Here is a 120894-nt window from a genome sequence, read left to right on the forward strand (position 1 = left end):
CTCCACAAACTTTCCCCCAGCTGGGAGGGGCCCTTCAAGGTTACAGAGGTATGCCGGCCCGGATGCGTTCGCCTCGCCACAGAAGATGGAGTGCCGCTGCCCAACCCATGGAACATAGAGTATCTGCGTAAGTTCTACACCTAGGCAGAGCCGGAAAATAATCCTTTCCTTTGTAATAAGATAGAGTTACCGTGCGGCCCAGAGCGGTTGGGGTCACCCTCGTAAACTCGACCTCTGGCATCCATCGCACCGTCGGCTAACGCGCGGCCCAGAACGGTAGAGGTCCGACCTCGTAAACCCGGTCTCTGGCATCCATCGCGCAAGCCATGTACAACAAGATTGCAAAGGAAATAATTTCTCCCAGTTCTGTCTTTGTGTCAAAATTTAAATTCGCATGCCGATTCTCAAGTTTTTTACCTCTCTAACCCCCGCGGGGACCTCTGCCCTTGTTGCTACAACTAAAATCTGAGCTGAGTTGCTGGACTGCCGTACAGATCCGGACCCTCTTGCTGCTAGAGAAGAGTCTAGACCCTTAGGGACCTACTCTGGAGAGCGGGTGCTTGTTTCCTGGGGTGGTCCGGAGTCCTGTGTAGCCGCTTAGCTGGTTTCGTACCCAAAAGCCTACACACTCCACCACCCTGTAACAAGTACTCTAGTACCTGGAGTCGGGTAATTAAGGGCCCGGACCCCGTTCCAGCTCAAGAGTTGGTTTCCTAAGTCCAACATGGCATGTCCAGACCTATATCTCAAAAGATCGAGTACAACAAAGTGACCTTGCCACTGCTGCGAGAGGCCTGGGATGATGAAGCCAGGTCCGGGAAGATCGTGCTGTTTCCTGGAATGGTCCGGAGCCTTGTGTAGCGCCTTAGCCTGGTCCCGTACCCTAAGCCTACACACTCCACCACTCTGTAGCAAGCGCTGAGCAACCTGGACCTGCGCATCTAGAGCCCCGGACCTTGTACCAGCCTGGCACTGGTCACGGATGAGTCCCGCGGGACTGTTACTAAGCTGTAAATTTGAAGTGGTACACAGATTAAGCCCTGACTGGTGGTAGCCAGCCTCAAACCATTGAGCCTACCTACCAGGGGGTCCTAGCATCTGCTTCAAAGCCTTCATGCAGATCAAGGTCCAGTCTCAATGGTAGACAGACTCAAAAAAACTGAGTCTATCTCCCAGGGGGCCCGGAGCATCCGCTTTGTTCCACACATCACGAACGGATTCTGCATGCGTCAAGCAGCTAAGTTGCAGTATCATTGCTACTGTATAAGTGAGCTTGATTCTTTTCTCTGTAGTTCTGTATGCTACACAGGGAACAAGGCGCTTGCTCGTCTTACAAACTATGCAGCCCCATGCCCAACGAGGTCCGGAGTATCTTCTACGCCTCAAGTGGCAGACAGGTCCAAGCAACTGCACCTATCCGCCAGGGGGCCAGGGCGCCGGGGTGCTGCATACCGCAAATCAACAACTGACAAACAGCTAAGTTGAAGTTTCCTCTATTTCAAAAATTTCAGCTAAATACAATATTTGTTACATAGTGCAAAAAGGAAAAAGATACAATCCCCAGCCTAAGGGTCCGCAGGCTCTCGCTTGAAGTAGGCGGCGACGAAGTCAACGACCTCCCGCACGCTGTCCCTAGCGGCGGCCTCCGTCTCCGCTGCAGGGCCATCGACCACGGGCGCCAACGAGATGGTCGGGTCGTGGCTCCGGAGGCAGGTCAGGATGTGCTCCGCCACCATCCAGATCAGCTCGCGGCCCTCGGTTTCGAGCTGTCCAACAAGGACCGGCCCCAAGCGCTGGAGCCTATCCGAAGCAGAGCTCAGCACTGGGAGGGCGTCAGCTATCGAAGCTGGCGGCTCCGCCACCTGGATTGGGCTCATTCCAAATGGCACCAGTGCGAGGCTCGCTTCGGCCGCCCAGTCAGCAATCCGCTGGGCTCCCGCGCGCTGGTCCTCCTGGTGCTTCCGGACCGCCTCCTGGACCGCATCTCGCACCCGGGTGTCCAGAGCCGCTTTGGCCACCTCCACCTCGCGGGACCTTTCCTCGAGCCCGCGGGACCTCTCCTCGAGCTCGGCCTCCCTCTCCTCCGCCCGGTCCTTCAACTTCTTGAGCGACTCACGCTGGCGCCCGAGTTCCTTTTCTATGCCGGTGGCGTGGGCCTCCCGCTTGGCGAGGGATTTCCGGCCCTCCTCCAAAACCGCCTCGTCGGCAGTCAGCTGGCGGGCTCTCTCCTGTAGTTGTTCACGCCATCCCTGCAGAGTCGCAGAGAAGACGTCGAGCTCCTGCCTCCGGACCTCGAGGTCCTCGCTGCGAGTCTCCAGCTCGGACTGTCGAGCCGCAAGGTGGGCTTCGAGGTCGGACCGCTGAGCCGCGAAGCCAACAACCTCCAGAGTGAAATCCTGCTCCCGCTGCGCCAGGGATTTCTCTCGGTTCGACACTGCGAACTCCCGGTCAAACACCTTCCTAAGGTTGGCTCGGCAGGCCTCTTGGTCCGCCTTGAGCTTTAACCGAGTTTCTGCAGCGCGGGAGGCTTCAGCCTTCGTATGCGCTTCCAGGCGGGTGTGCCAGTCGGAGAGGCGCTGGCGCTCGTTCTCCAGAGCAGACCACTCCCGCCGGAAGGCCGTCTCGGCGGAGGAGGTAGCCTCTTCGATCGACCGCCGGACCTGAAACATCACCTGGGGGAGGGGAGTCACATCCTCCTCCGGGAGTTGGAGCTGCAGGAGCCGCCTGCCAAAGACCACCTCCAACTCCTCCTCTGCAACAGGATCGGAGCTGGAGGTGGGGGCTTCTGCTGCAGCACTTGTCTCCGCCTCCGCCGCCGCCGCGCCGGGTGCGGCTGCGCCCAGCGCCGGCGCCACCGTCGCCGCCGTGTCGGATGAGGCTGCGCCCAGCACCGGCGCCGCCTCCGCCACCGCCGCGTCGGGTGCGGCTGCACCCAACGCCGGCGCCTCCGCCGCCGCCGCGTTGGATGCGGCTGCACCCAGCACCGGCGCCACCTCCGCCGCCGTCGCGTCCGGTGCGGCTGCGCCCAGAGCCGGCATCTCAGCCGCCGCGGCGTCGGGTGCGGATGCTCCCAGCGCCTGCGCCCCAGCCATCGCAGCGTCGGGTACGGCAGCACCCAGCACCGGCATTTCCACCGCCGCTGTGTCTGCTGTTTCTGCCGCAGGTGCCTCCACCGCCGCGGCATTGTGCGCTGCTGAGCCTGGAAAAGACACGCCTGTCAGCTCCACGTCACACACCACTGGGCTGGCATAGGTCGCTGTACCTGAGGGTCCCGCACCCACTGTCGCCGTTGCTGCCAACACCGAGGCCGCGGCCGCCTGGGCACCAGCCGACGAGCCGGTGATGGTAGAGGAACCGCTGGGGCGAGGAGCCCTGGTAACAAAGCGGAGAAGCCTTCAGGAAAAAAGCAGAGCACCGGCGTAAAGGAAGAAAGCAGGATAACACTAACCCAGAAGTACCGGGCACCCAGCGTCCTCGGAGCCCGGGCCTCTTCTCCTGCGGCTGCTGCTGCTGTTGCTGCTGCTGCCCCTGCAGCTGCGATGCAGGCGCAACTCGGGCCTGTTCCTGCTGCTGCTGTTCCCGTGGCAGCAGCACGGGCGCGACCCGGGGTTGCACCTGTTGCTGCTGTTGCCGCCCTCGTACCTGTTGCCGCTGCTCTTGCGGCTGCTGCTGCTGCTGCTGTTGCTGCCGGCGGGAGGAATTCCTCGGCGGCGATGGTGGTGGTGCGGCTGCCCCAGAGGATGCGTGGGGGCCGGCGGCCCGGGAGCTACCATGGCCCGCGCCCTCAGAAGACCTCTGGCGCTTCGCGGCGGGCTCTGAGACCAGGGTCCCGTCGCCCCTGAGTAGCCTGCGCCGGCCTGCGTCTCCCGACGATGCACCGGAGTTGCTCTGTGCCTGGCTGGAACCGGCTGTGGCAGCGATGCTAGCCGCGGCCTGCTTCCCCTTCGTGGAGGCGCCGGACCCCGCAGCGCTCAGCGTAGCCTGATCCCCGGATGCACCAGGGATCCGGAGCCCGCGGTTCGCGTCGCCTCCGGTCTGGCGTGGGGCCAGTCCCCCGTCGTCCAGAGTCGGCAGGGTTGCCAGCACCGCCACCCTCGCGGAGTCCTCGCAGAGAGGGACTATGCTCTGCGGGAGGATCAGGTTCTCCGAGATGAAGGCGTCCCCCGTCACGTTCCGCACCAGAACCTCCAAGGCCTCCTGGGTCAGGTCGCTCCCCTCTCCGCGCTGGGTCCTGCTGCAGTCATTGAGGCCGGTGAAGCTCCATGCAGCACGCGGCCGCTGCTTCAGGGGAGCGATCCGGCGCTTCACAAAGTCCCCGAGCACGTGCCACGAGGTGAGGCCGCTCTCCGCCAGTGACCTAATCTTGTCCAGCATGGAGTCGAACTCCGGCTGCAGCGACGGCTTGGCCCTCCAGGATGCCTTGTCGGAGGCGGGCCCCTCGGTCGGCAGGGTGAGGCGCTCGTTGGCTTCGGTGGTGGCGATCACCCAATCCCTGCGCCACTCCTCCCACTTCCCGCCAGCAAGGCCGGGAATGTAAGGAGTCGCCAGGTCACTCCTCACCTGGAAGTAGTACCCCCCCACCTCGTCCTTGCTCCTTCCGGACCTCACCAGAATGAAGAAGTAGCGGAAGAGGATGACGCAGGGCCGAACTCCCACGAACATCTCGCATAAGTGCATGAAGATGGACGTCAGGAGGAGGGAGTGCGGCGTCAGATGCTGAAGTTGGAGGCCGAAGTCTTCCAGCAGCAGCAGCAGGAACGAAGAAATCGGCAGTCCCACGCCGGTGGAGATGTGCGAGATAAATAGCACAAACTCCCCGGCGCGGAGGTTGCCAAGGGGAACCGAGCCTGCTCGCACCCCCCAGCCGGTCTCCTGAGCACTCCATCCCAGCAGATGGCGCACTGTGTTCAACTCTCCCTCGGTCTGGTAGCGGCGGGGATGAACAAGGGACGCCATCTCTCGGTGGAGTGAGAAGCAGCCTGTGCGAGGGAGAAAGGGGCGAGGAAAGCTCGAAGGCAAAGGGGCGCAAAGGTTGGAAGGAAGAAGGCGAATGCGGGAAAGTAACCGCGGAATGCGGTTCATCCCATTATAAAGCCCGACTCAACCGGCGCACCCCGGAACCGTCGCCGGAACCCAAGCGACGCCCGCGCTTGGTGTTAACCGCCCAGTCCATGACATGGGGGCCCAGGACCACCTGTCGGGGTGAGCGGGTAACCAACAAGGGTGCGAAAAGACGGGATCTGAACCAACGCCCACGCGCGCGGAGCGAGGCGGAAGCCGAGCTGACGTGCGCGTATTAAGCGCTGGCGTGGCCGAGCTTTTCGGGAACTGCGCCGGTAGTAAATGATCCGTTTACTCCGGCCGCAAGAATGCCGAGCGTCGCGCGCGTGACTAGGTGTGCCACTGTGCGTGGGGGCCACGAGTCAATAAGCCGTTGCGATGTGATGAGGCAGCGGACAATCCGATGGATGGTCAAAGCCGATCAAGACCTCTGCAGCAAGAAGCTTTGAGCTATGCAGAACCAAATCCCAGTAGTGGCCCCACCTGCGGGTTCGTACCTCCCCCAAGGTGGGCCCGGGGGCCACTGTCGGTACCCTGTAGCAGGGATACCCACTCTTACCGCAGCAAGGCAGGACCCGCGTAGTTATCCGTAACTACGCGTAAGGACGGAGTAGCCAGGCCCCACCGGTCAGGCTCTTTCCTCACCAGGCCAACGGCCCCGGACCCGCTCCCCGCCTGGGGTTGGGTCCGGAGACGCCACGTGTCTCTAAGGAAGGGAAGCTCCGAGCTGGCAGCCGAGGTCGCGGACCCCCTCATAGGGGTCCGGGACCTCCTGCGCCATCCGGACCCCCCTTTTTCCGTGTGGGGGTCCAGAGCCGCCACGTGCCCCGGTGGTACGGGCGCGGGCTTGTGCGCGAGTCCTCCGCAAGGAGACTCGCCCACCCACCGCATTTAATGCGTATGGTTGAGGCGTGCTCTGTCGCCTCGGCACGCGGGACAGCCTTTGTCAGGCCTCACTGTGCACCGCGTATTACCAAGGTGCACAGTGCGGCGGCCTGTGCCGCGCCCGCGCAGAGCCCGTCTGCGGCATTAAATGGATACGACGGCACGGCACTTTTCCATCATGCCGCCTACGCCGCTCCCTACACAGCCGTTCAGCTACGTGGCAGGTGATGCCACTAGCTACGTCTGGCATTGTCCCGACAAGACGGCGCCTGGACATGATGAACAAGGGACACCAGGAGCAGGCAAGGGACTACAAAAGAGAGATCCCCGCTGCCTGCGACGCCATGATGTATGAACAGAACGTTAGTTTATACTACACCGTTGGGCCCACTTGTCGGGGACCCAACAGCCATGTAAGCGCCTCCCTTGAGATATAAAAGGGAGGCACTCGCCGCGCACGACAGACTTCAAGCTCTCCATACACACACACCAGCCCTGGTGAGCTCGCTCGCTCTCGTGGAAAGGCAATACAACACACAATGGACGTAGGGTATTACGCTCCGGCGGCCCGAACCACTCTAAATCTTGCTGTGTTCATCATGTTCTTGAGTGAAATCTAACTGGGACTAGCTAACCCCCGAGTACACACCCTCTGGGCTAGGGCGGGTGCCTTCCACCACCCGGCCGTGGTTGCAGCACCACGACAGACACACTTGTATATAATCTATGCAGTCGGCCTCATCAGCAAGTTCCACTGGTGATAGTGAACCTGGTACACAGGGCAACAATGCACCTGAGTCAAATGATGCAAATTTCAATAGTGCGGTTGCTTCACAGGCTCACTCCTCACAAACTGCTAGGAGTAGCACTCGAGCACGCAAGTCACGGACACAAACCAAATGGCCAGAGGACAAAGTGACTGCAACTGGACTTGATGATGATGGTTCGCCTACCCCAGATGCTGCGAGGAAAAGATTCATTACGGTCTGTGGCCTCATTGCCCGGGAGAGGATGTCAATTAACACAAATGCTGAGGATCTCACACCAGAACAGAGGAGAGATATGTTCACTGTTTTGGAGGAAAAGCTAGAGTACCCAGCTGATCTGTCCACAACTGCTCGCGATATAGCATTTAAGGCAGCTATGAAAGAGATTGCGAGTTTGCAGCGGCGATTCAAGTCGCATTTAAGAGCAGATTTTGTTCGGCAAGATGAGCTTCCCTATGAGAAGCACCCCTTTTTTAAGCAGGAAGACTGGGAGGAGTTTGTGGAGACAACCAATTCTCCATTGTTTGACCATGTGAGCCAGGAGATGAAAGAGAAGAGAGCCAAGCACAATAAGCCACACAAGATGGGCAGAAAATGTTATCATGGTAAAAGGAAAGAGTGGGAGGAGGAGGATACAAAGTTAGCTGTAGAAGGAAAGGAAAACCCTTGGGAGCAATTTCCTGGACGTTCGAGGTCATATCTGTGGGCAAGGTCAGGGAAGGTCACTAGTGAAAGCGGTAACATAACATTCAGTTCCCCTCTGGTGGCGAAGTAGCAGATAAGGTAAAAAGAATTGCAGCTCAAGCTAGCGATGGTTCTTTCACCGGGGTTAGGGAGAATGATGTTCTTACTGAGGCACTTGAGAATCCAGAGCATAGAGGTCAGGTGCGAGGCGTGTCAAGTTCACTTGGCTAGGGTAAAGGGTTTGGCGAAGAGTGTGCTGGAATGTACAGGAAGAAAAAGAGGAGGAGGTCTGATGTGGACAAGGAAGAGATCATTGGTGAAGCAATCACCAGAGTTATGGAGTTGCTGAGAGTTGCAGGCGTGCACATACCGGATGGTCTGTGCCTCACCCAAATTGGAAACAACAGTAGGTGTAAGGAGGATTTGCACATTGACGAGGACTAAAATGATGGTCCACCACCTGATGAGCCGGACACAATAGAGCAGCTGACAGAGCCAACTAAGTGCAGTCTTGTGGATTGCAGCGGATGTGACATGGAGCTCTCATTAGCCACTGTCTATCCAAATCAAAAGACTTGTCATACAGTACCGGTGTAGAGTGGGTATGCAGTGGTGCAACCTACTTACGTGTGGCCCAATGCAAGGCACATCAAACTTCCTATCCCAGTAGGGGATGAAATCATAACCATAGGTGATTCTCTCTTGCAACGCATACAGTGGCCAAGACAGAGAATTCTTGTACCACCCGGGTCTAGAGATCCAAACTCTGCAGCAACATCAGCTTGTACAGGTTTAGATGGAGCTACTTTAGCTCCGCGTCAGCAAAAGGAGGCTCAGCAGAAGCCGTACCTCAGCCAGCAGCCTGAAAATAAAATGGGGCCACATCAGCTTGAAAATCAGTCGGAGCAGCTAATAGAAAGCCAAACTCCAACCAATCACCAGCAGCTCAGCCAAACTCCAACCCAACAGCTCAACCAAACAACGCAGCTGCACAAGCCACAACAACAGCAGCAGATGGACCAACATCAGACTAGAAAAATGGACATTGGCGCTGCTTGGACTATGGCTAATCCAAAATACAAGTCTGGTGAGCCTATGTTGTCAGAAAAGGCTTTAAAGATTGCTGGGGAAAGTTGTGAAGGCTTGCATGCTTTTGTCATGCAAAAAGTCTGCACGGTACTACTGAAATTTCTGCAAAGGTGCCTGCATCCTGCTTTGATACTAACGGTGAATTGCAATTGACAGTAGGATTCAATGACTTGTATGACCTTTTCAACTTGGACAGTCTGGATGTTGGCTTGTTGAGGTGCTGGACGTTGTAAGTCCCTTCAATCTAAAAAAATTCTTTAATTCTTTACAAACAAGCTCATGCTAAGAAATTATTTATTTGTAGGAAAATGATGAAACTGGCTGAGGAGATGAAATGCAATGTTGGCTTTTTGGACCCACAAATTTTCTCGACTACAGTGGTTCAATTCAAGAGCAATGATGTGATTCAAGCAATTAAAAAAGGTTATGAATCACGACTATGTGGTCGGTGCCTTCAACACCGGTAGCCACTAGGTACTGGTCATCATTGCGATGAAGTGGAATGTGGTTTGGTATTTGGATTCTTCTAAAGGTTTTCCATTGCGAAAGTTCAAGAATGTAGAAACTGTTGTCAACTGGTAAGAATATTGTAGGTTTTGTTCACAAAAATTCCATCTCTTAATGTTTCTAATCAATATCGCTGATCGTGCAGGGCCTATTCTGAGTACATTGATCCTAAGATGAAAAAAAAAAATCAAAAAACAAACCTAAACTCACACACAAGACAGATATCCTGGTAACAGCCCGGTTTTTCTTGAAAAGGGCCTTCATATGTGTTTTGTACCGCCTTAACTTTGTCATTTTTGTACCTTCTTCATGCAGTGCGCTCAGCAGCCGTCGGGGAGCACGGTGTGTGGATTCTATGTTGCATTTAACATGTACGAGCTACTATGTGACATGTGCAATGTGAAAAAGGCTTCTGTAAGTATATATACTGATCAGCCTTGTCTCTGCTCACATTCCACATTTCAATTTAGAAACATATATTTAATTGTATTCTCAATAATTGTATTATGTAGGATTACAAACCAAGCAAACAGGCAGATCATGCACTAAGGATGGTCCAGGGGATGTTGGCCGAATTCATTCCTAAGGAGATCATCGACCCAAAGGGCTGCTTCTATGATCTTACAGCAGATGCCACCGCGTGAGTTCATTCTAGATGCTCAGAATCTGTGTCCTTTAAACTTGATACTTGTAACTTTGTTACTAGCAGTGTACATGTGTACATGTGTAACTTGATGATGTGTACATGTGTATATATATATGTGCTTGATGTGTATATATATGTGTGTGATTGATGTGTATGTGCTTGTTGTGTGATCTCTGATGTCTGCTGGTGGCTGCCAAATCCTGACTGGTTTCAGGATGCAGCCAGGAAAGCGGCAAATGCTAGGGTGGCAGATATATGTGTAACGGGCATTAACTAAAGCGAGTTACAAACACCAGCGAGCTTGAAACGAGCATCAAATAAAACCCGTTACCTAAAACATAATAGGTAATGGGCACCAAAACGACGCGTTACCTATATAATATTATGGTAACGGGTGTTAAACATAAACCGTTACGGAAACTGACAAGTGGGACCAGATAGAGACACATGGTCAATGGTAACATCTATTTGTAACGGGTATTACAAAACAATGGTTATCTATATTCTATTTCAGTAACGAGCCTATGTTGACAACCGTTACCATATCTGACCAGTGGGACTAGAAAAAGACGCTTTGGTTATGGGTAACACCTGTTTGTAACGGGCTTTCCTAAATGCGCGTTACCTATATAAATATATGGTTACGGGTTTCACAAGTTGACCGTTATCAAATATGACAAGTGGGACCATGTATAAGACACGCTTTGGTCATGGGTAACCACATATTGTAACGGGCTCCGTACAACTACCGTTACCTATATTATAAAAGGTAACGGTCTTTGTTAGCATGTCGTTACAAAATATAAGTACTTGTAACGGTGTTTGACAGACACCCGTTACAATTTTGCTCTGTGGGCCCACAGAAAACTCAAGTTTGTGTTACGGGTCACAGCTTTTTGTAACGGGCCAGGTTTACAGCACGTTACGATTATGTGCTCTGTGTAACGGGCATGCGCCCGTTACCTTTATACTGTCATTTGTAACCCGATAACAGTAACGGTTGCTAGACCCGTTATGGAAGGGTCATCCGTGCCCGTTAAAAATCTGTGTTTGTCACGTAGTGTCCGGTCGTTGATCAATCCTCGTTGCCGGCTATTGAAAACAAGCCCCGGGTCTCGTCACCGGCGCACAAAGATTTTCCCTCCTCGCAAATGGGCTCTGCCTTTTTCTGCCATCCTGCTCCATTCAGAAAAAAGTATGATACCTGATGCAATTTGATATTCTGATTCTGTGGTTCATGACCTATGTTTCCTTTTTCAAAAAAAAAAACAATAGCGAGGCAATAATCAGCTGTTGGGCCTCCAAATCTCGCTTCATTTTCTGCAGCGTCTCTTTCGTGCGAAGAAGCCAAGAAAACAAAGCGATGTGGCTGCTCTTGCTGGCCATGTCTGCATTCTCTGAATGGAGGAAGGAATGAAGGATGCTGCCTAAAGTCAGGCGCGCCATTAACTAAGGACTTGGCGGCAAAGCAACCTCCCGGGGACGACGTCTAGTACGTGATTATTTCGCGTCTGCGTCATGAGATGACAATGCTTATCCTCCTTGCAGTAATCACTACAGGTAAGGAAACATTTTTCAGCGGTCACGATGTGTTTGCAATTGCAACGCTCCATTCATTTTTGTAGGGGTTCGACGACGGATTACCTGAATTTTGTATTAGTTCTTGACCCATTTTGGCACAAATATTCAAAACATAAAGATATATTTTTAGCATGGAAGCCCTGGAAAGTGTTGATGCCCCTTCACCCAGAACTGCTGCTCTACCATTACACTTTATTAACAAGCATCTCCAAAACTGATGAGACCGTTTTAAGAAAAAGATTAGCTCTTTTGCAGCCACTAGCTCGAGATTATCCAAAACGAAGATGCCATCATGCCCCAGGTGACCCCAATCTGCCTGTCGAGCTACACGTATAGACCATGTTTGGTTACTTGTCACATCACAATTTCACAAAAAGACGAATGTCCGCATGAAGTACTAAATGAAGTTTATTTGCAAAACCTTTTCAGGGATGAGTATAACTTTTCGAGACGAATCTAATGACTCAAGTTCCGTCTTGATTAGCTACAGTGTTGCTACAGTGACCATCCTCAATTATTCGCTAATCATACGGTCAAAGGCCTCATTAGTTAGAGTAACTACTACAGTACCATAGTTGTGAAAGTAATTTTATAATTAGACTTTATTTAATACACTTAATTGATGGTCAAAGTACCAAAAAATTTTCATCAAAACTTTTTCACACCTCAACCAAACACAGCCATACCTCCACTGTCATCTCTGACAGAGAGGTGAGAAAACCACAACTGAGTGACAGTTAACAGATCCTCTGAGGGAGCGGGAATCTCGAGGCTCCATCCTAGCGAGTTAATCAAAATGCAAAATACAAATTTTTTGTAAATCACTTGTATGGTGTACTAAATGTAGTCAAAAAATAAATCGTATTACACAAATGGACTGTAAATCATAAATCGCATTACACAAATGGACTGTAAATCACGAGACGAATCTAATAAGCCTAATTATGACGTGATTAGACACTAAATTGATACAATAATGCTACAATAAATATGCTCTAATGATGAATTAATTAGGCTCATTAGATTCATCTCGTAGTTTACAGACGAGATCTGTAATTAGTTTTGTGATTAGTCTACATTTAATACTTCAAATATTGAAGATTTTCTTCCAAAAATATAAAAATGCAAAGTGATCTAAATACACCCTCAATTCTTCAACTTTAAAGAAAAAAACTATATTACTCAGTCGATCAATCAAATCTCAGGAGGGAAAAGGCAGGGAGACCAGACAAATGAGGGAATGATTTGTCCACTCCAATACATACTTTTGCATTGCAAGGAGTACAAAGCAAGACACTTGTTGATACTGGGTGTGTTTAGATCCCACAAAATTTCCAAACTTTCCAAATTTTACATCACATCCCCTATCACATCGAAATATTAAATATAGCAAATGACTCATGCATGGAGTACTAAATGTAGTTAAATAAAAAAACTAATTGCATAGTTTTGATGTACGTTGCGAGACGAATCTTTTGAGCCTATTTAGGTCATGGTAGGACAATATTTACCACAAACAAACGAAAAGTGCTACATTGTGCTATAGTGACCGATGTGGCTTTTTCTCCCACCTTTTCCCCCATCTAAACACAGCCACTGACCACCAGCAACTTCCCAACTAAAAATTGTTTAAAACGAGCACTTTGGTCACCCTCCATCTTGTCCAACTGTCGGCTAGTTAAACTTTCAAGTTAGGCCCTGTTTAGTTCCCATCCCATAAACTCTGTAAACACAAAAAAAAGTCACATCAAATATTTCGACACATGCATGGAGTACTAAATGAAGTCTATTTATAAATTTTTTTGTATAGATGGGCTATAAATCGCGAGACGAATCTAATGAGCCTACTTAATCCATGATTTGCAACAGTGATGCTACAGTACCATCCGCTAATTATTAATTAATCATGGATTAATTAGCATCATTAGATTCGTCTCGCGATTTACAACCCATCTGTGCAAAAAGTTTTGTAAATAGACTTCATTTAGTACTTCAAATTAGCAAGATTCCATCGTAATTTTTTTTTGCAAAACATCCAAACACAGCCTTATTGGAAGGAATCACAATTGCAATTTTGCAAAAGACAGCGGCAAGTAAAAAAGTCAAACGTATGCAAATATACCAGATTTGAGGTACCTAGTTGTAAATATGCATGTATTTTTTTAGTGTACAAAAGTCAAATACCAGAGCTGTACAGTGACAGCAGTATGAGTATGCAACAGGGTTACGAGGCAGGAGTGGTGATTAAACTAGCTGAGAAGGTGCCAATCAGAAGGCCAGACCTGACTTGGCAGGGGGATGAATGGATGCAACAGGCCAACAGCTGTACTAAAGAATGTCTTAGCCCTTAATATTGTATCATTAGCAGTGATGCATGTTCAAAGTAGTAGGAGTACATCTGTAGCTTCTCCGGTTGACCTTTTTACTGTGGGCTGTGCGGTTCTCACCTCCAACAAGTGGCGTTGTTTATTCGTTTGTTGCTTTAGTTACTTGGTTGCTTGGAATAGTCTGCCAAAAATGTTATGTGGAGAGATGTGCCACTTCATTTCGGGTTTTGGTCTGTGTGCAGGAGAACACGTGTTCGGTCCCTGGTAGTTTGAAGAATTTTATTTTTTTTAATAAAGATGGATTTTAGGCATCAAATAATGTATTTTAAATGTGAAATCTAATACTTGCAATAATCAAACTTGTATATTATTTAGATGTACAGAAAATACAGTGTGCAGTTGCATTGTAAATAATTGGCATGATGAATTAGGCAATATTGGTTGGCTACCAAAATATGGGCATGCCAAAACGTGGGAACCAATCTTTTTTTACCAGAATGTTGGCAATTTTAGAATGTGAGCTACTCCCTCCGTTCCAAATTATAAGTCATTCCAAGAATCTTGGAAGATCAAATCATCTCAAAGTTTGACCAAAATTATAGAGAGAAACACAAAGATTTATGACACTAAATAGGTACACTATGAAAATATAGCTAATAAAAAATCTAATGATATTTAATTACTATCATAAATGTTATTATCTTGTTATATAAATTTGGCCAAACTTGAAAAACTTTGACTCTCCAAGATTCTTGGAATGACTTATAATTTGGAACGGAGGAGTACGTTTTGGAGTCCAACCAAACAAGTGTCAATTTTTTAGCATGCCCACGTTTTGCCAACCAATCAAACCCATTATATCGATCAATCCACTATGTTTTTGTTTCAGTTTGGTTTTGCTAACATTATGTTGTATGCTACAACGGTCCAGCAGCTCCGGCTATTCCTGTTGACCACCTAGAGCGCTTTCAATAAGCGCATTGTTTGTTTAGTTATTTTCTTCTACCTTAATTACAAAAATGCATAAATCTTTTGCGTATTCAATAAAAAAAATTGGTTTTGCTAATTTGCACCGCGAACCCATGATGAGTTCATAATTGCGATTTTTTTTTCAGCTCGGTCTTGTTCATACTTGCAATGAGTCCATGATTGCACTCCAACAATGCTACCAAGTATCAACAAACACCAAGTGTACTCAGCTGTGGAGAAAAAAAAAGGCTACTCAGCATCAGCAATGCTATTACACGGCAGGTGATCAACCCAAATCCTAGAGTTCACCTACTTCGCGCAAAAAGCTATAAGGGTGGTGAAACATTGCAATCCCATGAGCACAATTAGCACCTAAATCAAGCATGTGTTATCACTGTTTATGGAATTCTGGTGCAGTACAGGAGCTTTTATGTATCACACATCAGTACAAATCATTGTACTATAACACTGTAGAAATTTCAATTTCCAGAACATGTCTATTCATCACATCTCTTGTCTAGCGCTTCTATCTTAAAATTTCATGAATCAAAGTTACATGATCTGTAAGTTCACCTCAAACAAAGAAGTTACATGATCTGTAGGCGAAAAAAAATCAACAGAAATCAAAGTTTTCTCTGTAGGGATTCAAGGGACTGAAAAAAAGTGATAATTACATCAGAGAAACCATTAAACAAAGCTAAAGTAATGGATAAATCAAAGTTTGTTAGAAATCTTGAGTCAGAATCTAGTGAGCTCAGGCGAAAGGGACTGCATCGGGTGATACGTGAGCTTAATGTGCCAACTACCCCGTCTTCTTCATCTAGCTATTACCCTGTCTCACCTTTTACCATTTTCGATCCTGTTCATATGATTTCGTACTGTACAAGAGTAATTTTTTTTGGCGTTTTAGATATTTTCCCGGATGAAGAACTGTTACTGAGCACACATGCTAATGGAGAGAGAGGTATATATTAAGTGGATTTGTGCTATTTTTCTATCTAGGTGTGACATGAACACGACAGACAACACTGCTTGGATTTCACAATTGTTTAAGTTGTTTTCACCGACAAGAGAGATGAGATCATGATTTGATATTCACTGGTTTCCTCATACTGTTTTTTAAAAAGTCCCCGTACAACTTGTACATGCAATTCTATGCCCCCGCTACCTTGGTCCACTCGTTTTCTGTACAACAGTCGGTCAACAGCAAGATCTAGATTTTTGGGAATTTGTTTGCAGCAAATAAAACAAAAGGATTTTGGAAGAAAAATTGTTCTTCAGCTATTAATACTATCAGTAAAGCATAATTAGGCTGTCTAAACTATATTTGGACGGGGAAGGGTGCAAGCAAATAATATAAGGTCAGTCTCAGTGGGAGTTTTATGGGCACAGTTACCTAGACTGGGAATTAGATAACTGTGCCAGATGGGTTTCATGGTGATGAAACTCCCCTCACATTTCATGAAACTCTATCATTCTCTCTCCTTACCATGTCAGCAAAATTGATAATATTCAATGTCATAAAACTCTCCATGAAACCCCATTGAGATTTGCCTAATAGCTGTTCCATGCATGCAAATAAGGTGTGCCACTATTGAACCTTTGGGGCCCCAGTCTGTTCTAGAACAATCACTGCAGGAACAGGATGCTCACTTTTATGTTAGATTACCAGTTGTTTACGTGCAATTCAAAGAAAAGGGAATTACATAAAAAAGAGAAGAAAAGTAGGTTATTTAATTCTTTTTTTGCACCACTGTTCACTGTACTTTTGGAATAGTATACTTTTTGGAATGCAGTGAATTGCATTCAAAACAAGCACCTGCAGAAAGGGTGAACGGCCGTTTGCGAGGCTGGTGTTTTCCGTAGGCTTAAGAAAAAGCTACCGAGGGCATCAAATCAACGCAACAAGCCGTGCTATTTAATAGAACTGTAATGTAATTACCTAGGAGTACTGCTAAAGCTCACTATTGTCAAAGCATAATTAATGTAACACAAACAACCTTGGTTTCGGTTCACTCGCTGCACGGCACACTTCATTATGGATGCATCATGTTTGATAGACTTTTAAAAAATTAATTCGCCACTCAAAAGTTTATATTACCTAACGGTCCTCATCAAACAGAAATCCCTCCTCTAAATTTCAAAAGCCAAAGCCTACATCTTCTCCCGGAGGGGCAAAATGGTAAGTCTCAGCACCTCAGTCTTCTCCAAGCCGTTGCTGTTATCCTCAAAAGTTAGGGGCACCAAAGCCAAATTGAGAAGAAAACTCAAAGATAACCACAAGTAGCTGCCCTTCAGCTACCATTCTTTTGTCAATGATTCCAACAATCTCGAAAGAGAACTGGCTAATCACACAGCTAGCTTAACCAAAGGCTCCAAAAATCAGCCACTAATCTCTCCCAAATACCACCCCAAAATTCTCGATTTAGCTTCATCATCCTTCAGCAGCAGGCGGCCACCAGTGAAGGGAGAAGTCAGTCCACCACCAGACACGCAGCGCTCTCTCGTCCTCCCTTCTTCCACTCCGCTCTCCCCCGTCGCACGCGCGCTCGTCGGATTCGGCCGGGCGCCGGCGAGATCCGGGCCGCTGCAGCACGGTCCGGTGGACGCTGCCGCCGCCAGCCGCGATCTTGTCGCCGCGGGAGCTGCATTGGCGCTCCACGCAGCCGTTCTAGCGTTTCTTAGGAGGCTGCGGTGGGGGGAGGAGCTCCTGTCCGGGATCCGCCAGATCCGAGCTCGCCGCCGGCGGCGGCAGTGGCGGAGGACTCCATGGAGGCCGACGCGCCGCTCGACTTCGCGCTCTTCCAGCTCTCCCCTCGGCGTCAGCGGTGAGGAAGCGCGGGGCTAGGAAGGAAAATTCCACCCTTTCGATGCGTTCGTGCGGTTCTTGTGCGCTAAATGCGGCGTCTTTGGGTCCCTGCGCAGGTGCCAGCTGGTTGTGTCCGGCAATGGGCGGACAGAGAAGATCGCGTCCGGGTCGGTGAAGCCCTTCGTGGCGCACCTGCGGGCTGCGGAGGAGCAGGCGTCGGCGCAGCCACCACCTCCGGCCATCCGCCTGCAGCTGGAGCGCCGCGCCCCGTGGTTCAGCAAGGGAACCCTCGAGAGGTCTGCTGATTGTGGTTTATCCGGCGGTTATTGGGTTGGCGGTGCCGAAAAGATTGGGTTTTGATGGATGTTTGGCTGGCCTCTGCCTGCAGGTTCGTGCGCTTCGTGAGCACGCCAGAGGTGCTGGAGTTGGCGAATACCTATGATTTGGAGATGTCGCAGTTAGAAGGGGCCAGGAAGATCTATGCGCAGGGAGTAAGTGCCAAGCATTTTTTTCAGTTCTTGGAGTGTGCAACTGTTTCTTTCTTTTTTTATTTTTTGAGAGGAAGCTGTTTCTTTCTAGATTTTGCTCTTATCTAAAAATTGTGTACCTTGTTCAGGGTACTGGTGATGCTACCTCGGGTGCACCTGGTATGTCGTATGATTATGTTTAGTGTTTGGATTGCCCTTCCGATATCCATTGGGGCCTGTATCTTGTTAGATTAGTCCATCTATGTTCATACCTGTTAATGTTTAACTGCGTTTCTTTATTGTGGGAAATTCAGTCCATATTAACTTGGGTGACATAAAAATTTCTAATTGATGGTAAAATCAGAAGCAAAAAAGGAAGATAGTTGATTATATTCAGATGGAGACACAACTGGGTTAATTGATCGCCTGAAATTTAAGGAGCTAATGAATGAATGCATTGGATAGCATGAACTTCACATAAGAGGCAATACATTTCTACTTGAGGAAAGGCATAAATGCTGTAATTAATCGCTGCAAGTGTTTGTGGGGTTAATGGATATTCATAAAATGTTGCAGTATTAGTATGATCTTGTATAGGTGCTGCTTTTGGATCTAATTTATGGTCTGAATATGCTTATTGGCAGCTGAAAATGTTACAGCCTCAGCAGCAGCAGTAGCAGATGTTACAAAGTAAGTTCCTTTGTCATGTCTGTTTTATTCTTTTCCAGATGAACCTGATTTACCTTAGTTGGGCATGACTTATCCAATTAGTTTATTTTAAAATCCATGAGACACCTCACGTGCAGTTCTTGTTAGGTCTGCTACCAATTTGTGGTTGTTACACTATATTTTTGTAATTTACTACTAATTACTGATTTATGAGTTCAATTCTTTGTGTAGGAAAGAACTACTTAGAGCGATTGATGTGCGTCTAAGTGCCCTTAAACAAGATTTAGCCGCAGCTTGTTCCCGAGCATCTTCTGCTGGGTTCAATCCTAACAGTGTATCCGAGCTTCTTCTTTTTGCAAACCATTTTGGTGCCAACCGACTGAGGTAATGCTTAAAACCTGCCAGTCTCGTAATTCTGATATGTATTATAGCTACTGTTTAAGATTGTTGCTCATAAGTATTTCTGTACTCGAATTTGATTAATAATCACATAAAAAACTGTAATGCAATCATCAGTAGATTGATCACCACACTAGATTCTTTTGGTTTCGCTAGGAATTGATCGAATGTTACAGCAGCTGCAGATTTTTGCATATTTGAGCAGTAGTATTGTGTATAAGTTGCACATTTTCTAGGTGATGTGAAACAGGGAAGTCTCATATAGTCATATGAATAACCGCTAGTTGCACAGTAATGATTCTTTGTATTTATGAAATTTGAAATGCCATTACATTGCATGGCAAATTATTCATGATTTATGATTGGTTAATAAACTTTATGATAATTAAGAGAGTAACAGATTTGTAAATATGTAAGGTGTAAACTTAGAAACTTTATAATTGAATTTTTGGGTAGTGGGGAAGTTTGCATGGGGAGGAGGTTCTTTTAGTTTGGACTTTGGGGGTATCAAGCTGTAGTGAAATCTGTTCAATCTCTATGGGCCCTCAAGTCATTGTTACCTTATACTGGTTGCAATGGCAGCACTGAGGTTATTCTTCCTTCACACTCTTTGCTTTATTTTTCCCTTTATTTCCTTTCCTTTTGAGTGATGTCTGGACATGTATGACAACTTATACTTGTTTTGTTCAGTGATGCATGCACCAAATTTATGTCACTTTGCCAGCGGCATCCCGACATCATTCCTCAAAATGCATCACCACCAGTTTCATCACACTGGAAGGGCTTTGATGATGGGAATGTCCGTGATTCTTCCAGTTCAGACATGTCTATAGATGATCCGCAAGTTGATCTTGGCGAATCCAACAACAAATCTACAGTTGGCAAAAGTGACTTTCAGATCCACAGACTAGGCAACAGCGAAGGTTCAGCACAAGTTGCTTCCGAACCCGCTGCAGAACAGCAAGCCAAGCCAACCATCCAACAGGCAGCAGATAAACAAGAAACAGATGTGTCTACTGCACCTTCTGTAGGTGTTTCGAGGCGGCTGAGTGTGAAGGACAGGATAAGCATGTTTGAGAGCCAGAAAAAGGAGCAGACTCCAAGTTCTGGTAACAGCACCTCAGCAGGTACTGATAAGGTGGTTCCAGGGAAAGGTGAGCACCGCAGGGTTCCTTCTGGTGCCTCCATGGAGAAGTTGGTTAGAAGGTGGAGCAATGTTAGTGATATGAGTATTGATCTAAGCAACAATGACAGTGGCAACTTAAATGACAAAAAGGAGAATGGAACTCCTGTTGCGACTCCAACATCTAGAGATTTGGAGGCCAACTCAAAACCAAGAGCAGATGAGGATTCTAATGGGCTGAAGGTTTCGGTCACATCACAGTCTTGGCCATGTCAAAAGGATAACATATCAATGGATTCGACCACCAAAAATTCGTGCCCAGCTCCAAATTTAAGCAATATGCCTGCTAGTCATGATGAGAGCATATATCATGCAGAAGATGACATGGTTATAAACTCTAGCACTGAGAGTGAGTCATTCTTTGGGAAAGAATCGGGAGTTATTCAAGGACACACGAGGATGTCCAACAATGCTGCTTCAAATGTTTCCACTAGTAACCGTTTAAAAACTTCTGCAAAGCCAGTTGAGGAAACCTTGCTGAAAGATAAGGATATTTTAACTAGCCCATTGTCAGAGGAAATAGAAGGTGCTGCTCATGAAGTACCAATTGCAAGTGAACAGATTCCACAAAATGATAATAGAGGTCCTCGCCTCCATACAAAAGATATTCACACTGAAGCAGAAGTGATCAGAAGGAAAGATCGGCCATCCCGAACATTTGAAAAGGTATCTGTTGGTGTTAAATCAAAAACATCATCTAATTCCCGAGCTAATGTTAGAGGCTCATCTGGTAGGGATGAGGTAGCCTCTACAGAAACTGAGTTCCATGATGTCAGTTTGCAGCGAAACCAGCGAAACCGTCTAGCACGGAAGGCAGAGGATGTAGGGAGAAAGGTTACTGCTGGTTCTGATTCAGATTGTTCTGGTCGCCAGGGAACAAATTTGAGCAGGCAATCATCCATTACCGAGCAAGAGCTAAATTTGCAGGCTAGGGTAAGACCAGGAAAAGGGAACCAAGATCGACATGGTGAACTACAAATGAAGGCCAATGAATTAGAGAAGCTATATGCTGCACATAAGCTAACATCCTCTCGAAGAGTCAAGCCTACAGATGTGCAGGTTGATAGCACACCTATGGTGAGTGAGGTGAAGCCTATAGCAGTTCTTCCAGAGACAATTCATACGAAACAAGTTGTGGAGGAGAGTATAACAACAAATGAGTTTGATGCCAATGAGCTTCTGAAGATGGTGAACAATCAAGGGTATAACATTAGCACACCACAAAAACTTGGCATTCTCAGTTTAGAAGAATCGAGAGGGAAGTTCTATGAACAGTATATGCAAAAGAGGGATGCAAAACTGAAGGAAGACTGGAAACTGCAGAGAGAGGAGAAGGAAGCAATGTTAAAGGCAATGCATGAGAGCCTAGAACGGAGCAAGGCTGAGATGCTAGCTAAATTTTCGCGGTCTGCAGACATCCCTGACTTGACTTATGTTTCTCATTCTCAGAAGATTCCTCCTTTGCAGTCAACTAGAAAAAATAGGGATCAGGTATATATTTGTATTTGATATAACTGTTTGACGACAGAAAAGTAGTTCTCTTTGTTATAGCTAAAAAGTGACTTCAGAATTTTGGGTAGGATGCTTAATGAACACCCTGAGCACATAACTTTAGGATTTCCACTTTACATGAAATATTGTTTCGATTTTCGAAGTTTCTTTGGTACAGAAAATTAATGCTTTACAAAGTATTTGTGTAAACCATTCACCATTTTGTGTCATATGCATATCTTGGAATCCTGTAGTTGCATGCAGTGTTGTGGGATCCTGGAATAATAAACAATATGGACTTTACTTTCTTGCAATAATTTTATTTGCCATTTCCAGGGGGTAGACTCATTCTTGGTTGAAGAGGAACTGAATAGTGACTACCTATCCGGTGATGGTTCTTCGAGGAGTGCTGATTCCAGGAAGCATTTTTCAAATAAAGTTGCTTCCAGCCAAAAGACATCTGTTGCTCCTATCCATAAGCGTTCATCGAGGACTGTAAGCTCTGGTTATGCAAACCGCAGGAATCCACCAGAAAATCCTCTTGCGCAGTCTGTCCCCAATTTCTCTGACTTAAGAAAAGAAAATACAAGGCCTTCACCTGGACTCAGCAGAGCAACCGCCAGGGTTCAGCAAAAATCATTTGCCCGTAGCAAGAGCATTATTGAAGAGTCAAACAGTATCTTGAAAGAAGATCAATCAAGGAGGTCACAATCTATGAGGAAGAGCCAAATTCCTGATGAACTAAAGGACATTCCATCAGAGAATGAGGATGTTTACAATTGGGCTCCCTCAAGAATTTCCAATAATCACTCAGAGGGGGCTTTTGCTTACAATACCCGTAAAACCGTTCCACCAAAGGCTTTTCTTAGGAAAGGCAATGGGACTCACTCAGTTGTTGGTATAGCTGGATTTCAGGCTGCGGCAGCCATGATGGCAAATGCCCTTCACCAGCACAATGAGAGCAGTGGTGACTTTGAAGATCAGCAAGAGGATTCCCCTGATGATGCCAAAGAAGAGGAAGAATATGAAAGCATTGAAGAGAATCTTAGGGAAAGTGACTTTCCTGCTGATTCTGACAGTGAGAACCCAAGAGCGAGTCATGAATTTGGAAATTCGGACGACCCAGGATCAGAAAATGGCGATGTTAACTTTCCAAGTGAGGCATCTGGCCTTGGTGGTACCAAGTTCACTGCTTTTACAGGAAATGTGCACAACCCGACTGGTGATCTTCCAGCACCCTGGAGCTCTCGCCTTCCACAGCTATTCCCTTATGCAAATGATAATTCAGATGGTGATGCTTTTGCTGATTCACCGTCTGGAAGTCCATCACCATGGAATTCTCATTCACTTGATGAAATAACTGATGCTGATGTTTCACGGATGCGGAAAAAGTGGGGCAGCGCACAGATGCCTTTTGCTGGCGTCAATGCATCTCAACAGCCACGGAAAGATGTTTCCAAAGGATTGAAGAAACTCTGGAAATTTGGAAGGAAGAATAGAGGTGGCGATGGCTTAGTAAATGATTGGGTATCTGCTTCCACTGCCTCAGAATGTGATGATGACATGGAAGATGGACGGGATCTAGTAGTAGGATCTTCTGATGATTTCAGAAAGTCTCGAATGGGTTATCTTGCTTCATATGATGGTTTTGTTGAGAATGAGGTTTATGCTGAACAAGGTATTTTGCTTTCTACTTTTCTACAAAAGCTCCAGTCATTGTCATTAAATTAGTTTGTATGCCTCTAAAAATCCTACTCCCAGACTGTATGGGCACTAGAAAAAGTTAAAGGGGACTTTCTAGTGTGATAAGCATAGCCCTAAAAACTCCAAAGAAAAAAGTTGCGGTAGGTTCCAACAATTTACCCACAAGTTGGCAACCAATTTATTGTATGTTTGTCTGAGAATATTAGATTTCTGAGTGGTACTCATACTCTTGCTAAGATACACCATGAACAACCAATTATTCTTGGCTCATGTTATATACATTAACCAGGGTGCTTCAGTCCTGCATTACGACTTGAATACGATGTTTATCTGCAATTTGTTGATAACGACATTTGGATGTTCCTCTGTTCATTCTCTTGATTGCATTCATAATTCACATGCTCATCTAGCTCCCTAGTACATGTTTGTGGATGCATTTCAAATGCGTGATTTTGCCCAGGGGAAAAAAGATGCTAGAGTTGCAATATTCATTATGGAATTCCTGTGCATTGCCATCAGAAAAAAAAACTGATAACGTATTTTTGTGAGCCATGGCTCAAGGACCACCCGGCAATTAGGAAAGGTTTGCTGGGTATGGGAATGATGCACTCACATAGCTCAAGGACTTTGAATATTAAGATATTAGATATGTGTATATCCTTTGGCCACTGTAATTTAGCTCTGGCCACACATTTTCTTTACTCTAGCATGTAAGCTTGATTAAGACTTCTTAATTTGCAGAACAATCACTACGCAGCTCCATTCCAACCCCCCCTGCAAATTTCCGATTGAGGGAGGATCAACTCACTGGGAGTTCTCTCAAAGGTATAGAAATTTGAAACATGTGTATGCTTATGTTAAGTTGCTCATTCACAGCGTATGATGTGAAGATTTTGGTTTGAAGTGAAGGGTGTGAAGACTGGTTCTTCGTACTAATTCTCACCATATTTGCCATAAATACTTATTTTGGGAATCACAATCTTCTCTAAAATATCTTATCCCTGAAATGCAGCGCCACGTTCTTTCTTCTCCCTCCCAACGTTCCGAAACAAGGGAGGTGATGCCAGGCTCAGGTGATCCTGAAATGAGGCCAGGGTTCGAGTGTATAAAATATCTTCTGGAATTAGGTACAAGTATCAAATTTTCATGGATGGTATGCAACACTGCTAGCTTGTGGTTTTATAAATATATATTGTGTATCTATGGCAATTCATATAAGCTGCCAGTTGAGCTTTCCATTTTTCCCGTTTGATTATTCTTTTTCTTAATATTCTTTTTCTTAATATTCTTTTACCCCCTGTGTAGAATTGGACTTCAAGATCTTTTGCAATATTTTCTTTCAACTGGCCCAGAACTACTGTATTTTTTCATTGTTTTTTGTGATATATCTGTATCTCCCTCTCAACTGTTTCTTCATCGACATATATCACAAATTCACGATATATGGTAATTTTGCCATTTAGAGAATGGAAACTAGACTTCTACATGGCACATGCAAGTCACTTATCAAGTGTGACTTTTAAATGTTTCTGTTCGTATATATATTGTTAGCAAACTTCATCGAGTTTGTTCTCAAACTTCGCCTTATTTAGCGGGTGACTAGTGACCAGACCTCATAACATCTTTGATGTACATATGTTTCTAACAATTTGTGGAGTATCTCATGCGACTTCAGGCCAACCTCATGTACTTGATTTTACTGATGATCTTAGTAAACAAATCTTGTACTTGTTCTATTTACCTTCATTTAAAATGGTTGTGCTTGTGCATGGGTAGCTCTTGGATCTGAAAAGTGAAAACACAGGATCGAATCCCATCTGACGTGCAATGGATGTCCAAATTGCTGAACTTGTAGATGAGCAGAATGCCTTCAGAGTTGTGGGGGGGAAAAAATGCTCGCCAAATTGCTTCTGGTTGATTGTTCTGCATTTCCTTTTTTTTTTGAAAAGATGTTCTGTACTTCCATTGAGTCGTATTCCATCAAAATCTTCATCTTAAATCAATGGAGAAACATGTGCATTGAACCGGGTAGTTAACAATTGCGGCTACTGTGAACAATAGCCTGTGCCTGGCTGCCATCCTCTCTGATCCATAGAGGGCCTAGGGTGAGCCCGAATATTTTTTTTTCTTTTTAACCTATTTTTAGATTTTATTTTAAAAATAACTCACCGGACAAATATTTGCATATCTAGCCCATTTGGTCGCGCCGAGAAGTGTGGCGTGGCGTGACAAAAACACTCTGTCGCGCCATATGCATTGGCGTGACAAGGTGTGCTACATTGGCACGCTTTGGAGCGCTCGAAAAGGGTCTGCCAGCGCATATTCCATGTGTCAAATTTGTCACGCCACTCCCACCGGCGTGACAGTACAGCTTTGTCACGCCACCCCCGCCGGCGTGACAAGGTCTGATCTTCGAAAAATCATAACTTTTTCATACTAACTCGGATGGAGATAATTTTTATATGAAAATTATAGCTCTCAACGAGATCTACAACTTTGTAGTTTTGAGTTTTTTTTTCATTTGAAGACACTAAGATGGTTAAATTATTGATTTAAACTTTTAACAGCATATTAAGCACTTGTATTGTCAGAGTCTATTTGATAACTTTCATTTATCGACTCACGTTCTGATATATGAAATAATGTGAACTAAATAATAATAGTTTGATAAGAAATACAATGACAAAATCAAAATATATCATAGTTGAGTATGAAGTATAATGTAACACCTTAGATATTAATTATAGTTATAACCTAGATCAAGTAACTTTTTGAAAGATTAAGACCTTAAAATATGATAATAGCTTGAAAAGAATACAAATGTGTAGGTTTTATACTACTAATTCAGTAGTTTAGACTAGATCCGTAACTCGTCCGTGGGTTGAAAAAATTTGAAGCATCAATTTCACAATGAAGTGTTAAAGAAAGCATAAAGAATAGCTATCCAAACAAAGAATATGCATGCAAATCATAACTCCCATGATCATGTGGGCAAGAAGCATATGCATTTTTAGTATTATTTACTCCAGACAATCTAAATCTTGAGTTGTTGCTAGAGGGTGACAACCACCAGCTATAATACTTTTGCGAGATAATATGAGACGCTATAATTTTTTGATATCCCAAGTAAAATAGGTTGAAAAATATTTTCAAGAATTTTGCATCAATAATACATCGCAAATAAGTGATTAGTGCATCTATATATGAATGGGGATCGCCGCTATAAGGGATTAGTGGGGAGAAAATTGGGTTAAAAATAACACATATTTATTCCTTGTTGCCCATTTAAGACACTCCGATCAGGAAGTATTGTTTTATCCTTAGGCTGTTGACGGCCATTGAGAGCCGCTTGAGCGAATGGGAAGTCCAGTGCGACGACAACGAGCATGAGGACCGCCGCCGCCGCTCTCGCATCCGCCATGCTCTTCTCACTTGGCCTGCGCGAGCCCGGAGGTTGGTGGAGGTGGTGGAGTGAGAAACCGTCGGGAGACGCGTGAGTGGAAAGCATAGGGCGGATGAGGCAGGTCTGGGTAGATAGCCGCGAGTGGCTCTACTGGAGAAACCACAGGAGGTAACATGGATGTTACAAGTTTAATAGTATAGAGATAAAATGAGTACTTTTAGTTGTTCTTCATCTTATATGTCCTTTTCGACCATACTATCTCCATCCTCTGGTCAGCGGAATGCTCATCGATTGCACCACATGCTTGGGCTAGCTAAGACCATCTCTCGAGGTGCCTCCCATAGATCCCACCACTCTAGATATTAAAGCTATCATTAATAATATCTAGAGTGTTACGTTATATTCCATACTAAACAATTATAGTTTGATTTCCCATTATATTTCTTATCAAATTATATTTGTTAGTCCATGCTATTTCATATATTGAATATTATATAAAACATAATTGGTGGAATCATGATAAACATGTTAAGTTGGAGACGATCCAATTGAGGTACAAGTGCTTAATATGCTGTCGAAAGCTTAAATCAACAATTTGACCATCTTAGTGACTTCAAATGAAAAAAAGTTAAAACTACAAAATTGTAGATCTCGTTGAGATCTACAATTTTCATATAAAAATTATCTTCATCCGAGTTCGTATGAAAAAGTTATAATTTTTCTAAGATCAGACCTTGTCACGCCGGCGGGGGTGGCGTGACAAGGCTGTACTGTCACGCCGGTGGGAGTGGCGTGACAAGCTTGACACGTGAAATATGTGCTGGCAGACCCTTTCCGAGCGTTTCGAAGCATACCAACGTGGCACATATTGTCACGCCAATGCATGTGGCGTGACAGAGTGTTTTTGTCATGCCATGCTGCTCGGCGCGACCAAACGGGCTAGATCTGCAAATATTTGTCAGGGTGAGTTATTTTTAAAATAAAATTGAAAAATAGGTTAAAAATAAAAAAAAATCGGTGAGCCCCAACCCAGTGAGTGCAGGGGCAGGTCTAGGGTTTATCGTAGGCTCTGTCTGTAGATGGATCATGTGCCGCACCTTGCAGAGGCGTCCCGACCAAAATGGGGGCCCAGTGCGAAATGCTAAGATAAGGCTCTAATGGTCTAGTAAAATCAAACAACAGTAATAAGTAACATATAAATAGGATATTTCAAAAATTATCGTAGCTATTTTTCACTTGAAGAACTTTATTTTTCGGTAACTCTTTGAAATAAAATCTTCAATGATGCGCACAAGAATCATATTTGTTTCTTTCTACGCTTTTGATAGAATCATATTTCCTATGCTGTTTTGCTGACGACATGACTTGCATTTGCAATGGAAAGAACAAAATTAATAGATGTATTTTAATCATCAAGACATCAACATAATTAAACGAGGAATGAAGAAAATAACACTGAATTAAATCTTACTCTTGGGCTGGCCTTCCGCCTTGGCGAGTGCCTCTGCAGGTGCAGCCAATTGCAAATGCAAGCAACGATCAGGATGGAACACACCTGCGATGGAATTGGATTTGAATGTAGATGGGCGTTGGGCGGTTTGGGCTCTGGACGAGACACGAGTCCTACTCAGTACTCACTTGTCACCGACGCCGCCGGCCGCCATGTTGCTTGTCAGGGGTGATGCCTTCCGCGATGGCGATGCCGATGGGCGAGGAAGCCGAAGCTTTAGGGTTTCGCGTCGTGTGTGTCGAGAGAATTGGAGTGCTACCGATCGGTTCAACTTCTATCAATTTGGGTCTTGTTTCCTATAAAATGGACTGCAAACTCATAGAATTGAAGCCTCCTATACTACTATATACTAAGATGTACTTCATATTTTGGGGCCCTTCAAATTTAGGGGCCCTGTGCGGTCGCACAGCCCGCACGGGCCCAAGGACGCCCCTGCACCTTGCCACCGTCCATGGGAACCAATCATCTCTCTCTCCATTTGGCCTTTGCATTGAAGCCAAGGGTCAAGAGAAGAGAGGAGCTCAAATGATTTTGTGGCCGCTGGCCGGTAGAGGGTGTTGCCATTTGCTCTCGCCCTTGTCTCTTGTCACTGGATTGGGAAACTTGAACCTGTAAATAAATAGATTGTTTGCCTTTCGTCTTCAGCAGCTTAAACTTCAAACTTGTTGGGTGCAAGAAACTCAAGGTTCCGTGACCTTTGTTTTCACCGTGTGTCATCTATGGATGCTTGTGGCTCTGAGCATGAAACTTGCAACGCCAAATTGCTCTAGGTTACTCTGCGTCTGTGCCATAATAACCAGGGATGGCAGAGACTGCCGCACCGGCGGCATGGCATTTGGGCTTCGTCATCTGTTGTGCAGTCAGCCATTCAGCTAGTGGCCATTACAATGTCTAAGCAAGGACCTAGCTACTAGCCACTACATGCCATATCTTCTCAACAAACCACACACTTCCTAGGACCGTCCCTATTTCATGTCCCACTTGCTTCACACTCTCACCTACACTTCCTTGCCTAGAAGTTATACACCCGTATAGGCTATACTCTCTCCAGATTTGGTAGTGGAAGTCGTTTCGAATATCGATACGATCTTCAAAAATAACTTTGATCACTATTTTTTTACTATAAAAAATTATGAAATACATCATTTTCATATATTCCACTCAACCAAAAAGGATTTATTTATAGTCACATTTTATTTTATTTTTTTGAGTGCACAAAGTTTAAAATATTAACTTAAAGACAGACTCAAAACTACTTTCTTTACCAACACGGAGGGAGTAGCTGAGAAGAAGAGCCTCACACACAGCTTGCTTGACCGTCCAAGATGGCAACATGTTCACATCCTTTTTCTTCCACTTTTAGGAACAGCAGCACGGACCAGACCAAGAACAACTCTCAGGGGCTTATTACATCAGGAGCCTTGTGAAGAAGCATCTGATCTGAGCTCCTCGTCGTCATCTCCCCAGCAAGATATACCACGAGGACCATCACCTCAACACCATGACCAACAACACCATGCCACACCATCACCAGCTGCAGCTGCAGCAGGAGCAACACGAGCAAGCACCAGTTGCAAGGCCACAGATGAAGAAGCAGGCGAGGAGGAGGAGGCACGCGAGCAGGCCGTACCAGGAGAGGCTGCTCAACATGGCGGAGGCCCGGCGGGAGATCGTCACCGCCCTCAAGATCCACCGGGCCAGCATGAAGCAGCAACCCTTCACGTATCAGCGTCAGGAGCCGCTGCTTCTTCGTCAGCCGCCACCGCTCGAGCTGCGACAGCAAGAGCATCAGCAGCAGCAGCAAGGGCAACTGGCGTTTCAGGATCGAAGCCGAGCGGTTGAAGAAGCACCTCTTCTGGCGCCGACGAGCCACGCCGCCTCCCTCGCCGCCCATCAGCTGCGCAGCCCGCTTGGGCAGTGGGTTGCCGCCGCCACCGCTCCTTCTGGTAGCTACTACTACCCATCACCCGTTCGTTGTCGTCCTTATGATCTCACACCACCTGAGGCGCCCACCGCCATGGGTGGCTTGGATCAGTGGGCTCGCAGCCTCCCTGCGCAGCCACTAGGGCTCAACCTTAGCTTCCAAGGTTTTGGTGGCTCCGTGGATAGTGCCAAGGACTGTGAAGATCTCTTTGGCGTTCCGTCGATCCGATCCTCATCGCCGGCCGCTTCGTCGTACTCGCCGCCGGCAACGGAGATGGCGAGCGGCACGCACGGGCACGGGTCACCGGCGCTCAGCGCCGCGGAGAAGTACGACCCACCGTCGGTCGACGCACCGGCTGCGTTCATCGCCCTGGTGCTGGACGACATGGAGACGCAGTCGACCGGCGAGTTGCAGCAGAAGGGCGTGGAGTGGTGGGGCGAGGCGACGGCCGCGGACGTGGGCGCCGCGTCCGCGTGGTGGAGCAAGATCCTCCTCGAGAGCATGGAGGGCGGCGGCGGCGAGGTCGCGGAGGGCGGCGCGGCTGGCAGCGCGGCGGACGTCGTGGCAACGGCGGCGGACGCGGAGGCGGCCGGTTTGCCGGCGGAGTGGCGGTGGCTGTGCGAGCCCGGCGTCGGCGCGGTCACGGGGGGCGATGATAAACCGCCGGACGTCCTGGAGACGATGCACGCGGACGACGGCGACTACAGCACCTGCTGCTACGAAGGGGTTCGTCGCAGCGACGACGGCGACGGTGGCATCGCCTTGCCCTGGTAAGATCCTGCCGATGGTCGATCGGAGCTCAACTAGTTTTAGTTTTTAATCGTACGACAAGAATCTTGGACTTCTGGTTATTGTTTACACAATTAAAATGTTTACATATACAATTACATTGATGATGAGGATGAGGATGAGATTGATTGGTTTGTTTCTTTCAGCCTGGACGACATTGAAGGGTGGGACGGGGAGTGGTTCTCATGCTCATCGTGATCACAACACCACCACTCGAAGACTCGGCTCCTCTATCGATGCCGTTTACGTTGTCCGCCGCCCATTTCTGCACACAAATCATGCAGTATGTGATTCGATTCGACAAGCAACGTGATACCAATCCAGAGCACCTGTCTATCAGACCAGTTCTCACGATTCTTCAGTATATACGTTATCTGTGCGAAGCAGGGCTGCCAACATGTTCAGACAGTTGAATGACACATCCCCTCTGTATTGTTCTATGAGTCTAGTCAAGCTGCAACGGCAGTTGTTAGCTCCTGAACCCCGGCAACAAGAGCAGATGGCATCCAGTTAACCTGCCTGTGCGTGAAGAAAAGGAACAGCTAGAGATTGCCTCCACTCTGTAAGCTGCTGTAATGCTTGCTGGACCCACTCCGTAACTTTTTAGGGCGTTGGCTGGCACGTCGGATTGATTGCTACTTGTTTCTTTTCTTTTTTTTGGAATGATGATTGCAAGTTTCTGCATTGCACTTGCAAGCGCCGACATGTTCAGGCAGCTAGCATCCAGTTATCTGCTGTTGAAATGTTCAGAAGCTGTTCTTTGCGAGAGGAAGGTACCCACCGAACGATCACTGACAGGTATAGATGAAATGAAAATCGATCTGATCTGCCCTGCTGAACCCACGAGTGGCATGCTGGCGTAGTCCATTCCAATAACAAGTGGATTATGGCAAATCCAAGCTCCTCTCGGCGACGATCCCGCACACATACTAGTATACTACATGTGTCTGAGCTTTGAAGCAACGACATGCCCAGCGTAGGTAGAAAGGGGAGACGAGATCATACTGGCATGAACTTTCAGATGTAAAACTCATGCTTGCAAGCCTTCGACAGCAGATTCACTGAACTAAGGAGCAGCACAGAGAAAATCAACAGCCTCTGTTCAGTTTGGGCACCTACTGCTTGGACACGGCGAGTCACACATGGGGAGTGAGCAGCAAGGGGACGCTACCCTTTTATGGCAAGGTTGAGTATGTGCCCGAGCTCAATCTCTGGTTTGGCCTCTCTCCGCCGAAACCCTTTAGCACTTGGCTGCAGCTTGACCTCTCCACTATGGACTCCGAGCCCCAGCTAGGGGGCGCTTGGAAGGAGCTTTGCCTAGCTGCCAGAGCAATGGAAGGATAGCAAGGATCCTCAATTTGTCATCCTGGGCTCAGGCAGGTTCTGCATCGCAAGGTTCTTCCCAACTACGAACCCGGACGACCTTAGCCATTGACCTCAGGTTCTGAATCGTCTGGTAAGAATTTTGCTGTCTTTTGACTGGTGTGGTGTGGAGGTGGTGCCGCGTTGACCCTGATGTCAATGGCAGTGGCGGCCATGTGAAAGCGAAACTCCGAATGATCCCTCACATATTAAGACGTATCAACAATACAAGCATAGAGGTATTGTTCTGGGGAAAAAAAAGACTTGGCTTTCAGGTCTCCTTGTTCAGTCCGTCATGCTGACTCTGAAGGATTTTGGGACTTCGCTGTAGGAGACAACTCGGCATCTTGTTCTAGTTTAGGACTTGCACATGAAAGGATTTACGTATTGATTGTTGCATCGTCTCGTGTGATAGTAGGTTCTGAATTAATTAATTTAATCCTGCATTTATTTGGAAATCTTTATCATAAGGTGTCTTCTGCAGTGGTAAATTGCATTGTCTTCAGCCTGCCTAGCCTCCCAGGCAGCAACTCTGTGCATGCTGCCAGGCTAGCTGACTATACTTGCAGCTCCTGGGGGCAAAGGTAAGTTCATAGAGTCATAGTACAGAGAAAGCCGAACAGCGCCACCAATCACATATCTTTTAAGTTTTAACTCAGGAAAAGCAGAAAAACGACCAAAGTGAAAATGCCAAGCAATTCTTACAGGGAAACCAGCAATTCATGGCTAATAACCGACATTGTTCACAACATCAATACAACATAAAATCCCATCACCTCCGCAGGGAAAAGGATCATCTACTGACTAGGCAGACACGGTGAAGGTGAAAACACCGGCCAGATACAGCAAGTCGTTTGATAGATACCATATATTTGCAATTTTGTGATATAGTTGAACCTTGCATGGGCCTGATGTTTTCAAATAGTTATAGCGTCCTCCCCTCAGCTTGGACCTCCATGTAGTATGTGTAGTGTATAGGAAGCCACAGAGTCCACTAGTCTTCTATATGCAGGTCTAGATGTATGAAGCCGTTGGACGAAGATGGTAGTTTGTCGGCCATGTTCACTTGAAGGGTGCAAAGAGAATTGATGAGTTGTGCCCACCAAATCCGAATGAGTTGGATAGTGCCACATTCACTTCACATCTCTCCTTCTGTGGTCCTACCAAGACGCCCACATCCTGTATCAAGATCAACATTGATACATTTATATTAGATACATATTGAGTTGATGTTTGAAAATGCAAGCCATTCAACTTATAGATTCCTGTAGATTTTGCTCTTCCATATCTAGCTCCTTTAGTAGTAGAGTAGAAAAGATGACATTGAAATCTTGCATCACTAAAGGAGCTTACCACAATATTCTCTGGATTTTCTAAATTCAGATTTGGATGGACCCAACCAGTTCTTATAGCCTGCAATGAACAACAGAGATGAGAGGCCCACCATGCTTGCATTGAAACGCATAACAAAGCACATGCATTGGCATATTTATGCGGATTGTAGCCAAAAACACCCAAACAGCAGGAGTTGTGGTAAATGGTAACAAAGAATGAGATATAGTTCATGGCTATATGTGACTAAACCCGAACGTCTCATGTTTATTGCAAAAGCACCATCATATCATATTTAATATCCTTGGTTTAGGATAATTGGAGTGATATCCAAATGACCAATGCTTATGAATCTTCTAAAAAAGTATGAGGAAACTGGGTCAAGCAAAGATAAATAAATAGGAGCAAGACAAATATATATTTGTCTGTAAATAATTTCATCAGCCACAAAGCAATATACAAACAAGGCACATGTAGTCGAAGATAATTTTAGAATAACTTAGCTTCAGTGCCACTGCATCAAACAAATATTTCAATTGAAGGGTAATATTAAGTGATGTGCTTGTTTTCCAGGGAAACAAATTGTAGCGGGTGATGTGTCAATTTTTCTTCACTTATAGAGTTTTCATCTTCCAACAAATTACCAATCGCACTGGAAATCACTACACTGGATAAACCGAAAAATACAATGGACATGTAGAACTCAACACCATAAATGCCTAACTCAATGGAGTAAAATTTTGCATTAGTGATACAATAGTACCGAGTAAACATGGCCCCTGTAAGAGTAAAAACAATTCCTTACTTGTATAGAAGCAACTGCTTCAATTCCACCAGCTGCTCCTATAAGATGGCCAGTCATTGATTTTGTTGAGTTCACCCTTAGCTGCATACCAGAAAAAAGAGATTTAGATGGATTACTTTATAAAATTACTGTAAAATCGCTGGCACCAGGTGGCATACTTGAGGATTCTGGCCGAAACAACGCACAATAGCTTCGTACTCCTTCAAGTCACCCGATTGTGTAGACGTTGCGTGTGCATTCACATAGTTGATTTCCTCCCTTGCTACCCCTGCATCAGCTAGTGCATTTTCGATGCAGAGAGTAATCCCTCTTCCTGATATTGAATTAATGAAAATGCTAGCATCAGAGTCCCATTAGATTTTTAGGTAGGAAAAGAACAGGAAGAGCATGGCAGAGCCAAGATATACACTTCACCTTCAGGATGTGGCTCAGTCATATGGTAAGCATCACATGTAAAGCTTCCACCAAGAAATTCAGCATATATTTTTGCACCTCTTTCCTGAAAGAATATGCAAAGATCTCAGGAGGAAGAATATACACTTCACCTTCAGGATGTGGCTCTGTCTTTGAGCTGGAAAAAAAACAGCAGAAGGATATATAAAGAGAGACAACAGAAATTGTATGTTTAAAACCTTAGCATGCTCAAGTTCCTCCAATACGAGGACACCAGCCCCTTCCCCCATAACAAAACCATCACGGTCCTGCAACATGAAAGATAAATTATCTCACACTAGCACAATAAATGGACCAAGCCAGCAAATTATTTAAAGCAACACGGTGCTGATGTGCGTGTAATAAATTATGGTAACAATTATCAGCCAGCAAAATTTTGTCAAGAAACTGACCGTTTGAATCAAATCTGTAGGGAGAATGCACATGAAGTAAATCATTCAACTACTTTGATCATAAGAGTTGCACAGCAAATATACTAACCATGTCCCAAGGCCGGGAAGCTTTTGTTGGATCACTGTTTCTCTGTGAAAGAGCCCTGCAGGCCACAAAACCTCCCAATCCTGCATTACATATGGTTAAAACACTTGAAAGTACAAAGATCAAGATATTGCAGAAACTGGAGTCAGAGGAATGATGAACTGAGGCCACGAACCAATTGGGATAAGAGGTGCATCAGATCCACCACAGAGCATAACATCCTAAAAATCATAAATAAGGTCACAAACAGAAGTTAAGTCAAAGAGAACATGGAAGGTTTAAGTTACTTACAACTTCCCCTCTTCTGATGTGGTTTGCTGCATTGAGGATACAGAAGTTACTGGTAGCACAAGCAGTGGAAATAGAATAGTTTGGTCCCATCCATCCCTATAAATCACAGAAAGTATGAGCTGTGGTAATCGCTGTTATCCACAAATAGATTATACAAAAGGATGAAAGGAGAGATCATGTCGCACCAGATCCATTGCAAGGATTGCAGAGCCCATGTTTGTAGTAGCAAAGGGAACACAAAATGGGTTCATTTTCTTGTAAGAAACCCTCAGTGCTTCAATCGCATCATTGAAAACCTGCATGAGAGTCCAGCATAACTTGTATGAGATTATGGGAAACAGGTATCTGTATGAGATTATGGGAAACAGGTATCCATGGATGGTCATAATCATTGGGATATAGCTGATACTAGTATAATACAAACCTTCATGCCGCCCATCGCAGAACCAATGAGAACACCACATCTGGTTTTGTCCAACTCATTCCCGAGTTCTTCAGTGAGTCCACCATTTTCTAATGCCTTCTTTCCAGCAGTTATCAAATATAGCATAAACTTGTCCATCCGCTTAGCAAGCTTAGGTGCTACCCAACCATCAGTAGAAAAGGATTTTATTTCTCCTGCAATTCTCTGTATTATAGTCAAAATATCAACCATTGTGTGATAATATTTGACCAAATTGCCAAACCAGCCCAAACACCACTCCCCAAAATTGAAGGAAATCAAGTGCTCTGTATTACCGTGGGGAAGTTGGAGCAGTCAAACCTCTCTATCTCGCTGATTCCACTAACTCCATCAAGAAGGTTGTTGTAAAACACATCGGGATCATGGCCCAATGGTGTCACTACACCCATGCCAGTGACAACCACCCTCCTTTGTTTGATATCAGGTTTCTTCTTTTCGATAACACTTCTTTCAGCTTGTAGGGCAACAGCCATGGCCATTCCTGCAAACCATAACCAATTTTGTTGAGACCCTTGTCTGCTTGGGTGAAAAACAAACGGCAGCCTTAAGAGGTGTGAACAAACATGCAAACAGTATAAAACTAAAGAATCAAACGGATGGAGTATGTTTGGTTGATAGAAGATGGGGCGTAACAAATGTGACTCTCATAATCTCATTGCTATTTTAAAAAAAAAGCATTTTGGAGTCTTCCACGCCCACCCTTTCTGTTTTATATAGCAATGAGCAACACCCATTCTATCTCAATTTTCAAGTCAAACTCTGTGCTAATAACAAATGAAATGAGAACAAGCAGAGCCAGACAAGCTGAAAGAAAATTATGTTGACGTCACCAGTTCAGCAGCAGCCACAAGCGAATGCATCCCAAGCAGAAGCAGGGGAACCAGACAGCAAGGTCAAAACCACAAGCGGGCTATGCTACTACTCACGACACCAAGAATCCAAATATCCTCAGCACAATCCAAGGAATAATCCTACTCCTCCAAACGCATTACGCATCGAAAACGCATAATGACAGCCCGGAACGGGATAAAAATGGTCCATTTAGCCCGGGCGATACTACCGATGCTCTGAGATTACACTAGGATTCGAACGTACGGTCATGCAAGGATCCAGCAAAGCGAACAAAGGACATACGGCAACCAATTGCTGAGTGTGTCTCATCTCACCAGAGCGCGCCGCGCCGCGCCGCCGCGCACCGAGGCGGCGGCGCTCACGGCCCTGGGCGAACATGGCGCCGCCCCCCGCGCCGCTTCCGCCAGGAAAGCAATGCTTCTGCTTATGCTCGTCGGCGTCGCATGCCGCGGACAAGCATGCGGCTACGAGCCACGTGCAGATAGGAGTCACCACGGCCGCCATTGCGCGTCCCCCGGTGTGTGGCGCCGCTCCCGCTCCCGCTAACCGCCTGCTGGATCCCGCCCACAAGAAGGGTCCGCACGGGTCAGTCGGATTCAGCGGCACGGGCACCGGGGGGCGCGCCAGGCCAAGAACGGCTGAGGCCAAGAACCCGGAGCACGACGAGATGCGGGGGCGAACGGGCGATGGCTCGGGGCCGAAGAAACGAACGAGGAGGGAGAATGGAGCACGCGGAGGAGGCGCGTCGATCTCACGAGGAGAGGAGGAGGCTGGCGCGCATCGGAAGGGCGTGGGCGGGAGCCGCCATTGGCAGTGCCAAGTGCTCGACGGGAGGAGTGGAGGGACAGGGACGACTGGAGGAGGAGGGGGGTTGGGGGAGTTTAATATAGGAGGAGGAGAAAAATGGGAGATTTTTCGGTGAATTTTTTAAATCTTCTTTCTATTTCTTTTCCAGTATTTCTCTCAGCACTTTTGTCCTTTTATCAGCCCCTTGTGATTTTATTATTTGTTGTTCCTTAGGTGGGGTCCATTTGATTTGATTCTGAGATGTTTAGGCTTGGACACGCCAGTTAAGTCCAGTGTGGGATGGGATCATGAAATAGAAAAATGGGTTTTAAGGGGGGAAGGAGCTTGGGGATTTGTTTTCTCCTGAGCGATTTCTTTTATTTTTATTTTTTGGTTTGGGTTTGGTTGGTGAGACTAGAGAGAGACTGTGGGTGTGCATGTGTAAGAGAGAGAGGGGGAGAAGTTTTGTTTTCTTTGGCTATAGTAGTTATATTGGATGGAGGATGAGGACAGTTACTTTGGAATTTGATGCCAAGCGTTTTTGGCACAGCTCTAGCGTCACACAAGAGAGAGGAGATTTGAGGTAACAATGGATTTCATGCCTTCATGGGTAAGTAAGAGTAGAGTGATAGTTTGCTGGATCCATCAGGGCGGACAGGCTAAAATAAATAGATAATGCTGTTTTCCGTATGGATCATATGTAGAGGTAAGGATGCAACTAATAGTATTTTTTTGAATCAGATAATTAATTATGATGGAAATGTCACTCTAGTTCATTTCTTCTCTCAAGTTATTTACGCAGAATGTTATTCTATTTTATTTTATTAATTTTTTGGGTTGATCCAATGACCCAAAATATATCAAACTTGCACCCCCAAACATATTGGGTGCACAAAATCCATTCGATACATGTACGCATGAATTATAGTTTGAGATAACTTTGTATGAAAATTTTGGGAAATTTTCTTCTAATATAAAGTTCGTATGGCCCCATATAAAAACTTGAAGTTCATATTCAGCACTACGGAGTAGTATTTGGGAGTAAAAGATGAGTAGCTTTTGAAAAGTAATAAATTGGAGACGAGACGATGTTGCTATCAAATAAAGTTATAATAATAAGTAGTAGCATGGTTACATGGCCGTCTTCTTGGAAAATTTTTACGTAGTTTTTTTCTGTGGGTAGTGCGTATGGGCGCCAGATGAAGCGTCCGCCCTTTTGCCTAGTCGATCTGAATCACCCACTCAATGCAAATCACTCTTGCTAACCTGCTGACCCCAAACAAGTTACGACTGGTGTAGTGGGGAATGTGCACACATGCTCGCAGAATGGGCTTCGGCCTGCTCGCGTTCTGGTGGGCTGGGCTGATGGCCTGTTCGAAGTCGTCTTGTCTGCTGTCTGTCTTGGCTCGAACGACGACGCGATTGTCAAATGTCAATCAATCTGCTGTCTCTCGATTAGCCAAACTCTTGCACGACGAACCAAATTGTTGACGGGGAAACTTCGAAAACGCACCGTCACGTTGAGCACGTCACGTGTAAGGCTCCTCCTCGTAACACTCGACTGAACCGGGGTACACGTCCATCGGCGCGGCGCCACCTGCGACCGAAACGGCTCAGACGTGGCAGTTGTCCTCGGTCTCCAGCTCAACACGTGGCGCCGCCGCGGCGGCCTCCGATCCTCTCCCTCTCTCAAGAGTCTCCGGCGGCCGGCGCCGCGTTCCCGGCTGGCACGAGCGGCGCTCGCCGCCGGCGGTCAGGGCGTCGTCGACTCGTCGCCCCCCGCGCGCGCGTTCCTCCGGTGAGCGGTGAGCTGGGCGGCCAGTCGATGCAAGTCGCGGGCATCAATGCGTCGCGGCAGATATATCACATCACTACATCAGGGTGGGACGCTCCTGGGACCTTCATTTGCGATGGGTCAAGGACAAGATTAAAATATGCTTATAAAGATTTCCCAATCATTATGGGTCTTACAAAATACTACGGAGTAAAATGGAGGGGGTGATGTTTGCAGTGTCATTAATCTACAAGGCGAAGGGCTTTCCAACATCTATAAGGTTTTCAAATATTAAATGTTGTCGATTGCAATCTAATCTTTGATTAAGCTTGGTGCGCCGCAGAAAAAGCCAACCAAAAGGACAAGAAGCTACTATACCCAAAAGCCTTACAACTGGTGCACGTCAACTAACATTCCTACGGCAAAATTACTGTTACAGCACTGTTGGTACCACAACCACATCGGCAGGACGGCAAAATGAAATCATCCAAGGTAAGTAAATCCCATGAAAAGTAAAAGCACGGGTACCAAATTTAGTATGTAAATAATAACTTGTTATTGGCCTATTGCTAGTGCCACAGTAATAGTCATCGCAAGTCACATGGGGGGTGGGGTCAACTAGCAAGACCAGTTTTTTTTTTATGAACAACTAGCAAGACCAGTGAGCAACAGTACTACTTTTTTCGCCAAAAAAAAAGGAAAAAGAAAACCAAAATGCGCAGCGCTACTGTTGCAACTGCATTGATCATGTGAACCTAACGAAGCATGTTTTCATGCAGCAATGAGTGTGTGCATCCACTCCACTCATGGGCCAGTCACTCTAGGCCAGTCTCAATGCTTGAGTCATGAGAATATTATAGATATTAGAAAAAAGTCTACTTTTGACCCCTCAACTATTGTGCTTGTTCAACTTTAACCTCTAACTATAAAACCAGACACAATGCACACCCAAACTTTCAAAACCAGATCAATTTATACCCTGGGACTGATTTGGGTGGTATTGAGCTGACGTGGACAAAATTGGTCACGTGGACGCGCTACTTCCTCGGTGGTTTTGACTGTGTTGACCATGACGTGGACAAAATTGGTCACGTGGACGCGCTACTTCCTTCTTCCCGACGCCAGCGACGACCACGACGAGGGCGCGGTGTCGCAACTTCCTCCGCCGGCCCCGACCGGAGCTCTCCTCGGCCTCGGCAGCGGCGGCGGTCGCGGCGCGCGCGAGCTCGGCACATCTCGGGCGGCGGCGAGCGGGGGGCTCGACCGCGCAAGGAGAGCCGCGGCCCGCGCGGGTATATCTACCACCGCACACGCGTCCCTCGGCTCGGCGCCCCTCCGCCTTTCCCCTCTCCCCCGCTGCATTTCGGCCTCGGTGGCCACGGCCATGGCCTCTTCGGTGGCCGCTATGCCCCACGAGCCCGCGCAGTGGAGGGACCCCTCCCGCCCCACCCTGTCCAGGGGATTCTTCAACTCCTCATCCCGCCGCCGCAGCCCGCGTCCTCCTCCTTCTCCTCCTCCTCCTCCCCGGACGCCGGTGCCGGTGCTTCCTCCTCCGCGAGCGAGCCCACGCCCAGGCGCCGCCGCCAAATCCTCGAGCGCCCGCCCCCGCCGAGCAGCGCCAGGGAGGCCGAGCTCTCCGAGCTGGCGTCCGCCACGCACCCCGTCGCCGCGCGCGCGGCCGTGTTCCACGAGCCGTCCCCAGCGCCCTCCGACACCTCCTCGTCCTCCGCCAGTGCGCCCATCGAGCTCCCGCCGTTGGGGCCCCATCATCGCTTGACAAGCCCGATCCGCTCCTGCAGGGCACCAGCGGGGCAGCCATCTCCGTCCGGGGCGGCCTCGCCCCATCACCGCTTGACGTCCCGGTCTTCGCCTTTCTCGCCACGCCGCACCGTGCGTGCCCCACCTGTGTCGTGCATGCATTCGCGTGCGTCACGCCCGCGGCAGAGCGTGCCGCCGTCCGCCGATCCCAAAACAGGGGAGCTCTGGTGCCGACCAAATTCGCGAGGCACAGCCCATCGCCGTCTGATTCCTCAGGCGGGGAGCACCCCCCCACCACCACCGCGACCTCCCCAGCCTGTTGTCCCATCTCACCGCGCGCCACCGCGTCCTCCCGCCGGCGAGCTGCGCCGCCCTCAGGCCACCGTCCGCCGCGCCGGTGAGCTTGCCCTTCCGCGCCTTCTCGTTTCGATTCGAGGCCATAAATGGAGTCTCCTAGGTCCCCCGTCATGATGCTTCTGCTAACTTTTGGCGTTCTCAGCTTGGTCGCGCGGGGATGCAGAGTGTCGCCGCCGCCGAGGACCCCGCGCTCGGCGAGGATGGCACGCGAGAGGCCAACCTCCGCGACCTGCTCCTCTTCCTCTACATCCAGTTCTACAAGGAGAAGGGGAAGGGATGAGCACGGGGATGAGGAGTAGACGCTCGTTCCCATCCCCGGCGCACCACTCCTCCACGACAGCGGCGCCGCCGTCGCCGCAGCGCCGGGCAGCCGTGCGTGCACATGGTCGCCGGATGAACTGTCGGCGGCGCGACGGCGGCGGCTGTGGCCTAGCTCCTTGCCCCCCGCGCGCATGGCCGTTTCACGCAAGGTGACTAGCTTCTCGCCCGCGCGCACCGTGGCAGCCCCGGCCCGCACGCCCGCGCCACCGCCGTCGATGCGGAGGCTCTGCTCGGCTCGCTTTCTCTCTCTCTTAGTCTCTCTCCCCCTCACTATGGCACGTGGGCCTCGGGCCCCACCTAACGGCCACCTCAGCGCCACGTGTCCAAAACCGCCGCCACGTCATCGTGAAATCCCAAAAACCGGCCTGAGGGTATAAATTGACCGGTTTGTAGAGTTGAGGTACCTAAATTAGACGGTTTTGAAGTTGGGGGTCAAAATTAGACTTCTCGAAGAGTTGAGGGGCTAAGAGTAGACTTTTTCCTAGATATTAAAGACTATGACACATCAGCATAATAGCTGATGTGGCAACAGAGTTAAAAGAAGAGAGATGATTCGGATCATCACCATGACCCTCTCATAACACGGTTTGTCAAGTCATGACGCGGGGATGACACTCCCCACTGAGGCGGTTCTTCATCAAGTCATGACATATTTGATCACACAATTATTGAACTATTTAATGTATAAATTGTCTATGAAATTATATCATGACACTGTACTCTGAGAGTGGTTATGTCATTCCGGTGTCAAAGTAACGTGGTACTCTTGGCAATTTTGTACTTTTCGCTGAGACTGAACAGCAATAAAAGGGCCTGCACTGAGGGCACAGGGCGGCTGTGCCCCTTTCCGAGAGAAGCGTACATGTGGATATGGATACCGTACCTGTGCGTCACAGGCCTGATGATCCTCCTCTGAACGAACCCCAGCAGCCCACATGCACCTGCGAGATGCCAAGGTACAGCCTCCATTGATGCGCACAAGTTTTGTGGGATCGAGGAGGATATTTGTTGTGGCGGGCGGCTGTAATGTAGTAATGCTGTATTCATCGATCGTTGGACTGGATTATCGATCCCTTTTTTCTGTCGCGGAATTGATATGCATCCGGAGCAAACGTGCTTGATGCTAAGCCTTGTACCAACGACAACGAGATCCAGCGGAGAGGTAAGCCAGTCCAGTAGAAAGCTGATGGTTGGGTTTGGTAGATTGGGGAAAAGTTTATTTTTCAATCCTAAACTGTCATAATTATCCGATTTTGATTATAGAACTACAAAATCAGACATCATACACCTCCAACTATCTAAACCGTTCGAAAAACAACCCATACCTCAACCTAAGACGTTTGCTACAGTATAATTTCCGAATTTCTAAAATTTTACACTTCTCTCAATTAAATAACAGGGAAAGTATAGTTAATATTATCTAGAAATCATGATATTTTCCTGATAGGCAGCACAAGAGACCAGGAATCAATTTTGCTAGATGTGCTACATTAGACATAAAAAATTGAATTATAAAATTTTAAAATGGATAGAATTCAAAATTCCTTGATTTTTTAGGCTTGCTAAACCTTTGCTAAAAATAAATTAGAAACATGATAATTCATACTTCTTTATTTAGTTTAATAAAATATTTTTATTGGTCCAAGTTTTATAAAAAAATTCAAAAATTTGAATTTTGAGGAAATAATCAAATTTGAGCGTTGTGAAGGAATTCAAAATTTTCAACAAAACTTGGACCAACAAAAAATACCTTATTGAACTAAATAAAAAAGTATGAATTATCATGTTTTAATGCATTTTTATCAAAGGTTTAGCTGGCCTAAAAATTAAAGGAATATTGAATTATACCCAAAATATCAAGATTTTTAGACAATAGTAACTATGTTTTCTCCATTATTTAATTGAGAGAGGTGTAAAATCTAGAAATTCAGAAATTATAATGTAGCAAAACCGCTTTTGGTTGAGGCCAAGATCGTTTTTCGAAAGGTTTCGGTAGTTGGAGACAGGGCCGTATCTAGGCCCGTGCGGGCCGTGCGACCGCACAGGGCCCCTAAATTTTAGGGGCCCCAAAATATAATGAGTATACTAGGTATAGTTACATAGTAGATTTTGTTTTAGTTATATTTTGATCTAATATGAAGCAAACTGTAGCCCAAATATGTCATAGAAGAGGAAATATGCGGCTTGACCATTGTCTTTCAATCAAATCTGCAGATCGCAGTGCAATCTTTTTCGCTTCCACTATAACCGCTCGCCAGGCACGACACAAGTCACGTCTGCACTTCCACCTTCCAGATTTCACTGGGCACTCGCAGGCGCAACGATGGTACTAGGGTCCAGTTCATAGTTTCGCACAGGGCCTTCGAATTTGCCGGTACGGCCCTGGTTGGAGGTGTAGGATGTCCTGTTTCGTAGTTTAAGAACCAAAATAGGAGTACAGGACGATCGTGATAGTTCAAGGTTGAAAAATGATTTTTTCCCAATAGGTTGCTACTGTTGATATGCAAACATCACCAATCGCAATTGGCAGCTTTATCAGAATTTTTTGTAGACATTTCTCAGATTTGTACAAGTCTCAGCAAGATTGTCCTACGTTTAGGTAGCAGTAGTAAATTCCAAGGGTAGCAGAAGAACACGGGGCTGTACTCTGCAGTCCCAGGAAAGGAAAATGATTCGATAATGCTTCTGGCTGGTAGGAGTACTACAATCTGAGATCGGAAGGACTACGGTGTTTTAAATTCTCCTGTTCAAGGGACATGCTTCTTAAAGTCCAAAGTAATGAATGGCAGGCACATGAATATGCTGGTTATTTAATAACTACGATATATTAGTAACTCTTTTTTGCTTGTACAGTTCCTTATCTAATGATACATGATCCACTTAATACTTGCAATCTAGCCCATTAAAAATGCTGGCTATTCAGCTAGAATTGGTTCGTAGTATTTGGCGAAAGTCAGGCAAGACAGAGCAAAGCCATTCTTCGTTACATAACATAACATCTGCTATTCTTAAAGAGTGATGTCACCAACTTAAAATAGGATTTTGCATGACCAAGCAAGACATTTTGTTAATGGCGTGTTAGGGGAAAGAGTAAGACGGTAAGTGAAACATGACTGTCAATTTGATTCAGAGTGCAGGATCAGGGTGTGGCCCAGCACCGGGGCTTTGTCCTCTATCGGAGCTTCTGACATCACAGATCACACCCACCGAGGAGGCAAGACCGAGGAAGCTGCTGCCTTTTCACTCTACTTCATCCTCTACCTCGATAGCGGTCCTTCCTCCCGGCCTCCTCCAACCAAGACCCTAGAGGTATGGTGCTGCGACTCACTGTTGTTTCATCAATTCACTCACATATGAGATTTTTTCTCTCAGTTCCCTGTTTCAATCAACCACGTGGAGAGTCCCCTGTGTGCATCTTCTTGATTTTTGCGGAACCCTAGGTGGATGGCCATGTTAGATGCTGCGGCAATCTTGAATGCTCCCTAACTGTAAGCAATTAAAGGGATTGCCATGCTAGAGGGCCTGCCAATTTTGTACAGTCCGCACCACTGTCCGCCGTTCCTCCGATTCGGGCTTATCTTGAACTCAGTGGGGCACCGTTCAGTTATATTTCGTCAGAAAAAAAATATCTTTCAGTTGTGTTGTGGACTTCCATTGACCTCCTTGGTCTTCTAATAATCGCCGCTTCAATTTACCACTTTGGACCTGAATATTATTAGGACGAGCGATCTGGGTTTCCCTGTGCTTTGCAGTCCTGCAGAAGCTTAGTCGTTTCTAATTATATCAGTTTTTTAGCCTTCAGCAGGATGTAGCAGTATGTGTATAAGATGTCTGCAAGCTTCAGTATTTTTCGAAGAACAGGTGTCTCGAAACTGTAGTAACCACATCAGTTTAAGCTAGATCTGAATTAGCTTACTCTAACTAACTAATTGGGCCTTCAAGGTAGAGAGGAAGTTAACTCAAAGTTCAGAAAGAGTAGGTGCCCTGATGCAACTATTTCTTCAGCTAAAATATTTCTGTTCATGTCAGACACTTGAATATGACGAGAAATAAAGGACTCTGGCATTTTGTGTTCAAGTACCACTGCTTCCCAGCAAGCTTAACCCATGTTACCCACCTTATCATTTATGGGGCCTGGGGGACATCTCTTGTGAAAATGGAAATATTCCCTTCCTAAGTCTTTACATATTTGACATAGCAGTGGTATACATCAAAATATACGTATTTATCATGTCAGTGCACTTGTCTCTGAAGTATGATGAAGAACTGGACAGACTGGGTTCTGTTTCAGTGAGATGAGTAAGACCGGGTCTAGGTCATACAGTGATTTCAGTCATTTTAGTTTACTTATTGCCCTTTCATTTCCCACTGTACGTTGCAGATCATGACTAGATGTCCTCATAGCCATTTTTGCCGCCTTGTTGTTGTCTGTGCTTTGTTGTGTCTAGATGTAGCTGGAGTCACAACAAAAGGTATAAGTTGCAGTAGTTATTTTCGCAGTACAAAATACCAATGCAAATTAGAATGTACTGTCTTCCCTGAAACCATATGCAGATTGTACCCAAGGATTGTAGTTTGGCCACACTAGGTTGCTTGTCTTAAAAATTCTTATGCCCAATATGTAGGGTTCTTTCTTGATCTTTTTTTTTTTGAAACGATTCTTGATCTATTATGTACTCTTAGAGAAAAGCAATATTATAAACTCTAGGAAATCTACAGGTTTTGGATTAGTTTGAACGTCTGAGGAACAACATAAAGTGCTAAGTGTCTATTCCAAAAACTTATAGGCAAGATCTAAAATGCATATACTACTATTCTTATCTTTGAAACATACAAGTATTCCAAAGTTTTGATATGCGTCCAAAATGAAATGTTGGACTGTGCTGAAAAACGAACATATTGATGGTTTTGTTTCTATAATTTTCTGTATAAGCATAACACAGGTACTTGCAGTGTCAAGAATGACCTTTTTATGAATTTAATGTAGCAAAAATGGAGGATAATCTACCAGTCAATGTCCGGGAGTATCAAGAACTCGCCAAGAAAGCACTACCGAAGATGCACTATGATTATATCAATGGGGGAGCGGAGGATGAGTACACACTGAGGGAGAATATTGCAGCATATGGAAGAATTCTGTACGATGCACCAAACCAATAATTTTAAACCTCATTAAGAAGTAGGACCTGACTTTTTGGCATGAATCCCACAGGTTACGTCCGAGGGTTCTTATAGATGTCAGCAAGATAGACATGTCTACAACCTTGTTAGGATATAATATGCCATCGCCAATAATTGTCGCTCCAACAGGAGCACACAAATTAGCAAATCCAGAAGGTACAAAGCTCAAGTCAATCAAGTTTTAAATGATACGTTATATTGCCTAACGACTGGTGCTATCTCCATAACTCTTGGTTAAATGTTCATCTTAGGGGAGGTGGCCACAGCGAGAGCAGCAGCAGCATGTAACACCATAATGGTAACTACTGATTGTTCTTCTAATCATAATCTGATGTACTACTAACCTTTATGCCTTCCGTGACTGTTAAAACTTTCGTATATGTCATACAGGTTCTTTCCTTTGGATCCAGCTGCAAAATCGAGGAGGTTGCCTCCAGTTGTGACGCCATTCGCTTTTATCAATTATATGTATGATCTTGATATTGATGTTCTTTGAGAGTTTGAGTAAATTTCTCTATCTGCATCTACTTTGAATTATATTTCTTTTGTGTACCTTAGGTGTACAGGAGAAGGGATGTTTCAGCAACATTGGTGCGACGGGCTGAAAGTTTAGGATTTAAGGCAATTGTTCTGACAGTTGACACGCCTGTGCTCGGTAGGCGTGAAGCCGATATCAGAAACAAGTATGCAGTGCGGGTTATCTAACCCGATTTTCATGAACATTCACTTGAAATTTGTTGTTTTACAAATCACAAGTCATTATTGTGGTAACCTATCGTTACTCACAGAAGGTTAAATTTTGATAAGCTACTGCCTTCACATGCCATATGTTAGATCGTCAAGATATTTATGTAGAGCAGTTTGCCGCTTGAGGGTCAGGGTGTCACAAAAATTTCCTTTCTTTTGGTGATGTTCTGTAACTGAGCAGATCGTTGATGCAGGATGGTTGCTCCACGAATGGCAAACCTTGAAGGCCTGATGTCATTCGATGATGATATTGACAGTGTGAGTGAAACATTCGCTCTGGTTACTGGTTAGAACGGCATAGGAATCTATTGATTGTGGATGAACTCCTTTTCCTTCTGGAAGACTGAACCATTATCTTCTTATGATCATCAGAAAGGCGGCTCCAAGCTGGAAAGATTCGCGCATGAGACGCTGGATCCATCTTTGTCATGGAAGGTATGCACAGAGAACACAGCTCAACCCCCATAAATTCCATAAATCTTGGGTTCCATAGCATGTGCCCACAATACTTGCCGAGCATATGGAACAGTTATGGGATGCAAAGGACGCGTCCGCATCAGGCATCATCAGAGCTGTACGCAGGATCCTGAAAGCCTGCTCTGACAACAGTGAATACAGCTTGCTGGTATAGAAATGGCGGCCTACGCCTACCGGCGTCCTGCTCCTGCCCCATGGACACGTAGACGTACTGCTCTTTGAATTGCATGCATCAGTACTTGGCTACAGCCTACAGCGACCTTGAATGGCCTGTACCGGCGATAATGGCGTGATGGGCGAGATGTAGTGGCCTTGCTAGCAATTAAGTGGCGAGTGGTTGATGCTGTGTGTGTGTGTCCTGAACTGTGGTTGCAGGACGTGGAGTGGCTCAAGTCCATAACCAGCCTGCCGATCCTGCTCAAGGGCATCGTCACCGCCGAGGACGGTAATGAATTGAATTACCATAATAATATCAGTGTTGGACTGCATACGAAGTGCTGAATCGGAGCAATTGTGCTTTGGTATGGTCACTGAACTCGCTGACTCTGCGGCGGCGTTTGACAGCCAGGAAGGCCGTGGAGGTTGGGGCGGCCGGCGTGATCGTGTCCAACCACGGCGCTCGGCAGCTGGACTACGCGCCGCCCACCATCTCCGCGCTCGAAGAGGTAACGCCGCCGGCGGGCCGCATTCATCTCCCGAGTCCGGACTCCGGACACGCGGCCCACATGCAAATGCGGGGCATGCATGTGCAGCCCGCAGCCAGCGTGATGAGGGCGCGGCGGCGTGCTGTTACCGCGACGTACGGTGGTGGTCGTCTGCGCGGAGCTGCCGGAACTGACAGTGGCCCGGGGTGTCGTTGCAGGTGGTTAAGGCGGTGGCGGGGGCCGTGCCGGTGCTGGTGGACGGCGGGGTCCGGCGGGGCACCGACGTGTTCAAGGCGCTGGCGCTGGGCGCCACGGCAGTCATGGTACAAGCCCGACCCTGGCCGAGCTAATTCATGTTCGGGACCATGGAAAATTCCCTTGGGAAGACGGGGACCGTGGAAAATTCTGACGAGGATTTGGTTTGCAGGTGGGGAGGCCGGTGTTCTACGGGCTGGCGGCGCGCGGGGAGGCCGGGGCGAGGCACGTCATCGAGATGCTGAACCGGGAGCTGGAGCTGGCCATGGCGCTCTGCGGCTGCCGGAGCGTCGCCGAGGTCACCAGGCGGCACGTCCTGACGGAGGGCGACCGGATCAGGGCCCTGCTGTGAGCCTGCCTTTGACTTTAGATAAGATACATGGAGACTGCCCGCCCGTCTACCTATCTAGTGTCAGGGTTGCGATGTGAATGTGAGCGCACGCATGTGACATTGATTGATCGCTCCAAAAGTTAAGCCATTGTGCATTTCCAATACCCAAACGAAGGTTAGCAGAATCTGTGCTGGATTAAGCTCTCTGTTCTGTGAGAACTTGGTCATTGTATCTTGGGATCCACTTCTGGAATAACATGAGAACATGGTGAGGTAAATAAGCAACTTTCAAGCACCAAATTCCGATGACAAGCAACTCCATTCAGCTCATCAACCGTGACAGCGGCTAGACGGCGCCGCTGCCGCTTCAGCCATGGTTGTGCTCGTCGGCGCCGCGTGCAGACTTGCAGAGTGGGTCCGCCATTGCTGGTCTCCTGGTGTGTGGCGCGTTCGCGCCCCTCCCGCTTGCTCACCGCCTGCTGGATCCCTCTCCAAACGACGGGGCGCGCGTGCCACTCGTGCTCGGCGGCGCAGACCGGGCTGAGCGAACGGCGGAGGAATGGAACGGGCAGGGGACGGAGCACGCGGAAGAGGCGCGTCGATCTCACTCTCACGAGGGAAGGGGGCGGCGGCTTGCGGGATCGGATCGAGATGCTTAGCAGCGTGCTGGAGCTGGCCATGGCGCTCTGCGACTGCCGGAGCGTGGCGGAGGTCACCAGCCGGCAAGTCCAGACTGAGGGCTACCGGATCAGGGCCCTGCTGTGATCCTGTGACAGTGACAGAGTAGCAACAAACACCATGCGCCGAGATCTTGGGTGCTATGTCCGTGTCCCCGAACATTACAACAATGACAATTCAGAGAAACAGAGAGCACACGATCAGCGAGCAGGCAAAACATTTTCTGCAATGAACGATATACGGTTCTCAAAATGCGCTTAACATAGTGCTATCCATTTGAGGTAACAAAAAAGGGCCGGTTTACTCGCTGTCCCAGCAGAGTCAATAACACAAAATTGATTTGCATCTAACTCATTACAGTAAAAAAAAAAATCCATGCCACTCGAGCAGTGTCTACCAACAAATTCTGATCACATGTAACTCAGTTTTCAGCTCATCAGGCGGCGACGGGGGCAACACCTTGTTCCCATCCAGGGGTTGCTGCAGGAGGGGCAGCAGCTGCATCCCAGACACCTTCAGCCGGAGGAGCTGCAGTTCAGAAGAAAGCATACAAGTACTTGTAAGGCTACCATCACAAAACAAACCACATCAAGGCAGTTACCGGTGTCCAGGTCTGTGCACAAAACAGACAACACGCCAGAAGAGGGAAATCTACAATTCTACATAGCAACATTACTCGCAGGCCATGTTAAAATAAATGATTTACTCAACTTCCCGAAACAAGAATTTGGGCAAGCATGGAAGATAAAAGAAACAAGCAAATTCCAATAAACCTTCATCTATCTCATAAAAAACATATCAAAGCTTCACCTTGTGTCAACTTCTTGCTTAGACCGAGCATCAAGCCACTTATAGGCATATGCATAAGGTAGAACATTCAACACTGATAGTATCAAGAAAAAATTGTATCCTAGACAAAACTAAGCATGTGTAGACAAAACACTATGAGCATACATATAACCAAATTATATTATTATGGAAGAAGAAGAATTAGACCTGGAGCAGCAGTCCAGTCGGCACCAGTTGGTGCAGGAGCGCCAGCAGGTGGAGCTGCAGTATCACCAGCCCCCCAATCACCACCCCAGTTGTCAGTCCCTGTAGCAGCATATTCTGCAACAGCACCATAGTCAGGAGCAACCAAAGCCTCTTCCTCCTCCAGCTCCTTAGTTTCTTCTGGGTCTCTGTAGAAGAAAAGATCAACCTGCAACAGGAAAATATCTTATTTCTACAAGCCAAACATTAGCAAGAAAGATACTAGTTCAGATTGTGTTAGCTTACCATGACATCCCACTCGTGTCCTGGGAGAATTGTACCCCGCATCTCAAGGACCATCCTAGCAAGCAATCAGAAGAGACAGCCGATGCTCTGCTTCCCCTTGTTATTTGCAGGAATGCCAATATCCACATAGCGCACAGGTGAGTCAGTGTCGCAGAAGGCAATTGTGGGGATGTTTCCAAGTGCAGACTCCTTAATGGGCTGTACACAGTTTGATAAAGAAGATATAAGAGCATTCTGAGTTGACAAACTGACCTACATACACTGGTTTAACAGATAAGTTCACCTGATGATCAGTCCTGGGGTCAGTCAGGATAAGAAGACGCGGCTCACTGAAAGAGGTTTGCAACTGGTTGGTGAATGTACCAGGAGTGTGCCTGCCGGCAATGGCATGAGCACCAGTGTACTGCGCAAACTTGTGGACAGCCCTCTGGCCATATGGCCTAGCAGACAGCACGATGATGTCCTTGGGGTTTTCAATTGCAGCGATCACTCTCGCAGCCAATTCAAGTTTCTCCAAGGTCTTTCCAAGGTTAATAATGTAAATACCTGAAACATAGTATAGAAAGGCCCTCGTGTTAACTAGCAGTTCACCACTTGTTAGCTTGCAGTTCACCATGGTCAAGTGACAAAGAAACTTGCTCAACGTTAAGCAACTCGGGTTGGCACTATACCACTTGACTTTCTTACCATAAATTCCCGTGAACAAACACAGCAACATAGACATAAGATCTCCAATATCAGTCAATTGATCCTTAAATTTGGATAATATCTATGAACTCAGCCCACAGCTCATATTTATGAGATAAGATTGCGATGAGCATTTATACATAGCAGCTAGACATTACACACATGGATACCACAATCACTCCAGTGACCTCCAAATCCTCATGCTAGACGAGTCTCAAGGCCTAAGATGCTGAGTACGATTTGAAACGGACTACAATCCGAAACACGTAGTACTTGAAACGCTACCAAAGGACGAGACACATCTACCAACGGGAGCACTACCAACTAAAATGCCTTACACATCAATACTTATCTTAAATTGGATCCATACCATTAAAAGAACTCATCTTTGGATATATATACCATCAAAAGATTCAAATATAGAGATATACCATTAAAAGATGACACTTTTTGGTAGCTTACTATTTCTGTCAACTCCATGTTAACTGTGACAGTTGTACCCTTGCTGAGAAAAGAATTCTATACCCACAACCCACCCCTCATTCCAGCTTCATCAACGTTTCAACAGGCTCCATCCCTAGGTGATGGTAACGGAGCCTACCATGGCTGGCGGAACCAGATAGATGGCTGCTACGAGCCACGAACCTCGCTGCCACAAGCCAGATCAGAGGCACCCTCCTCCTCTGATCTGAAGCAGAACGTTTGAACGTGTACATGTTTTTATTTAATATAATCATGCCCAACTATTAGGATTTCTATTGCACTTATTTTCTTTCTGATGGATATGGCCAAATATATGTGTAGTGCCGAATGGCCTGACCAGAAAAGGTACCTATAATCTATACTAGCAAAAAGATGATACGGCCAAATATAAGCAGAAGGAGATTGAGAAGTATATTGTCACTAATGCAGGGCACTCTTCAAGTGAGCAGAAGGTCAGACATAGAGCCGTGTGTTCCTCCGGATTGTGTTCAATTTCAATAGAAAAGGTTGTGTTTCATGCGAGCAGAAGGCAACTACTTCATTTAACTCCAGTGGATATAACAATGCTTTTATGTAATGATTGCGACGTTTTATTCAAAATAAAATTGGTGATCTATTTTGACAGGATAATCGGTGAGTTTTAGACTTTTTTATAAGCACAAGGCAGTGGCATCGATGATATTTTAGCATGGACCAACCATAGTTTTTTGTTGCGATATCAAAAATAACAAATAATATATTTATATAACATCAGTCCGTAGTAACGCACGGACATTTTCGCTAATATCTAATAATGAGTACTTTTAGTGGTATAGATCCAATTTTACCCTCTATTAAAATACACATCGCAACAAAATATCTGCATAGGCATGACAAGATCCAAATAGAAGATATTATGAACAGATCTATTATAACTAATATATCTAATTCGTCGCGCATTCGATGTAAACAATTGGTTAGATTCGAGAGGATCGGATCGGATTGATACCGTCAGTGCGGCGCATGTGGGTGTAGCGCTCCATCTGGAAGTCGCAGTTTTTGGTGCCCAGGTGGACTTCGGCGGCGAGCATCATCTGCATGTACCGCTCTCGACGGGCGAGCTCCCGCGCGGCGCCGCATGCCGGTGCTGCCACCATCGTCACTGCTGGAGCTGAGGGTTTCGGGCGCAGGCACCGTGCGCGAGGGAGCCGGAGCAGGATGATGGGGGCGCACACGTGCGAGACTGCGAGAGGCGGCGGCGCGACAGGACGCGAGGGGCTGACGCTCTGCACTTTTTATAGAAAAAAGTCATTTTTACCTCCCAAACTTTGGGGGCGAGTTCACGTTTCCTCCCTAAAGTCAGAAAAACGAATTTGTTTCCACCTGGACTATGCAAACCAGGCGCGAGACCTCCCGGAGACTATTTTTGGGCGGTTTAGTCTGACGTGGCGCCAAGTCGGCATGACGACGTGTCCCGCGCCGAGGACGTGGCATCAGACCCACCCGTCATTGAGGAGGCCCGCGTGGCGGTTAAGAAATGGTGACGCCGTCGGCGTCTCCCAATCGCCATCAGCCTCCGCTGGAAGTCCACCCTGCGAGGAGGCGCCCCGCCGGCGCTGAGCTCGTGGCGGCCGGGCACCACCCCGTGCACCAGCAACTGGACCGGCGTCGAGAGGCCGACGGCGTCACCATCTCTTAAAGCAGGGCGCTTAGGTTCGCCAAGAACCCAATCTCATGAGGGAGCGGACCTGTGAGCTGATTCTTGGACAGAATCCATGTGAACTGATTCTTGGACAGAATCAGCAGGTCCCGTTTAGTGAGGTTTCCCAGGGAGGTTGGAATCTGAAGCGTCCTCTCATAAGAGAAGACTTAAATGTGATACAATATCAGTCCCAGGAGGCTGATAACACATTTATTACATCAGATGGTACATCACTGTACAACTGTACGCGGTAATGGGCAGTGAAGCGTCACTATCACGAGGATAATAACTAAAACCCACACAACGATATTAACTACGAAGAGGTCATCAGAGTCTTGCGCCATACGGAGCTTCCTGCGGGTGACCCTAACCACAGCCAAAGTTGAGTGCAGGACGGAACCCCTACTCAACGTCTTCGGGAACGAAGTCTGGATCTTCCTCTGTAAAAATTAGAAAAAGGGGGGTGAGTACAAACGTACTCAGCAAGTCTGTAGCGAAAATGGCCTCTCATGCCATATTTCAATATAATGTTTTGGTGATTGATATAGACAACACAACACTTGGACTAATATGATTGTTAAGATGACCATTCTCAGACTTTTAGGTTCAAGTGATGACAAAGAGAAGATAGACGTAGCTAGATCCGAAGGGCCGCACCTACGGTGGCTCCGCTAATCGATTAGCAGACGGGGTTGAGGGGGAGCCACCCTTCGCGGGTCTCAGGGCAGCGCCCTGAAACCTCTTCGGTCCAAAGGACAAGAATTGAAAAGACCGTAAAGAAATCCAAGTCAAAAAGATCAAAACGAAGACAATTTGCTATCACCGGTTAAACCGATGATGAGAAAATTGTACTCATCGGTGCAATGAACACAGAAGCTGCGAGCTAGGGTTTGGCACCGGATTAACCGGCGTTGGGTGTTTTACACTCACCGGTGTAATGGACTTGGAGGCCGAAGAAGCAGCAGGAGTTTTACAGCCACCGGTTAAACCGGCGATCAAGGCAAAGTGAACATCGGTGTAGTAGTCCAGAGAGTTGGTTTTCGGGAACTCTGGGACAATTACATGCACCGGTTAAACCGGCGATGAAGATACATTCACCAGTTGATTACGTCGGTTGATTAAGGTAGCCGTTGAAGTATAACGGCTAGTTGAAAAAAGGTGCTCACCGGTTAAACCGGTGATGACACAAAGTGGATCATCGGTTTAACCGGTGATAGCGCTTTTTGTCAGTCACTTTTCCAACGGCTCTTTTGGGGTGTGTGGGCTATATATACCCCCCAAGGCCGGTTGCTGCATAAGGTTGGACGGCAGAAAAGTTGAAGGAAGTGTTGCCCAAGCAAACTAACATCTCCAACCATCCTAGCAAAGCTTAGTGTTATATCTAGCTTGTGAGAAGCTTTGAGAGAGTGCTTTGTGCACCTGTATAGGGATTAGTTCTTGCGAGAGCTCCCTTGAACAAAGTCTTGTTGCGGCAAGCAATCGTGTACTTGTCGTGTGACCCTCCGACTTGGTGTGGAGAGACAACGACACTTTGTGCGGGGAAGGAGATCCCTCTTGGTGAGAAGCTCCAATAGTGAAGACGGTGCCGTTGGTGACGCTTTGAGAGAGACGGTGGCAGTGGCCTTGTCTTGGTGACTTGGCGCCACTTAGCCTTTGCTTGCCGGAAGCCTTGGTGGCGAATGCAAGACGGTGATCAAGCGAAAAGACTCGGCATCACACTTGTTCTTGTTGGACAAGCGGCCGTGGACGTAGGGAGGGACTTGGTGTCCTAACCGAACCACGTTAAATCGTGTGTCTTGGTGTCTTCACGGGAGTTTGCATATTCTCTCCCGTACCTCTTTACTTACCGTATTACGTTTCCGTATTTACTCTTCTTGCGTGCCTTTACTTTCCTAGTTTGTTTGATTAGGATTGGCTATATGTTGCAAGTCTTTTAGGGGTAAGTAGAGAGTAGCATAGATAAACCTTAGTCATAACTAGCATGTGTAGGACGTATTAGGTTTATCTCATGCAAATAGATTGAGCTATAGGATAGAAAGCGATTAGCGACCCTATTCACCCCCTCCCCCTCTAGGGTCGGACACCCCGGTGATTCTTACAAAGTCCAACCACACCCACGGAGGGGGTATAAACAGAATATATTGCACAGGGTAAACCAAGGATAAGGCCAGTGTTTAAATTTGCGGAAAGCTAATTTTTATGCATGAGTTTATTTGAAAGAAAGGGGTTTCCAAAAGCCATTATCTTGCACTGAGTAACCCGTAAGGTTGATCCACACAGGATCCCAGTTTTAAGTTGCTACCGGACTCCTCATCTGTCGTAGCACATGGCACAGCTGCCGGACACTTGTCCAAAACAACTCACGCCAACCCATCCATTCCCAGAAGAAACACTAGTTGTGTGACCAAACCGTAACTCGCCCAGTACCGTGGGCACGGCTATTCGAATAGATTTTAACTCTGCAGAGGTGTGCAACTTTACCCACAAGCGGGGTACCACAGCACGATCACCTTAGTGTCGGTGCAGATCCCAACAAAGTCATTACCCACCTTAGCTAGACCTGACTAGCCACCACGGGATCCACCAAGGGGCCATTGACCTATCACAGAGGTTTTAACCGGGGCATAAGTCACACAGAGCTTATCCCTCCTCCTTGATCACCCGTTGCTCTCAGCTCTCCTGATGGCTATCAGATTAACTAGTGGGATTTATGCTAAGCCGTTGCCCATACAACAGTCGAGTGATTTGCACGATAGTGGAGTTAGGCAAGATGACACACCAACTCGATCCTTAATTGTGACGAGATGGATATCTCCCAACCTTGCTCTACCACACAGGTACGAGCACACCATTTGGCAATTCACACAGAAGTGCCATTCATCCCGTCTAAACTCATCTTTCGAAAATTCTATATTTTCCCTTCCCACACACTCACATATTTTCCTTTTATAAAACAAGTTGTACCGGGTTTAAGATCCTAAGCGTTCTAGCAGCGATTAACATCCAAATAGAATAAATCATATTCAGATATTAATCTAGGTGGTCAAGGAATGATTATAACAAATCAAGGGGTGGCTATCCAACCATGTTTTCAGCAAGCAAAATATATGCAGTTTTGTAAAACATACCAATAGGTTGCGTTTATAAAACTGGGACAAAACATGCATCAAAAGGATAGGATTGAACTTGCCGTTCTCAAAGCCTTCCGGGAAGTCCTGCTCGAGGTACTGTCCTTCGGTTCGGGGTCGCGGAATTGGTCCTCGTTCCCTTGCTCACAGTACTACTCGTCGACGGGTTCTCCCTCGTTCACACCATGATCTACGACGCACACAAGCAAGCACACAATCAAGAAAAAGAAATAAAGATTTTATCGCTGAGCTCGAATCGGAAACAATTAAGATATGGGGATAGGAGTAATATTTTTGGGCGGTTTTCTAATGGCACGGCCGAAATTATGCTAGGAATGGCGTGGTAAAGTTTCGGGGTGATTGGAGAATTTTTGGCGCATGAAATGATAGGCCGAAGAGGGGTTTAGGGTTAAATAAGGATTCAGGGGCTCATTTGTAATTAATGAAGGGACCTGATTATAATATTTGGAAATATCAGGGTTATTCTCGGAAAGGGTAAGGATCTATTCATAATTATTTCTATATGGCAGAGGGACTAATTCTCAAAAAGAGAGAAGGGAAGGGGCCTTTTTGTAAAAGGTTATAGAGAGGGGGGTGGACTCTTAATGGAAATGGGAAAAAAGGGAGGGGGCTCAAGGAAATTTTGCCTTTCCTCTTCCTCTCTCCCGTGGAACAGAGGAGGGAAGGGGGCGCTCGGCGCCGGCGCCGATTCCAACACCCTGGGGCTCGGCGGCGGCCGGGGATGGGGGCAAAAGAGGGAGGGAGGCGAGGGGATTCCATCCCCCTTCTCACCTCGGGCCGGGATGGAGCGTGGAGGGCGGGCCACGAGGGCCGGCAGCGGCGGCGCTAGGCGGCTCTGGTGGCGGCGCTAGGGAACCAGGGAGAAGGAACGCGTTGGCGGCGTGGCTTGTGGTGGTGATGGGCGACGCGAGGGGCCTTTTTATAGGCGGAATAAGGCGGTGGGAGGAGGGGCGCCGGTGGTGGCCGGTGAGCTCATCGGGGCGGCCTTAATGGCGGCGGGACCGGTGGTGGCGCTGTGCTACGCGGGTGTCAAGGCGAGCAGGGGGGCGGTGGCGTGTAGCGGGGACGACGGTAGCTGGGGAAGTTCTCGCAGGGGGGGTCGATGCGTGGCGGCTGTGCGAGCTCTGCTCGCAGCGAGCGCGAGCGCCAAGGCGGCGGCGCGGCGAGCGCAGGGTGACGAGACCTATCGGGCAGCGAGCGGCGCGGCGCTTGACGACGGGCGGCGCGGCGTGTTGGTCACATGCGCGCGCGGCATGGACAGGGAGCAGTGCGCGCGCATGCGGCCGGCGGCGATGGCGGGGCGCTGTGCGCGCTCTGCTCGCGCGAGCTCGGGCGCCAAGGCGGCACTGGTGGCAGCGGCGAGCGGCGCGACGGGCGTCGCGGCAGCATGGAGCGCGTGGGGCGGTGGCGAGCAGGGGCGTGCGGCGCCGAGCAGAACGCGGGAGGGCGCGGCAGCGAGGAGAGGGAGGGAGGGAGGGAGGGAGAGAGAGAGAGAAAGAAAAAGAAAAGGGAAAAGAAAGAAAAATAAAGGGGAGAGAAAGAGAGAGAGAGAAAGGGAGATCGCGCCGGCGGATTTTGCGGCGGCGACCGCGACCGGACGCGCGCGTGCCTGTCGGCGACACGCAGTGTGTTGCGCGGAATGAGGAAAAAAAGATGGGACGCCCATTTGAATTCGGGTGTCGGGACGGCGAAAATCGCCGAGAAGGATTTTGGGAGATCAGGAGCTCGGATGGGAAGGGGTTTAGAAAAGGATTGAGCTCAATGATGAAAAAAAATTTTGAAATAAAAATTTTAGCGCGTGATTTATTTGGCAAATTTTCGGGCTGTTACAGAATCCCACCGCTCAGGTGGTTTTCGGCGAGCTCGAGGTCGAGCAGGTTCACCAGGTTCCCGAGAGAAGGTGGTATGGGTCCTGACTGCCGGTTGGTGTACAGCTGCAGGGTGGTGAGCCTGGTCAGGTTGCCGATGCACTCAGGAATCTCCCCACTTACCGACGTCGTGGTGAGCAGCAAGGTCTCGAGGCCGGCAAGCTTCCCGAGCTCGCCGGGGATCGGCCCGGTCAGCGTGTTCTGCTGGAGGGCGAGGAAAGCCAGCGCCGTCAGGTTCCCGAGGGACGCCGGGATGCAGCTGGTGAGGTTGTTGGTGGAGAGGTCGAGGTGGGCGAGGCGCCGCATGCCGCCGGCCTCCGGCGGGATGCGGCCGCGGAGCCAGTTCCCGGCGAGGTCGAGGTAGGCGAGCGCGCGCAGGGAGGCGACGGCCGCCAGGATCTCCTCGCGGAGGCGGTTGTGCGAGAGGTCCACGCGCCGGAGGGACGGGAGCGCCGAGGCGGCCGTCGACGCCGGCGCGCGGCAGGGAGATGGCGGTCACCTCCGTCGGGGAGCCGCGGCGCACGTCGTCATGCCGACTTGGCGCCACGTCGGACTAAACTGCCCAAAAATGGTCTTCGAAAGGTCTCGCGCCTGGTTTTCATAGTCCAGGGTGGAAACAAATCTGGTTTTCGACTTTAGGCAGGAAACGTGAACTCTGGGAGATAAAAAGGACTTTTTCCCTTTTTATATGGGCTGGCACGTTTGGGCGAGTGGGCCGGCCTACTGTTTACATGGGGCCATTTCTTTCCGGCCTGGCCGGCCCACTGGCCGCGATTCGCCATCACTCTCGCTCGCACGCAAGTCATTCGCCAAGTCGCCACCCAAGAAGTGCGCCGAACTGCTCAAAAAAAAAAAAAAAAGGTGCGCCGAAGGTTGGAGTCCCCGCCGTCGGCCGTCGCCGGCATATCCGACCCGCGGCAATTCGTCAATCCCCGACGCGTCTCTTGGCTCTTGCCGTCCGGCCAGCCCGCCCGTCGCCGCCATCGACCATCCTGAACTGGGAGTCTTCGACCCTAATCCCATCAACACCGCCGCCATCCACTCCACCCAGGTCAGGAATCACAACACCGCTTATCCAAATCCAAGGATCAACGTCCTTGGCCTTGCCTTGGATCTTCTCATAGAGGGCTTCACTTGATCCCTGGACTTGCTTGTTCTAGCGGTTCTTATTAATCGGTTTTGAAGAAATCAGAAAGGGCTCGACCAGTTGTGTAGAGTACTGGTTCTGTATGCACGTTCCCTTGCAATAGATCATCCTAGTGACCCTACTCGTTCAGGGGTTCTCTATATTGCCAAGATTGACTGACCTTCCTAGTCATGTACTGTGATGAATAGGCAATTCCGGTTACATACTTACAGATTTGCGGGTCATAAGTGATGTAATATTTGAGGAAAAACGAGTTGTTTCTGAAGGTGCTATAGCTGGCATTACTACTCTACCTAGATCTACTATCAGCCTACAAATAGCAAATGTGCTACTAGTTTAGTTGTAACATTTTCTTGTGCTGATTTTGTGAATTATTCAAGGATATTTTTAGGTGGCAATATCCAGTTTTAGAGTGACTTTGTGCTTTTTTGTTAATTCTCATAACAATTTTTACATGCATAGATTCCAAATGGCTAGTGAGGACTCAAAAGATATGCTGAAGAATGTGGACTGGAAGACAGTGGGCGGTGCAGTAACTACTGAATCTAGCCAGCCAGTCATCAAGAAGCGCCTTCCAAAGAAGATCAGACAAGTTCCTGAGTGTTATTTTCTGCCTCGGCGATCTTTGCCTTCTGCATTGGCAATCTATGGTGCCGTTTGTGCTGCTGGTGTTGGTGCAGGAATGCTGCTTGAGGTGTGGATAAACAAAAAGATCAAAGGTGCATGGAAGGACATACCACTTACTCTATTTTCTTAAGGATTTACAGTAGCACCGTGTCTCCAAAACTTGCACTGCTTGTGTATTTTGCACATGTTCTGTTTCTTATTAATTGCTGCATGCAGAGGATGGTGGCATTATCTGGGAGATGGATAAATGATGTTATGGTGGAACCACTTCTGGGACTAAGGTAATTGCTAGCTCTGAAGTTCTCTGCTCTTGCATAAAATATATATGACGAATTATGTTCACCCTTTTGTTCCAGAGGGTCTATTGAGTTTTGACCTGAGAAAGCAAATTCTGTTTTCCGTTGTGAGCTAGCACATCCTTAAATCCTTTCCTGTGTAGCCCTGATTTCCTTTTGCACTCAAGCAACATGATGCTTCAAATACATAGCCTCATTAGGCACATGAAATTGCAAATAATAGAATCACAGTGCATTTTGATTCTAGACTACAGGCACAGTTGCTGCTTGAGTTGTAAGAACATGTTGCATATGAAATGTGATATTCTGTTTGATGGATGCAAAAGATGAAAAGAACATGCTGTCACGATGAGCTATTCTTCTGTTAACTTCAGTGCCTTTCGTTCCTCTGTTTGGTGTCTAGTAGAGATTGCATCGGTTCTTTTTTTCTTTGTAGTATACATTACGAATTATTCTGGTCTTCTGTACAGTCTGCTATTCTCCTCTTACCGAAAAGTGAATATTGTTCATTTCAGATGACTCCCTCCTTGTCCTTGGAATGGCTACAATAACGTCTACCCGTTGCAACTTGCAAGACGGGAAGACCCTTTGATTGGTACTTCTCACATTGAATCTATTGTATGGACCTTTGCATTCACACAGCTGGAAGGTGAATATCGACTGGTAGCAAGCGTTTTTGCCTTATGTATATGCTTCTGTGGACCTTTTTGTCCTAAAGGACGGCCTCACGCCGATGCAACATCTCGCTCTTCCTTCCAGATCCTATTGCCACGAACTGTGCAATGACTTGTAGCAGCTCTAAAAAGGGTTTAAAACAGCAAAACCTGTATTGTATTTGTTTGAGAAGTACAAATGGCTTCATATCCATCCTTGAGTCTTTTCAGCTTTCTGACCCGTGTACTGGCTGGAATTACAGTTTGCCTCTGGTAATAAAGCGGGGGAAACCTTTTCTCTAAAAAATATAACAAATAAATATTAAGACATATATTTTGGGCAGCTTTTCTTAACGTCCGTATATAAAAAAGTACTAACGGTACAAAATTGGAAAAAATTACCAGAGGCGTCATCAATCACCAGGCAACTAGAAAGGAAGGCAGCCCGACAAGCCCAATAGTTAAACCGCGTCGCCCAGCCTGGCAGCACGTAACCGGGCCGGATAACACGCCTGAGGCAGGCAGAGCTAATTTCCAGCTCAGATCCTCTTCCTCCTTCCACGGCCCCACGCGTCAGTGACCTGATCCTCGTCCCCGATAAGGCGACTCTCCAAATCAACTGGCAGCAAAAAGGCGGTCGATAACTTGTTCCGAGTCCCATCTCCCTTGATCTTCCCTTCCATCCTCCCCTAACGTTGCCGGCGGGAGAGACAATCGAACCAGCCAGCGGAACCCGATCCCCACCCCCGACGCCAAGGCCGCCGCCGGGAGCCGCTTCCTCTCCCTCCGCTCCCCCGCGGCGAGACGACCGCGCCGGCGCCCGTCCGATCGGACCACGCGTAAGCCTCGCTGTTCTTCTTACTCGCTTTTCCTCCGTGCGAAGAGGGTGGTAGCTAGCTCCCACGCCGCGCCGTCCGATCGCGCAGGTTTGTCCGCGCTTAAGTCGATGGATGTTCTGTTGATTAGATCGTTTCGCCTCGCCGGGTTGATCGGCCGGCCTGCTGGTCTGCCCCATCTAGGGTTCCGCAATTGTTTTCGTTTCAATCCTGTACCTGTACCAGTATGTAGAGGTCCATCATCCACGCACGTCCGCGGTCATCTCTGTTCTAGCGGTTATTTCCGTCGTATTGCGCTGGCGCGGCCGCGCGTCGTGTTGTATATATCTTGGATTAGTTTCAGATGGTAGGTGCCCTTTTTGGTATCATGTCTCGTACGTATGGCATTGCCTAGATGGCTTGGTTTGAATGCTTAGTGTTGAAAGCAGGATGCATCACTTTGTTTGGACTTGAAATGATGTTGTACTTAAAACTTGTCTAAAGTGATTGTTTGTGAATTATGCACAAAATAGCTAGTATATAATGAACACATGATAAGGTGAATTTATTAATGTGGTGATGAGATGTGTTGTTGCAAATCTTTTCCCTCCTTGCATCTCGTTTTGACAATTTACATGCAATCACCTTCTTGTAGGTGGCCCCTTTGTTCTACTATAAGCTATAAATGATTCCATGGGAACTCCAGACGAAATGATGGCATACTCTTCCCTGTCCAAAATCGATACCAGTCAGAACCAGAGAGCTGCTCTGTCCAATGGAGTTGCTGGAAACAACTACCCAGCTCACGATTATCTCTATGAGCCATCATTTGAACCAGACTTCCCAGAGTATGATTCACGGGATGACCCATTCACCCCAACACGAGCTAGTCCAAAAGTTGATCTGAAGACTGTTCTTGGTGGGCTGGTTTCAATAATCACGGGTGCAAACAAGAGTGAGGATGATTCATCACAGCAGCGAAGTTTCAGCACAGACATCTCGTTTCTTGGATCTGACAAGAATGGCGATGTCGATGTGCATCCATCCGTCTGTGTTCCAAGTGCACCACCACTACTTGAAGCAAACGCTTTGCAATTTAGTGCATACAGGGAGGTTTTGCTTGCAGATCCACCAGAGTGGTTGCCAGATAGCTCTGCTAATGCGTGCCTGCAGTGCAACTTGCCTTTCACAGCTCTGACTCGTGGAAGACACCATTGCCGGTTCTGTGGAGGTATATTCTGCAAAGATTGTTCCAAGGCAAGGTGTTTGCTGCCCATGAAATTCAGAATTCGTGATCCTCAGAGAGTTTGTGATTCTTGCTACGAGAGGCTCGATCCACTTCAGGGCTTATTGATCAACTACAATAGTAACTCCATGCAGCCAGCAAAACACGATGTCATGGATTGGACAAGCACTAGAAGCTGGTTGAACATGCCTGTCGGTGTATCAATGGAGTATGAAATATACAAGGCCACAAACACAATGAAGAAATATTGTCAGGTATGTATGGTGTTTTATTACTCATCAAAGATATATAACCTTATAATCCAGAGCTGAGAAATGTTTCTTTTTTTCGAATATGTAGGTTGCAAGGTTAAACCCTGAGAAGTCCATCCCATCATCTATTCTCAAGGGAGCAAAGGGACTTGCAATTCTAACAGTTGCCAAGGCGGGTGCAGTTGTAACATACAAAGTTGGCACTGGTCTTGTAGTTGCTCGCAGATCAGATGGATCATGGTCTGCCCCATCAGCAATTTTATCTGTTGGATTGGGATGGGGAGTACAGGTATTTGCCCGTAAATCTCATGTCTCTTTTAATACGCAGGCTGTATCTATAGCTTTTTTAGACAAATCTTCTTTTTGCCTTTCACCAGAAAATAGATGATCTTTGTTATTCAATAAAGATGTGGTCATAACAAGTATACATTGGTTGTATAGAAGACTATGCTACTCCCTCCATATTTTTCTATGGCATATTAGGATTAAGGAAAGTCTTTACAACTATACTTTGACCATCAGTTACTTACACGATATATTATCAATTGCTAAAAAATCAGTTCAAATTAAAAGGTATGTGAAATTTGAATCTATCAATACACCTTTCCTTTAGTATACTATGCATATAATTCAAGTTATTGTCGCATGTTGGTCAAAGTTTACAAAGTTTTAACTTTCGAATTCGAACATGCCTTATATTTTGAAACTGAGAGTAGCTTGCACCAGGCGACTGAGTGATGAGAAAACTCTAGCTTTCCTTTGCCTTGCTTTGCTGTAGGTATGCAAAAATGTCCATAAAATTACAATAGGCTCCTAACTATCTGCATATTTTCCATTAAAAGATCAGCATAGCTATCCTGAACTTGTCTGAAAATAGATCACATTATGGCCCTTGTCTGAACATCTACACAATGATTTTTATGCTTCACTGCATTTGTTGTTTGGATCCTTAAATTTCCACTTCATGGTGACCTTTCTTCGTATATTCCAGATTGGTGGAGAACTGACGGACTTTATCATTGTGCTTCATGACCGTAAAGCTGTCAAGGCATTCAGCAGTCGCATTCATCTTTCTCTTGGGGCGGGATTAAGTGCTGCAGCAGGGCCAGTAGGCAGAGCCTTTGAGGCAGATGTTCGGGCCAGTGAGAAAGGTTCTGGAATATGCTACACTCACAGCTGCAGCAAAGGTAATAATCTGAACCAATGTTCAATGCTGATAAGGTTGTCAAGTAGTAGGACCTGTTTTTATTAATAAAAAAATTGAAAAAAAAAACACATAAAGGCTCACCTCTGTTTTTTTTTTTTGCAATGTAATAATGTTTAGATGACCTGCCTATTTTATTCATAGTTGACATTGAGGAGTCCTGTCTTTCCAACCTATGATTGGTACACTGTAGTAAGTTCAGGTTATCTTAATAGTAATCCTGAATTCACTTGACGTCCCGAGAACTTGCAAACAGGTGCGTTCGTCGGGGCTTCACTGGAAGGGAACGTCGTGACAACCAGATCAGAGACCAATCTTCGTTTCTATGGCGATGCTTATCTGACCACAACTGACATCCTGTTTGGGAGAGTGGAGAGGCCCCGAGCCGCCCAGCCCCTGTACTCAGCTCTAGACGACCTTTTCGCCAGAATGGTCTGCTAGTCCATTTAGATTGGTGCAATACTCTGCTGCATGCCCACGGTCGTTAGCTTGCAGCCATGTACATAAAACAGATCATACCAGGAAAATCCTAAAAAAAAAGAAAGATGACAGGGAAAAAAGTGTACCTTTTGTTGGATGGTTGCACATTCACTGCAGTACTAGATATCCAGTCGACACTTGTAAATATTGGCAGATATGCTGTCCTTTGCCGGTTTGGACTCATTCATGCAATGGAAGACTGATAAATTTGTTGGTTAGTTTATGGCTGAATTAATTGGGCACATCTTCAGTATATCCAGTTATTCTGTAGCAACTCGGTGCTGGTGGAATGTACAATATGTAGCTCTTGTGTCCAGCATGAGGAATTAGAGATGTATTTGGAATGTGGATCTGGTGAGTGCTCGGCTTGCGTTGCCGAAGACGCTGTAGAGGACGAAGCTTGCGAGTTGATTGAGGATGCTATTACGAAGGCGAGAGAGAGACCAAAGTTGTTATAATCTCAGTTAATTCATGTATATGTGCGCATACCATTTTTGTTCATTCGTGGATAGCCAAATTACTAGTTGAAGACTAATTTGAGCAACTCGAGAGAGCAACAACCTTTACTTAACACCATTGTGGGGCTCGTTCATGAAGTGGAAGACTGGTAAAGTTGCTAGCGGGTTCGTAAATATTATTACTAGCTCATTATCTGTTTGGTTTCCATAAGTCTCTAGACCCTCCAAAAGACCCTGGGTCTAAACAAAAGTCCTATCCTGTTTGTTTTCAATGATTAAAGGGACTAAACCTCATTAAATAGTGTGTTCAAAAGACATTTTTACTCTTTCTCCCTACATGCATGCGGATAGGGTAGGGGACAGTAGGTGGAATTGTAGCCCAAAAGTCCCTAAAAGCTCCTCATGAGGGTCTTCTTCAAAAAAAATCTCTACCTAAAAAAAAGTCCCTAAAAGTCCCACCTATTTGGTTTAAAAGTCTCATAAGTCCTAGGGACTTCAACAAAAGTCTCTCAAACCAAACAGGGCATATGTTTCTACAGCAGCTCTACCGGAGCATTTCGCTGTAGCATGCCGCCGGCTGCGCCCCGCGAGGATTCGGCTGCAGCCTGCAGGCCGCGTCGCCCACCGTCTCCCTCAGCAGCCGAGCCGCGCCCTCGGTTGCAGAACACCAGCAGAACCCGCCCACCTGGCACGCGAAAAGGTCTGGAGGCGAGCCCAAGAACCAACCCTTCGCCTGCCTCGGCACATGCGTGCACGCTTGGCGCCGCCGCCGGCCGCGTCTCGCCTCGCCTCGCCTCGCCTCGCCCGTCCGCCTCGCCCCCCGGGGGAAGCATCGACGCAGTCGCCGTAGCAACAAGAGGGCCCGGTCGCGTCCAATCTAGCAGAGATTCCTTGGCTTGCCGTCCGTCTGGTCAAAACGAAACGACCCTTTGCCTGTACCGCGGTCTCGTGTCAAGGTTCTTTGGTCTCACCTTCCAAGGAATAATTTTGGCAGTAAACGATTAGGTTGGCAGATTCCTGGCAACACAAAAAAATGGCATGTTGGTCCTTCCGTCGTCAATTAGGTTAACTGCTTCGTCTTTGCTTCTGCACCATGGAAAACCTGGCGTGACATACAGGATATCTTCTTCGTTCAGCAAGTTGCGCATGGCGCCGTCAGCACGGATTTTTTACAGCAGGATTTCGCTTCACCGTGGCATTCAGACACAACCATACAAGCTCAGCAGATTGAGTTGAATTTGATATTAAGCACAAACTCATGATACAGAAAGATTCCAGTACACATACACCTGAATGGTAAATGGATGGAACAATGATTTGGGGGTTGGGGACATGATATGAAAAAAAAATCACGCAACAGCTAAACATGTTTCTCAGCTCACAAGTTCATCATGCCCCACTCTTTGGGTATTCCAACCGGAAAGAACTAGGAATCATCTTGGAGTAGCACCACAGGTCGACAGAAGTTATGTCACTGCAAAATCACCTGAAATACAGCCTGCTTCTTCCTGATGTGCTTCAGGCTGAATCAGTGATTTCTTCAGGCTGTTGTGCTTCAGTAAACACCACGGTCCATTGGCACATCATCGAAATTCCAAAGACCTCCGATGTTCACTCCATCCTGAGCAGCTTCACCGTTGAAAAGAGTGTCAATGTTTTCATACGAGTCACCTTCTAGATAAGGTAACTGCATAAAATTTGGGTAAGGCTCGTAAGACGCAAAATCATCTGAAAGCCGCACTTCGCCATTGCCAAAAAACATATCCGCTGTCACTCCCGTTTCATGATCAGTTTCTTCAGGGGTTTCTCTCCCATCAGCTTCAGGGGTTTCTCCACCAAGCTGCTTCAGCTCAAAAGCATCAAGCCATGCGCTGGACACTGGTAGTGGAGAAGCTGGTGACTGTGACAACTCGATCTTGACAACGGTGCCATCAGTACTGCTGCCTGCTGAGATGACATGACCAGAGGCATTGCTTGACTTCAGGCTCTCTTGTGACGTCTTCTTTGCCGGTCGAGCCACACGCTGCCGGTGGTGTTTCCCAGCAGCTGTGATGGTGGTAGGGAAATTCATCTTGGCTTTCTTGCCACGTATGCGTAGAGCTTCCACGTCATATGCCCTTGCAGCTTCCTCGGCAGTGCTGAACGTGCCAAGCCAAACTCGGACGCCCTTCTGTGGGTCTCTGATTTCTGCTGCCCATTTGCCCCAAGGCCGCCGCCGGATCCCTCGGTACTGGATCTTTCGCTTCCTGCTGGTGACTTTGGCAGTATGGCCATTGAATTCCACGAAATTCGAACTGTTCAATTGGAATTCTGCATCAGAGACACGATAGAAAAACACAGGTTAAGGTAATAGAAACTTCTGTTCCCTCTATGATCAGGTCATAAGGATCCATAACTAGATTTCAATAAATATTCTGCTTGTCAAAAACTGTATGCTGGATCTCCTGGTGCATTGATGCCCAGATGTGAGGATATGAAATCATGACAAGCAAGGCACGACAAAACATATGGGAAGCATGCATGCCATCAACATGAAAACAGAAGGATACACCAAAGAAACAAAAACAGGAACAACATAATCAAGAACCCAAGACCTAAATGATAAGAAAACAAGGATGGCCTAATTACGAACCTTTTTCCTCATGTCCAAAATCTACCTCCTCCTCGCTACTGCAATCCTCAAAATCCTTGAAATCAGCTTCAAAGTCTTCATCGCCTTCATCAAACTTCCAAGAACTCCTTTTCCAGTTCTTCACATTCTTGCTGCTGCCACTCTCTCCCCATAGGTCACCGGCAGTGACCGTCCGCCTCACTGGTGAGTAGAGATCACTGAGAATGGCCCCGCCGCACATGGCGAGAGTTTTACCCAAGGATCTAACAAAGGAGATGAGGGATACAGGGGTGGGTGGTAGCTTCTGCAAATGGCTTAGTGCAGTTAAGTTTGTGCTTTTGCATATTTGTACAACACTTGGCTTGTTCTAGGTGAGCTAATTTATTACAATTGCAAGTAATATATATACTAGTAGCATTAGAGTAGTCTGCGTTACTATAGCGCAAGTGGAGTTGGTGAGTGGACAAGTTGGCATTGGTGTGCCAGGATGCAAATGTTCTGCATTGGAATATATGTGGGTGCATGAACCAAATGGAGTTCCTGGACAACACGACAAGATACTATAATCTTATATGAACAAGTTGCCAACTTGTGATAAGTGAAATGTGCCAAAAGTTAAATATCTACAAGGTCTAAAATCTGCTTTGATTTCGCATTACAGTGGCAATTACACAGAACCAAAAGGTTGAGTTTTTGCTGCTTTTGTTCATTCGCAAACTCAAGTGGGTCATGCTTGGCATTTTTCATGGATTTTTTAGTAGCTCGCTATTATACTACATAACAAGTAGAAGATATCATTTTTCAATTAAGCATTATGTATGCAGTAGAATTTTGAATAAGAAGGCAGCTAGTAGGCAAAAGAACATGTCAAACTTTTTTTTGAACAAAAGTAGTACTATGCCAATTGCCAAGTACATCAAATAAAATATAACGAAAATTGTCAGAAATTCAGCATTCTTGCGACCATTTTTTTGTGTCAAATAAGAAAATTTTCTCATATGGAATTGTTGGATTTTGGTATCTCTTTGAAGTTCAAATGTGTGGCATATGTTTTCCTTTTATTTTAGCTTTTCTCCATTTGGTCAGCAATTGCCACAATGTTTAATAGTTCTGTTGGCCAATCTTTTATCCATCTACAGGATACTTTTTATTTCCAAGTACAAGAGTGCACTATTGAATTGTCCTACATAACTCAACTCTTCCATGCAAATTGAAAGATTATGCAATCATGAACCTCACATTCAGAAGTTCTAGAGCCTCAGATAAAAAATGTGCCATCCAAACAGTACAGATTTCGTTAGCACGTGATTAAATACCTCAAGATATTGTTCAGCTAGATCTGATTGCTTTACGCCTAGATGTAGGATCAAGAACACCGACTAGAGGGGGGTGAATAGGCGGTTTAAAATCTAAAGCCAACAACACTAGAGAAATTTAATTAGTAACAAAGGAAAGCCCTATGTCATGGTATTACTATCTCTAGATGGGTTTGCAACATAGGGTGACAAGATACAAAAACAAGCTCTAGTAAAGTAAATTGCTCAAAGTAAAAATAAGAATTAAAGTGAGCAAGAGAAGTAACCAATCTTGACACAAGAATTTATCCCGTGGTGTCGATGACTTGCCGGTCACCCCTAATCCACGTTGAGGTGGATTCCAAGAATCAACCGCTCCTCTATCAAGAACCTCTTGATCTTGAGCCGGCTTGAATCAAGGAACCGCTCCACACCTTGATTACACTAGAGTTGCTCTTCACCACTCCGGTGAGATGAGCACAAGACCTCTCACAACCGAAATCGAGGATCCTCAACAATCTCCTTGGAGGAGCTCCACGAAATCCTCTTCTCCAAGCCGTCTAGGGAGCGGCAACTCCCAAGAGTAACAAGTCGATGACGCTTGTTTGAAGTTTCCCTAGTGCCACAAAGCTCAAACTCTTGATGCAATGCACTAGGAAGCCCTCACACCCTCAAGAATGCAATCTCTAAGCAAGTGTGTGTGAGAGAGGTATGCCTTAGCTCTATGATGTCAAGTATGCAGTCCAAATAGCCAAGAAGACCACCCAATGGCCGGGCATTGGGTATATATAGACATCCCTCCAAAAACTAGCCGTTACACTCTTTTCTATGAAGTCGCGGACCGTCCGCGTTTCAAAAACCGGACCGTCCGCCGTTATAAACTAGTGAGTCAGAGTGCATTTAATGCGTGCCAGAACTAGCCGTTACAGCCCTGGCGGACCATCCGCGCCCCAGGGGCGGACAGTCCGCGGTTATGAGATCTGACTCACCAGAGACAAACATGCTCTCTGGTACAAATTCGAATTAGCCTGCGGACCGTCCGCGCCCCAAGGGCGGACCGTCCTCAGTTCACTTTTCAGCCCAAACCAGAGAAACAACCTCTCTGGTACAAATCTGAGATTAGCCGGCGGACCGTCCGCGCCCCATGGGCGGACTGTCCGCCGTTCAACTTTGAAGCCCACCAGAGAGACACCCTCTCTGGTACATTTTTTGAAATAAAGTGGCGGTCCGTCCGCCCACCTGGGCCGGACCGTCCGCGAGCCCACCAGAGCCTTTGCAAGCTCTCTGGAACGGGCGCAGACTGTCCTCCCCTCAGGTGCGGACTGTCCGCCGTTACTCAGTCAGCTCTCAAACTTAGTCTTTTTCAAATCTTTTCAAAACGCCGTTAGCCCTCATGCATGCAACTAGACATTTTGAGCAAAATGACACTAAAGACCCGTCAAGCATGAGTACACAACCCCTCTTGATAGTACGGCTATCTATCCAACAAATCCGGTCACTTTTCATCCACTAAACGTCTTGTGACCGGTAAAATACAAAAGCCCTATTTTACCTTTGCCTTGAGCCCGAGCTTTGCTCATCATCTCCAAAACTCCATACATTCACAACCAAATCTCTTTCATCCGTGGATCAAACTATACTCATTATCTCAAATGAAATTGTTAATCCACAAACCATTGTCATTAATTACCAAAACTCGAATTAGGGGTCTAGATGCTTTCACTAGCAAGACGTCTTAAAGAACACAACTAGCTGAGAGGATTCAGTCAACATTACCAATAGAATAGAATCGACCTAACACAACTATATGTCTATAACCAGACACACACCAGAAATGTACAGGCTAAGGAGACCAACTGGTAAATTTTTTCAATTGGGCATAAAACACAAGTCTTCTTAACCAAGCAGATATTCAGACTTACGCCCGGTCCGGTCAGAGCCTGAACCCACAAGCCTGAAATCAAATTACAATGCCATGCTTGATGCAATGATGTGTAAGAGACATGGCCCCATTAGACTATTGTTTTGTGATTTTAGTGATTGAGTAACAACATAATTAATGTGACTAATGAATTTGTCAAGTGAACATTAATAGATCCCATAGATGAAGCAAAAAGGCCAAACAAAGTTAAACACGAAGAAAGAATTCAAAGAAAGATTGAAATGGACGAGTTCTGCAGAAACCAGTGGCAACAGATGAACCGATGCAGGAACACCGGTGTATCCGGTTGGCATCGGATAAACCGACGCATAGGCGTCGGTGCAATTTGTAGCACTGGTGGGGGAAAGAGCCAAGTGGCACCGGATGAACCGACAGTGCCAAAAAGAAGCGTCGGTGCAATCACCGGAGGATTGACCAGAGAGCATGTCAAGCGCGCTGAAGCAAAGTCTTCAGCACCGGATGATCCGACGAGCACTAGTGCATTGCGTCGGAGCAATGACGTCAGCAGCCAGCCGAAGATTCCTTCAGCACCGGATAAACCGAAGCACACCGGATGAACCGACGCCTCCTAACTGGATTATCCGGTGACTGCCACGTCATCTATCAGAGACCCAACGGCTACCCCGTGGTGCAGTGTGACCGGATGAACCGGTGCCCTACCGTCGGTCTATCCGACGCCACACAGAAAAGTTAGGTAACGGCTCCCAACGGCTCTCTCCACTTGGTGGCCTATATATATGGGCTCCCCCGGTCATTTGAAGATGGCTGGAGTTGCTACAAGCTTCATACACACCCATGAAACCCTCCAAGTCAACCCAAATGCATATTGATCAAATCTTTAAGTTTAGCACTAGCTTTAAGAGTGTAAGTACTAGATTAGCTCTTGAGTGAGTAAGCAAGCAAGGTGCCTTGTGGATGGTTTTTGAGTGAACCAACAAGAAGATCTTGGTGCGCCGACCCCTTGGAGCATTAGTGGCTCGCGGGCACGTCATCGACCCTCCGACTTGGTGTGGAGCGGCGACGACAATCTTGTACGGAGGACGTGGAGACTCTCTTCCTTTGTGGACAAGCTCCTTTGTCGTGGAGCTGCAACCACGGCCGGGTGGCGGAAGGCACCCGCCCTAGCCCAGAAGGTGTGTACTCGGGGGTTAGCTAGTCCCAGAACGATCTCCCTCAAGAACACGATGAACACAGCAAGATTTAGAGTGGTTCGGACCGCCGGAGCGTAATACCCTACGTCCACTGTGTATTGTATTCCCACCCCCACGAGAGCGTCAGAGCTGCAAGAGCTTGTGTCCGTCTGAAAAAACTGTCCTGTGCACAGCGAATGCCTCCCTTTTATATCCCAAGGGAGGCGCATACATGGCTGCCGGGACCCCGACAAGTGGGCCCAGCGATGCGGTATAAAATATAGTACTGTTCATCATTATGGCGCTGCAGGCAAAGGAGATCTTTCTCTGGATATCTTTGCCTGCTCTTGGAGTCTCCCGTTCAGCGTGTCTAGGCGCTGTCTTGTCGGAACGGCGCCCGTCGTAGCCAGTGGCGTCGCCTGCCACGTAGCTGAACGGCTGTGTAGGGAGCGGCGTAGGCGGCATGATGGAAAAGTGCCGTGCCGTCGTATCCATTTAATGCGGCTGACGAGCTCTGCGCGGGCGCGGCACAGGCGGCTGCACTGTGCACCTTGGTAATACGCGGTGCACAGCGGGGCCTGTCAAAGGCTGTCCCGCGTGCTGCGGCGGCAGAGCATGCGTCAACCATCCGCATTAAATGTGGTGGGTGGGCGAGTCCCCCTTGCGGAGGACTCACGCACGAGCCCGCGCCCGTGCCCCCGGGACACGTGGCGTCTCCGGACCCCCGCACGATAAGGGGGGTCCGGACGGCGCAGGAGGTCCCGGACCCCTATGGGGGGTCCGAGGCCTGGCTGTCAGCTCGGAGCTTCCATCCCTTAGAGACACGTGGCGTCTCCGGACCCATCCCCAGGCGGGGAACGGGTCCGGGGCCGTTGGCCTGGTGAGGGAAGAGCCTGACCGGTGGGGCCTGGCTACTCCGTCCTTACGCGTAGTTACGGATAACTACGAGGGTCCTGTCTTGCTGCGGTAAGAGTGGGTACCCCTGCTACAGGGTACCGACAGTGGCCCCCGGGCCCACCTTGGGGGAGGTACGAACCCGCAGGTGGGGCCACTACTGCGATTTGGCTCTGCATAGCTTGAAGTTTCTTGCTGCAGAGGTTTTGACCGGCCTTGACCATCCATCGGATTATTCGCTGCCTCATCACATCGCAACGGCTTATTGACTCGTGGCCCCCACGCACAGTGGTACACCTAGTCATGCGCGCGACGCTCGGCATTCTTGCGGCCAGAGTAAACGGATCATTTACCACCGGCGCAGTTCCCGAAAAGCTCGGCCACGCCAGCGCTTAATGCGCGCACGTCAGCTCGGCATCCGCCTCGCTCCGCGCGCGCGTGGGCAACGGTTCAGATCCCGTCTTTTCGCACCCTTGTTCGTTACCCGCTCACCCCGCCAGGTGGGCCTGGGCCCCCGTGTCATGGACTGGGCGGTTAACTCCAGGCGCGGGCGTCGCTTGGGTTCCGGCGACGGTTCCGGAGTGCGCCGGTTGAATCGGGCTTATAATGGGATGAATCCGCATTCCGCGGTTACTTTCCCGCATTCGCCTTCTTCCTTCCAACCTTTGCGCCCCTTTGCTTTCGAGCTTTCCTCGCCCCTTTCTCCCCCACACAGGTTGCTTCTTACTCCACCGAGAGATGGCGTCCCTTGTTCATCCCCGCCGCTACCAGACCGAGGGAGAGCTGAACACAGTGCGCCGTCTGCTGGGATGGAGTGCTCAGGAGACCGGCTGGGGGGTGCGAGCAGGCTCGGTTCCCCTTGGCAACCCTGCGTCATCCTCTTCCGCTATTTCTTCATTCTGGTGAGGTCCGGAAGGAGCAAGGACGAGGTGGGGGGGGTACTACTTCCAGGTGAGGAGTGACCTGGCGACTCCTTACATTCCCGGCCTTGCTGGCGGAAAGTGGGAGGAGTGGCGCAGGGACTGGGTGATCGCCACCACTGAAGCCAACGAGCGCCTCGCCCTGCCGACCGAGGGGCCCGCCTCCGACAAGGCATCCTGGAGGGCCAAGCCGTTGCTGCAGCTGGAGTTCGACTCCGTGCTGGACAAGATCAGGTCACTGGCGGAGAGCGGCCTCACCTCGTGGCACATGCTCGGAGACTTCGTGAAGCGCCGGATCGCTCCCCTGAAGCAGCGGCCGCGTCCTGTGTGGAACTTCACCGGCCTCAACGACTGCAGCAGGACCCAACGCGGTGAGGGGAGCGACCTGACTCAGGAGGCCTTGGAGGTTCTGGTGCGGAACGTGACTGGGGACACCTTCATCCCGGAGAACCTGATCCTCCCGCAGAGCATAGTCCCCCTCTGCGAGGACTCCGCGAGGACGGCGGTGCTGGCCACCCTGCCAACCCTGGACGACGGGGGACTGGCCCCACGTCAAACCGGAGGCGACGCGAACCGTGGGCTCCGGATCCCTGGCGCATCCGGGGATCAAGCCACGCTGAGTGCTGCGGGGTCCGGCGCCACCACGAAGGGGAAACAGGCCGCGGCTAGCAGCGCGGCCGCAGCCGGCTCCAGCCGGGCACAGGGCAGCTCCGGTGCATCGTCGGGCGACGCAGGCCGGCGCAGGCTACTCCGGGGCGACGGGACCCTGGTCTCGGAGCCCGCCGCGAAGCGCCAGAGGTCTTCCGAGGGTGCAGGCCAGGGTAGCTCCCGGGCTGCCGGCCCCCACGGGCCCTCTGGGGCGACTGGACCACCACCATCGCCGCCGAGGAATTCCTCCCGCCGGCAGCAAGAGCAGCAGCAGCGGCAACAGCCGCAAGAGCAGCGGCAGTAGGCACGCGGGCGGCAACAGCAGCAACAGGTGCGACCCCGGGTTGCGCCCATGTCGCAGCCACAGGGATAGCAGCAGCGGGAGCAAGCCCGGGTTGCACCTGCAACGCAGCTGCAAGGGCAGCAGCAGCAACAGCAGCAGCAGCAGCCGCAAGAGAAGAGGCCCGGGCTCCGGGGACGCTGGGTACCCGGTACTTCTGGTTTAGTGTCATCCTGCTCTCTTCCCTTGCGCCGGTGCTCTGTTTTGTTTTTTGAAGGCTTTTCTGCTTTGTTACCAGGGCTCCTCGCCCCAGCGGTTCTTCTACCCTCGCCGGCACATCGGCAGGTGCCCAGGCGTCGGCGGCCTCGGCGTCGACAGCGACGGCGACAGCAAATGCGGGACCCACAGGTACGGCGACCTGCTGCTAGCTTCGTGGCGTATGACGTGATGCTGACTGGCGTGTCATTTTTGGACTCCACAGCGCACAACGCGGCGGCGACGACGGGGGCGCCGGTGCTGGGTGCAGCCGCGCCCGACACGGCGACGGTGGAGACGCCGGTGCCGGGTGCTGCCGCACCCGATGCCGCGGCGGCTGAAATGCCAGCTCTGGGCGCCGCGGCCCCCGGCGCTGCGGCGGCGGAGGCGCCAGTGCTGGGCGCAGCCGCACCCGACGCGGTGGTGGAGATGCCGGTGCTGGGCGCAGCCGCACCCGACGCGGCGGCGGCGGAGGCACCGGAGCTGGGCGCAGCCGCACCCGACGCGGCGGCGACGGAGGCACCGGAGCTGGGCACGGCCGCACCCGACGCGGCGGCGGCGGAGGCACCGGAGTTGAGCTCGGCCGTGCCCGACACGGCGGCAGCGGGGGCACCGGAGCTGAGCTCGGCCGCGCCCGACACGACGGCAGCAGGGGCGCCGGAGCTGGGCACAGCCGCACCCGACGCGGTGGCAGCGGAGGCGCCAGAGACAAGTGCCGCAGCGGAAGCCCCCACTTCCAGCTCCGGTCCGGTTGCAGAGGAGTTGGAGGTGGTCTTTGGCTGGCGGCTCCTGCAGCTCCAACTCCCGGAGGAGGATGCGACTCCCCTTCCCCAGGTGCTGTTGCAGGTTCGGCGGTCGATCGAGGAGGCAACCTCTTCTGCCGAGGTGGCCTTCCGGCGGGAGTGGTCTGCCCTGGAGAGCGAGCGCCAGCGCCTCTCCGACTGGCACACCCGCCTGGAAGCGCGCACGAAGGCTGAAGCCTCCCTCGCTGCGGAAACTCGGTCAAAACTCAAGGCGGACCAAGAGGCCTACCGAGCCAACCTTAGGAAGGTGTTTGTCCGAGAGTTCGCAGTGTCAAACCGAGAGAAATCCTTGGCGCAGCGGGAGCAGGACTTCACCCTGGAGGTTGTTGGCTTCGCTGCTCAGCGGTCCGACCTCGAGGCTCACCTCGCAGCTCAACAGTCCGAGCTGGAGGCTCGCAGCGGGGACCTCGAGGTCCGAAGGCAGGAGCTCGACGTCTTCTCTGCGACTCTGCAGGGATGGCGTGAACAACTGCAGGAGAGAGCCCGCCAGCTAACTGCCGACGAGGCGGATTTGGAGGAGGGCCGGAAATCCCTCGCCAAGCGGGAGGCTCACGCCACCGGCATAGAGAAAGAACTTGGGCGCCAGCGAGACTCGCTCAAGAAGCTGAAGGAGTGGGCGGAGCAGAGGGAGGCCAAGCTCGAGGAGAGGTCCCGCGTGCTCGAGGAGAGGTCCCGCGAGGTGGAGGTGGCCAAGGCGGCCCTGGACACCCGGGTGCAAGAGGCGGTCCAGCAAGCGGTCCGGAAGCACCAGGAGGACCGGCGCGCGGGAGCCCAGCGGATCGCTGACTGGGCGGCCGAAGCGAGCCTCGCACTGGTGCCATTGGGAATGAGCCCGATCCAGGTGGCGGAGCCGCCAGCTTTGATAGCTGACGCTCTCCCAGTGCTGAGCTCTGCTTCGGATAGGCTCCATCGTCTGGAGCCAGTCCTTGCTGGTCAGCTTGAAGCCGAGGGTCGCGAGCTGATCCGGATGGTGGCGGAGCACATCCTAACTTGCCTCCGGAGCCATGACCCGGCCATGTCGCTGGCGCCCGTGGTCAATGGCCCTGTAGCGGAGACGGAGGCCGCCGCTCGGGACAGCGTGCGAGAGGTCGTTGACTTCGTTGCCGCCTACTTCAAGCGGGAACCTACGGACCCTTGAGCGGGGCATTGTACCTTTTTCCTTTTGCATTATGTAACAAACTTTGTATTAGCTGAAATTTTTGAAGTAGAAGAAACTTCAACTTAGCTGTTTGTCTGTTGATTTGCGGTATGCAGCACCCCGGCGCCCTGGCCCCCTGGCGGATAGGTTCAATTGATTGGACCTGTCTGCCACGTGAGCCGTAGGAGATGCTCTGGACCTCCTTGGTATAGGGCAGCATAGTCTGTAAGACGAGCTAGCGCCTTGCTCCCTGTGTAATATTCAGGACTTCATATAGAAGAATCAAGTTCACTTATACAGTAGCAATGATACTGCAACTTAGCTGCTTGACGCATGCAGAATCCGTCCGTGATGTGTGGAACAAAGCGGATGCTCCGGGCCCCCTGGAAGATAGACTCAGTTATTTTGAGTCTGTCTACCATTGAGACTGGATCTTGATCTGCATGAAGGCTTTGAAGCAGATGCTAGGACCCCCTGGTAGGTAGGCTCAATGGTTTGAGGCTGGCTACCACCAATCAGGGCTTAACCTGTGTACCACTTCAAATTTACAGCTTAGTAACAGGCCCGCGGGACTCGTCCGTGACCAGTGCCAGGCTGGTACAAGGTCCGGGCTCTAGATGCGTAGGTCCAGGTTGTTCAGCGCTTTTTACAGAGTGGTGGAGTGTGTAGGCTTAGGGTACGGGACCAGGCTAAGGCGCTACACAAGGCTCCGGACCATTCCAGGAAACAGCACGATCTTCCCGGACCTGGCTTCATCATCCCAGGCCTCTGGCAGCAGTGGCAAGGTCACTTCGCTGTACTCGATCTTTTGAGTTATAGGACTGGGCATGCCGTGTTGGATTTAGGAAACCAACTCTTGAGCTGGAACGGGGTCCGGGCCCTTAATTACCTGACTCCAGGTACTAGAGTACTTGTTACAGGGTGGTGGAGTGTGTAGGCTTTTGGGTACGGAACCAGCTAAGCGGCTACACAGGACTCCGGACCACCCCAGGAAACAAGCACCCGCTCTCCAGAGTAGGTCCCTAAGGGTCTGGACTCTTCTCCAGCAGCAAGAGAGTCCGGATCTGTACGGCAGTCCAGTAACTCAGCTCAGATCTTAGTTGTAGCAACAAGGGCAGAGGTCCCCGCGGGGGTTAGAGAGGTAAAAACTTTGAGAATCGGCATGTGAATTTAAATTTTAACACAAAGACAGAACTGGGAGAAATTATTTCCTTTGCAATCTTGTTGTACATGGCTTGCGCGATGGATGCCAGAGACCGAGTTTACGAGGTCAGACCTCTACCGTTTTGGGCCGCGCGTTAGCCGACGGTGCGATGGATGCCAGAGGTCGGGTTTACGAGGGTGGTCCCCAACCGCTCTGGGCCGCATGGTAACTCTATCTTATTACAAAGGAAAGGATTATTTTCCGGCTCTGCCTAGGTGTAGAACTTACGCAGATGCTCTATGTTCCATGGGTTGGGCAGCGGCACTCCATCTTCTGTGGCGAGGCGAACGCATCCGGGCCGGCATACCTCTGTAACCCTGAAGGGCCCCTCCCAGCTGGGGGAGAGTTTGTGAAGCCTTGCTCGGCTCAGGATTCGTCTGAGGACGAGGTCGCCAGCCCAAATACCCATAATGAGCAATGGCCATGAAGCGGTAGAGCGCCGGCCGGCCAATGATGGCGTTGAACGGGAGGTTTACTTCCGCAACATCGAACAGAACGCTCTCTGTGCGGAAGTTCTCCGCAGTCCCGAACGTGACCGGCAGTGTGATGCTCCCCAGGGGGAACACCGGGTGTGGGCCCACTCCAGAGAATGGGCGAGAGGGAGTCAGCTTGGACTCCGGGATCTGCAGCTGCTTGAACGCCGCATAGCTGATGACATTGAGGCCTGCCCCACCGTCAATCAGCACGTGATAGAGCCTTACGTTGGATATGACAGGAGCGGTGACTAGAGGTAGTACACCAGCTCCGGCCATATTTTCCGGGCAGTCAGATGGCCCAAAAGAGATGGTGGTGTTCATCCACCTCTGATGCGGCGCCGCCTTCGGGACCCCCGGCTTCACCGAGAGGACCTCCCGGCGAAGGGTCTTCACATCCCGTCGGGAGACAAGCTCCCAGCTTCTGCCGTACATTACATACAGCTTCTTGCGGCGGTCGCCGTTGTCGGAATCGGAGTCGTCGTCGTGGTAGACGCCCTTCAGCTCTCGAGCGGGGGATTGGTACCCCAGCTCCTTCTCCCCGGCAGCGGCCCCGCTGTCGGAGGCCTTCTCCTTGCCGGCCCGCTGGCGAGGAGGGGATGAACCGTCCTTGGAGGACTGCTCACGCCGCCCACTGACCCGCTTCGCGAGCTTCTGGATCTCACGGCAGTCAGCGGCGCTGTGGCGAGCGGTGGGATGCACTGGGCATGAACCTCCGCTTCCACCTTGCGGGCGAGGGCGTTTGCCGTGTGCATTCTGGCCTCCAGCCGCTGCTGCCGCAGCCGGCGTCGCCGCTGGCGCCGCCGCTGCAACGACTGGTCCACCAGATTGCAGTTCCCCGCGATTCCGGTTCTTGTTCTTCTTCTTCTAAAGTCCGTAGCAAATGTCGTGGAGCTGCAAATAGTTCCTACCAGATTGCTTAGGAATAGTTCTGTTTCCTAAGCAGAAGGCCGTAGGTTCGACCCCTACCTGGCGCGCCAAATGTCGTGGAGCTGCAACCACGGCCGGGTGGCGGAAGGCACCCGCCCTAGCCCAGAGGGTGTGTACTCGGGGGTTAGCTAGTCCCAGAACGATCTCCCTCAAGAACACGATAAACACAGCAAGATTTAGAGTAGTTCGGGCCGCCGGAGCGTAATACCCCCACACGTGTCCATTTGTTCTGCTTCTACGGCCTTCTGTTTGGACCGTGCGGGGGTCCGGAGACGCCCAAATGTCGTGGGATTTCTAGGGTACCCACAGCCGGGTGGCGGAGCGCACCCGCCTATTCCCAGAGAGGGAGTTCTCGGGGAGGTACTAGGCGATTGGGCTGTTCTAGCTCTGAGGCGTGCACACAAGAACACACGATCTAAAGTGGTTCGGGCCGCCGGAGCGTAATACCCTACGTCCACTGGGAGAAGTTTTGATCTCTGTTGTGTATGAATCTATCCTCTGCCGGGCCTTGGCTCTCACCCAGCCTGAGTCTTCCTTCTAGCGGGCGCCCCCTTTTATAGACCAAGGGGGCGGATACATAGGACGTTGGGGCCCCGACAGGTGGGCCCAACGTGACTGCGCAGCATACTACGCAGAGTATTCAGATGGGTACAGTGGTTACGGATCTTTCCTCCGATACGCTCTGCTAGCGCTACAGTGGTCTTCTCTTGTCCCGTCACCAAGGTGTCCGTTGGGGGAGCGTAGCTTGCGGCGTAGCCTGTGGAGGCTATTATGTAGGCGTCATAATGGGTGAAGCCGAGCCATCGTATCCATCTGTTATGGCAGACTTGGCAGGTGCGGCGTGGGCGGCGCCTGCGGCTCCACTATCTTGGTAACACGCGATCAATAGTGCCTCCTGGTCAAAGAATCGCCTTGGCTTCCACCGCATCAATGCGGGTGTCCACCTACCACAATAAATGCAGTGGTGGGTGAGGCTTAGTATGGAGACCAAGCGGCCTTGAAATGTCGTGCTTGTAGACACGTGTCGCTCCGGACCACCCCGAGGCAGAGCGTCGACTTCTTCCCTTAGCGAGTGGTCCGGTTACCATACAAGGGGTCCGGGACCCTATGAGGGGTCCGGGACTTCCGCGGGGGTCCGGACCCCTCGGGAGGTCCGGAGCCCCGGCTGTTCGGGCTGCCCGCCTCTTCCGGGACACGCGTCGTTCCCGGACCTTTCCCAGTCGTGAGGCAGGTCCGGAACCGTCGCCGAGAGATCAGGACTACGGACCACAGGGGTCCGGCTGTTTGGACGTAGTCAAGGATAACTACAAGGCTCTTGCCTAGATACAGCAAGAAGGGGTACCCCAGTCCTGGGGTACCGACATCCTTAGTGGAATACGGGATCAAGGTGACAGTGGTTAAGTTCACGGAAGAGACTTGATTGCCGGGAAGCGATACTCTTAATGAGTGCTTCAACAACATGGATGTAGGTGTGCCTTTGTGGCTAACTGAACCACGGGATAAACACCCGCGTCGAGAGTTTGCTTCCTCCTATCCCGCTCTTTACGTTTCCGCATTTCATACTAGCAATTCTTGTGTGACTTTACTTTTATAGAGTAGTATTTTGATAGGAAATGCTATAAGTTGCTAAATTTTTTTGGGATAAGAGTTTCACACTAGAACAACTTTAGTTGCACATATAGATAGCATATTTTAGTTAATATTGTGCAATTTAGTTGGGGTATAGGTTAAGATTTTAAGTTGCCTAATTTATCCTCTTTTCTTCTTAAGTTAGAGCATCCGATCCGGTCTTTCCTGAAGCTTCTCAGAACCTGTCAAAAGGCACGCATAACGCAATTAATGGAGCGCACGAATGAGAAATGTATGTTGTATGCACGAGTAAGGGCTGAGCCATGAGTCGCTCACCTCGGCGTGCTCGATTGCAAGAACGGGTCCTCCGGCTCAATGCTCATCGGGAACCGCGAATATCCTTGTATTGAATCCTCCACGGCTCCACCTCCCTGCCAAACCCAAGCTCCGCATCACTTCCTCCCTCCCTGAGGTCGTCAAGGCGTCCATGCAGGTGGCCAGGTGGGGCCGTGGGGCGGTGGGGCGAGGACCCGACGCAGGGGCGAATTCAGAGTTTGGACCAAGAGGGCTCATCCCCCCCCCCCCCTTTTCTTTCTCTTTTCTCGTTCTTCCTTCTTTTCACTGTGCTAAAATTTTTTAGGATGAGCTTGGGCTACAATAGATAACATGGGGAGGGGGGTTGTCGAGTCCCCTGCCCCCTGACCCGATGTCATGGCAGAGGCAATCACCGGCGGCGGATTGGCGAGACCGTGCGGAGGTAGTGGAATATGCTTCATGCCGGGCAATCCATTGGAGTGGAAGAGGTGGCGTGGCGGCATACCCCCGGAGGGTAGCGGTGAGAGAAGGAACCCTTGAGTGATCTTACTTTTTGTTAGGTGATGAGTTGGACCTGTATCTGATAGTAAGTAGTTGGAGGGTGTTTCTGCAAACATTCCCCACCTTGAAACCTTGGATCTCGGCCGTGCAAGCATAATCAGTGGGCCGATTCGGATTGCGATTATTAGCGGCGATCCGACTAGGGATGTAAAAGAATATATTAGATTGTACGACGGCATTGCCAGAAAAGTCCATCTCGTGCCATTCCTGAGGAGATCGTGGCTGCACAGTTCGATCCGACTGCTAAAAAGTACCGCCTCCATTCTGAAATGTAAGATATTTGAGTGTTTAAAATTTGTACTCAAATATAAAACATTCTAGAGTGCTTTGAACAAAAAAAATGCTAATCTTCTTGGTTTGATGCTAGTTTTATAAAAAAAAATCAATTGTGGTGGGTCGGGAGAGTAAAAAAGGCATGCTAATTTTTTTGGTTTTGATGCGGGCACTGAAAACTAAGTAATTGATTGAGTGGGTATATATGTCTTTTCTCTACTTTTATAATCTGTCTCTAAAAATTTAGAATGTCTTATATTTGAGGACGGAGATTTAAAATATCTTACATTTGAGGACGAAGGGAGTATCAGACTCGGATCGTAATTATCCAATCTTGGGGCATAACTAATAAGGAAAATAGAAAGGTGACTTTTGGTAAAATTTCCTCGCAACATTTCCATTTCGTGGCACCTAGCCGTGTAAGTGCATTGTGCAACACGAACCAACGGTCCAATGGGCGAAATCGCGGCCCTTCTCCAGCCCGGATGCTAGTAGCGCCGCCGCCGGTCGCCATCGCCGAGAGGGTGGAACCAGTTCACCTTCCAGCGAGGAGAGCGGCCTCCGGAGAGGGGCTCGTCTCGAGGAGAAGGATGGGCCGTGCGTCCGCATCACTCACGGCTGGAATAGTAGAATTAGAAGCCTAGAACGGGCGGGGGCGGGGCGGCTTCCTGTTCTCCGCCGATCGTGCGCGCTGAGAGGCCACTTTTTCGTGATGAAGAGTATCAGGTATCGTGGTTCTTAGCTCTGAGCTTCTCGCTTCTCTTATGCTTTTCTTATGCTGCATGCGTCGGAACTGTTTGATGTTTTTCCTACTTGGTTGGTGCCGCGCATTACGACTCCTCTGTGGAGTGGTCGAGATAGATCGGCAGGAACAAATGTAGAGCTGCTTCATTGTAGATTATGTTAGGGGAAAGCTACGGTTTTCCTGAACTTTAGTATCTGTACCTTTTGTTTGCAAGGAAAATAGCTACCGTACTTATTTGTGCATGCCCATCAATATCTATTTGATGCGCAAGTTTTTAAGTTCCTTGAAAATTGGTTTTGCAGTGGCAATGAGTGAGGGATTGTTAAGTTTTATGTAATGGCAAATTTATGTAAAATCATATGTATTTAATATACGCACCCCATATCTGATATTGACAGTTGACATGTGAAAGCACATAAGACTGGGATTTGTTTCTCGAAGAACACCTGAAACAGTAATCTATGTTACTCTCTCGCTAGAAGCTCCATTTAAATATACAGTTAAAAGTACTAAATAATAAATATACAGCTAAATTACACATACACTGATTAAAAAAGTATAAGTAGGTGAAATTTTCATTTAAACGTCACTGTTAGTTCTCTAACAGCATTGCAACATATAAACCTTAGATACATGTGATGCTTATGCAAATGCCCCAATCCAAATACCAACATGTGCAGTCGCGCGCACATACAGATCGAAGAACACTTAATGTACAAGGTTTGCTGAAACTGAAGCAATGAACAACCTGAATATACACACATGTACGGTTTGCAGCATAGACTCAAAGCATAGACAGATGGTGGTCCTTATGAAAGTTAGACCAGTGGCCTGTTCTGGTTGTCTTCTAGCATTAAACGGAGGCGGCTAACTACTTCTGTGAAGGTTGGTCTTTTCTCAGGCTCATTTGACCAGCACTGCTCCATCAGTTCCCTCCATTGCAGATCACATGATGCTGGTACTGTTGGCCTCAATGTGTTGCTCAAAATTCCTCCTGCAAATTTTCAGTTTGTAATCAGGACCTCAGATGGCATTAGAGGATAGGATACCCTTCATTATAACTTCAGAATGTTTTAAGCACACCTATAACTCCTCCATGGTGCGTGCCAGCATATGGCTCCTGGCCCGTGAGTATTTCCCACATTATGATTCCAAAAGAATATACATCAACCTGTCATAGTTTTAGATAAAGGTACATTTATTTATAGATAATGCAGATAACTAAGAAGCATTTTTTTCTTTTCTTTTTCAGTTAAGCAACTTGAGTATGTAGAAATAAGTATTCTCTAATTTCCATATAAACGATAACCCTCCTAAATAGCAGAGTTAGGCAAATCAATTATTAGTACCAAAATCACAATTTAATGGTTGGTTTTCAGCTTGTTGAGTGCCATATGTTAAACAAACATAATGCCACAGTGCATTTTCTGTTTTGTAGTATTATTAATTTTCGGGACCATCAAGATACTTAGTGAGTAATACCTTGGTTGATACCATATTGCTGCTCATTTCAAGCATTTCAGGAGCCATCCAAGGAAGAGTTCCTCTCATTCCACCAGAGACCATTGTAGTTTGTTTCACCTTGGACAAACCAAAATCAGCTACCTGCAGCCAAGATTACCGGTTGCTTTGTTTCAGCTCACGTGGGAAGGCCAGGAATGGGCTATTTATAAATCTCTTGCGACTCATTTTATACAAACATAAATATCACATTGATGGAAAGGGGCACACCTTGCATATGGGACGAAACGGATCATTAAGATTCACCAGCAAGTTATCACACTTCAGGTCGAAATGAATTATATCCTTGGAATGCAAGTATTCCATTCCAATAGCCACATCCATAGCAAGAGTTATCCGCCTGCGCCTATCCAGAAGTTTTTCTTTGCGCAAAAGGACTTTCTTGAGGGATCCACTGGCCATGAATTCTGTCACAGTTGCTAATGTCCCCCCAGGCCCATTATTCACAATCCCGTAGAATGCCAGCACATTAGGGTGGTGAAGTTTTGAGAGGATGGCTGCTTCTCTCCAAAACTCCGCAATCTGCATAATAAAATTATTGTTTTATGATGAGCAAAGCCTAGTTCACTAGATTCTGAGAGACTGATCTTGTGGTATTCTACTATTAACTGCTGAGTCTCCATTGTGAATTTGTGATTGCAGCTCCAATATGTCATGTGATTTTAACTAACCAGTTTATCTGTATCTGATGATGGATACATGAAGCAGCTATTCTTTATCCGTTTGATGGCAACATCAGTTCCCCTCCATTTTCCATGAAAGACAGTTCCGAATGCACCAGAGCCCATCTCCTGCAGATCTTCGAGGTCCTCATTCCTTATTATCTGTGGCGTAATTCAAATGAATAATCAATGATACATTGGGGAAAATCATGTGCAATAATGTGATTGATTGACGGTTCCTTGCCAGAACTGCAAATATTACTTGTATTAAAGTTTCTTTTTTCCTTGATTTTCTTTTAACCTCCTCCTGTCTGTATATTTTCCTAACAGTATTGTGCAGATTCTTTTTTTTTTAACTGAGAACTGGAGGGAGATCCCTACAAAATACTATGCATATTCACACGAACATGTAGTCCTGATTGAACTAATGGTTGGCAGTTGGGACTGAAGATTCTAGCTTAAATTACAAACAACCTACCCACCTGGACATTGCTTATAATATCCATGCCCAATGTTACATTTGCAGGAAGGGATGGTTTATTTTCACTGGTTTCACGTACCTGCCATCAGAGGAAATGCAAAGACTGTCATAAAAAATGCTTTCAGAGTTGCATCTCACGAGTACTTACGTGGAGCTGATGAGATGTACCTCAAGTTCTGAGATTGGCGATGCAAAACTTTCTATAACTTCTACCGATGAAGCTCCAACTTGCATATGGTTGCCATTGCCTCCAAGTGAAGTAGACCTAAAAATTTGTGCATCCCGTTGTACGCTACTGGGAGAAGGTTGTTGTTTGTCCCTTGAAGATTGTACAGGACCATTTTTCTGCAGCTCAGGTAACTTGCTATCTGAAGATGTAAACGGAGTTGGGGAAAATACTATTTCACTGTCATAGATAACTGGCATAGAAGGATTGTCTTTCTTGGCAGCACCACTGCACATAACATCAGGAAGTGTATGCTCTATACTCCCTGTTGTATTCACTGAAAATTCTCGCTCATGGGTGTATGGGTTCACACTGATGTGTGTGTTGTCCCACAAAATGTGACCTCCTGCTTCATTTGACTCAGATGACTGGGTTGGTGCTGGCCGCTCTGTCTGGTTATGCAACTGATCTGTATCGGAATAAGGAATGGTGTCTCTTTGGGAGCTATACCTTCTTGTATCTATGCTTTCATCAGAGCTCAGGCATTTGTGCGCTGGTTTTTGATAATCTCCTGAAGGAGATGCAAACATTTCATATACAGCTCTTCCAACAGGCTCTTCTGTCACCGACTTTTCAAAATCAGTTGAATTATTGGACTGGATAAATTGGATGGTTATCTCAGTCTGTTCTCTCAGGAACTTATTGACTGGACTGGTATGTTGTGTTGGGCTGCTGTAGTTTGAACTCAGTGATGGAATCCTCAAACTGTTCTCGGCTGATGGTATGATCAGCTCTGTTCTTAATGATGTGCTTCCCTTATCTGTTTCAGCACGTTGACCTATCATTGAAATGTTGGTTGCTGTCCTTTGCAGTTCAGGAATTCTCCTTGGTGTGACATTACTACCATTTCGCTCCCACTGAGATGGATATGCGAACTCCAATGGCATAGATGAAGCAGGATTAATATTTCTTGACTTTCTGGCAGGATAAGAGCTCTCCTTGCCTTCATCACTCCGTATGACAGAGTCTTGATTGGTCATTTGTTCCATGACTACGGGAGGAATTTTATGCAGGGGGATCCTGGATGCCTTTGGTGGAACTGTAACAGTATTTTGTGAACGGTTGCTCCTAATGCATGATGAAGCTTCTTCAGTCCTGCCTATCAATGATCCTTCATCGTCAATATCAAACATCAGCTGATCCAGATCACTGGCTGATGTACTCCCAGGACCTTGTGCACTTAATTTCTCACCTGGTCCAGTGTATCCATATCCATTTATTAGAGCAATGTATTTTGCTTCAGTATCTTCATCTGATGAGCTCCCTACCACAAAATGTACATGGTGCTCATCATCTTCATCTGTAAATAGGTACATAGCTGGCCTTTCTTTGCTTTCTTCTAGTACAATGCACTCATCAATCATATGGTGAACATCATCATCGGAGGCAACAGAGATAAGCACATTCACTTGTTCCCCTGGCAAGTGATACTTGACTATGTGAGCTTGCCTGATGAGTTTGGTTGTCTTGCTGATCAGTCCTTGCCATGAAATTCCCCGACTGATCTGAATCAGATGCTTCTCACCACCAACATATCGAAGCTTGCCATCTATTGGCCTTGGTAGGAATCTGCCACCAAAGTTGCAAAGGAACTTCATTCTAGTTGATCCAGAGTCATATATCTCTTGTGGGTTCCTCTTATTTGATCCTTGACTTTTTATTTCACTGAATGGAGGAAACGCCAACAGCTTCTTTGATGGTTTATCTCCAGAAATATTAGCTTCTTCTCCCCAAGGAGGGAAGCTGGTGTTGATGGTCCTGTCATCACAGATGATTGGAACCAAAGGCTTCCTTATATTTGCCCTATCTTGCATGAATCCAAGAGCAAACTCTTCGCCAGTTCGGAAGGAGTAATTCAGCAACTGTGTCTGCCCAGTCGTAACGAAAAATACTGGAGGCCTAGGGCTGGTATTTGGGGAACTTGTTGGCAAAGCTTCTGAGAATCTTAGATGTGCAGCTTCAGGACCTCCAGATCCAATTGTCTCTAAATTGCCTGGAGAATATACAATGTTCTTTGACATTACCTCTCAGGTCAGCGCTTGAGAGTTCTATTTCTCAATCCATTTTTTGTATACAAGCTAACTATGATATTAGCTGCCATTAATAGTCACATAGCATCCTAATTCAGGTAGTTGTAGTTTTGTCCCCAGTGAGCTTAGAAAACAGTCTGGAGATATGCAATTAGAGGGTTAAAAAATAAGATATAACTTGTATCTCATAAGAAATTATTACAATTTCTTGAAATTGTAAACCTGTAAGATAAGGCAGAAAGTCAAAACTTAAAGGCTTAGCCATGATGCTTATTACAAGAAAGTGAAAGCATTCAATAATTCTGAAACGGTGTATTCTTGTTTGAGCTCTCTTCTTGTTTCCAGTTTCTGCTACTAGTGATTATGCAATGTTTGCCAATATTTACAAAATCAAATAATATTTTACTATCAAGTATAAACTTTACTTCAACAGGATAATATTAACTATATTAGTAATCACTTCTGCCAAAAGGAAACAGTGAATCATAGATGGACATAGTTTGTGAAGATTCTTGTTCTTCTGAAGGTGAAAACCACACATGCTGTTGCAAAGGAAATAGGAAGGTAAAGAAGAAGATAGGTGCTAACCCTCACGACCTCCAGATGAAGGCTGAGACAGATGAAGGCTGAGACGACTCGTCAAAGCTTAAGAGCTGGTATGTACCATCTACCTTACCTCTGTGATGCTTGAGATATTGTTATATATAGATGGGTTAGGTTGATTTAGAATAATACTAGGAGATTTCAAGATGGCTGGATTGGAGTTGGGGCAATGGGGCCTAAACCGAGTCATCTGTGACGCAGTTAATTGTTTTTGTCCAGACTTCAAATTGAATGACAGCAATGGGCTAAATAGTTTTAATCAGGGCTGCTGCTGGTTGAACATTTTTTTAGATATTATTAGGTTATACACTTCACAGGCAGACTAGCAGGTCAATGGTTGTTAATATGGAACTGGAGTGAAGTGTAGTGTTTATTTTCAAAAAAAAAAGAGGGAGAGAAGTGTAGTGTGTAGTATTGTGACACGTCGATCAGCTTTAAAGATATGCACATCAATATTCTCCATCCATGTAATTAATATGTAATAACGAATAAAGGAACTCAGTTGCCAGATTATCTTTCGATTTTGCATCTGTAAGTGTAACTGAAAGTGAAACATTTATATGACATGAACAGTAAGGTTGTAGTCAACTGTCATGCAATGCAGTTTTGCACACATAAAAAAAAATAACGCAATGCACAGCAAACTCAATTCTATAAACCTCGACTGGAGATTACTTGGGGCAAGGGAATGCCTTCTGAAACTCCCATTTGGCCATTTGTCACTATCAGATACTGACTTAGACATAGATACTGTGGCTCATACACTATATATGTGCAGCACTGCTGCATCATATTGAGTTCTATAGTGCCATTTATAGCCCAACTGGACTATTCTTTTATCTTGAAATGTATTGTTTTTTGCTGTCAGGAGGTAAGTGTCTTTCATACGCAAACTGGACCCAGTAGGTGCAACTTGATTTAGTCACACATTGGTCCCGCCATTTGCGTACTCTTAGTTATTTTAAGTTGACCTGCGACTTGTTGCCTGAAGATATTTTGATTCACTTGCCATCAGATGATACTGAATCTTCTTTTCCCCTTCGTGGTTTTTTATCTATCCACCTGCAGATGAGAACTCCGTAAGTAGTTTTTGCATTGATTTCATTGGTAAAGAGGTAAGGTTTTCCTTAATTTTTTGGTATGCTAACTAAAAAGGCCTGCTTGCGTTTTGCTTGCCTAGGTACTATTGTTACGGAAGGGTTATAAGGGCGCGCTTGGTTGATCGGCACGTCAGTTGACAGTACGTGGAAGCTCAGGTCGAATGATCAAACTGTACTGAACCGCAGACGGGATGAAAAATTCGTGTACTGTTTTCCTGGATTGAACAATGCAAGGGATTTGTCACCCAATCTTTTCCCATGATTTCTGCAAGAAGACATGACCAGCCGGCATGCAGATGTTGACACTGATATCCCTTGTACTCTGTATTCTGAAGATGGAGAGGGCCCATGACGCAGGTTGCTAGCTAGGAGTCCAACCTAGGGTGGTGTAAAGGATCTAAATTTTTAGTCTAGATAATCTAGGGGCTGGACTTTAAGAGAGTCGGGCTCTAATTTTATGCAATTTTGAGTTAAAAAAATTAAGGGTCAAGTTGGATGGTGAAGAAAATATTAGGAATCATGGCTATTACCGCCCCTAGTCCATATAAATTTCACCATAATGGGACGACGAAAACTGTAGTATAAATTAATTACAGAAAAGTATATATCTAAAGTTACAGTAAAAAAACTATATTAAAGTATATCATATAATATATTCACTGTGTATATCTACTCGTGTGGAGTCCAACAAAATTGGATTTTCTATTTTATGATTTTTTTTTGATTTACTATGATTTTTCAAAGATTCAACTGAAATTTTTTTAAAAAAGAAAAAGAGAAAACTATGGTTACTGTAGCAAACAGTCTTCAAAAACGCTCGAGGGAGGTAAAATGCACGGTTTGAAAAGTTGAGGGAGGTGAAATACCCGGTTTTATAGTTGTAGGAGGAAAACCAAACTTTGATGATAGTTGGAGGAGGTAAAATAGATTTTTTTCCTTTTTTAAAACACGGAATGAAGTATTGGGCCGGCCCAAAAAAATCGCGTTCCCTTTGTATGTTATGGGCTTGGGCCTCCGGCCTCCCTCTCCTTCCCAAATCTTTCGCACGTCTTACAGTCTTCCACTACCCGCACTGCGAGATCCTATATATCTTTCGGAAGGTAAAATTTTATATAACTTCTGCTTTAAGATTCGTGTGCATGTACAGATCCAATAGCTGCAAAACGAGCACGAGCTGTTGATTAGTCATCTGAGCGCTGGCACCAGGCAACAAGAGGACACGTGCCTACTGCTGAGTCGTGGCGCATCTAGGGTGCAGTGAGAAATCGGATGGTTCCTTTTGAATTTGAGACTTTGATTTTAATTTTCTTTCAAACCGTAAGTGCGTTTTAGATTCCGTTTGAACCACAATGTTATTTGGAATTTTTGCAACAGAACAAGATCCAATATGAATATATTTTGACTTCTCAAATATTTTTTGAAAATTCAACATTCAGATTATAACACTTCAACATTTGAAATATGCATGTTCAACATTGTAGATATACTGCATCAATAATTCCATGTGAAATGTTGAAATAGTTCATTAGAATTGTTGAACTAGGTTTTGATTCATGTTGACTATAGTGACTTAAAATGTTGACTATACCAGTTTAATATTTTAAACATGCTAGGTCTTAAACATTTTTTAAAAAAAAACTATGAATCATGGTCGCATATACTAGGAAAAAAAGCAAAGAAAGTTTACCTGCCGACAGCCAATCCCCCTGCCATCCTGTCCGTTGCTTTTTTTTGTGGACCTGTCCATTGCTGTGCTGCATGTGTGTGTCGGTGTGTGTGAATGGCTGCGTGCTTGTAATGGGCCGTTGTGTTGCATGTATGATATAATAAGTTGTTTGTGGGCTTAGTGAACTTTAAAGACATATCTCTCAACCATCTTCCGGAAGTAGTATAGGAAGTGCACTGCATACTGCACACTCCCCCTACCCTTTCCCACGCCGCCGCCTCTTCCACCGTCACCATGGCCGCCGCCCCCGCCTCTTCTGCCGCCGCTATGGCCGCAGCCCCCGCAATCCCCGCGTCCTCCTCCTTCATCTCGTCGTCTCCGTGCTCTCTCAGGTACCAATTTGCACCCTGCTCCGCGTCGCACGCTGCGCGTCTTTGTTAATCCGATGGATACCTCTAATCCGTGGAACGCTTCTAGGGTGTCGAAGACAAGCCCCCGGCGGCCCACGGGAAGAGTGTCTCACAAAATCAGCTGCGTCAGTAGGCCACCGGCCGTCGAAACATGTACTACCAAGCCCCTCGTGCACTTCATTTCTAGTGGTTTCGATCCTGTTCCTGAAATTCATGTCTAAGCTTTAATCTCTGTTAGTTTTCGTTTGAGGCATCCAATCGAATGCTGCAGGTGCTGGTTCGGATTAGGGTATTATTCTAGATTGCTGCAAGCAGTAGTAGCTTCTTGTTTGGCTGCTGTTGCATTCATGTAAAGAGTTTGCCTGTAGATGCTGTAGGAACAGAAATAGCGGTGTTGTTTGCTAACATTTTCTTACTTCTGTCCTGAAGCTTACAAGACTAGTGTCCCGCGCAATGCTAACATGGCCAAGCTCCAAGCAGGATATTTATTTCCTGAGGTTATCACCTTTTCTTGTTGATGCTGTTCTGTTGTAGTTTCAACTTCTGATAATGTTGACTTGTTCACTGTCATTCAGATCGCCAGGAGAAGAGCAGCTCACTTGCTCAAGTACCCTGATGCTAAGATTATAAGCCTGGGGATAGGTGACACTACGGAACCCATTCCAGATGTCATAACAAATGCCATGGCAGAGGTGCGTTTTTGTTGTGAAAAATAATAAGATACTAATGGTGCTTTCAATTGTATATCTTCGCTTCACACACAAAAAAGCCAGTGTTCCTTAGCGGTGCTTTCACTTTATGTTTAATTAATTAATTAATTAGTTTCGGTTCTCATTTAGTTCCACTTGTACATATCTGTAGGAATTTTCTAAGAAAATTCATCTACACGTTTCTTTTGCTTAATACCTCTTTTGCAATTACATTATTTATTGATTTGTCCATTTGTAAACACAGAGAGCACATGCCTTATCAACAATTGATGGCTACAGTGGTTATGGAGCTGAGCAAGGTGAAAAGGTACTATATATAGCTTGTGGCTTTACTAGAAACTTTCAATGCATTTGAAAATGGATCCAGACAACTCATTGCGCTGATCGACTTAGCTCTTTATCTTCAGTGTCATAAAATGTTGTGTTGGTTGTCAATGCAGAAAGTAAGGTCAGCAATTGCTGCGACAGACTATGCGGACCTTGGTATTGAAGATTCAGACATATTTGTCTCTGATGGTGCCAAATGTGACATTTCCCGCCTACAGGTACCAAAGGAACTTGCATCTTCCCTTTTAAGCTTACAGTTCATGTTAAAATTGTTTGTTGACAAGTGTCCTGATTCTAATGTTCCAGGTCCTTTTTGGATCTAATGTGACAATTGCGGTCCAAGACCCATCATATCCTGTAAGAGAATTGTTGGATTGACTTTAACTTGCACTTACTCTCATATTCATGATTCTGAACATTGTGTGATGATAATGGTGAAAATGGTTCTTTTTTATTATTGTTTTCATACTGTTACTTTTGGCTTATAGCTGCTACTTCTTTTACATATTATCTGGTGAAATTAATGGACATCTTTCATATTGACAGGCATATGTTGATTCAAGTGTTATCATGGGCCAAACTGGCTTATATCAGCAAGATGTTCAGAAGTATGGGAACATTGAGTACATGAGATGCAATCCTGAAAATGGATTTTTCCCTGATCTGTCAACTGTCGCACGTACAGATATAATTTTCTTTTGCTCACCGAACAACCCCACTGGTGCTGCTGCCTCTCGGGACCAACTGACGAGACTAGTCAAATTTGCTAAGGATAATGGGTCTATCATTGTCTATGATTCTGCCTATGCTATGTACATATCAGATGACAGCCCAAAGTCCATCTTTGAAATTCCTGGAGCGAGAGAGGTGGGTTCTGTGTTCCAGTTGTTTACTTATTAATACTGCATATTGGATTTTTTTAGCCCTTAATTACATTTTGTCCTATGTATATAGTGCCATGGTTATGATAATAAAGAAAGTAAATTGAACTGCACTTTTGTCATCATGGCTTGTTTACGTGCAGGTTGCTATTGAGACAGCGTCATTCTCGAAATATGCTGGGTTCACTGGAGTCCGTCTAGGTTGGACTGTTGTCCCCAAGGAACTTCTTTTCTCAGATGGGCATCCAGTCGCTAAAGATTTCAACCGCATAGTGTGTACTTGCTTCAATGGCGCATCAAACATTGCTCAAGCTGGTGGCTTAGCTTGCCTCTCTCCAGAGGGTCTGAAGGTAGACTTTCAGTTTGATGAAATCTTCAAATGGCACTTTTGCATTGTCTCTGCTCATATCTGTTTGTTCTTATACAGGCTATGCATGATGTTGTTGGCTTCTACAAGGAGAATACTGAAATAATTGTCGACACATTTACGTCGCTTGGATTCAACGTGTATGGTGCCAAGAACGCTCCTTATGTGTGGGTGCACTTCCCTGGTCGCAATTCATGGGATGTGTTTGCTGAGATCCTTGAGAAGGCGAACGTTGTCACTACCCCTGGCAGTGGATTTGGACCCGGCGGTGAAGGCTTCGTGAGGGTCAGCGCATTCGGCCACAGAGATAACATCATTGAAGCAGCTAGGAGACTAAAACAGCTGTACAAGTGAGCACTGACGCAGCTTCAGTAACGTCTTGGAAGGACGATATCAATAAGATTGCAGCAGGATTTGTTTCACCAAATTCGCTCTGTCGAGCTACTTGGAGATATCAGAAGCGGAACTTGATAATTTCCTAGGCTTTATGTGGTGGCAGTTCTTTCAAATTATTTCCAATTCGAAACTATGCTTGTTGTATCCCCGAGACATTTGAATCACCAGGTAGTTCATCTGTTGTTGCTGTTTTCGAATCTCTCCCCAAAGCTTTCTTTTTGGCATGTAAATAATTACCGGCAGGATGCAGTGATAGACCAGTATCTATGGAAGTTGACCACCTAGATGGCTGGATTGGAATAGGAGCAAGGTAGCGATCGAAGCAGCAGCACAAGCAGGAGCTCACGTGCATCAGCATTAACGTCACCATACGTCATAATTAATTCGGAAAATCCACATTAATCAGACAAAAGACCAGCTCTCAATTGCATATAAGTAGAATTTTTTCCCCAGAAGCATCAATGCATACATGATGTTCTGTTCTGTTCTGTTCAGGCTGTTGAGCTGACCCGCTCCGCTAGCAGGCCAGTCGCTGCCGCCGCGGCGAACTGCTACCTGCCAAGCCTTGTAAATTGTAACGGAGCAGCATCCGGCTGGGCGGATTGATCGACACTGCAAAATCGCTTGGAACCATTCTTCGCTGATCTGCACTCGATTTTTTCATTGTTAGTTAAGCTAAACAAAGTAGCTAGCATCTTGCACGCATGCGCCGCTCCATGTCCTGTCCGGTTGTCTTGTCCCTCGTCGACCGATCCATGACCGCTCCGGCGAGCTAGCACGGACCAAGCCACCGCCCACTGGTGCTATATATTCACATTACGATCAGGCTCTCGAGGCAAGAAACATTAGCACCGTGCAAATCTCCAGCTCCGGTCGATATCACGCAACCCCCTAGTCTCAATCCAGCCTCGCCGCCATCAGATCAATGGCCTCCTCGCCGTCGCTGCTGGTGGTCATCGCCCTGCTGGCCCTCCTCTCGCCGGCCGCCCTCGCCGCCGGCCGAGAGGAGCGCGCGCGCATCCGCGTCTACGTGCACGAGCAGTTCTCGGGTCCGAACGCGACGGTGGGGTCCGTGGCGCCGTCCCGGCTCGGCGGCAACTCGACGTTCGGCGAGGTGGGCGTGGTCGACGACGTTCTGCGCGCGGGCCCGGACCCGTCGTCCCGGGAGGTCGGGCGGTACCAGGGCCTCTTCGCCGGCGCGGACCTCGCGGACGCCAACTACTTCTCGGCCATCACGCTCGTGTTCACCGCCGGCGAGCACCGCGGCAGCACGCTGTCCCTGCAGGGCAGCTACAACTTCCCCGGCGACGAGGCCCTCGAGCGCGCCGTCGTGGGCGGCACCGGCGGGTTCAGGATGGCGCGCGGCGTCTCCCTACTCAAGGTCGTGAGCACCCCGCCGGAGGCGGCCGTGTTCCAGCTCGACCTGGTCGTGTTCACGCCCCGCCAACGATACTAGCTTGGTGGTGGCCTGCGGGCGGAGCATGCAACTTTTCGTTCTCTAATCTCTACACTACACGTTAACAATTTTGTTTTGGTGTGAGTTCCTGCGTCACGACAAGACGATATTCAGTTTTCACCAATAACTGGATAATGTCCAACACTTGCAAATTATTTGAATTAAAGTGAAGTTCATCTTGGATGCTCAGTTTTCCTCTTTGCTTTTTTTATAATCAAACTAGTTTTTTTAAAAAAACTGCTGTATTTGAATAGTGGTATTCAAGTACAACTAGTTTTGAATAAACTTTTGTATTCGGATGCGGGACGGTCAAGTGATGGTTCTGGTGCACAGACTGCAGATTTCGTTCTTCAGAGAGAGACTTTTTTTTTAGAGAGAGGTTCTTCAGCGAGACATGCGTATATGTTCCTTTTGTAGCGAGTGAAACAGGCACAGCCCACATTTGTGGACCAGGGCCTATATGTTCCTTATGAGAATTAAGCAGCCCATATGTCCCGTTCCATCCCGCCGCCAGCCCAAGTGAAAAAACGGCCCATCAACTAGTTCTTTCCGTGGCGCCCAGCCCACTGCTCATCGCAGCAAAATCATTCAGAGGGGCTGCAAACAAACATGCAGCTGCGCCTTCCACGAAATCGTGTCGCAGACGTCCAATCCAAATTTTCGAACGATGAAGGCATCTAAGGGCCTTTCTAATGCCGCTCGCGCACGATCTCGGACTGCAGGCGAGTTCCATTTTTAGGAAACTTTTCTCATCCCCAACTTTTTAATTTTGAAAACTTATAGCTTATGCACATAAATTTTAATGGAAAGTGTCATGAGATGTGAAAAGAAAATCACCGCTATAACATCCTTCAGCTCGATTACTTAGGCCCCGTTTGGTTTGCAGCGTGCTAGTGAATAGTGACAATTTGACCGTTAATTACAGTGTCAAACAAAGCCAGTTTATAAAACCAACTTCAGAACCCCACGCTAGTGACCCTGAAGAATCTAATAAGACTTTTGACCGCGCGATTAGAGAATGATTACTATAGTATCACTGTAGCAAATCATCGATTAATTACCATCGTTAGATTTGTCGCAAAAAATTACACACATCCCTGAAATTTTTTTTGCAAATAGACTTCATTTGGTCTTTCATGCGGAGACTAGAAGAGACGCGCTAGAATCCTAGCGCGCCTAACCAAATAAGGTCATAGTTCAGGATCTTGATAACTGTGCGTGTGCGATGACACCCCTCACTAAAACTATCCTAATATTTATTTCTCGTCAGTCTACCCGTGTTTCGGTTCTGTGGAAACAGTTACAGTGTCCATGTGCGTGAGCTTCCTTTACAACCATGCGTCCATGCTGAGTCACAAAGTTCATAGCACAAATTATTATAAACAAAAAGTTCATACGTACAACCGCGTGCAACAAATTTAAAAAAAAGGCACCGAACTAAAGTGGCTCGAAGAAAAGGCTAAGCACATCAAACACCCAAAAAGTTGTTAGACTCTTGCTATGAATATATATAACTAACACGTTTCTTTCACTCACACAGACCTGCTGGCAAAAGCATCCACTTGGCCAAATAATAGCAGTCAAAGACGGCAAACGCCTGGACTGGAGTAGCTAATGTTTATTCTCGTTAGTCTACCCGTGTCAGTTGTCACACAGACCAAAGAATAGCACTCAAATACGGCAAACGCCTCGACTGGAGTAGCTAAGGCCAGTCTCAGTGTTGGAGTCATGAGGATGTCATCAACATTAATGATGACCGTGACATATCAGCAAAAATACTGATTTGGCATGAAAGTTAAGAAAAGAGAGAAGAAATCAGAGTTGTCCGTACCCTACAGCTGGGGTACCCACTCCTACTGTGCCAAGACTCGCGTGGTTATCCGTAACTACGCCCTAAGGAGCTGAGCAGCCGGACTCCTGGGTTCCGACTCCATCTCACCGGACCAACGGTCCCGGACCCGCTTCCCGTTCGGGGACGGGTCCGGTGTCACCACGTGTCCCAGAGGTGGAAATGCTCAGCACCTGTGGCCGCGGACCCGGATCCCCGCAGGTGGCTCCGGGTCCTCCACGTGCCATCCGGACTCCCGCAGATGGGTCCTGGACCTCCACGTGCCTATCCGGACCCCCGTGAGCTCTCGGCTCAGCTAGCTGCTCGGGAGGGGTCCGGAGCCACCACGTGTCACGCGGGCGCGGGCGCAAGCCTTCCGCTGGAAGCTCCCTCACCCACCCGCATTAAGTGCGAGTGGTTGAGGCAGGCTCTGCTGCCGCTGGGCACGGGGCAGCTTTTGTCAGTCCACACTGTGGATCGCCAGTTACCGAGGCGGCTCGTCAGTTACCAAGTGCACGCTGCTACAGTGGACTGAGTCAGTAGTTCGGCGCTTCATCATGACCTCGACGCGCGGCTGCAGAGGCTAGACTTTACTCTGACAGGACAGCTCAAGACCATCCCTGGTCAGAAGCTACGCACGGAAGCCGACGACAAGATCTCCGGATCTGAGGCATTGAAGGCCAAAATGTAGTTTATAATACATCGCCGGGTCCACATGTCGGGGCCCCGCTCAGTGTACGTGCTCCCCTTGGACATATAAAAGGGAGAGCACGCCCGCTAGAACGGACAATCTCCACAATCCAGACAGGCTGAAACTCTCGCACCTTCTCACTCTCGTGGGAAGGCAATACAACACACAGTGGACGTAGGGTATTACGCTCCGGCGGCCCGAACCACTCTAAATCCCGTTGTGTTCATCGAGTTCTTGAGGAAGATTGATCTAAGACTAGCTAACCCCCGAGTACACACCCTCTGGGCTAGGGCGGGTGCCTTCCGCCACCCGGCTGTGGTTTGCAGCACCACGACATTTGGCGCGCCAGGTAGGGGACTTTTAGCTGGTCGCATTTCATCATCTTCTTCGTCCCCATGGTTCGCGTGGACAACGTGGAGATGACGGAGGGTGTGGCGTCCTCCACGCCACATGCCTCTCGCGTTCCTGCTCCAGGGGCAACTGTGCCTGTGGAGCAGCCACCGTTGGCGGCGGCGCGCGCCGCTCGCCGGCAAGAGTCAAGGCGCCCATCAAAGGCCCCCTCACAAGCTGCGAGCGGCGGAGTGACAAATCCCAGCTCGCAGCATACCTCACTCATGTGAGGAAGCCCGCTCCGGCGGAAAGCCGACTCCGGTCGCACCAAGCCCGCTCCGGCGGAAAGCCGACTCCGGTCGCACCAAGCCCGCTCCGGCGGAAAGCCGACTCTGGTGGCTCTCTCCGGCGGAAAGCCGACTCCGGTCGTACCCCCGACTCTACATCTCTGTAAGTCCTACTCTTAGAGGCCCAGCAGGGAATAAAACTTTTTCCTTTGTAACTATGTAGTACTTCCGTGTGGTCCAGTCCGGTGAGCCTCCCCCGTGGAGGGGTCCGGACCTCTGCGAACCAGGTTCAGGGAAGCGTATTCACCCTCTGGGGAGGTCCGGAGCCGTGTAGCCGCTTAGCCTGGTTCCGTACCCTAAGCCTGCATGCTCTACCTCCCTAGGGTGAGTACCGTAGTACCTAAGACTGGAGGCCCGGAGGTCCGGACAGCTCCGGCCTCATAAACCCGTGTTCTGGCTTACATCGCACATCTCATGTACATCTAGTTATAAAGGAAAATTTTATTCCCAGTTCGCCTCTAAGGATGTTACATTCCAATTTCAATCTACGCATTCTGTTTGCGCTAACCCCCACGTGGCTTCTTACTCTTGTGCGGTGATTGTGGTCCGAATTGAGTTGGCTAGTTAGTGACTTAGCTCGAGACCCCTCATGGAAGAGAGGGGTTCGGACCCCTGGGAACCTGCAGGTTCAGGGAAGCGCACTCATTCTCCGGGGAGGTCCGGAGCCGTGTAGCCGCTTAGCCTGGTTCCGTACCCTAAGCCTGCACGCACCACCTCCTGTGAATGAGTGCCGTAGTACCTAGGACTGGGAACCTGGAGGTCCGGACTTTCTCTTAACCTAAAGGCCGGCCCCTTGAGCTCCGTTCACTGAACCTAGCTGTCTATCTCAAAGGATTACAGCCAACAGGATTTGGGACCCGTGGGCACGCTACTAAGCATCTACCTTGAGTCATGTGCAGGTCCAAACGTGATGATGCAGCAGGTGACCCAAAGGATGGACGATGCAGGGCAAGACCCTTGTGGCGCGCACCGTTGGGCGCCAGAAGCAGCCAAGTTGCTCACAGTAGTGGCCCCACCTGCGGGTTCGTTGCCTCTCCCGAGGCGGGCCCGGGGGCCACTGTCGGTACCCTACAGCTGGGGTACCCACTCCTACTGTGCCAAGACTCGCGTGGTTATCCGTAACTACGCCCTAAGGAGCTGAGCAACCGGACTCCTGGGTTCCGACTCCATCTCACCGGACCAACGGTCCCGGACCCGCTTCCCGTTCGGGGACGGGTCCGGTGTCACCACGTGTCCCAGAGGTGGAAATGCTCAGCACCTGTGGCCGCGGACCCGGATCCCCGCAGGTGGCTCCGGGTCCTCCACGTGCCATCCGGACTCCCGCAGATGGGTCCTGGACCTCCACGTGCCTATCCGGACCCCCGTGAGCTCTCGGCTCAGCTAGCTGCTCGGGAGGGGTCCGGAGCCACCACGTGTCACGCGGGCGCGGGCGCAAGCCTTCCGCTGGAAGCTCCCTCACCCACCCGCATTAAGTGCGAGTGGTTGAGGCAGGCTCTGCTGCCGCTGGGCACGGGGCAGCTTTTGTCAGTCCACACTGTGGATCGCCAGTTACCGAGGCGGCTCGTCAGTTACCAAGTGCACGCTGCTACAGTGGACTGAGTCAGTAGTTCGGCGCTTCATCATGACCTCGACGCGCGGCTGCAGAGGCTAGACTTTACTCTGACAGGACAGCTCAAGACCATCCCTGGTCAGAAGCTACGCACGAAAGCCGACGACAAGATCTCCGGATCTGAGGCATTGAAGGTCAAAATGTAGTTTATAATACATCGCCGGGTCCACATGTCGAGGCCCCGCTCAGTGTACGTGCTCCCCTTGGACATATAAAAGGGAGAGCACGCCCACTAGAACGGACAATCTCCACAATCCAGACAGGCTGAAACTCTCGCACCTTCTCACTCTCGTGGGAAGGCAATACAACACACAGTGGACGTAGGGTATTACGCTCCGGCGGCCCGAACCACTCTAAATCCCGTTGTGTTCATCGAGTTCTTGAGGAAGATTGATCTAAGACTAGCTAACCCCCGAGTACACACCCTCTGGGCTAGGGCGGGTGCCTTCCGCCACCCAGCTGTGGTTTGCAGCACCACGACAAGAGTCATCGGGATGACCCGCTCGTGGCGCGGTTCTCAGACGTATGACACGGAGATGACCCCAGCACTGAGGGTGTTCTTCGCTTCATCCGAGATCCAATGCTCCCCACTCCGCCGCGGTACCTCCCGCGCCCAAATTCCTCCGCCGCTCCCGCGCTCAACCCCCCTCCCCTGCCTCTCCCGCGCGCGAACCCATTCGCCGCTCCCGCGCTCGGCGCTCACGCGCCCAAATCTCCCGCCGCCGCGCTCGCGTAGTCGCGTGCATGTTCTCGCGTGTGCATGCTTGCAATGTTGATCTATGCCGTGTGATTGCTGTTGGCTTGTTGATCCATACCGTGTGAATGCTGTGGCAGCAAGCCAGCAATGCCTTTTTCTCTCTCCCTGTTCGCTACCTTGAGTTTGGAATATTGTACGGATATAATATTAAAGTTAAATGAATCATATATATTATAGTACATTGTTTTACAAATGGTTACATAGTTCACATGTTACATTTGATCACACCACCATTAAACAATTTAATGCTGTAATATGTCTATGAAACTATGCTATGACACTCTGCACTGAGAGAGGTAGTGTCATGACAGTGTCAATCTGACATGTCTCTTTTGGTAACCGTGTGATGACACTGTGCATTGAGACTAGCCTAAATGTTTGTTCTCGTTAGTCTACTCGTGTCTCCGTTCCGTGAAAACAGTTATAGTGTCCATGTGTGTGAGCTTCCTTTACAGCCATATGCTATCATCCCAGGTCTTAGAAGGAGAGAATCACAAAGTTCATAGTGCATTATGGTCTTAGAAGGAGAGAGTCACAAAGTTCATAGTGCATTATTATAGACGGGTGCAAATGGGCGATTTTTAATGCACCTCCAACCATTTTTAGTTAAAATTTTTGTACTACTTCTGCAAAATGGAATTCAATTTTGAAAAGTAGTACAAATATTTCAACTAAAGAGGATTGAAGGTGCACCTAAAGATCACCTATTTGCACTCCTAATTATAAACAAAAAGTTCATACGTACAATCGCGTGCAATAAATAGAAAAAAAGGACACAGAACTAAAGTTTCTCGAAGAAAAAGGCTCAAACACATCAAACACCCACCTAAAGAGTTGTTACTCTTGCCATGACTTTGACTAACACGTTCTCTCTCACATGGACATGCTGGCAAAGCATCCACTTGTAGACAAATAATGACCAAAGAATAGCAGTCTAGGTCAATGGGGTTTGTCCACACCACATTGGTCCCTGACTCCCTGCCGATATATACAGACTCCGAGTCATTTCGCAACTCGCACAAACCTTCTATCGATCTCCTAGCTTGCAGCCTTTTCTCCTCACCGGCGCCGTGAGCAGGCCCGACGATGGACCGGCTGGCAAGCGCATGCGACTGGTTGTTGATGACCGTCACGGGCGCAGTCGCCATTAGCCATGCCGTCTTGAAATTCACACTAGATTTGCTGGTTTTTCTGACCCATCAAAGAAGTGCAAGCCAACACAGCCAACATTTGTGCGACGTCATCACAGATGGCTTTCGCAGCCTCTTGGCGGAGTTCACGCATCTCGTAGAGCTGCTGGATCGTTACCTCATGAGCATCAACCAATTTGTTGTATTTCTCGCATTCTTCGTCGTCGTTCTTCCCTTGATCATGTTTGTCCTGCTCCTCGGCTTTGTGCTCCTCATCGCAGCCGCCATAATCGTTGCTGGCGCCTCAGCCATCTGCCTTGTCGTCGATGTCATCGTCATCTTCACTCGAGAGAATAGCAATGTCGCCGAGCCACCTCCACAGCCAGCTATCAACTTTGAAGGTAAGAGATACGAGGTTTGGGTACTCTAGCATTTTCATTGTCATTTAACAATTAATATCTAATTATGGACTAATTAGTCTTAAAAGATTCGTCTTGTCATTTACAGATGAACGATGTAATTGGTTATTTTTTTAACTGCATTTAATATTCCATGCATGTGTTCGAAGATTTGATGTGATGGGTACTGTAGGAAAATTTTTGGGAACTAAACATGTATGATATACATGCATGTAGTTGGACAATCACCTCTCGTCTAAATCTGTTTGTTTACCATGTTACTCTCAGATTTGCCAGGGAACAAGCGCTCAGGAAGCATACTTTTGATACTTGTCATCATCCTGGGTACTTACTTTGGAGAAACTAATCGCAAGGTCTAGTATGATTTCTGGCAACTAAACCCTCTACGACCTTTTGATCGACCTTTGTATCATTTTTGAAAAATAAACGTCTACTATCTAGAAATTGAGGTTTGGTAGGCTTCAACTTTTGTAGCTCGGTGGAAGTTGTCGGTCAGATCGATGCTAACTGCATGTCGGGGCTGTCTTGCTGCAATTGGGATGGCTGCGTTCGCCAAAAGTGCGTCCAAACAACGGTTGCCAGCCCGTTTGACACAATTGTAAGTGATACATCTGTTGTACTACCATTCCACGTCTATCTTCTTCATTCCAACTTAAATTATATCAGAACTTAAATTATATCCTTTTATGGATCAGCTGTAACAAAACAAAAATAAAAATAATCGAGTCCAGCTCATAAGATTCGTGTCCATTTCTACGACTCTGAAGTTTCAGAACTTGTGTCCTGTTTTCCATCCCTTAGGACACATCTCTGCCGTTCAACAAATATGCCTTCCTGACGACACACAACTCATTTTCAATAACCGGAGTCACACGCTTGACGTTCTACAACCAGGAAGATTCAGTCACCGATCAACTGAATGTAAGTATGTCAGTTTTGCTTGCCAAGTATACCAAACTTGTAGTAGTCGATTGGTATTGCAATTGATCACTCAAGACTCTGATCCTCAATTAGGCCCTGAAAGATTTATGCAATTAAGCCACCTTCTGACAGAATGGTGTCCGTGCGCTGATGCTGGATGTGTACGACTTCAGGGACGACATATGGTTGTGCCACTCGTTAGGAGGGACGTGCTACGATCTCACTGCCTTCGTGAGTGACCTGATATTGAATAGAGCATCATGTTTTATCCATTGTCATTGTTTCATGGGATAAGAACATCTTTCTGTCTTTATGCTTATTAATTCTTCAGGAACCAGCCATACATACACTGAGGGAAGTTGAGGCGTTTCTGCTGAGAAACCCATCAGAGATCGTGACACTGATTCTTGAGGACCACGTCTCTTCTCACCAGGGATTGACCAAGTTATTCAATAAGACAGGCCTTGGCAAGTACTGGTTTCCTGTACCAAATATGCCCCAAAAGGGTGAGGACTGGCCAATCGTCAGCGACATGATCAAGCACAACCACCGGTTGCTCGTGTTTACCTCCAACAGATCTAAGGAATTGACCGAAGGAATTTCCTACCAATGGAACTACATGGTTGAAAACCAATGTAAGCTTCAAGTTCTAATACTAGGTCATCGATCATAATAGATGCTTGGAAAAGAAATACTCCCTCGGTATCTAAATAGATGTTGCCGTTGACTTTTTGTCATGAGTTTGACCACTCATTTTATTTTCAAAAAATTTGTGCAAACATATAAATACATAAACCATGCTTAAAGTACGTTGATGATGAAGTGAGTTATACATAAGATTTTTGAAATTGACAAAAAAAATTGAATAAAATGAGTGGTCAAAATCGTGATAAAAAGTCAATAGCAACATCTATTTAGATACGAAGGGAGTAGTTTGTTATTATTGATAACTTGACCAACCACTTATTATATATGATATGGAGATGGTGATGGCGGAATGGACCCGGCTGCGTGTTACAACCGCTCCGAATCATCGTTCCTTGGTATCTTTGGTTTTGGTAAATTATTTCCGCTCAATTCCACGTCAAGGAACGGCTTGCAAGGAGCGCTCGAGTGGACTTATGGGTGTGATCAACACATGCTATGCTGTTGCCGGCAACCGTTGGGCTAACTTCTTGGCAGTTGATTACTACAAGGTACGTTATGCCTTGATGAGTCCATGACTGTCACTAATGGAGGTGCAAATTGGTGATTTTTAGATGCACCTCCAACCCTCTTTAATTTAAAGTTTGTAGGTTACGACTACTTAGCATTGTCAAAAACCTCGTAAGTGCGCGAATGGCAGTGTAACCCAGATGCTTGGCCCTTCGATTGCAGAGAAGTAATGGTGGGGGGGTATTCCAAGCCACAGAAACGCTGAACGGTAAGCTAATTTGCGGGCGCGACGATGTACGTTCTTGCAGGGTGAGATCTCAGTTACCTTTCTTACATTTTAAGTTCAAGTTAGTTCAGTGCGTGTTTGCAGAACTTCTGTGCGTGTTTGCAGAAAGGAATTCTGAAGCATGCATTCAACGATCTGCTTCTCAGACTTGGTCTGACGTGGAAGGGTAATGCAACTTGAAACCATTTTAAATTTTGTTTCCATCCACCATAGGGATGATTCTAATTTAAAACTTTCTTATCGCTCCTGGCCTTTAGCTCGCTGTACACTGATTGCTGATTTTTTTTTATTTTCCACTTCAAAACCTCTGGCTTGCAGATAATGATTAGTGGAAGACATGGTAATTTTGAGAATTAATGTTATCTTTTCTAGCTCCATTTTTATTTCAGTTAGAACTGGTTTAGGAGGCCCGGTATCGCAGGACTGGTGAAAGTTTTTGTTCAGGCACATTATTGGTGAATGATTGTTAGGCTGAAAGGTTGGAGCCCATCTTTTTTTTTTTTTTGAGGAACCCTCGAGCCCATCTAAATGCGTGGCACAAGAGTAGCCTGGTTTTTGAGGGTATGGTTGGGCGCATGTGCCATTTTCCTTTTGTTCCCCTTTCGGCCGTTTCAAACATGGGCTCAGCTGCAATTCCATCCTCAGGAGTGACGTCGAATCCTGTACGCTCTCTGCTTTCTCACCGACAATAGTAATTGCTTACAGCAGAAACAATTGTGGCAGGACCGGGGCACGGAGGAGCAGAAGTAGCACGAAGCGATCGAGATCAAATATTGAGCATCATGTCGGCCCAAGGCAAGCCCTTTGAACTTCTCTCTCAGTTTTCATCCCAGTTCCGTTAAGCATATCTTTAATCCTTCAATTGGACTCTATTCGCTTCACATAGTTGTTCTACGAAATTTTAGATTAAAAAAGTGTTGTGACAAATTATACAATTACCCTCATTAAATATATAAATTCTTGCGGAACGGAGGGAGTATTTTCTCGCGCTAACTGTCAGTAACAATGCTTTGAAAAAAATAAATGTTAGCACTACAATTTTTGCGGAACGGAGGGAGTATTTGTGCTGAAGCTTGACGTGTAACTTGTTCTCACAAACATTGTCCGTAGAAAAATCATCACCGGGAGAGAACGAAGATCCCGAATTCAATCTCAAAGAGGAGAAGAATCATTCAGGACTGAACCTCGGAGATGATGAGTTCCTTGATGAACTTTGAGTGGCAGTACAGCTTTCGTCATTCAATAGAAAGCAGGCTCGGTGTTGCCGAGCCACCCATGGCTTGCGAAATGGAGCACTAATGTTTCTTCAGCATGATGTGCCTCATATTTTTAGTATGCAATTGTTCGTTTTTTTTTTACTGGATTGTGTCTTTTAATAGACTTCCTGTTTGACATAGGATCAGTTTTTGTATTTTATTTACTATTTGCACAAAGAATGAAAGATGTTGAATCACTACGATAACATCCATAAGATTACTACAAAATTCTGGTGCAACCATAAGTTTTCATATGAAACATTGTTATTTCAATGTTACTATATGTTGGCGATCCTATTATTTAACAACCGTGAACACACAGAAAATGATAATTTTTAAGTATCTTTTGTGGACTTGTGGCTAGATTAGTTGGAATTTATTTATATAATTATGTTATTAATAATTTATTTGCACATGTGGTCAACTCTATGTTGCTAATCTATTATCTTATTATTTGGCCAATAAACAGAGCCTTTACGTTCGCTCCCAAGGCCTAGAAATTCCCACGTTAATCGGAGAAAAATAGAAAAATAAAAATTACCCACCACTGTCATTACGATAAAAATTAGCCTAAAATACTCGTGTGGCTAATTAAAAATCAATGCCATTATGAAAAATTAAATATAAAATACCACATACTAATAATAAAAACTAAAGCTAACAACAGTCAATCAAAATAAAAAGAAAATAAGAATAATTTCATGAATAATATTATTAAAGCTCAACAAATCAAATTGTTATTATAGGTAGATCATATTTGAATTGTTTTAACCAACAATAAGACATAATTTACGATAACGAGCAGGGTGATATATGGTAACAAATAGTATAATCTTTAAAAAATATTAAGGATATAATGACATGCAAATTTTTTAATTTTCAATACTAGCCGCGCAAATGCGCGGGCCATACACCTAGTTATCTATTATATATTATGATATGGTACCGGTTTGAAAGTATTTATGAGTGGTTCAATTCTTCGGTCCAAAACTATCGGTTGGACCAGTGAACCTGCAAATTGATAGTTTCACCGGTTCGATTTCTGGTCCAGTGTAACTATGGTCCGTGGCGCCCAGCCCACTACTCATCGCAATGCAACGGAGCAAAATCATTCAGAGCCGAGGGCTGCAAACATGCAGCTGCACCTTGCACGAAATCGTGTCGCAGACATCCAATCCAAAATTCAAACGATAAACTTTTCAAAAAAAAAAATGAATAGGTCAAACGATGAAGGCATCACCTGATTCGCATCATGCTTCCTAGGATCGTCACAAAATGGTAACGGTGTCCTCTGAACAAGCAGGGAGGGTTGACGCGGCCGGCTAGAGTCAGAGAGCCTGTTCAAGTTAATGCCAAATATACATAGACACATTAGCTACAACCTTAGCTTATAAATGTTATGGTATAATGCCAAATCTAGGTGTTTTAGTGAATGCACTATATTTTGTTATATGTATGGTGAAAGTCACAAGCAAGACAAATGCTATAATATACTAGTTCGTAGAAATGGCTCTGATGTTTACGAAGGCTAAAAACTTCTCCTCTTTGCAACTATGAAAAACCAAGGATCCAACACAAGTCTGTAATATTTTGGTGTATCATATACGCAAAGTTATCATAACAGAAATAATTACGCGTGTGCAACGAATTATAACTCCAAGTGCTGAACAATTAAGCTTTTTCTCAGAACTTCCACATCCTTCTCTCTATTGTAGCCACCTCCCTGCACATGCTTCTTTGTATCACAGAGACGATAAACAAAAAAGACGTTCCGCCACACTGTCCTACAAGTCGAGGCACGGCAACGATGCGCCAGTTTTTCTAGTCTCTACACTACACGTTGACAATGTTTTGGTGTGAGTTCCTGCGTCACGACAAGGCGATGTTCAGTTTTCACCGATAACTGGATAATGTCCAACACTTGCAAATTATTTGAATTAAGTGAAGTTCATGTATCTAGGATGCTCAAGTTTCCTCTTTGCTTTTATAATCAAACTAGCTTTTTAGTTTGCAAGCATGCGTTCCCACCCTCCCTCTCCCCCTTCCCTTTCTGGCCCAAGCAAACCGAGCCGAGCTCGCCCAGAACCACGGCCATGGCCGCCGCCATTGTTGCCGTGGAGCTCGGGCTCACCGCGGAGACCCCACCTCCGGCACCTTTCCGCCCGAGTAGACCCCGCAGCGAGTTTCCTCTCGCCATGGCGCAGCTCCTCGACCCGCTCGCCTCCGCCCAAGGCCGCCGGAGCGGCGCCGCCGCGGTTCAGACCGCCGCCGGCCGCCCGCTCCACGTCGAGCTCCCACCTCTGCCCTCCCACAGCTCCAATCAACCCCGGGAACGGCTTCACCTTGCCCCAACGGAGCTCTCAAGCCTAGCCAAGCCACCTCCCCCTCGCCAGAGTGCCACAGCCACGGCACAGGGCCGCCACCGGCCGCCGGCGCCCGCGGACAGCCCGCTACGGGCCACCCCAACCCCCACCGAGACCATCTGCAGGTGCGGCTCGAACTCCTCTTCATTTTCCCCAACCTATCCCCCACCTCTAGTGCCTCCCCTCGCCGGAAAACGCCGCGCAAACTCTCCTCTGTTCTGTCCCGTCCGCCAGGGACCTTCCCTGAGAAGAAACAAACTTCCAGGGGCCTAGATGCAAAAGTTCGTTTCCTTTTTCTTTTGTTTTCAAAAACAGCAAACTTGTAAATTCTATATAAAATCGTATAAAAATCATAAAAATGCAAACTAAAATGTCTTGGAATCCTTAGATCAAAACCTACAACTTTTGTTACAGTCACATGTTCATATTATGCTTCTATTTTAATCTAGGATAAAGATTAGATTAAATAGCACACAAATGTATCTCCTGTTGTAGTCATGAACTAAGGCTAGTTTTTGGATAGAGTGCTACACTGTAGATTAATAGCTTACTGTAAAAATTTGAGGACATTTTGACAAATCTAGCTATAGGTTTCATTAGATCTTGGGTTGTGCCTGTGTTAAATAAAATTAAATCCACAGGGTCCTATACAAGTTTTCTTGAGCTGAAATTTTTACGACAGCCTTAACTTTGTTTATAGATTCTATAGAAAAATGTTGGGAATTTTTAGTAATGTATAACTAGTCCTTTTGATTTATTCATGACTAAACTTTGTAAATCGAAAGCCCTAATTTCCTTCATTAGAAAAATCTCATATTTTCTTTACTAGAGCTTTCCCTTGAATACATAATCATGACAGCAAAGTTTGAGCCTATGAAACTCAGTATAATTGCTTGTATGACTTAAACTTGATTAATGTAGCGATCACTTGTTTTATTTTTCATGCCTTGTGTACTGATCTTTTAAATCTGAAAAATTTATAGTAATCTCATCTTATGATAGTCAACGTTCAGTTAAGCTTTCACTGCCATTAATTGCACTATCTGACCTATACAATTTAACCTTTAGCTAGGAGGAACTTTATTGTTAGACTATACACTGGTGAATTAGTCTTTGTTAAAGTGCTGGTGTTACATGAGTTAGTAAGATTTTGAAACCACCCCGTTCCTTTATGAACTAAGTTGTGTTAAATAACTACTCTATAAATGACTGCCCAGTTGTTGGACTACGACTTTATCGTGAAGGAAAAATAATAAAACCTAAATTGCGAAACAACTCGGAACATTGCATTCATACATATGCATTGTTGCATTTCATTTAGGTACGATAGATGTACCACGGGAAGGATGTGATGTTGAAGCCGAGCCAGGAGACGGTGAATGGTGGATACATCTAGAAGATGGACGGATGGATTCCGATGTGCACGACCAAGGAAGATGTTCGCCGAGCAGTATTCTCTAACTAACACCGACCTAGTGTTAATTCCAGGCAAGCCCCGGAGCATGTCCTATCTATTTTAAATTTATGAAACTTATTATTGTTTCTATCTACTTGCGCATTTAAGTTTACAGGAGTTGCTTGGAACCTTAGCTGCATAATCCTAGATACCTATGCTTGAACACTAGTATGTGTAGGTCGCTAGTTGGCTATGCTAATGGTTCCGTAGAAGTCGAGTGATTTCCTGTCACTCGCGAGAATTATAGGAGTTGAATGTTTTCTACATACTGCAACTATAAGGCTCACAGGCGGGGCTGTGGTACCTGTGATGCCCCGTCTGTTTAGTGAAAGATGATAAGGCCGCAGTGTGTGGTAGTAGTGGTTAAGCTTTTGAACGTACTAACCACATGCCGAGAAATATGGTAATCGGTAAGCTTAAGTACCTGATCGACCCGGCGGGTGGACTTCTCCCTCACCCTCTTTGAACGTTGTTCTCATGCGGCCACATGCGGGTGCAAGAAGGCTCACGACCCGGCGTCGTACCGTGGCGTGGATTCTTGTAGTCGAGGTGGGTGACCCTGATCCACAACCCGTAAAGAAAGGGGAAAAGTCGTGTGGGTGACTTGGTTCCCATACGTGTGTGTTAGGTTTGCCTGGCCAGGTTAACAAATTCGATTCGAATCGTCCGCTTCTCACGGTTTGGGACTGCTTAACCCTTTTGCCACATAGAGTAAGAAGTGAAAGATGATGATGATGAATATGGTTGGTTGGATGATGAAAGATAATTATTTTCTACCATTTATGCTATTGGATAGATGCTCACCTAGAATGGTTAATTGAACTAGATTTCGGAAGCTAAAACCTGAAATTAAGGATCTACTCTTTACTGCTTTTCGGCAAACCAAACCCCTCCAGCCAAAAGCCTTGCATGTCTAGATAAAGGGCTAAGTATACCCTTAGTCGGGTAAGACTTGCTGAGTATTAGTATACTCAGCCTTGCTTGTGGCTTTGTTTTTCAGGTGGTCCATCTGAGGATGTGATTGATGTCATGTACGGGCTTCATCATGACGTCTTCTATCGTCGCTAGACTATCGTGTATTTTTCTGCTGCACTTGAATTCTGTTGTCTTTTTTATAAATTCAAACTTGGTTTGTAATGATAATTCAATTTCATACTCTGTGCTATAAAATTTGTGGAATGTTGCACGCTCTGAACTGCTTTGTCGATCCTGTTTTAAGTGGTTTAATCGGGATTTTACCCGACAGCACTGCCGGATTACTCCGTTTTAAGTGCGCCTTAACCCTGATTGTCGTTTTGATGATGGTTAGCGCACTTAAGCCGGATTAATTTAGGCGGGACTGCCACATTTTTCCTTCCATAAATAATAATGTCAATTACTATCCTTCCAAAAGAAAAAATGACGTGAATTATAGGTTAATGTATGTGCAAAGGAAAATATGTGTATACTAAAGGAAGGTAACATGTTAATATATGTTTTTATTTTTCTTCCATAAACAATGATGTCAATCATTATCCTTCTAAAAAAATGACGTGAATTATGGGTCAATGAATATGCAAAGGAAAATATGTGTGTGCTAAACGAGAATAATAGGTGGGTACAAGAGGTGGGTATAAGAAATTGCTGGTGTGAAAAGTAATACGATTTTGGTGGAACACATTGACGAAATCAATCTCCCCCTCTTTTTCGTCAAACATTTTAGTCTGACAAATGGGGCCTCCGTGAGGGGTACGGTGGGCTTAATCTTGGTGAGAAAATGTTTCAATTGTTTCAACTTTTACAGGTTAGACGAGAGAGATCTCGTAAATGCGTTTGCTTGGTTTTGTTCCTTTTCTAGCGAGTGAAACAGGCACAGCCCACATTTGTGGACCTGGGTGGCGGGCTTTTCCTTTGTTTGGGCAACGTTTCTCCAACTGGGCCCATATGTTCCTTATGAGAATTAAGCGGCCCGTTAGTCCCTTTCCAGCCCGCTGCCAGCCCAAGTAAAAAAACGGCCCGTCAACCAGTTCTGTCCGTGGCGCCCAGCCCACTGCTCATTGCAATGCAGCGGGGCAAAATCATTCAGAGCCGAGGGCTGCAAACATGCAGCCGCGCCTTGCACGAAATCGTGTCGCAGACGTCCAATCCAAAATTCAAACGATGAACTTTTCAAAAAAAAAAAGATCAAACGATGAAGGCATCACCTGATTCGCATCTTGCTTCCTAGGATCGTCACGGAATTGTAATGGTATCCTCTGAACAAGCAGGGTGGGCTGACGCGTCCTGCTAGAGTCAGAGAGCCTGTCCAAGTTAAGCGGACCGATTCAGCTTAAATTCGAACTAATTCTTCGAAACTTTACAAGCATATCCACACAAAACGCTTAAGCTGGCACCCGTGCAGATTCGCTTTGGGCCCATTTCGGCTTTGGCAATTGGCAGGTCAAAACTCGCACGACTAAGCAAGCAACAACCATGCTTCGGATGCTGGTGATACAAAAGCAAGCTGCAAAAGAAAGAAGAGCCAGCTGCATCTGCATCCACTTGTACAATCTAATCTGTGCGTGCAAGGCTGACCGGAACAGGCGGCCGGCGCGGGCCACCGGCCTCGGGGAAGGCGAAAGGCAAAAGCGCCGCGCCGAGGCTCGTGTGTATCAGCAAAAGTCGCCGGACGCCGCCGCGGCTGCCCCCCCCCCCCCCCCCCCCCCCCCCTCTCCTTCCGTCCTTTCACACTCGCGCAAGCTAAGGGGAGGACGTGAACGGAGGAGCTTTGCTCTGCTCTCCGTGCGCGAGGTCGTCGTCGTCGTCAGTCATCGACGGCCAGTGGCAGCATCCTTCCTTCCTTCCTTCCACGCATCATCGCCATTGATCCGTCCACTCCGCTGGCCCTGCTGGTGCTGGAACAACCGCGTACACTCAACGATGTCGCGGCCTTTCCTGCCAGGGCACGTACGGCGCTGCTCGCCTTGCCGGCGACAAGCCCGGCGTATACGGTATACCAGCTAGCTCTAGCTGCTGCGGCTGCGGCGAGGCTAAAGCGCTTTTTGTAGCCGGTGCTCGCCTTCTTGTAGACGCCATGATTGTGGTTTGTCTACATGACAAAACCGCATAATTACAGTCGTTAATGACAAAAGCGTAGCCTACTCGCTACTGAACATGCCGTGGAAACCTCAGTTAGCTTTACCAAAAGCTCTAGGTACTTACTAGTAGAGCGAGGTCTGAGAAGAGAACAAAGTGTAGATGCATACGACCAAAAATGCGCGTGGTTAGGGTTATAATTGCAGGCACCGTGCCGGGCCTCAAAGGCTTAACCTCGCGCTCATGACCGCGCATGAGGCATGTCGCCTGCTAACTGCATGAATGCTGCTGGCTCGATCATGCAGATCCATCAGACTAGATGAAGCACATGCTGCTGCAATGGCAGCACCTCTCAAAAGGCGCATGTTTTGTTATGCATGCATGCTATGCTAGCTCTTCGAATTAGGAGCGGTGTTTGGGACTGTTTTGATACTAGTGTGTGTACTGATGTGATGAGTAAGCCCAGTTGCGGATGGGTGTTTGCAGAACAGCATCAGGGTTGATGATAGACCGACTCCAGCGGGCTTCCCATCCCGTCCCCGCCGCGGTAAATGGGACGCTGGGCGCACTGTTCACGCGCCCGGCGGATTGCCCATTGCGTCTCGGAAAAACGGGGTACCTCCCTCCCGTCCCGCAGATCCGCGCGAGCCCCCCCCCCCCCCCCCGCCTCCCATCCCAACTGCCGCTCCCGTCCTCCCCTTCTCCCTCTCTGGTGCATCTCGGGCGGACGGAGCACCGCCACCACCACCACTGGCGTGGACGGAGATCCGGCGCGGACGGACCACCCCCACCGCTTCTCGGGCGGACGGAGAAGCAGCTGCAAGAGCCGGCGGCGCACGAGGTCTTCTTCACCCCCCAGCGCTGGATCTTCCACTGCTCCGGCAGTCCGGCACCATCTGCACGAGGTCTTCTCAAAAGATGACGTTTTTTTTGAGGAGGAGCGATTTTTGGGGAGCATCGATGCATACCTCCGTGGTGGAGTTGGAGCAGAGAAGGAACGATTTTGGGGGTGGGGGGAGAGTGCCGCCGGGAAGGAGCTGTCGGACCAATTTGGGGACGACGACCCGAGGGCGCCGTCGGGAGTGCTGCAGCGCCGGCGGGATCTTGATTCCGGCTAGGGGCTGTGCGCGCCGACGCCGTCGTCCACCGGAACCCCTCGTCGCCTTCAAGGTTCACGCGGGATCCAACGGCCGCCGGCGGAGTGGGCGGGGATGCGACGGCCGTTCCACAAGCCGCTGGAAGGAGGCCGCGGTTCTTCTTTCCCAAAGGGCGGGCCCCACGCTCCGCGTCCCGGGCGAATGCCGATCCGCAGCCGCGAACCGTTGGGCTGTACCAATCTGAACCTGAGCCTCTCTTTAGCTCCGTCCAAGGCAAAACACACAACACCCAAGCACTTAGCTTGTTTAGCGCCTCATGCTTTGGCTTTTGCAAGTATCAAGGAGAGGAGAAGCTGGCCTGCTGGGCTCCGTCCTTGTCTCACGTGTGACGCCAGCTACACATCGCGTGCATGCGGCCAAGCCAAGCTCGACCGAGATCTAGCTACACACGTAGTACATCATCTGCTGGACCACGTGCTGTACGTACGTACGTACGTATGTATGTATGTATCATATCAGTATATCACAGTATCATCATCGTATCTGTATACGTATACTCTACTGGCACGCAGAGGACGTCACGGCCTTGCTTCAGGGATTCTAGCTCTGAAGTCTAATGAGCAAACATTCAGAGAATCAGTGGCTGTCGTAATATAAAATCCTTCGTTTTTATCGGATGTGCTCATCATTAGAGCAGGCTGCCAGCCTCAGCTTGTGTGCTAGCTTAGCTTGTGTCGGGGGAAGCGTTCTTCCTTGACGACCTGTTCGGTTTAATATTACTCCTACGTGGCTGTGTTCTGCATGCCTTTCAACTTCCAATAGTTTCGGCCGGTAGTTTTAGTTTTTCTAACTTTTTTTTTTGATTTTTTTGTCTACAGCACACTAACAAAACGAGATTTAGTGGGCAGCACATTCCACTCTTCAATTTAGCCTGGAACACATCGTAAAAACACAAATTTGTATGTAGCACATCCTTCCTATTAAAAATTACATTTTCTAACAGGATAGGAGAGAGGGAACGGTAAAAGGACTAAAGTACCCTTGCTGCAGGTCCCACATGTCATCTCCCTCTCCATCCTCCCTCCCCTTCCGCCTCGCCATGGCGGCCTCCCGCGGCTGCCCCGCCCCACGGCCGCCGCCAGCCCATACCCTGCCTTGCCCCGCGCCCTCCTGCGGAGGCCCGCTGCCGGCCCGTGCCCCACGTGGACGGCAGTCCGCGCCGCCGCCGTTTCGTGCCGCCGCCGCCGACCCGCGCCCGGGCGAGGCTCTTTGACCGCAAGGGCCACGAGTACGCTGTCTCTCTCTGTGCCATGGCCACACGCTGCTCGCTGTCGTCGTCTGGCTCATGCTCGCCACCACCACCACCGCTGCGTGCATGGAGGCCACCGTCTTGCTGGGCTTCCTAGGCTCCGCGCGATGAGGGCGGGTGTAGGCGGACGAAGCTGGGTGGCACGGACGGCAGTGCGGTCGCCGGCTCCGCGCGATGGGCGGCCCGATCGCGTGCTCCACGCGGACGCGCGCGCGACGGCCGGCGCGATCGTCGTGGGCTCCTCCATGGGCGGCGCGGTCGCGGTCTCCTCCATGCCTTTGGCCGTCGCCGGCCTTCACCCTCGCGCCGGCAGAAGCGGAGCAGCAGCAAGGAGGCGGAAGGGGCGGGGCGGGGCGGCCGTGGGAGGACGCCATGGCGAGGCGAAAGGGGAGGGAGGGAGGATGGAGAGAGAGATGACATGTGAGACCCGCAACAAGGGAACTTTGGTCTTTTTACCGTTCCCTCTCTCCTATCTAGTTAGAAAATATAATTTTTAATAGGAAGGATGTGCTGCATACAAATTTGTATTTTCACGGTGTGTTCCAGCCTAAATTGAAGAGTAGGATGTGCTGCCCACTAAATGTCGAGTGGCCATCATCAGGGGTCCTACTGCCATTCTCATCTTGAAAGGCAGATAATAAAAAAAGAGAAGAAAGTAAAGGATATATAGGCCCTGTTTAGTTCTCAAAAAATGTTACACGGTTCCCGTCACATCGAATCTTCGAACACATACATAGAGCATTAAATGCAGTTGGAAAAAATAACTAATTACATAGTCTAACTGATTAGCACGAGCTGAATCTTTTAAGCCTAATTAGTCTATAATTAGATATTATTTGTCAAATAACAACAAAATGTGCTACAGTACCAAAATCCTAACTTTGTCAAGGCCTTGTTTGGTTTGTGTAGTAGCACGAGTAGCACAAACTTTGACCAATAATTAGAGGTACTAAATAAAGTCAGTTTGCAAATCTAACTTCACAACAACTATGCTACTTCGCGAGACGAATCTAACGAGGCTTTTGACCACACGATTAGATATTGGTTACTATAGCATTACTGTAGCCAATCATCAATTAATTACCGCGTCATTAGATTTATCGCGAAAAATTACATTCATTCATAAAGAGATTTTACAAATAAATTTCATTTAATAACATACAAAATTGTCACGTAGCGCTACTCGCGCTACTGGGAACCAAACAAGGCCCAAGTAACACACCCATAGCTGGCTCCGCCACTGATCGACTGGCCACAGCCGCTGCCACCGATAGACGCACAGGCACAGCGGCACAGCCGCACAGGCACAGGGTCAACCGTACCAGATTAAAGAGAGACCACGCCTGGCCGCCCCATGCTCACGCACAATCACGGATGGCAGGAGGACGTCGTCGCCGTCTCGTTTCCGTCCGGTCACATCGCCCGTGTCTTTAGCTCTGCGGCACGGCGAGAAGCCGCCGCGGAGCTGCACGGCCGGCGGGGCCCGGGCGATGGCCGTCGATACGGCGCGCCGCAGCAAATCTACGCGCATGCATGGGTCGGGTCACCTCTTTATCTTTGGTCCGAGCTAGCTGATGTGTACGTGCTCCAACGTTGGTGCGTACGGGGGAGCAGCATCTTTCTCGGGTTCCGGCGAGTCTTGGATGGATCCTGCTGTCACAACGTTGCTGTCACTGTTCCAAATCATGAATTAAGCAGTCTCATTAAATTCATCTCCTGATTTACAGCCTATCCATATAAAAATTTTTATAAATATACTTCATTTAGTGTTCTATGTATGTGCCCAAATATTCAATGTGATATTTTTTTGTGTTTACCGGATTTACGTTTAAACAGGGGCTAAGGGCGTCCGCAGTGGAGCCGGCGACTTCGCTAGCTGAGCTGGAGCAGCGGAGAGAGAAAAAAAATATTTTTTACATCCTGTCATCTATGCATACAAACATAGTCCCTATGAACCTGTTTCATATAGTCTCGATACATGTGAAATCGCCTTGTTCTTCTTTGAGTTAATTCCCTGTGTGCCATCGCAAAATTAGACCAATTCCTTACGTGCCATTGAAAATATAGTCATCCCTCCAATGCCATTGTTTCTAATTTTTCATCCCCTCTGTGCCATTCCGTCAGCTTCAGCCGTTAGTTGTGCCTGACGCTGCAGCTCTTGCGCTTCTTGCTGCTGCAGTTGCTGCCCATGCTGCTCCAGCTCCCGAGCTTCGCCGCCTTCCTGTCCACGCCCGCGGGGGACTCCTTGTCCGGCACCACGGGGGACTCCATGCGGCGGCGCGGGTCGCGCTCGAGAAGCCGCCCGACGAGGTCCCGCAGCTCGAAGACCCACGCAGTCCTTGGAGCTCGCCGTCGCCCCGAAGCAGGACTTTCTCCGGCTCGAGGTCGCGGTACACGAAGCCGAGGGCGTGGAGGTACTCGCCGCCACCGGCCATGGGCCGCTCCTCCTCGCCGCCGCCGGCCACGGGCCGCTCCTCCTCGCCGCCGGCCACGACCTCCGCGCGCTGTCCCTTTACGCCACCCCGCGGTCGTGCTCGTGCGCCCGTGCCTGCTGTGGCGGCCGCGCGATGCCTCGCCCCCCGACGCCGTCGCCGCGGCCCTGCCCGCGCACGCGCAAGTCATCTTCGTCTTCCTCGGGCGGGCGAGCTTCGGGCAGGCGGCGCGGGCGTGGGCGACGTGGCGCTGCGTGGGCTCCCTCCCCGGCCGGTCCCTGCTCGCTGGCCCGCACGAGGAGCTGCGGCGAGCCGGGCCGCGGAGGGAGACAGCGCGTGCGCGGGGCGGGCACGGCGAGCTAGCGAGCCGGCGGCGCGGCGAGCGGGCGGTGGCGCGGAGGCTCACGTCCGGGACCTCGTGCGCCTGTGCGACGACGACGGGGAGGCCCGCGGGCGTCGGCGGCCATGGCAGCGGCAGGCGGAGCGCGGCTGCAGGCGGCGGAGTCGAGCGGGGCCTCCCTCTCCGCGCCGGGCCCCCTGCTCCCTCCCTCCCTCCCTGCGCGCGGCGGTCGGGTTTTGGCACGGCGGCGTCCGGCGGCCTGGGTGCCGGCGAGCCGCACCGCCCCCTCCCTGCTCCCTTCGTCCGGCACCTGCGCGAGGAGGGAAGTCCATGAAGAGGAGACGGCGGCGAGATGGAGACGGCAGCAAACGACCCAACTAATGCCGTTAGTAACGGAATGGCACACAAGGGATGAAAAATTAAAACTAGTGGCATAGAAAGAATGAGCTAATTTTCAATGACATATAAGGGATGAGTTATATTTCTCGATGGCATAAAAAGAATTTAAGGCATGTTTGGTTTGTAGGCTACGTCGCCGCACCGTGCTATTCGGCCGCCGCCGCCGCCACCTGCGGCGCGGAATGTGTGGCGCGGTGTGGCGGCATAGGCCACGAACCCAACACGCCCTTACTCTTCTCCTTTTGTCGCTCGTGAGTCTTCTCTTTCCTCCTTTTCGCCTGCCGTCCGGACGCCCTAAACCTGCTCTTAGCCGGCCTGGCCTGGCGGACGGGCCTCGCTCTGCCTGCGCCAGTGAGCCTGAC

General features: G+C 48.0%; 13 protein-coding genes and 2 long non-coding RNA genes across 24 annotated transcripts; 9 read left to right on the forward strand and 6 right to left on the reverse strand.

Annotated features, from left to right (window-relative positions):
- The first annotated feature begins 16769 nt into the window (after positions 1 to 16769).
- Positions 16770 to 24815, forward strand: LOC120661830 (COP1-interacting protein 7-like). Of its 2 annotated transcripts, XR_005670103.1 has the most exons (11): positions 16770 to 17344; positions 17442 to 17621; positions 17714 to 17816; positions 17942 to 17972; positions 18437 to 18482; positions 18693 to 18845; positions 19551 to 21534; positions 21871 to 23212; positions 23980 to 24063; positions 24251 to 24391; positions 24544 to 24815. XR_005670103.1 is itself a non-coding variant. In XM_039940809.1 (10 exons), exons 1-10 carry the CDS (start codon positions 17286 to 17288, stop codon positions 24313 to 24315), a joined length of 4047 nt encoding a protein of 1348 aa, XP_039796743.1. In that variant the 5' UTR covers positions 16770 to 17285; the 3' UTR covers positions 24316 to 24711. The 2 variants fall into 2 exon arrangements, 1 of the variants encoding a protein (XP_039796743.1); XM_039940809.1 differs by having other exon boundaries at positions 24251 to 24711.
- An 8043-nt stretch (positions 24816 to 32858) lies between these two features.
- On the reverse strand, positions 32859 to 37765 carry LOC120661831 (3-oxoacyl-[acyl-carrier-protein] synthase II, chloroplastic-like). Its single transcript, XM_039940810.1, has 13 exons — positions 37214 to 37765; positions 36323 to 36528; positions 36009 to 36212; positions 35770 to 35880; positions 35585 to 35680; positions 35469 to 35514; positions 35297 to 35376; positions 34996 to 35064; positions 34778 to 34862; positions 34522 to 34676; positions 34364 to 34444; positions 33580 to 33639; positions 32859 to 33405 (listed from the first exon to the last, which is right to left on the reverse strand). Exons 1-13 carry the CDS (start codon positions 37401 to 37403, stop codon positions 33289 to 33291), a joined length of 1500 nt encoding a protein of 499 aa, XP_039796744.1. The 5' UTR covers positions 37404 to 37765; the 3' UTR covers positions 32859 to 33288.
- A 7279-nt stretch (positions 37766 to 45044) lies between these two features.
- LOC120661833 (peroxisomal (S)-2-hydroxy-acid oxidase GLO4) lies at positions 45045 to 49830 on the forward strand. Of its 5 annotated transcripts, none has more exons than XM_039940813.1 (12): positions 45045 to 45204; positions 46883 to 47033; positions 47108 to 47232; positions 47328 to 47374; positions 47467 to 47544; positions 47635 to 47759; positions 48018 to 48081; positions 48196 to 48258; positions 48676 to 48745; positions 48865 to 48965; positions 49163 to 49267; positions 49372 to 49830. In XM_039940813.1, the coding sequence occupies exons 2-12, from the start codon at positions 46888 to 46890 to the stop codon at positions 49549 to 49551; spliced, it is 1104 nt and encodes a 367-aa protein (XP_039796747.1). In that variant the 5' UTR covers positions 45045 to 45204; positions 46883 to 46887; the 3' UTR covers positions 49552 to 49830. The 5 variants fall into 5 exon arrangements, with proteins under 5 accessions (XP_039796747.1, XP_039796749.1, XP_039796745.1 ...); XM_039940815.1 differs by having other exon boundaries at positions 47467 to 47502; XM_039940814.1 differs by lacking the exon at positions 45045 to 45204 and adding an exon at positions 45254 to 45383 and having other exon boundaries at positions 47467 to 47502.
- Positions 49831 to 50433: 603 nt separating this feature from the next.
- Positions 50434 to 53888, reverse strand: LOC120661834 (40S ribosomal protein SA-like). Its single transcript, XM_039940817.1, has 5 exons — positions 53645 to 53888; positions 51770 to 52032; positions 51487 to 51684; positions 51205 to 51409; positions 50434 to 50736 (listed from the first exon to the last, which is right to left on the reverse strand). The coding sequence occupies exons 1-3, from the start codon at positions 53790 to 53792 to the stop codon at positions 51553 to 51555; spliced, it is 543 nt and encodes a 180-aa protein (XP_039796751.1). The 5' UTR covers positions 53793 to 53888; the 3' UTR covers positions 50434 to 50736; positions 51205 to 51409; positions 51487 to 51552.
- Positions 50645 to 51540, reverse strand: LOC120662926 (40S ribosomal protein SA-like). Its single transcript, XM_039941974.1, has 3 exons — positions 51487 to 51540; positions 51205 to 51409; positions 50645 to 50736 (listed from the first exon to the last, which is right to left on the reverse strand). Exons 1-3 carry the CDS (start codon positions 51538 to 51540, stop codon positions 50645 to 50647), a joined length of 351 nt encoding a protein of 116 aa, XP_039797908.1.
- Positions 53889 to 59312: 5424 nt separating the features above from the next.
- Positions 59313 to 60136, reverse strand: LOC120662927 (probable leucine-rich repeat receptor-like protein kinase At1g35710). Its single transcript, XM_039941975.1, has 2 exons — positions 60086 to 60136; positions 59313 to 59753 (listed from the first exon to the last, which is right to left on the reverse strand). Exons 1-2 carry the CDS (start codon positions 60134 to 60136, stop codon positions 59313 to 59315), a joined length of 492 nt encoding a protein of 163 aa, XP_039797909.1.
- A 31-nt stretch (positions 60137 to 60167) lies between these two features.
- On the forward strand, positions 60168 to 62291 carry LOC120661837. The gene is made up of 4 exons (XR_005670104.1): positions 60168 to 60405; positions 60979 to 61220; positions 61345 to 61409; positions 61940 to 62291. It is a non-coding gene; the product is annotated as an uncharacterized LOC120661837 (long non-coding RNA).
- A 418-nt stretch (positions 62292 to 62709) lies between these two features.
- Positions 62710 to 66308, forward strand: LOC120661835. Its single transcript, XM_039940818.1, has 5 exons — positions 62710 to 62916; positions 63548 to 64392; positions 64478 to 64678; positions 65381 to 65576; positions 65850 to 66308. Exons 2-5 carry the CDS (start codon positions 63586 to 63588, stop codon positions 66032 to 66034), a joined length of 1389 nt encoding a protein of 462 aa, XP_039796752.1. The 5' UTR covers positions 62710 to 62916; positions 63548 to 63585; the 3' UTR covers positions 66035 to 66308.
- A 1438-nt stretch (positions 66309 to 67746) lies between these two features.
- LOC120661836 (ethylene-responsive transcription factor ERF073-like) lies at positions 67747 to 69569 on the reverse strand. Its single transcript, XM_039940819.1, has 2 exons — positions 69164 to 69569; positions 67747 to 68841 (listed from the first exon to the last, which is right to left on the reverse strand). The coding sequence occupies exons 1-2, from the start codon at positions 69381 to 69383 to the stop codon at positions 68087 to 68089; spliced, it is 975 nt and encodes a 324-aa protein (XP_039796753.1). The 5' UTR covers positions 69384 to 69569; the 3' UTR covers positions 67747 to 68086.
- Positions 69570 to 84176: 14607 nt separating this feature from the next.
- On the forward strand, positions 84177 to 91677 carry LOC120661839. 3 transcript variants are annotated; one of them, XR_005670107.1, is made up of 6 exons: positions 86410 to 86844; positions 87227 to 87537; positions 87772 to 88128; positions 88220 to 89438; positions 89964 to 91119; positions 91221 to 91677. It is a non-coding gene; the product is annotated as an uncharacterized LOC120661839 (long non-coding RNA). The 3 variants fall into 3 exon arrangements; XR_005670105.1 differs by lacking the exon at positions 86410 to 86844 and adding an exon at positions 84177 to 84498 and having other exon boundaries at positions 89964 to 91677; XR_005670106.1 differs by having other exon boundaries at positions 89964 to 91677.
- On the reverse strand, positions 85063 to 90164 carry LOC120661838 (dual specificity protein kinase shkD-like). Of its 2 annotated transcripts, XM_039940820.1 has the most exons (8): positions 90026 to 90164; positions 87350 to 89574; positions 87183 to 87260; positions 86710 to 86862; positions 86249 to 86560; positions 86000 to 86122; positions 85601 to 85688; positions 85063 to 85511 (listed from the first exon to the last, which is right to left on the reverse strand). In XM_039940820.1, exons 2-8 carry the CDS (start codon positions 89426 to 89428, stop codon positions 85336 to 85338), a joined length of 3009 nt encoding a protein of 1002 aa, XP_039796754.1. In that variant the 5' UTR covers positions 89429 to 89574; positions 90026 to 90164; the 3' UTR covers positions 85063 to 85335. The 2 variants fall into 2 exon arrangements, with proteins under 2 accessions (XP_039796754.1, XP_039796755.1); XM_039940821.1 differs by lacking the exon at positions 87183 to 87260.
- Positions 91678 to 92193: 516 nt separating the features above from the next.
- Positions 92194 to 96098, forward strand: LOC120661840 (probable LL-diaminopimelate aminotransferase, chloroplastic). Of its 2 annotated transcripts, XM_039940824.1 has the most exons (11): positions 92194 to 92212; positions 93079 to 93198; positions 93284 to 93369; positions 93646 to 93713; positions 93792 to 93908; positions 94171 to 94233; positions 94367 to 94471; positions 94560 to 94610; positions 94800 to 95120; positions 95278 to 95484; positions 95562 to 96098. In XM_039940824.1, the coding sequence occupies exons 2-11, from the start codon at positions 93101 to 93103 to the stop codon at positions 95853 to 95855; spliced, it is 1410 nt and encodes a 469-aa protein (XP_039796758.1). In that variant the 5' UTR covers positions 92194 to 92212; positions 93079 to 93100; the 3' UTR covers positions 95856 to 96098. The 2 variants fall into 2 exon arrangements, with proteins under 2 accessions (XP_039796758.1, XP_039796757.1); XM_039940823.1 differs by lacking the exon at positions 92194 to 92212 and having other exon boundaries at positions 93028 to 93198.
- Positions 96099 to 96770: 672 nt separating this feature from the next.
- On the forward strand, positions 96771 to 97468 carry LOC120658998 (dirigent protein 1-like). The gene has a single exon (XM_039937085.1). It carries the CDS (start codon positions 96823 to 96825, stop codon positions 97351 to 97353), a length of 531 nt encoding a protein of 176 aa, XP_039793019.1. The 5' UTR covers positions 96771 to 96822; the 3' UTR covers positions 97354 to 97468.
- A 6482-nt stretch (positions 97469 to 103950) lies between these two features.
- On the forward strand, positions 103951 to 106316 carry LOC120661841 (PI-PLC X domain-containing protein At5g67130-like). The gene is made up of 6 exons (XM_039940825.1): positions 103951 to 104446; positions 104732 to 104817; positions 104939 to 105062; positions 105266 to 105385; positions 105518 to 105616; positions 105717 to 106316. Exons 3-6 carry the CDS (start codon positions 104976 to 104978, stop codon positions 106056 to 106058), a joined length of 648 nt encoding a protein of 215 aa, XP_039796759.1. The 5' UTR covers positions 103951 to 104446; positions 104732 to 104817; positions 104939 to 104975; the 3' UTR covers positions 106059 to 106316.
- A 7-nt stretch (positions 106317 to 106323) lies between these two features.
- Positions 106324 to 108242, forward strand: LOC120661842 (PI-PLC X domain-containing protein At5g67130-like). The gene is made up of 4 exons (XM_039940826.1): positions 106324 to 106581; positions 106763 to 106849; positions 106932 to 106992; positions 107550 to 108242. The coding sequence occupies exons 1-4, from the start codon at positions 106363 to 106365 to the stop codon at positions 107666 to 107668; spliced, it is 486 nt and encodes a 161-aa protein (XP_039796760.1). The 5' UTR covers positions 106324 to 106362; the 3' UTR covers positions 107669 to 108242.
- The last annotated feature ends 12652 nt before the right edge of the window (positions 108243 to 120894 follow it).

This window comes from Panicum virgatum, chromosome 2N, assembly GCF_016808335.1.
Source record: "Panicum virgatum strain AP13 chromosome 2N, P.virgatum_v5, whole genome shotgun sequence".
Lineage (NCBI taxonomy): Eukaryota > Viridiplantae > Streptophyta > Magnoliopsida > Poales > Poaceae > Panicum > Panicum virgatum.

What these genes read in the sequence shown, in the direction of transcription:
- LOC120661842 (XM_039940826.1), top strand. Translation starts at nt 106,363, where the DNA reads ATGGAGATGGTGATGGCGGAATGGACCCGGCTGCGTGTTACAACCGCT. An exon ending in ACGATGTACGTTCTTGCAGG is followed by an intron (nt 106,850 to 106,931) that starts GTGAGATCTCAG and finishes GCGTGTTTGCAG; the next exon opens with AAAGGAATTCTGAAGCATGC. An exon ending in ACTTGGTCTGACGTGGAAGG is followed by an intron (nt 106,993 to 107,549) that starts GTAATGCAACTT and finishes CAATTGTGGCAG; the next exon opens with GACCGGGGCACGGAGGAGCA.
- LOC120661840 (XM_039940824.1), top strand. Translation starts at nt 93,101, where the DNA reads ATGGCCGCCGCCCCCGCCTCTTCTGCCGCCGCTATGGCCGCAGCCCCC. An exon ending in TAACAAATGCCATGGCAGAG is followed by an intron (nt 93,909 to 94,170) that starts GTGCGTTTTTGT and finishes TTGTAAACACAG; the next exon opens with AGAGCACATGCCTTATCAAC. An exon ending in TCCAAGACCCATCATATCCT is followed by an intron (nt 94,611 to 94,799) that starts GTAAGAGAATTG and finishes TCATATTGACAG; the next exon opens with GCATATGTTGATTCAAGTGT.
- LOC120661830 (XM_039940809.1), top strand. Translation starts at nt 17,286, where the DNA reads ATGGAGGCCGACGCGCCGCTCGACTTCGCGCTCTTCCAGCTCTCCCCT. An exon ending in GCAGTAGCAGATGTTACAAA is followed by an intron (nt 18,483 to 18,692) that starts GTAAGTTCCTTT and finishes TTCTTTGTGTAG; the next exon opens with GAAAGAACTACTTAGAGCGA. An exon ending in CACTGGGAGTTCTCTCAAAG is followed by an intron (nt 24,064 to 24,250) that starts GTATAGAAATTT and finishes CCTGAAATGCAG; the next exon opens with CGCCACGTTCTTTCTTCTCC.
- LOC120658998 (XM_039937085.1), top strand. Translation starts at nt 96,823, where the DNA reads ATGGCCTCCTCGCCGTCGCTGCTGGTGGTCATCGCCCTGCTGGCCCTC.
- LOC120662926 (XM_039941974.1), bottom strand. Translation starts at nt 51,540, where the DNA reads ATGGTCCTTGAGATGCGGGGTACAATTCTCCCAGGACACGAGTGGGAT. An exon ending in GACACGAGTGGGATGTCATG is followed by an intron (nt 51,410 to 51,486) that starts GTAAGCTAACAC and finishes TTCCTGTTGCAG; the next exon opens with GTTGATCTTTTCTTCTACAG. An exon ending in CGACTGGACTGCTGCTCCAG is followed by an intron (nt 50,737 to 51,204) that starts GTCTAATTCTTC and finishes TCTGAACTGCAG; the next exon opens with CTCCTCCGGCTGAAGGTGTC.
- LOC120661834 (XM_039940817.1), bottom strand. Translation starts at nt 53,792, where the DNA reads ATGGTGGCAGCACCGGCATGCGGCGCCGCGCGGGAGCTCGCCCGTCGA. An exon ending in CCACATGCGCCGCACTGACG is followed by an intron (nt 52,033 to 53,644) that starts GTATCAATCCGA and finishes ACTATGTTTCAG; the next exon opens with GTATTTACATTATTAACCTT. An exon ending in ACCCCAGGACTGATCATCAG is followed by an intron (nt 51,685 to 51,769) that starts GTGAACTTATCT and finishes AACTGTGTACAG; the next exon opens with CCCATTAAGGAGTCTGCACT.
- LOC120661835 (XM_039940818.1), top strand. Translation starts at nt 63,586, where the DNA reads ATGGGAACTCCAGACGAAATGATGGCATACTCTTCCCTGTCCAAAATC. An exon ending in CAATGAAGAAATATTGTCAG is followed by an intron (nt 64,393 to 64,477) that starts GTATGTATGGTG and finishes TCGAATATGTAG; the next exon opens with GTTGCAAGGTTAAACCCTGA. An exon ending in GATTGGGATGGGGAGTACAG is followed by an intron (nt 64,679 to 65,380) that starts GTATTTGCCCGT and finishes CGTATATTCCAG; the next exon opens with ATTGGTGGAGAACTGACGGA.
- LOC120661831 (XM_039940810.1), bottom strand. Translation starts at nt 37,403, where the DNA reads ATGGCGGCCGTGGTGACTCCTATCTGCACGTGGCTCGTAGCCGCATGC. An exon ending in ACTGCTCCAACTTCCCCACG is followed by an intron (nt 36,213 to 36,322) that starts GTAATACAGAGC and finishes ACTATAATACAG; the next exon opens with AGAATTGCAGGAGAAATAAA. An exon ending in AAGCAGTTGCTTCTATACAA is followed by an intron (nt 33,640 to 34,363) that starts GTAAGGAATTGT and finishes TGTTCATTGCAG; the next exon opens with GCTATAAGAACTGGTTGGGT.
- LOC120661838 (XM_039940820.1), bottom strand. Translation starts at nt 89,428, where the DNA reads ATGTCAAAGAACATTGTATATTCTCCAGGCAATTTAGAGACAATTGGA. An exon ending in GCAATATGGTATCAACCAAG is followed by an intron (nt 85,689 to 85,999) that starts GTATTACTCACT and finishes AAACTATGACAG; the next exon opens with GTTGATGTATATTCTTTTGG. An exon ending in GCACCATGGAGGAGTTATAG is followed by an intron (nt 85,512 to 85,600) that starts GTGTGCTTAAAA and finishes GAAAATTTGCAG; the next exon opens with GAGGAATTTTGAGCAACACA.
- LOC120661833 (XM_039940811.1), top strand. Translation starts at nt 46,888, where the DNA reads ATGGAGGATAATCTACCAGTCAATGTCCGGGAGTATCAAGAACTCGCC. An exon ending in GCAGCATATGGAAGAATTCT is followed by an intron (nt 47,034 to 47,107) that starts GTACGATGCACC and finishes TGAATCCCACAG; the next exon opens with GTTACGTCCGAGGGTTCTTA. An exon ending in GAAGCCGATATCAGAAACAA is followed by an intron (nt 47,760 to 48,017) that starts GTATGCAGTGCG and finishes TCGTTGATGCAG; the next exon opens with GATGGTTGCTCCACGAATGG.
- LOC120661836 (XM_039940819.1), bottom strand. Translation starts at nt 69,383, where the DNA reads ATGTGCGGCGGGGCCATTCTCAGTGATCTCTACTCACCAGTGAGGCGG. An exon ending in TTTTGGACATGAGGAAAAAG is followed by an intron (nt 68,842 to 69,163) that starts GTTCGTAATTAG and finishes TCTCTGATGCAG; the next exon opens with AATTCCAATTGAACAGTTCG.
- LOC120661841 (XM_039940825.1), top strand. Translation starts at nt 104,976, where the DNA reads ATGTCGGGGCTGTCTTGCTGCAATTGGGATGGCTGCGTTCGCCAAAAG. An exon ending in CCAGCCCGTTTGACACAATT is followed by an intron (nt 105,063 to 105,265) that starts GTAAGTGATACA and finishes TCCATCCCTTAG; the next exon opens with GACACATCTCTGCCGTTCAA. An exon ending in GCTACGATCTCACTGCCTTC is followed by an intron (nt 105,617 to 105,716) that starts GTGAGTGACCTG and finishes TTAATTCTTCAG; the next exon opens with GAACCAGCCATACATACACT.
- LOC120662927 (XM_039941975.1), bottom strand. Translation starts at nt 60,136, where the DNA reads ATGGCGAATCGCGGCCAGTGGGCCGGCCAGGCCGGAAAGAAATGGCCC. An exon ending in CCGGAAAGAAATGGCCCCAT is followed by an intron (nt 59,754 to 60,085) that starts GTAAACAGTAGG and finishes CTCCGCGAGGAG; the next exon opens with ATCCTGGCGGCCGTCGCCTC.